At 43.8% G+C, this 143,796-nt stretch overlaps 4 protein-coding genes and 1 long non-coding RNA gene across 7 annotated transcripts in view; 3 read left to right on the top strand and 2 right to left on the bottom strand.

Moving 5' to 3' along the window:
* The first annotated feature begins 35,051 nt into the window (after nt 1-35,051).
* LOC118023837 lies at nt 35,052-67,559 on the top strand. The gene is made up of 3 exons (XR_004682911.1): nt 35,052-35,130; nt 35,629-35,740; nt 67,483-67,559. It is a non-coding gene; the product is annotated as an uncharacterized LOC118023837 (long non-coding RNA).
* Nucleotides 67,560-77,640: 10,081 nt separating this feature from the next.
* CMC2 (C-X9-C motif containing 2) lies at nt 77,641-96,019 on the bottom strand. Of its 3 annotated transcripts, XM_035024734.1 has the most exons (5): nt 95,784-95,975; nt 90,291-90,320; nt 88,529-88,641; nt 83,871-83,942; nt 77,641-80,398 (listed from the first exon to the last, which is right to left on the bottom strand). In XM_035024734.1, the coding sequence occupies exons 3-5, from the start codon at nt 88,607-88,609 to the stop codon at nt 80,312-80,314; spliced, it is 240 nt and encodes a 79-aa protein (XP_034880625.1). In that variant the 5' UTR covers nt 88,610-88,641; nt 90,291-90,320; nt 95,784-95,975; the 3' UTR covers nt 77,641-80,311. The 3 variants fall into 3 exon arrangements, with proteins under 3 accessions (XP_034880625.1, XP_034880626.1, XP_034880624.1); XM_035024735.1 differs by lacking the exon at nt 90,291-90,320 and having other exon boundaries at nt 95,784-95,974; XM_035024733.1 differs by lacking the exons at nt 88,529-88,641; nt 90,291-90,320 and having other exon boundaries at nt 95,784-96,019.
* Nucleotides 96,020-96,281: 262 nt separating this feature from the next.
* CENPN (centromere protein N) lies at nt 96,282-118,910 on the top strand. The gene is made up of 11 exons (XM_035025311.1): nt 96,282-96,429; nt 100,162-100,342; nt 100,977-101,022; nt 103,423-103,482; nt 103,898-103,974; nt 111,065-111,241; nt 111,558-111,659; nt 113,188-113,251; nt 114,671-114,783; nt 117,906-118,032; nt 118,267-118,910. The coding sequence occupies exons 2-11, from the start codon at nt 100,172-100,174 to the stop codon at nt 118,347-118,349; spliced, it is 1,020 nt and encodes a 339-aa protein (XP_034881202.1). The 5' UTR covers nt 96,282-96,429; nt 100,162-100,171; the 3' UTR covers nt 118,350-118,910.
* A 2,987-nt stretch (nt 118,911-121,897) lies between these two features.
* Nucleotides 121,898-137,129, top strand: ATMIN (ATM interactor). Its single transcript, XM_035024722.1, has 4 exons — nt 121,898-122,227; nt 131,661-131,786; nt 132,570-132,769; nt 133,428-137,129. Exons 1-4 carry the CDS (start codon nt 121,898-121,900, stop codon nt 135,229-135,231), a joined length of 2,460 nt encoding a protein of 819 aa, XP_034880613.1. The 3' UTR covers nt 135,232-137,129.
* A 5,637-nt stretch (nt 137,130-142,766) lies between these two features.
* The window catches only part of CUNH16orf46 (chromosome unknown C16orf46 homolog), a 17,538-nt gene continuing 16,508 nt past the window's right edge, over nt 142,767-143,796 (bottom strand). Inside the window, exon 5 of the mRNA XM_035024726.1 lies at nt 142,767-143,796. This exon is cut by the window's right edge and continues 1,503 nt beyond it. The gene's annotated coding sequence lies outside the window, so the exon portion shown is untranslated.

The following is a 143,796-nucleotide window of genomic DNA, read 5'->3' as shown; positions in this document are numbered from 1 at the left end:
TCCTCTCAGGAATTCAGCTGGATAGGGATCAAACCATTCTGAACACCTACAAACTCAACAGGAGATCGAAGAAAAGAAGAGCAACAACTCTCTCATCAGAACAGCGACCACTTTCTGGAAGGCAGGACATGCGGAGAAGTGAATCCGAGGCGATATTCGGGAGGATAGACAGCGGGGGAGGGGCCTCCGTCGGCCGCTTCTGGCAAGTGATAGAGCCGCGGAGCACAAAGTCGGAACTTTTCAAAGTCTGCTCCGCTGAGGGACGTCACTCTGGTGGCTAAGCGGGGGGTGGAACCCTCCGGGACAGGGTGGTCTCAGGACCCTCGGGGTCACAGAAAGACCGGGGGTGCCTGAGGGCGGCAGAGCTCCCAGGTAACGGAGCAGGGAAGCCGGCTGCAGAGGCAGAGCCCAGGCGCCATAAACCGTGATCCGCGGCCCAGTCGGGCCCCTGCTCCTCCAGCAGGGACCCCACAAGCGGCAGATCCGGGGAGACTCACCTTCCTCCCCGGGAGGAGCCGCGCGGGAGTGCACCGCAGGGATCTGCTGGGTTTGGAGACTCCACCCGGGGTCGGGTGCCGGAGATAGAAATGCGCGGTCACAGGCCGGGTGAGCACGGAGTGCGGCCGGAGACCGGGGAGCCGGGAGTGACTGGCGGCTTTTCTCTGGGGGCTCACTGAGGAGCGGGGCCCCGAGTTCTCGGCTCCTCCGGGGCGGAGATTGGGAGGCCGCCATTTTCACTCTCCGCCTCCAAAGCTGGACGGAAAGCTCGCAGGGAACAAAAGCCCCGGAGAGCAAAGCCGAGCAGATGACTTAGCCGGGAGGGGGCAAGGGCGGGGCAATTCCGCCTCCGGCAGAGACATTTGGAAACCACGGCAACAGGCCCCTCCCCAGAGGATCAGCGAGAACAGCCAGCCAAGACCAAGTTTACCGATCAATGAGAACGGCAGAACTCCAGCGCTAGGGGACTACTGCACATAGAATTCATGGCTTTTTAACCATGATTCTTTAGTCTTTCAAAGTTAATTTTTTTTAACTGTCTTTTTGTCTTTTTATTTCTTTTTGAATTTTTCTTTTTCCCTTTTTCAACCAACATTTTATCAATCCCTTTTAAAAAAAAAACATTTTTATTTTTCATTTTTAGAGTCATATTCTATCCCTTCATAGTAGTTACCCATATTTTTGGCTTATATATATAAGTTGTTCTCTCTTTAAAATTTTGAGATAGTTTCTTCTAACAGATTAAAATATACCCAAAATCTCTAGTATATGGTGTTTTCTATTCCCCTGCCTGATCACATCCTCTCCCTTTTTTTTTCTTTTTCTTTTTTCTTTCTTTAAATCCTCTTCTTTCTTTTTTCAAACAACTTCTGATCAATTCCTTTTATAAAATTTTTTATAATTTCCATCTTTACAGTCATATTCCATCCTTTCATCATATCAACCCTTATTTTTGTACATATATAAGTTTTTCTTTCTTTAAAATTTTGGGAGGCACTTTCTTCTAAAAGACCAAAATACACCCCAAATCTAGTGTGTGGCACTGATCTATATACCAGCCTGATCATATTTGATCACATTCTGGTTTTTTGTTGTTGTTGTTGTTTTGTTTTGTTTGTTTTTGTTTTTATCTTTATCTTTTTCTTTTTCTTTTTTTTCCTTTTCTTTTTTCTCTCTTTCCCTTTCTTATCCCACTGCTTCAGGTCTTTTCTGATTTGTTTAGAGTATATTTTCTGGGGACGTGGTTACTCTGCTAGCATTTTGTTCTCTCATTAATCTATTCTCCTCTGCACAAAATGACAAGACAGAAAAAATCACCTCAACAAAAAGAACAAGAGGTAGTACCCACTGCCAGGGACCTACTCAATACGGACATTAGTACGATGTCAGATCTAGAGTTCAGAATCATCAGTTTAAAGATACTAGCTGGGCTTGAAAAAAATATGGAAGTTATTAGAGAAACCCTTTCTGGAGAAGTAAAAGAGCTAAAATCCAACCAAGTAGAAATCAAAAAGGCTATTAATGAGGTGCAATCAAAAATGGGGGCGCTAAGTGCTAGAATAAATGAGGCAGAAGAGAGAATCAGTAATATAGAAGATGAAATGATGGAAAAGAAGCTGAGAAAAAGAGAGATAAACAACTACTGGATCACGAGGGCAGAATTCGAGAGATAAGCGATACCGTAAGATGAAACAACATTAGAATAATTGGGATCCCAGAAGAAGAAGAAAGAGAGAGAGGGGCAGAAGGTATAATGGAGCAAATTATAGCAGAGAACTTCCCTAATTTGGGCAAGAAACAGGCATGAAAATCCAGGAAGCACAGAGAACCCCTCTCAAAATCAATAAAAATAAGTCAACACCCTGACATCTAATAGTAAAACTTACGAGTCTCATAGACAAAGAGAAAATCCTGAAAGCAGCTCGGGAGAAGAGATATGTAACCTACAAGGGTAGAAACATTAGATTGGCAACAGACCTATCCACAGAGACCTGGCAGGCCAGAAAGGACTGGCAGGATATATTCAGAGCACTAAATGAGAAAAATATGCAGCCAAGAATACTATATCCAGCTAGGCTGTCATTAAAAATTGAAGGAGAGATAAAAAGCTTCCAGGACAAACAAAAACTAAAGGAATTTGCAAACACAAAACCAGCCCTACAGGAAATCTTGAAAGGGGTCCTCTAAGCAAAGAGAGAGCCTAAAAGCAACATAGACCAGAAAGGAACACAGACAATATACGGTAACAGCCACCTTACAGGCAATACAATGGCACTAAATTCCTATCTTTCAATAGTTACCCTGAATGTAAATGGGCTAAATGCCCCAATCAAAAGACACAGGCTAACAGACTGGATTAAAAAACAAGACCCATCGATATGCTGTCTGCAAGAGACTCATTTTAGAACCAAAGACACCCCCAGATTGAAAGTGAGGGGGTGGAAAACCATTTACCATGCTAATGGACACCAAAAGAAAGCTGGGGTGGCAATCCTTATATCAGACAAATTAGATTTTAAACCAAAGACTGTAATAAGAGATGAGGAAGGACATTATATCCTACTTAAAGGGTCTATCCAACAAGAAGATCTAACAATTGTAAATATCTATGCCCCTAACATGGGAGCAGCCAATTATATAAGGCAATTAATAACAAAAGCAAAGAAACACATCGACAACAATACAATAATAGTGGGGGACTTTAACACCCCCCTCACTGAAATGGACAGATCATCTAAGCAAAAGATCCACAAGGAAATAAAGACTTTAAATGACACACTGGACCAAATGGACTTCACAGACCTATTCAGAACATTCCACCTCAAAGCAATGGAATACACATTCTTCTCTAGTGCCCATGGAACATTCTCCAGAATAGATCACATCCTAGGTCATAAATCAGGTCTCAACCGGTACCAAAAGATTGGGATCATTCCCTGCCTATTTTCAGACCACAATGCTTTGAAACTAGAACTCAATCACAAGAGGAAAGTCGGAAAGAACTCAAATACATGGAGGCTAAAGAGCATCCTACTGAAGAATGAATGGGTCAACCAGGAAATTAAAGAAGAATTTAAAAAGTACATGGAAACCGATGAAAATGAAAACACAACTGTTCAAAATCTTTGGGATGCAGCAAAGGCAGTCCTAAGAGGAAAGTATATAGCGATACAAGCCTTTCTCAAGAAACAAGAAAGGTCTCAAGTACACAACCTAACCCTCCACCTAAAGGAGCTGGAGAAAGAACAGCAAATAAAGCCTAAACCCAGCAGGAGAAGAGAAATCATAAAGATCAGAGCAGAAATCAATGAAATAGAAACTAAAAGAACAGTAGAACAGATCAACGAAACTAGGAGCTGGTTCTTTGAAAGAATTAACAAGATTGATAAACCCCTGGCCAGACTTATCAAAAAGAGAAGAGAAATGACCCAAATCAACAAAATCATGAATGAAAGAGGAGAGATCACAACCAACACCAAAGAAATACAAACAATTATAAGAACATATTATGAGCAACTCTATGCCAGCAAATTAGATAACCTGGAAGAGATGGATGCATTCCTAGAGATGTATCAACTACCAAAACTGAACCAGGATGAAATAGAAAACCTGAACAGACCTATAACCACTAAGGAAATTGAAGCAGTCATCAAAAATCTCCCAAAAAACAAAAGCCCAGGGCCAGATGGCTTCCCAGGGGAATTCTACCAAATATTTCAAGAAGAATTAATACCTATTCTTCTGAAACTGTTCCAAAAAATAGAAATGGAAGGAAAACTTCCAAACTCATTTTATGAGGCCAGCATTACCTTGATCCCAAAACCAGACAAAGAGCCGATCAAAAAGGAGAATTACAGACCAATATCCCTGATGAACATGGATGCAAAAATTCTCACCAAAATACTAGCCAATAGGATCCAACAGTACATTAAAAGGATTATTCACCATGAGCAAGTGGGATTTATCCCTGGGCTGCAAGGTTGGTTCAACATCCGCAAATCAATCAATGTGATACAATACATTAACAAGAGAAAGAACAAGAATCATATGATCCTCTCAATAGATGCAGAAAAAGCTTTTGACAAAGTACAGCATCCTTTCTTGATCAAAACTCTTCAGAGTATAGGCATAGAGGGTACATACCTCAATATCATAAAAGCCATCTATTAAAAACCTACAGTGAATATCATTCTCAATGGGGAAAAACTGAGAGCTTTCCCCCTAAGGTCAGGAATGTGGCAGGGATGTCCACTATCACCACTGCTATTCAACATAGTATTGGAAGTCCTAGTCACAGCAATCAGACAACAAAAAGAAATCAAAGGCATCCAAATTGGCAAAGAAGAAGTCAAACTCTCACCTTTTGCAGATGATATGATATTTTATGTGGAAAACCCCAAAGACTCCACCCCAAAACTGCTAGAACTCATACAGGAATTCAGTAAAGTGGCAGGATATAAAATCAATGCACAGAAGTCAGTGGCATTCCTATACACCAACAACAAGACAGAAGAAAGAGAAATTAAGGAGTCGATCCCATTTACAACTGCACCCAAAACCATAAGATACCTAGGAATAAATCTAACCAAAGAGACAAAGGATCTGTACTCAGAAAACTATAAAATACTCATGAAAGAAATTGAGGAAGACACAAAGAAATGGAAAAACATTCCATGCTCATGGATTGGAAGAACAAATATGGTGAAGATATCAATGCTACCTAGAGCCATCTACACATTCAGTGCAATCCCCATCAAAATACCATCCACTTTTTTCAAAGAAATGGAACAAATCATCCTAACATTTGTATGGAACCAGAAAAGACCCCGCATAGCCAGAGGAATGTTGAAAAAGAAAAGCAAAGCCGGCGGCATCACAATTCCGGACTTCCAGCTCTATTACAAAGCTGTCATCATCAAGACAGCATGGTACTGGCACAAAAACAGACACATAGATCAATGGAACAGAATAGAGAGCCCAGAAATGGACCCTCAACTCTATGGTCAACTAATCTTCGACAAAGCAGGAAAGACTGTCCAATGGAACAAAGACAGTCTCTTCAACAAATGGTGTTGGGAAAATTGGATAGCCACATGCAGAAGAATGAAACTGGACCATTTCCTTACACCACACACAAAAATAGACTCCAAATGGTTGAAAGACCTCAATGTGAGACAGGAGTCCATCAACATCCTATAGGAGAACACAGGCAGCAACCTCTTTGACCTCAGCCGAAGCAACTTCTTCCTAGAAACATCGCCAAAGGCAAGGGAAGCAAGGGCAAAAATGAACTATTGGGACTTCATCAAGATAAAAAGCTTTTGCAAAGCAAAGGAAACAGTCAACAAAACCAAAAGACAACCGACAGAATGGGAGAACATATTTGCAAATGACATATCAGATAAAGGGCTAGTATCCAAAATCTATAAAGAACTCATCATCCTCAACACCCAAAGAACAAAGAATCCAATCAAGAAATGGGCAGAAGACATGAACAGACATTTTTCCAAAGAAGACATCCAAATGGCCAATAGACACATGAAAAAGTGCTCAGGGGCGCCTGGGTGGCTCAGTTGGTTAGGCGACTGCCTTCGGCTCAGGTCATGATCCTGAAGTCCCGGGATCAAGTCCCGCATCGGGCTCCCTGCTCGGCAGGGAGTCTGCTTCGTCCTCTGACCCTATCCCCTCTCATGTGTTCTCTCTCTCTCATTCTCTCTCTCTCAAATAAATAAATAAAATCTTTAAAAAAAAAAAAGTGCTCAATATCGCTCAGCATCAGGGAAATCCAAATCAAAACCTCAATGAGATACCACCTCACACCAGTCAGAATGGCTAAAATTAACAAGTCAGGAAACGACAGATGTTGGCGGGGATGCGGAGAAAGGGGAACCCTCCTACACTGTTGGTGGGAATGCAAGCTGGTGCAGCCACTCTGGAAAACTGTATGGAGGTTCCTCAAAAAGTTGAAAATAGAGCTAACATATGATCCAGCAATTGCACTACTGGGTATTTACCCCAAAGATACAAAAGTAGGGATCCGAAGGGGTACGTGCACCCCGATGTTTATAGCAGCAATGTCCACAATAGCCAAACTGTGGAAAGAGCCAAGATGTCCATCGACAGATGAATGGATAAAGAAGAGGTGGTATATATATACAATGGAATATTATGCAGCCATCAAAAGGAATGAGATCTTGCCATTTGCAACGACGTGGATGGAACTGGAGGATATTATGTTGAGTGAAATAAGTCAAACAGAGAAAGACATGTATCATATGATCTCACTGATATGAGGAATTCTTAATCGCAGGAAACAAACTGAGTGTTGTTGGAGTGGGGGGTGGGGTGGGAGGGATGGGGTGACTGGGTGATAGACACTGGGGAGGGTATGTGCTCTGGTAAGCGCTGTGAATTGTGCAAGACTGTTGAATCTCAGATCTGTACCTCTGAAACAAATAATGCAATATATGTTAAGAAAAAAAAAAAGAAGAAGAAGGTAGCGGGAGGGGAAGAATGAAGCGGGGGAAATCGGAGGGGTAGATGAACCATGAGAGATGATGGACTCTGAAAAACAAACAGGGTTCTAGAGGGGAAGGGGGTGGGAGGATGGGTTAGCCTGGTGGTGGGTATTGAGGAGGGCACATTCTGCATGGAGCACTCGGTGTTATGCACAAACAATGAATCATGGAACACTTCATCTAAAACTAATGATGTAATGTATGGGGATTAACATAAGAATAAAAAAAAAATGCTCATAACAGCATTATTCAAAATAGGCCCAAACTGGAAACAACCCAAACAGCCATCAAAAGTAGAGTGATAAATAGATTACGGTAGATTCATATAATGGGAAAAAATCTTCAGTGCAAATGCATAAATTCCACACACACCAAGAGAGATGAATCTCACAAACGTAATGCTAAGGAAGAGAAACCAGATACAAGAGTATATTCCATATGCTTTTTTAAAATTTTATTATGTTATGTTAATCACCATACATTACATCATTAGTTTTTGATGTAGTGTTCCATGATTCACTGTTTGCGTATAACACCCAGTGCTCCATTCAGTACGTGCCCTCTTTAATACCCACCACCGGGCTAATCCGTCCTCCCACCCCCCTCCCCTCTAGAACCCTTAGTTTGTTTCTCAGTGTCCATAGTCTCTCATGGTTCATCTCCCCCTCCGATATCCCCCCCTTCATTTTTCCCTTCCTGCTATCATCATCTCCTCCTCCTCCTCCTCCTCCTCCTCCTCCTCCTCCTCCTCCTCCTTCTTCTTCTTCTTCTTCTTCTCCTTCTTCTTCTTCTTCTTCTTCTTCTTCTTCTTCTTCTTCTTCGTCGTCGTCCTCGTCTTCGTCTTCTTTTTAACATATAATGTATTATTTGTTTCAGAGGTACAGGTCTGCGATTCAACAGTCTCACATAATTCACAGCGCTCACCATAGCACATACCCTCCCCAATGTCTATCAGCCAGCCACCCCATCCCTCCCAACCCCACCACTCCAGCAACCCTCAGTTTGTTTCCTGAGATTAAGAATTCCTCATATCAGTGAGATCATATGCTTCTAATTATAAGAAGAAGGCTAATAATCACAAAATTAATTTATGATAGATGATAGGGGAGCCTTTAACTTCAGAGAAAAGGGAGAGGATACAAATTTGTAGGGGGCTTGAGGAGGGGTTTCAGAGAGGCTAGTAACATCCCACTTCCTTACCTGGGTGGTGGTGATGTGGGTCTTTTCATGTAGCAATAATTTATGGATTTGTGTATTTTTCAGCATATATGTCATATTTTGATTTAAAAAATCCTTTAAAAATAAATGTATACTATGGTCCTAATTTGGTTAAAGAAAGTGTGAGATCATATATCTGAGTGCATCAAAAAAGCAACCAATACAACTACATCAACATCTCAAGACATTGGATTATGACTGCTTTTCATTTTCTTCCTCTATACAATGTTCAAAATTCTCTGCAATGTTTAAAATATGAGAAGCCCCTAAGAATGGTAGCTACAAAGCAGATCTCCAAATTCCATCCCTAAAGTTGAAAGAAATAAGCAAGAAGTAAAATTAGCCAAGAATGGAAAGTGAGCATTGAAAATTTAGCTGATACTCCCAACTTGGAGGGCAGACACTGGAAGTGAGGGCAAGCCAAGGGGAGCCAGGGTTACCCCATCTAGAAGCCTTTCCCCCACCCCAATGAACAACAGCCTAAGTCCCAAGTCAGGACCCAAGTACATAGCAAAGGAATATTTACACCACAGAAAGTGGTAAATGCTACAAATCAGGACTTGATTCATTGTTTTGTTGATCATCTAGGCTTAAGAAAGTAATGGAGAGGGGCGCCTGGGTGGTTCAGTCAGTTAAGCTTCTGACTCTTGATCTCAGCTCAGGTTTTGATCTCAGGGTTGTGAGTTAAAGCCTCACGTTGGGTTCCCCTTAAATTTTTTTTTAAAAGAAAGTGATGGAGAACATGCGAATAATAATATAATGCAAATTAAAAATTAAATGTATGTTGTGTCTGTAGTCATAATCCCATAAAAAATTAAGGAAAAATTCTTCCAATAGTCATTGCTATTATCCAATTCAGCAAAGGATTCGCTCATATCAGACAAACATCCCTACATCTGTCTTTGGTTGTGTCACTTTCATCTTACTAGTAAACATAAAGGAAAGTATCAACCAACCAATTTTGGATTCACATCAAAACTACACTTGCTGGTCAGTAGCAACCATAGGTTGGCTATGGATACAAGAATCCGACACAAATCAACAAAAGCATCCTGTGAAAATCAGCAATGTGGACTTTATAGTGAGGAGTACGGTTTAGTTTATCATCATTTGTAAATTGTGTGCTATGCATCCTTTAAATCGGTCATACTGATAATAAACCTCCATATATGTCCCCAGAGAGCTGGTTGTTAAGCACTTACCAGCACACCACTGCCTAAAAACAAGTTTTTCTCTGTAAAAGGAGGTTACTAAGATAAACATGATTTGCAAATGTAACCCCAGCTGAAGAAGTCAAAGAGTTCGTGGGAGGGGGGCACTCAAGGAAAAATGTAAAGGTAAAGTGAAAATGTACCTCTTTCTAACTGGTGCTAAGGGAAGCCAACAACGAAGGTTTTGTGCCCTAGCAGAGGGAAACCGTGAGGTTAATTCATCTTTCGGGTTCTGCCACATGTAGAGAAAGAAAGTAAGAAATTTGAGAGCAAGAAGGTTAAAAGACCTTCTCTATAATTAGCTTAAGAGGTAAATTAAGGTGCATAGGTTCCCCAGGGGCTAAGACGGAAAACAGTGGGGTCCTCCAGCACCCCCCCTAATTCTCTGCAGCCCCTGCTATTCATCCAATACATTAGGCTCTTTCTCGCCTAATTACATTGCAACTTAATGTGCTAAACCTGATTTCCTTCGCATTTAAACAGTACTTTATAATTTTCAAATACAATTATATTAATTATCTCACTTGATTCTCATCACAGTTTTAGGAAGCAGGAATGGCTAAGGTTTAAAGAAAAACATTCCTAGGGAAAACTTAGTATTTTTGTGTGCTTAATTTAAAACCAGGCTCAAGAAAAACCCTCCTTTCAAATCACCTATAGTTCTGTGAGTGCACTCCTATCTGCTCCCTTAAAGATTTCAGCTTGGTTTTGTTTCTAAAGCACTTGCCCTTTATCATTCTTCCCGGGAAGGAAGACAAAACCACCTGATTACAATTAACTAAAGGGCAACCATTAATTTTTTAAGCCCTGTCCTCTGCCGTTATCAGGAAAACTTCTGTGAAGTAGACAGACAATATCTTTTTTAATCCTTGATCTTAATTTTGTTCCTTAGTGAAGAAACTTATACACAGTACGTGCTTAAGTAAATTAGGTAAGAGCGGTTTTCCCAGGCTGACCTGTTTGAGTTACATAACAAGCACCATATTGGAGGGAGACACATCATGAGTTATCCACCGCTATAAAATTCCCAAGCAGCCTCAGGAAGAAAGGGGATTCAGAGTCAGTTCCTTCTCAGACAGAAGGGTGGGGAGAGAGAGTACAAGGAGGGAAAAAAAGAAACGGATATTTATTGAATCCCTACTATATGTTCCAGAAACATTGACCGACTTCCTATAACCTGACCAGGTTGTCATGAGCCCCATTTTACAGATGAAAAAACTTAGCTCCAGAGAGGTTAACTGCTTGACCTAACAAATTAGTTAAAGACGTATCTGTGATTTCAAAGACCTTCCTCTGGGGCGCCTGGGTGGCTCAGTCGTTAAGCGTCTACCTTCGGCTCAGGTCATGATTCCAGGGTCCTGGGATCGAGTCCTGCATTGGACTCCCTGCTCGGCAGGAGGCCTGATTCTCCCTCTCCCACTCCCCTGCTTGTGTTCCCTCTCTCGCTGTGTCTCTCTCTGTCAAATAAATTAAAAAAAAAAAAAAAGACCTTCCTTTACCTCCAGACCAGTGTTTCTAAAAGTGCGGGTCCCAACTAGCAGCAGGGGGGTCATCTGGGAACTTGTTAGGGATACAGATTCTTAGGACCCACCTCAGACCTTCTGAATCAGAAACTACAAGGCTGGGGCCCAACAGTCTGTGGTTTAACGAGCCCTCCAGCTTATGCTGATACACACTAAAATTTGGGAACACCTGCTCCAGAGCAAAAGTCAACAAACATAAAGGGTCACACAGAAAATATTTTAGGCTCTGTGGGCCAGTCTGTGCCGTAACTACTCAGCACTGCTGTATTAATGCAAAAACAGCAACAGACAATACATAAGTAAATGAGTGTGGCTGTATTCCAATAAAAATTAAATTATGCACAATCTGAATTGTATATCATTTTCATATGTCATGAAGTATCATTCTTTTGACTTTTTCTCAACCGTTAAAATGTATAAAAATCATTCTTATCCCAAGGGCTGTACAAAAATAGGTGGTGGGCTGAATCTGGCCTGTGGGCATTGGAGTGGCACCCTATGGAGAGGGTGGCTGGACTACGCTACTTAAGTGAGAACTCTCTAGTCAGGACCATGACACAAGAATAGGCAACTCTCACAGAAGGTAAAATGTTGCAAAGGCGAATTATAAAACTCTCTATGGTCCAACAGAGGCAGATAGCACATCGGATTGGGGTGATTAGGAAGGCTTCCGTGAAGAGGTGACAATCTGTGTGGGCTTTGTATGATGAGTAGGAGTTCAACAGGTAGAGACAGGGAAGATGGACTGAACCGAGGGGGTGGCTTGGACAAAGGGGTGAAGACTGATGTATGCAAGGCACCTACTCCAAAATGCTCACTTCCAAACAAAATATCACAATCCCTTGAACTAAATATGCTTTCCAGAAATTATAATATGTAAAAAGTGTTTCGATACTCTTGTGAGTGCCAATAAACTATGGCATCAGGAAAGGGACAAATTGCAGTAACTGACATAACAGCTTTACGTGTGAGAACCATTATCAGTGATAGATTCTTCTCTCCCTCCAAGCCACGTGTTAGGGGGAGGGTGTCTTATTTCCCACAACAAATTATTTCTGGGTGCAAATATGTATGAGATTGTTGGTTGTATGGAAATGTTGACTGTATGAAATATGCTCCCAAGTATCATGCAATGCAAGAAATAGTTTTCTTGAGATAGTTTCTAGTTATACAAATTAGTTCCCTTGAGATTTGTTTTCCTAATTCTTTACATACCACCCAATTGAGTTGTTGGTTATTTTCAAACATGAGAGTTCCCTTTATGATCATAAATTAGTACAATTTCAGAAAGTGTTTTTTTTTCAGGTTACACATTTTCATTAGATTTGCTTCAGTACCAGCTATTAAAAGGAAATACTATCCAGTCTGGTAACATTTCTTAGAATAAGAAAGAAGGCAAATTGTCAAGTTGGTAAGGAATAGTACCTTTCTCTCTGATAGATATCCAACTTCAGATAGCAGAGAGGTTAAGAGACCAGGTTCTGAAGTCAGACTCTCTGGGCCCAAATCCCCGGTCTACCACATAATGACCTATCTGACCTTGACAGATTACTCATCTCTCGGAGCCTCAGTTTCCCATAAAATGGGAAAAGTAACTGTAGTCGCTTCTGATTGTGTGTTTGCACAGCACATAAAATGATCTCAGTTAAGTTTTAGTGATCATTGCTAGTTCTGAGTGATCCTATTCCTCCAAAACTAAACAAATCTGCCTCTCTTTTTGTTGGTGCTAAAATGATATTCTCTTCATGCAGCCTACGATATGGCAGCAAGTTCAAGACAGGACTTAACAAGTAAGACCTTTCGTGACTCCTTTCTCCCTCCTCCCTCCACCACTTGGACCCTGGATCAGAAACCACTTACCAACCTGGGCAAGGTGAAAGGCAGAGAAATGGGGGTGAAGCTCATGGCACAGCCTCTCCCACTACCAGCTTGCTACCAGCCGGGGGAGACCATGCCAGAAGCTTTACCGTTAGGGACGCCTGGAGTTTGGACCCTTACGTCGGATGGAACATACCCATTACTGCAATGAAAACCCTTTGGGACATAAAGTGGACAGGTATTTTGTATTATCTGAGGGTGCCCAGAGAAGCTATTGGGCCCATCTCAGCTTCCACTAGGGGCAAGATAAGAATGTGTCCCATTTTGTGGGTAGGAGCGGGCAGAGGGGAGAAGGAGAGAAGTTGATTTTGATCATACTGCAAGAGGCCCATTACAACTGTAAGCGGACAGTCCATCTGTCTGTCTGCCATGGGTACAGGGGGACAGTGGAAATGACTCAGGCCTTTGAGACGCAGAGACCGGAAAGCTTCACCACCTGTTAACTCCGCCGAGGGTCAGTTTTCTCAGCTAAACAGTGGCGCCAAGGATGAGTGGGGCCGCGAGGAGATGAGGGATGCAGAGTTCTTCCCACGGTGCCTGCCATCCTGCAGACTGAATAAACGACAGCTGTTCTTATCATGATCATTAGTACCATGTTCTCACTCCCATTCGGTGATCACTTGTGAAGCCGCTTTAATATTCACTAACAGCCATACCAATTTGCAGTCAGTGCTTTTATCTGTCAGATTACAATCCAGCAGAGCCTGCTGGTGTGGGTTTTTCCCCCAAGTAACACTGACATTGACATTCCTTCTCTCATTACCATTCTCCTCTCAACGGATTCATCGGCTGGGAACAACGAGTTCCCAAGCTGGTGTGAATGAAGATCGGGCTTGGCGAGAGGCAGGGAGAACCTGCCACCCCTCACCGCCGCCGGCGTCGCCCTCCCTCACACACCCCTGGTATCTGCTCCACCACGCCTGAAACTGCTCCTTAGCACGAATCATACTTTGTTGCAATTATCTCTTGAATTAATCACTTTCTCCGTCAACTCCTTTGGAACATGGGCTGGATCTTTCATCCCTGGATCTTTACTGTCTAGCTCCTAGGTTTCTTAAATGATTTAATGACATTATTTATTAAGACATGAGTATAAGCACCTTATTTAAAAAGCACACCAGCATACATACTGTGTATAAATCTAAGCTTGTACTTAAAGCTTTCCCAAAAGGCCACCATTCTAACTGGATGGTTCCTCACTGCCCAGCAGGAATCACAAAAGCCCTCTCTACCGCCGAAATATCATGTGGTGGCTAACATTCCATTAGGTAAAACAACTATAGGGTGCTCCCTAGGATGCCCTAAATAGTGCCCCCCAGTGGCCGGAAAGGGGCACCACCACAGCCCACCAGCCTCCTCTTGAAGAGACCTCTCTGAGAAGAGCCATCCCGGTGCCATTCTTCAGGGAGCAGAAAACAAAGATCCAAGAGCATGTCCACACAGCCAGTTGGCTCTCTTTTCCAGATCCGCCTCCAAATGAAGATTTTATAACTTTCTTGAATAGGACCTCCCCACATGGCCCATGTGAATTCACGGACTGAAGAGAGGGACCCAACTGCCCAAGAGCCTCCACATCCTTGAGAGAATCACAAACCACACAGAGTCATGTCACAGCCTGCCATGCCCCCTTGTCCCCAGGCGTGCCAGGACAAGAATGCTGTTTCCAAAGCAACGGTGACATCGTGCGTTACTAACGCTGCAGGCAGAGAGCCTTGGGTGCACACAGGCAAATGCACATAGTTACACACCAGTACACACACATGTCAGCAGGTGCACCTAGACACAAACCCAGACATGCATCCCCTGTATGTGGGAACATGCGAATCTTTTAAAAAGAAACAAATGTTGGGGCACCTGTGGCTCAGTCTGTTAAGCGTCTGCCTTTGACTCAGGTCATGATCGAGCCCTGCATCAGGCTCCTCGCTCAGTGGGAACTTGCTTCTCCCTCTCCCTCTGCAGCTCCCCCTTCTCGTGCTCTCTCTCTCTCTCTCAAATAAGTAAATAAAAACTTTAAAAAAAAGGGGCGCCTGGGTGGCTCAGTTGTTAAGCGTCTGCCTTCGGCTCAGGTCGTGATCCCAGGACCTGGGATCGAGCCCCACATCAGGCTCCCTGCTCCGCGGGGAAGCCTGCTTCTCCCTCTCCTACTCCCCCTGCTTGTGTTCCCTCTCTCGCTATGTCTCTCTCTGTCAAATAAATAAATAAAATCTTAAAAAAAAAAAAACTTAAAAAAATAAAATAAAATAAAAAGAAACAAATGTCATCTTATTTCTTATTCTGGCCAGAGTAGTTAGCTTTCCGAATATATTTAGTTGGTCTCATATCTGTCATCTAATATTTCTTTCAGGTAACTTGTGGGACATCGAAAACCCAATGTTGTGTGTCCATTTGGAAATATCTGCTGATCCCACAGGTCCAACTTATCTCCCACTTTAGGTGGGAAGGGCTGAGGGGCAGGGATCATACCCAGCCTGAGACATGTGGCCCCTTTCTCCTAAGGCTTCATTTAGTAACCTCACTAAATGAATGGGCAGTCCATGCTATTTCTTCCTCTGTCTTCTTCTCTTTCCATTCTTCCATCTTCCCTACTGCTCGGCTCTTGTTGGAATTTCCCTCCCTGGAAAGTCAGAAACCTGAATCCACCTCCTGATGTTAGATTCCGGCAGTTGGGTGTGAGTCTGGGGTAGGGCAAGGAGAACCATGGTGGCCCTACAAAGTCTCAAATGTACATGGGGCAGGCGGGGAGGCTCTGGGGAGCTGGGTCTGCACCCGAGGGCAGGCAGACAGAGTGGTACGTCCAGAAGGGAGGGGTGGTTGTGCAGTGCTGGTATGCAGGGGAGTGGGCCAGGGCTAGCTATGGTACCTTTGCAGAACGGGAAAAAAGCTCCCACTCTGGGCTTGACATGGGCAGCTGTGCTGGATTTCTGCTTCCATCCACCCGCCCTGGGATGGCCCTGAGGGAGTGCATCTCACTTCCCTCCTTCTCTCCTCATGCTCATCTCCCCAGACCAAACCTTATCCTGAAGAACCAACCCAGGGACCTAGATGGGAGCTCAGTTCTGTGCAGGAATAGAAGACCAAAGAGCAAGTAGTACTCTTGAGAGTCAGGAGGGACAGGAGCCTCAGGCTCAACCCTGCCTGGTGATTGACCATGAGACATGGGTCAAGTCACTGGCCTGGCTGGATTTTCCTCATGTCTACACTGGAGAGCCAGGAGTTTCCACTCCCCAGGGTGGTTATAGGATGAGATGAGGTCATACATATCAAGCACTTTGCACCGAGCACACAGCAAGCATTCAATAAGCACTATCTATGCTGAGTCACCTGAAACAACTCCAAATTTAACTGAATTTTCCCAAGTTACTGGCTGATTTGGTTTCACTTATATAAAATAATAAGTGCTCTTTCCCTGTCTGCCCACCTTCAACACATATTTTTAAGGCACTCATCCTATGGGAAGTTTATGGTCAGTTGTCCAGAAAGTGGAGCTTAGGGATGAGGCTGACCTTGGGGGGTTCCAACTGGAGCTTTACCACAGGGTGATAAGCGTATCCATTAGACGCTGAAGAAGTCTTGATGCTTCAGAGTCAAAAGTCTTGACTACCAAATACAGGCTCTACGAGTGAAAAAGTGACAAGCAGTTCACCACAATATCATTTTTAGAGGCTGCCAAGGAATAGCTTTTGAGCCAAGAAATGAAAACCCACTAAGCCAATGTCTTTCCCTGTTTCCTTATGTCTGGTGCTACGATGGCATTTCCTACATGACAGACGGATGGCGTGGCTTAAGGCCATAGTTAATGCCAACACCAAGCCACCCTCCCTTGCCTAATGTCAACATTTTGTAGGCCCCATGCATATGGCATTTCTTCCTGAAACTTCCCGTGAATGTCCAAGTCGGCTTTAGGTGTTCTCATCTTTTCCTATTACATCGGTTGATTAAATTGTTTACTTATTTATATCTCCGGCTAGACACCAAGCTCCAGATGGTGGGGCCATTGTTGTTGGTTTCAGCATTGTGCCCTTAGCATCCGGCATAGTCCCTGGCACATGATGGGTTTCAATATTCTTGTAAATGAATAAATGAGGGTGATAAAGGGGATGACTCTGAGTCTTTAAGAGGATTTTGAATGGGTGTAGGCACGGAGTGGTGTGTATAAGAGGGGATTCTTGGCCCTGCTCTAGCCAGATCTGGGCAACCAGACAAGTAATCACTTCTGTTCAAAGACAAGGAAAAGAGGACTCTGGAATTTCTTAAACTTGGTGGGTGGGGGTACATATGTTAATGGATCAAACAAACCCGGTGTGCAAAAGAGAAATTAATTTACAGACAACATGGCCAGAGTACATATCCACAAAGCTCAGAATGCATGTAGAGACACAAACCCCAGCTGTTCAAGTACGATTTGGACCAGGAAAGTCTGCCATACACCTTGGCCAGAACAGAGAGAGAAGTTAGAACAGGAAGGCCAAGCTGGACCCGCTGCAGGGAGGAGGGAAGCCAGTGTGGATTTAAGCCCGGTGCCAACATTCATGGCTGCAACTGGCTGCCATCCAGCTGCAGGCCTGCATCTGATAGGACGAGGGTCCGAGCAGGGCTGTGGGGTGCAGGAAGGGCTGGCCTGCAAAGACTGCTGGGAAGCACAAGTGCCCAGTGGTGATGGGAGGGCGAGGGGAGGCCAGTAAATAGGAGGAAGTTTAGACAGCATCGTTCCCTGGGGCACTGGCCGCTTCTAGGTCACAAGCAAGAACTGCTAGCAGAACAGAAACTTGGCTGAGGGGAAAAAAAATGTTTTTGAAGCTGCTGAGTGAACCTTGCCTCTTTTCGTGTAGCCAATTCCCCGACTGTGATCTCAAAGTGGCAACGGGCAATTTCTGGGCTATCTTTTGGACCAGCATTGTCAAGCCAGGCCACTGGACAGAACTGAAAGGTGGGTCATTTGGAGACTTCTCGTGGGGGAGCCTTTTTGAGGCAGTCGGCCAATCTACACATGTGGTGGGGAACCTCCCCGTGAGGTGGGACGCAGCAATCTGCAAGGAGGCTTCAGAACCAACCGGCTGGTGAGCTCAGACTTGAGGCAGATGACATGCACGTGAGACCTGCCTGTTAGCTGGGGCACCTTCGTGCCCACATCATACCGAATCTTGGGGGCTCTCACTTTGCTGAAAATACCAACATTCAGACCCTCCCTCGATTTCCTTCCAAAAACAAAACCAAACACAAACTGCGCTAAGTCTGTGTGCTTGGGAGCAAAGCAGAGACTCGTACATCTTGGGCTCTACCTTCCTCAGCCTCTGCCTCAGCAGGGACTCTTGACCCGTTACCCTGATCCGCCTGGGACCCTCCAGGCTGTGGCGGATCTCTGGGCTTCTTTCCTCCTGCTGTCTCCTCCTTCCAGCTTTCTCGCTCACCCCTCACCTCCTGACAGCCCTTGGGAACTTCAAATTCTCTCCCTTCTATATTGCAAAATAATGACTGACCTCTGACCAGTTTCCACTCCCCAACACAGCTCCAGGCCCACCTTTGAAGATTGGGCTCAGCTGAACCTGGCATTCGCTGCAATCCTTAGGATGCCGAAGTGGCTGGTTAATAATATCATTTTGGGGAGGGGGGCGCTGGGTGGCTCAGTCGGTGAAGCGTCTGACTCTTTTTTTTTTTTAAGATTTTATTTATTTATTTGACAGAGAGAGCGAGAGAGCACAAGCAGGGGGAACAGTAGAGGGAGAGGGAGAAGCAGGCTCCCCGCCAAGCAGGCAGCCTAATGCAGGGCTCGATCCCAAGGACCCGGAGATCATGACCTGAGCCAAAGGCAGACGCTTAACCATCTGAGCCATCCAAGCGCCCAAGCGTCTGACTTGATTTCGGCTCAGGTCATGATCTCAGGGTCCAGAGATCGAGCCCCGCGGTGGGCTCCATGCTCAGCAGGGAGTCTGCTCTAGATTCTCTCTCCTTCTCTCTCTGCCCCTCCCCCTGCAGATAGATCAGATTTGAGCTCTCTCTCAAATAAATAGATCTTTTAAAAATATATATTTGTTTTTCTCTCTCTAGATTCTCTCTCCTTCTCTCTCTGCCCCTCTCCCTGCAGATAGATCAGATTTGAGCTCTCTCTCAAATAAACAGATCTTTTAAAAAAATATATTTGTGGGGCGCCTGGGTGGCTCAGTTGGTTAAGCGACTGCCTTCAGCTCAGGTCATGATCCCAGGGTCCTGGGATCGAGTCCCACATCGGGCTCCCTGCTCTGCGGGGAGCCTGCTTCTCCCTCTCCCACTCCCCCTGCTTGTGTTCCCTCTCTCGCTGTGTCTCTCTCTGTCAAATAAATAAATAAAATCTTTAAAAATATATATATATATATTTGTTTTTCTCTCTCACACCAGGATCAATTCTTCTCTCTTCTGGTCCCCTTCAGTCCTAAACCAGCACTCCTAAGACATCCCTTCTTCAGCTCACTTCATAGCTGTTGAAAACCAAAGCTCATCATTTCCCCCCAAAGTTGCTCTTCCTTCCACGTTACCAGCCTCACAAACATCCATCAGATGCCCAAGCCAGGACAGCTCTGTCACCTTCTACTCTCTCTCCCCAGCTGGCTGCCAAAACTGTTTAATTATCCTTCTGAAATGTTTCTTGGTCGAGAATAATGGTGCAGAGAGTGCACCAGACAAGTGGTTCCGTGGAGGAAAGGCAAATAAATCGCTATGACTGACGGCCCTACTTGAAACACAAGGAATGGAAGAAGGTGAGTTTTCCCAAAAGAAGGATGACTGGGCAAGCAAGGCCCACAACAGCATCTCAGCAAGAGATCTAGGAGCCATGACAGTCCCAGGTCTTGATAGCTAGCTTCAGAAAAGTGTATACAGACCACCAAGCCACAATCATAGGTGGAGTTCAGACACCAGCCCGTGGGAGGGGTTTGGGAGGATTGACCTGGGCGGGGGGTGGGGGAGGGTGAGTCGCAGACCAAGGGATTGAGGCAGACGTCCATTAACACAACTAGAACTGTATTGCTTTGCTAGAGGGGCCATAATGAAGTACCACCCAGTGAGGGGCTTAAAGGACAGAAATTCACTTGCTCATGGTTCTGAAGGCTGGAAGTCCAAGTTCAAGGTGTCAGCAGGGTTGGTTCTTCTGAGGCTTCTCCCCGTGGCTTGTATACAACTGTCTTCTCCCCGTGTCTTCACTTAATCTTCCCTCTACATGAGTCTGTGTCCTAATCCCCTCTTCTTATAAGGACACCGTTCAGTTTGGATGATGGACCACCCTAATGGCCTCATTGTAACTTAAATTACCTCTTTAAAGACACTTTCTCCAAATACATTCACATTCTGAGGTGCTGGGGGTTAAAACTTCAACGTGAATTTGGAGGGACAGAGTCAGAGAACCAAACTGTGGGCAGCAGGAAGACCTGATGATGAATCTCAGAGTGAAAAGGCCAGAGCCACTCAGGAGCCTCCTCGTGGCCTCCAGCCAACTATGCTCCAGAAGGCCCTTCTCTGTTATGACACTTCTATTTTTTAATGACTGACTTCTGAGACGGACTTGATTAGAGGCTTTGAAGCATCATCAATCATTAAAGCAGAACTCGGGTTACTCCAAACTGGATTCCATTCTCATCTAAAGACTGAAAAACCTTCCCAGGTCACCTAGAAAGCAAAAGATCAACTTGCTTTTGCCACTGCAGTGAGTCACCTTGGAACTGCAAGCTCGTTTTTTATATCACAGAACTCCAAACTTGGGCAATATATTCCTCCATGAAACGAAGAAAGTACGACTGAAAAATTTAGGTGACTTCTTCAGGCCCTTCGTAGTTCTGTAACACCAATCTTCAAGGCCTCCTCATGTTCAAAGGGCCATGCTCTCACTGAAGGCTCTAGGAGAGAATGTGTTCCATGCTTCTAGTTATCTGCAACTGGGCATTGATACGTGAATTACATTTCACGCAGGACGTGGGTTCATTTTATTATGATGGATGTGATGTAAGAAGGTGCTTTCACAAAGTAAGAGTGCCCAGGGCCTGTGGAGCTCTTGAAATGACCAGCCTTTGCAGCTTGGGGCCTCCATGCCAGAGAGAATTGTAACCACAACTCCCTCCCTGGTAGAGCCTCTGTGTTCAGTGGAGTTCAAGGTCACTATGAAACCATGCCTTTGTGGGCCACCTGTAGACTCGAGCAAGGGCATTCACAGAGCCTAGTGAGCAGGGAGCCCTACTTCACCTTGCCCTTGGAGGCCTTTCACATTGATTTCCTGTGAAAACGTGTCCCATTGGAGCATATCCAAAATGCACCTGCCTGCCCCAGCAGCCCCATGGGGGCAAGAAAGCCGGGCAGTAACTGGGGTAACGTGCCTCTGCTGGAAGCAGCCTGTGACACTTCAAGTCACGGCTCTCCCCCAGCCTCCTGCAGGGAGAGTGGAGGACGCCGTGATGCTGTAGTACCTTGTCAGTCACAGGGAAGCAATTCTTTAGGTCATCAGTCAAAACCTCCTTGGCAATGAGAAATGAGCCTGAACACCAGGCCGTTTAAAAAGATATTTATTGTGAAATGTGGATGCAACAGCACTTTCCCAGAATTGAGAGAGACGCTCAGCATGAATGACACCGGCTAAGTCTAGAGGAACAGGCAGCAGGTACCTGGCTATAAATGAGACACGACCTCGAAACCAGTGCTACAAACCGCCACCTGGGAGGAAAAAGCATGCAGGTGGAGGGCAGGGACGTCGATCCTCAGGGCAGTGGGAAGGGACCATGACAGAGAACCTGTGGCCCCGGGCAGACGGCCAACTTGCGGGGTTCTGTGCACGGTCCCCAGCCCTGGGTGAAGAAGAAAGGGGCTAAATCCACCACAGTGCAAACTGGAGATACCAGCTGTCGTGACTTGTTGCCAGAACATGCTTCAAAGTGCTCCAGGAAACAAATGTTGGGGGACACAATAAAGCGAGATTGGGGACATGCTGATAATTGCCAAAGATAGCTGATGGATATTCGGGGGTTCATTACATTATTTTTTCCACTTCTGTGTAGATTTGGGAATTCCAATATTGAGAACAATTTCTGAAGAAAATAGATCTTTATCCTGCATAGATGGATCTGATCTCTGTGCAGATATATACTTTAGGGCATATGCCAGCCACATTTTCTAGGCTCTAATTATATTTTGGAGATATACCTATACACACACACATATACACTTATATGATATATATATATATACACACACATAGTCACCAATATTATAATTGCTACATTTATACTCTATGGCATGCCAGGTACAACGCATACAATTCTTTGTGCATGTTATAATTTCATTTCATGAAAATCACATGAGCCAAGGGACTAAGTAAGTCATCCAAAGTCAAAGAGCTACTGAATGCCAACTCCCAAGTTTTAAGTCCACCTCGGTTTGACTCTAGAGCCTGGAACTTTGCCCACCCTACTATACTAACCCACACTCGTTGGGGCTACAAAAAGCCTCAACGTACAATCACAAGGCCAGAAATGAGTACCTCCTGTCAATGAGGCAAGGTCAGTGAAGCCTAGCCTACCTGACTGCTTCTATTCTCCGTTCCCATGTCTCTCCTCAACACCACCTCCCCCTTCCCACATCCCTTTGGGCAAATCCGTGTGCACCTGAGGCTGCCCAAAAAGGGCTTCTGCATGAGCAGGTGCTCGGTATTATGTGGCCACCCACTCTCACATGTCTGCATTTGGCTACACTGCAGGACCCTGGAAGTGGAGTTTAAGAGCCAGAAATGGGAGAGGCAGCGTTTTAAAGTGGCCAAGCCACTGTTGCCTTTTAAATAAGATAGATTGTGTTAGATTTTCTATTTATAAGGACAACTGGGTTCTTCTGGAAGCAGACCTTGCGTTAAGAACCTGAGTGTAAGTAGTTTTGGGGAGAGCATCTGCAGGAAAGTGGGAGCATGAGTCAAGGAAAGAAGCATTGTGTGACTGAGCAGGCAGCCGTCATGGGCAACACAGGGCTTGGTTCCACGGGGAAAGTCTGGGACATAGTGCAGAATATACATCAGAGTTTTTCCACCTAAGAGGTGAAGAAGCCGGGGTAGTTACCTTGCAACTCCCCCCCACCACTGGCTGAATGCTGCTCCTGGCATGGGTAACTCTTCAGCTTCTAGCCTGTACCCCTGTGCATGGGCCAGAGCAGGTTCTCAGGTGGAGAGGCATGGATATTTCCATAGGGTACCACTAGTGTGTGGTCAGGCCAAGAGATACGGACAGGGCATTGGCAGCATTTGTTTCACATGTGGGAGAACTTTTAACCCACCTTCACCTACCACTCTCCAGGCTAAGCAATGTCGCCCATTCCTTCTGTACATCATTCTGATGACTAAACCCTTAGGGCTAATATGGTACTTCCTGCTGTGCCTACATACTTCTACCTCCATCAGATGCCTCATCTTGGCTTGCCCAGAATGAGCTGCATTGGTTCTCCGCATTAACTATTAACTATTAAAATTAACTAAATTTGGGTCAATACTGCCATATGCTAGGGCTTCTACTACTACTACTACACACACACAGGCAAACACTTCTGTTTGTCTATGGCAAGGTCAATGCAATGTCATTAATAAGAACAATGCAACTAGACGACACTATAAGCTTTCTGACCTTTGAGATCTCCACTGCACACCCACACCTAGAATAGAACCTGCCACTATAGAAATAATCAAGACATATTTAAGGAATGAATTAATTAATGCTACAGCAAATTCCTCGGTAGGAAGCTCAAAGTCAAATTTGAGGATGATTCCCCAAACTTATGTACAATTCCTCTGGGTATGAATTTTTTAATTCTTATGTACATTTTCTCATGTTACTCCATGTAAGGTTTTTGGTAAGCTGATTCAAAATCCTTTCTAGAACACGGCAGGATATAAACAAAATCAGACAAAGAGATAACAGTTTCGTACTCTGCTAGTAGAGAGAATTCCACTGTGGGTTTATGCTCAGTCCTCGGGAGTCCGCATGCTTCCCCTACCTATAGGGCTTCAGCAATCATCTCCTGATAGAAGGTTCTCAAAGTCTCAGTCTTGGCCCCACTCCTTCTCTCTCTGTGACAAGTGCTCCCTGGACCTCAGGGCCTCCATTTCCTCAAGTTGAGGTCTCTGATTTGATCTCAAGAGCCCTTCCAGCTGCGTGAACATCCACTCAGAGTGATGTCATAGAGCAGATGACCAATTAGCCTCCCATGGCTCACGTAATTCGTAGGTGAGAGTATGAGGATTTGACCAGGTCCCACGGTGTGGTGGGACCACCACCAAGGAAGCCAACATCAGGCCCCTCAGTATCCTCAGCTTTGAGTGACCCCACTGGTGACTCAGCACAGTGTTTCCCAAACTCAACAAAAATAGATTCCCAGTCTCCTCTCCTGCAGATTCTGATTCAGCAGGACTGGACTGGTCCTAGTAATCTGGTTGTTAACTTACAACTGAGTGATTCTTATAACTGAGCAAGGCTGAGAAACATGACCCAGCAGAACCATGGACCATGAAAGGGGGGTGGGGGTCCTAAAGCACCTGGTAGCCCACAAGGCCATTTAGTTTCCATCTTGGCCCAGATCAACCCATCTGTTGGTTATGTACTTATCCCTCCCATGCCACTGTACCCCCACCAAACAGGGCAGCACTTCTCGCCCATGGCACTTTTGACATTTTAGACTCAATGATTCTTTGTGAAGGGGGATTTCCTGTGCACTGCAGGATGTTTAGCAGCATTCTTGACCACTACCCACAAATGCCAGGAGCAGCTCCCTCACCCTGCATTGTGTCAACCAAACCTGTCTCCAGACATTGCCTTATGTCCCTGAGATGGGGAACAAAATCATCCCCTTGTTGAGAACCACTGAACTGTGGTGACCAACCATCCAAGTTTGCCCAGGACTTTCTGGTTTTAGCATCAAAAGTCCCACGTCCTGGGAAACCCCCTTAGTTTTCGGCAACTGATACCACCACTCACCCAAAACACATTCCCTTTGAAGGCCAAGGGTAGCTCATGTGTCACTGAAAAGCCCTTAGTTCTTCCAGACACCAAGTTCAGACCTCAACTATGTAAGAGACCTTGGAAATGGGGCTATGAATAAGAAGATCTTTGAGACATTTCACTCAAGGGACCTAAAGAGGCCTGAGCACCCACCCCACTAGACTTTGAGCTCCATAAGGGCAAGAGACCAGGTGCCTCCTTCCCTGATGATACCCCAGTGCCCAGCGGAGAATATATAAACATGGTCAGTGATTATTACTGAAGATGAATGGATGGAAGTATAGATGGGCAGATGGCTAGATGCACAGTTGCATGGATGGACAGATGGGTGTATAACTCTAACTAAGGGACTACAATTAAGTTATCTAATCTTTCTAAGCTCCAGCACATCCCCACCCACAGAATGTGGGTAATAACACCTTCTATGGAAGGCTTCTGGGAAGACCAAATGATGAAGTTAACGGCTGTGTGTGGCTTCCAGGATCAAAATGCTTCATGCAGTACCTAGCCCATAGTAAATGCTGGCTCCCTTCTTCCTTTTCTGGGGTCCAGGAGAACTAATTAAATTTAATTAAATTATCTGAAACATGAGAAGAGGTAAGAGAGGGCCCATGATGCCCACAACACAGACAAGCAGGGACAAGGATGACTGCAAACACTCTTATCTTTTATTTCTATCTCGTGGTCCTAATTTCAAATGGTTCATAATTCAGATAATGGACCCAGTAAATGAGATCCCACAGTGTCCTGCCAAGTGCACTTTGTCTTGCATTCCCTGGCATCTGGGAACCTTTCATAACCAGCCCTCTACATATTAGGCTCGTTCTGCTTCTGAGTCATTTGGACCCTCTCACCACCCGAACCACAAGGAGTTAATCCTCCCATCCACCCTCAAGCCCAGAGAAAGATCAGAAGAGCAGAAGGCAATAGCCCAGCCTTTACTCAGCAGTTTCAACCTGGGGACTTGTCCATTGGCTCAGCCAGGGGGCCCCTAATCACATGCCTTCTCAAGATCAGTAGGTGACCTTGGTCTTTGAAGCCTTTTTTTTTTTTTTGAGAGAAAGAGAGAGAGAGACTGAGACTTATATGAACTGATTAAGTATGGACTGAAAACTAAGTTCAAGAGACCCTCAACTCCTAGGACTCAAGGAGATAAAACAAGGGAATAGCCAGATAGAAATGGTGTATCCCATTGAGGGGTCAGAACAAAGGGATTTGGAGGGCTGAGCTTTCTTCCCATGCAGACTCCTTACCCATCTTCTGGGGATGGTTCGCCATGATCCCCAGCCTCCTCTCAGCCACTCTCCCCACTGCCATCACCAGGCTGCTGCCCACTGACGCCAAGCCTTCTCTCAGTCCCCCAGCTCCTTCCCACCTCAGGCTTTCATGTGTGCTATCGCTCTGCCTGAAACTTTCCTTCCAAGCCCAGCACAGAGCACATGAAACATGTCACTTCCTCAGGGGAGCCCTTTCTGATGCCCACCTGACCCCAGAGAGGGGGCACTAAGCACTTTTCCATCATAGATTTTATTGTATTATAATTTAAAATGTTTGTGGAATAATTTGTTTGATGCCTACTATTGGCTAAAGGGCGTCCCCCACCCCAAATTCATATATGGAAGCCCTATTCCCCAATGTGATGGTATTTGGAGATGGGGTCTTTGGAAGATAATCAGGTTTAGATGATGTCATGAGTGTGGGGCATCTGTGATGGGGTCAGTGTCCTTATCATAAAAGGAAGAGAGACCAGAGCGCTCTTAGTGTGTGCCTCTGCCACAGCGAAAAAGTGCAGGAAGAGAGTCCTCAACAGGAACTGAATCTGCCAGCACCTTAATATTGGACCTCCAGCCTCTGAACTGGGAGAAATAAATGCCTGCTGTTTAAGTCACTCAGTCTATGATATTTCACTGTGGCAGCCAGAGCCGACCAAGTTAATGTCTGGTGCCCTAGACAGACCAAGTCTGACTTGTCAATTACTCCTTCATCACTCCCAGCCTCACAGGACACTAATGGCACATCTGAGCTGGAGAAGTGGAGGAGGGTTTATTTAAACAAAGGAGTAGGTGTAGGGCCAGTAACCCGGGACTTACTACCCTAGTCTTGAATGGAGGAAGGGAGGACTCATTAGGGAAGCCACAAAGGAGAGAGCTGTGTCGAATCAGCCCGCTTGAGAGAAACAGTGATGGCCAATCATGGAGATATGAGGCGACCACAGGGAGGAAGCCAGAGGAAGAAGAACTTGACTCCACCCTCCCTCCACCTCCTGATCTCCTGCCAGGGCGCCCTGTTGGCCCAACCAGTAACGAGAGTGCACTGGAGCCTGATGCTGTCCATACAAGTCAGCCTACTGGGTCCAGAGCATACTGGAAAATGTTGGCTTTAACCGGAGGCTACCTGGAGCATTCCCCTAGACCCAGGTACGGTTCTGAGCACAAGTTGTGAAATCAGTATTTGTTAAGTGAAAGCCACTGTGACCCTGAACCTTCTCTCCTGTGCCTTGAGTCTGGCTGTAGGAGGTAGGTCTTGAGGATTTTGTGTTCCCTCCTCCTTTGCTTTGAAGCGGAAAGTGCATAAATGATTCCCATACTCCTGTCTTGCTACCATGTCCCCTTTGTAATCAATACCATTTTGGTAAACAACCACAAGACCTGCTACCTGCCCCAAAGCCAGCTGGTTAGTGTTCTGCCTTGCCTTGGGTGCCTGTCTCTGAGACAACGAGTCTGTCCGTCTGCTCCATAAGAACATGCTCTAAAGAGGCCAGATTCTCTCCTTGGGGAGATCTGATTTCTTCCCCTCCCCCACCTCCTATTCTCTCAATACTTCATTTGAATACATTTTTCTATCCAGGGCAGAACCAGTGAGGGCCAATCTGGGATTCAGAGTATGGTAGCCATGAAAATGGATCACTCAGATCTCCCCCACTGTGGGAACACAGTTGATGGACAGCCCCAGCTGCCACCTGTCTGGCTGCATCACGTTCATACCGAGGCTTACGCTTCTCTCAGGCTGCTCCACTCAATGACTGAGAATAGCACAGTACAGTGCCAGCCCATTCCCACAGAGCATGGGACTCCTCTAAGGGGTGACATTAGCTTGAGGACTCCTCATCGGCCTGGCCAAAATGTGTTTCTATCTGTGTTGTGGTCCGAGGCTCTTCCTGCCCTGTTCGCCTTCCTTCCTACTCTCCATTCACAGGTGTCAGGCATGGATTTAATCTGAAGGCTTGTCCTGCCTCTTCCCCCTTATCATGCCTTTCACAGGCAATCCCCCAATAAGTCTTCCACTTGTCTAATCCCATCCTAATGTCTGCTTCTTGGAGACCAAAACTGGCAGTTTGCCAAATTAAATAGGCTACTGATATCTAAAGGCAGGTGTTTGCCTGACTTTGCAGGCCTGTCAAGGTAAGAATTTTCGTTTATTTTACTTATTTTATTTTTTATGAAAGCAGATGATGAGATTTAGGGTTTGGGGCCTGGGGAAAGCAAGGTGGTGGAGGGGATGGCATGAGTACTGTCTCTTTACCCAACCTTAGGAGCTGGGCTTGAGCCTCATAGAAGAAGGTGTGATGGCCAAAAGTTGAAGGAGTTGCATTCAGAAGAGACTGAGAAGTTGAGCATAAGCCATCCTACTCTGAGGTCTATACAACTAAATGTGGTAGAGTTTGGAGGGAAAAAAAGGATAGTCACCTACACAGTGGGCCATAGTCCACAGGGCACCAGCAGAAATGGCTATGCCGAGTGGGTCAATGTTTTCATGGAAAATTGTATCAATTAGCTATTGCTATTAACAAAGGACCTCAACACCCCCAAACAATTATTCATTATCTTAAAACAACAATCATTAATTATCACTTGTGTATCTTCAAGTCAGGGAGAATTTAGCTAATCTAGGCTAGGATCCACTGAGGCATCTCTGCTTCATGTAGCTCTCTTCTTCCTTGTACCACCTGACTAGCCAGGGCATGTTCCTCTCATGATAATGGCAGAGGGGAAAGAGTACAAGTGGAAACGTGTGAGCCCCCTTAAGGTCACTTCCACACATATACCATTGAACAGTGCAAGTCAGATGGTCAAGGATTGAGGGAATACACTCCACACATGATGAAGCCATTTGCAAAGGTGTGGATGCAAAAAAAAAAGAGTAGAGAACCTCCTACCAGAACTTTATCAATAAAGGTAGACAAGGGTCACATGAGCAGGAGGCAGCCAAAGAGAATGAAGAAGAATGATTTGTTCCAGGATCCATGAGAAACATTTCCACCCTGGAAATGACCTGAACTAGCTGGAGAAACCTTTGAATTGGGACATCATCTTTATTTTTTTTTTAAGATTTTATTTATTTATTTGACAGAGACACAGCGAGATCAGGAACACAAGCAGGAGGAGTGGGAGAGGGAGAAGCAGGCTTCCCGTGGAGCAGGGAGCCCGATGCGGGGCTCGATCCCAGGACCCTGGGATCATGACCTGAGCGAAAGGCAGACGCTTAATGACTGAGTCACCCAGGTGACCCGGGACATCATCTTTAATGTAACCTCATTAAAGGGTAAGAAACCCCTCTGCCTTGGTGTCTCTGCAATGTTCACAGCTCTCCCTTCTTCTGAATGTCAGTTTTGTATTGTCCTCATGCAAATTACCTTCATAGTAGCAAGATGGCTGCAGATAGATCAGAAGTTACTCCTTCAATCATCCTAGAATGGTCCAAAGTTGCCCATGGAAAAGACAAACCAAATGTGGCCAGGTAAGGACACGTGTGGACTATCCCAGGGCTGCATTACTCTCTGTCGGATACCAATCATTACAGCAAGAATGAGCTTATACTGTCAGCCCCCCTCAAATCTCATATTTGTCACACAACAGGGTAGAGTTGATTCTACCCTGTTGTGGAAAGAAAGCATGGGTGCTCTTAGGAAGGGGAAGGGGGAAATGGGAAAAGCAGGCAACCAGTGTCCACTAGACGCAACCAACAAACATATTCCCTGTCTCATGGAGCTTAGAGTCTAGCTGAGATGAGAGCAAGTAATGGCTACACAAACTGGGGTAAGTGCTACAAGGAAAAGAGATGAAGAGGGTGCTACTGGGACCAATAACTGGAGACTCTCCTGGAGGAAGAGAGAAGGCTGAGATGGAAGGGTGGGCAGGATAAACTAGGTGGAAGGGGTTCCATGTGGGAGACGGGGGAATGGCATGGTTAGAGCATCCTAGGAGTAGGAACAGGTTCCGGGACCAAAGTGATCATGACACTGAAGAGAGCTGGGAGAGAGCAGCGCCGGTGTGGCTGGAGCCCAGAGATGGGGGGAGAGATGTGAGTTATGCAGCTGAGGGGCCAGAGGGGGCCAGGATATGCAGGAAAAGCCTTCATGATTGTGTGATTTTGATCCTAAGAGAAGATGGAATCATGAAAAGTCTTAAATAGAGAAGGGACAAAACTTGACTTCTGTTGCTTTCACTCCTGCGCACTTTGGAGAATGGGCTGGAGTTGACAAGAGTGGAAACAGAGTCCTGTGACAACAGCTGTTGTCCAGGCAAATGAAGCTGGGGCTTGCAGATGGCCAGAAATACATAGATCTGTTTGAGAAGCAAAATCAACAGGACTTGGTGAAAGATCATGGAGGAAGACCAAGTTAGTAAGCTCTGAACTCTTGCCCCTGCTTTCCACTAAGGACATTCTAACTTTTCTCTGACCCTTATTCAATGGTCTGAGGAAGCCACAGAGGTTGTCCCTGGCAGCAGAGAGTATGAAATGGACTCTAAGCCCAAATCCACCTGACATTGCCACTGACTCTCTCACCCAGCCAGCCTGGTGTGGTGTTAATTACGTGGGATCGTGGAATCGCAGAGACCTGGGTTCTAATTCCATCTTTGACTCTCATTCACTAGGGAACTTGGGGTGACGTGTTTTAACCTCTTAAGTTTCAATTTCCAGACCCATAAAATGGGAACTGTAATACCCACTTCTTGGGGTGGTTTTAATCTGGGTTGATTGAGGCAGATGATACTTTGCAAAGGGTAAAGGACTAAAAAAATGCCAGTTCAGTTGGTACACTTATAAGGAAAATCATTCTCTTATGAGAGTACATTTATCTAGCACATTGGTTTTTGGCAATGGCTAGTTCTATATTTACTCATCCCGAAAAAGGGAAATTGCTTCTTGGGTCTTTGTTGTGATGTTACATACCTACATATGTAGGGGACAAAAACCTCCCTTTGTGACTTGACGGTGAAACCATTTCAAGAACAGCACAAAGTATCCTATTTTGGGGACAGTTTTCTGCTCTCAAAAAACCTGTCATCAATGACCTGTCACCTTGACTACAGTCCTCTTTGATAAATTACACAGGTGCTGAAGCCACAGGGGAGCAAATGTTCCATGCACAATGGGATCAAAAGAGGACAAGTGAAGGGCGGGGCTGGTCCCAAGCATAGGCCTGGTGTCAGAAGGGCAGCATTTCAATTAGAGATGACTACAAACGGTTAGGCAAAACGGAAAGTTCATTGACATAAAACAGAAAAGACCAGAGCTATGGCAGACTGAAGTGTGCCTGGATTCGGGGACTTGAACAATGTCGCCAGTGTCTATCCACCTTATTCTTCTGCTCTGTTGGCTGCAACTCAGATAGACTTTGCCCTCATGCCCTCCCAGGGTTCAAGTCCAGCAGAAAAGAGAGAAATTCTCTTCCAGGTAACTCCTGGGCAAGAACTGGGCTTCACTCTGATTTACCAACTTGAGTCACATGCTTATCCTTCAACCCATCAGTTGGCCGGAAGGACAGAGCTATGCTGCTTGGGTAGTCCTAGACCGCATGCCCATCACCGGTAGGAGGGAGATGGGTCCCCCAAACACCTGGACTGAGATTGGGGAAAAAGATGAAACCCAGAGAAATTAGGGACTACTGTGGAGGAGTGATGCTGGTTGGGGCGGTCCCCCCACCAGCCCTTGCCTTGGCCTCTTATTCCAGCCTCACCCCAATTTTGGCTCCACCTCATCTTAGTACACTCAAAATCACGTACATCCACCTAGTGATGTGTGCTGGTATCCCCCTTCACACTTTAAAGTATCTCCCCCATCCAGTCATCCTCTGCTCTTCACACTACCCTTCAGCAGAGGGAATGCAGCTTTCCAGAGAAATCTGATTTCTAGATGTTGACATCTGTCCCTATGTCATTTGTCCCTTCTGTTCCGTTCTTCACCCTCTCTGTCCTGTGTGTCCCTGGAAGCTGACTTCTATGGAATGCGTCACCGGGGCTCCCTTACTGAATTAGTCTACTGTTCCTGCTGCAGCAAATGACCACAAACTTACTAGTTCAAAACAATACTGACCTATTCTTTTATAGTTCGGGAGGTCAGATGTCCACAGTGAGTCTCATGGGGCTAGAATCCCAGTGTCAGCAGCTCTTGCCCCTTCTGGAGGCTCCTGGGGAGAATCCATTCCTTGCCTCTTCCAAATTCCAGAGGCCACTGGTATTCCTTGGCTCTTGGCTACTCCCATTGTCACATCTCTTTCTCTGACTATTCCTCTCCTGCTTTCCTCTTTCTCTGATAAGAACTCCTGTGAATACACTGGGCCTACCCGGAAAATCCAGTTTAATCTCTCCATCTCAAGATGCTTAACTTAATCACATCTGCAAAGTTTCTTTTACCATATAGGCTAACCTATTCACCGGTTATAAGGATTAGGCCATGATTCTCTCTCCCCTGTAGTTGTTAGTTGGGCTCAACGAATGGGAGGCACCTGCAGGTGATCAGAGGGTAGGAGAGAGGGGTCCTCCCTCCAGAGCGCCCTCTCTGCCTGTCCGGGTTTGGGTATGACTGCATTCCCCGGTGACCACAGCCTCAGCTTTCACAGGGTTCCCACACCCCACTCTCTCCTCTTGCCCTTTCAAAGCCATGGGTGGTAATGGCTCCCAGCTCTTGCTGGTCTTTGGGTGCCCCGACATCCCTTGTTGATTCTCTTAACCCAAACCACACTTCTAAGAATGGAGGTTTATTAAAGAATCTTAAGCCATTTGAAGTGGATTGTTTCCTGCTAGGATCCTGACTTAAGCCATCTTTAACACACTGTTGCTCCATGATTTTTTTCCCCCTCCACATCAATAATATCTTCCTCTCCTTCCCCTCTGCCTACAAACTAGCTCAGATTTTCCCCAAACTTAAAATGACCTTTCGACCACCTAAAAATACCATCGTATTTCTTCCTTCTTAACCCACTAACCTTCTTAAACAAGTGATCCGCATGCACATGCACACTATGTCTCTGAATCTGGTTTCCTCTCCTCCCTGAAAGTTCCTGAAGTTTCCTCTTTGAAGATCACTCTGAACATCCTATTTCTCAGTCTCAGTCTCTGGCTCCCCTGGCGACTTCTGCTCTACCTCTGGAGTCCGAGATAAAAAACTTCACCCGGATCTTCTGTCTGTTCCTTGCACATCTGGGCGCCTCCCTGATGGACTGATCCCGTCCTGCCTCATAAACGCTTTCATCACGTGTCATTGTCCGTGAGCTCAAGACTCCAGCAGCTCAGAGTCCTGTCTGCACCTGTCCATGGGTCATCTCCACCTGGACAATCCAGGACCCTCCCGATGGAACTCCTCTTCCAGCCACTGGTCCCTGTCCCATGTTGCTGATCTCTATCTGGGACAGTCCTGACATTTTATGGATGTAGTTCTCTGGGGCTAAATGCCCAGGACTCTGTGGCTTCCCTCCTGGCTGCTCTGCCCTCGGGCAGGCGTGCTGCCTGGACAATAGTGGATGGTCAATTCACCCTAAGGAAGGTTTTTAAAACAGAGATCTCCAGACCTCTGGAGGCACTAAATCAGTATCCCTAGGGGTAACACCAAGCATCTGTATTTTACCAAGTTACCCAGGTGATGGATACGTGGCACTTGGGAAATCCGGGTTTAAACAACCTACCAAGATGGCTTCACTGTCCAGTACACATTTACACTAAATTTTCTATTCCGTTAAATAATGAAAAGTAAATTAAATTAACAAAGCAAAGCAGAACCGTTTCTAATCTTGTAGATGATATCCACCATCCTTCTTTGAGGTGCTATTTGCCTGATAAGACAAAGCTTCATGTACATTAAGTGGACATCCATTTACCTGAATTAATTCCTGTATCCAACTCAAATGATCCATTTGGCAACAAGAGCAAGTTCATAGGGGGTGTTAGGGTGAAAGGAGGAGAAATGAAGAAATAAGAAGCCTTCAAAGAGATAATTATAAGTTCTTAATTTTTTTTATCAAAACAAAACAAAGCAAAAAGAACCTTAGTAAGATACACAGAACAGAACTCTTCAGGACAGGATTGCAGGATATGCAAAGACCCATGTCCAAGTTGATTTGCCACCTTTCTAACTAGCCTTTCATTGCTCTCAACTTTGTTAGCCTATTTTTGTTTTCCCAAGATTTACCAGATACAGTTTCTGTTTGTGAGCCACCCAGAAGCTTGAGAATGCTCTCAAGCTTACATACATGTTCATCTTGAAGGTTGTGTTCCATCAACCACTTTTTATTTTTTTTATTTTTATTTTTTTTAGATTTTTTTTTATTTATTCATTTGAGACACAGAGATGGAGAATATGAGCAGGGGGAGAAGCAGAGGAAGGGGGAGAAGCAGGCCCCCCACTGAACAGGGAGCCTGATGTGGGGCTCGATCCCAGGACCCTGGGATCATGACCTGAGCCGAAGGCAGACGCTTAACCATCTGAGCCACCCAAGCGCCCCCACCATCCACTTTTTAAAGAGCTCTGTCCAAACTTTTTTCTTATAAATAACTCAAGTGGACTTTGGTACTTGTTTTCAACCTCTCAGAAAGAAATATTCCATGCTTCCTCTAATTTCCATGGTTATTCTTCCTCCAGGGTTTAGACAAAAGAAAGGGGAAAAATCTAACACAGCCATATATATGTGTGTATATATATATATACACATATATATGTGTATATATATGTGTATATATATATATATATGGCTAAGTTTTGGACTCTAACAAACTCCAAACTTCAGAAATGGGGAGCTGAGGTTGCCCTGGGCTGAATATTAATATATCAGTCCTTCTCCTGCTTCCAGGCCCTGGAAGATTATCAAGGATCTTGTCTTAATCCACTACAGCAAATACCACAGACTTAAACAACAAGCAATTTATTTCTCGAAGTCTGGAGGCTGAGAAGTCCAAGATCAAGGTGCCATCAGATTCTGTGGCTGGTGAGGACCTGCTTCCTGATTCACAGATGACAGTCTTCTTGGATCCTCACACAGGAGAAAGAGAACTACCTAAATCTCTGGTCTCTTCTTCCAAAGGTGCCAGTCCCATTCACAAGGGCTCTACGCTCATGACCTAATCACCTCCCAAAGGCCCCAGCTGTAAATACCATCATATAGGGATTAGGGTTTCAACATATGAATTGGGGGGGGCACAAACATTCAGTCCACTGAAGGTAGTGTCTGTCTACCTGTGCTCTGACAGCATCCTGGCCTGAAGTCCCCTGCCTGGAGTCCCCTGCCCCTGTCTCCACATCTAAGCAGTGTCATGAGCCCCAAGACTCTTGGGTGGGTGCCTGCCCAGGCAAATGAGGCTGGGGACACAGATCTGCTTGGAGCTAGAAGCCTGCCTCTCCCCCTCCAGTGTAGACCAGACCACAGAAGAACTCTGGGAGTAGCAGGTCTGCCTCTTCTGTAAAGCTCCAGGGAGCACTGGGCTCCCAGCCAACATCCACATCATCTTGTTTGCTTCTTGCAGGTGATAGATAAAAGGTGCTGCTGTGATGGATTCTGACCCTTCTCCCTCTTTTGTTACAGTGAGAATTACCTGCAACTCTGGAGAATCTGCTGCCCTTTAAGGAAAAAGCCAGTCAGAAGTTTCTCATGCTGACTCCTCCCTCTAGGATGGTTTCTCTCCAACCCCAGCCAGGTGAGATCTGAGGGTTCTAGAATTCCCAGACTTGACAGAACCTTCAAAATTGTTTCAGCAAGAAACACAGGCAGGACCAGGGCTCCTGACTCTCTTTCCACGGGTGCATTAGTCAGGTCTCTCCAGAGAAATGGATGACATGAAAAATTAACCATCACAATGGGGCACTTCCACTTTAGAATCAGAAATCTATTAACGTAAAGCAGCTTCGATGGGGCATATGAGAGTCTTGTTCAGCATCAAGAGAGCTTGCCTAGACCCTCAGAAGGAACAGGAGGTGGGCACAGCTCTTCTCTCATGCCACTCACTGTTTCTTTGGGAAACTCTTCTGCCCCCAACCCATGAGGCGGACTTGTGGGTTTGTCAGTATTGGTACCCTGCCGCACCTGCCATGTGAACCAGATTGAGCTAACCATCTGTCCTATCTGTGGTGGGCAGCATAATGGCCTCCCCAAGGAGCCACATCCTAATCCCCAGAACCTGTGAATATATGACCTCACACGGCAAGGAGGAATAAAGGTTGCAGATGGTATTAGGGGTGCTAATTAGCTGACCTTCAGATATGGACAGTGATCTGGATTATTTAGGTGGGCTCAATATAATCACAAGTGTTCTTAAAAATGGCAGAGGGAGGCAGTTAGAGACAGATGTGAGGATGGAAACAGGGTCACAGAGATGCTTCGTTGCTCGCTTTGAAGATGAAAGGGAGCCGCGAGCCAAGGAATGTGTGCGGCCTCTAGAAGCTGGAAAAACCCAGGAAACTAGCACCTCCAGAAGGAATACAGGCTTGCCAAAACCTTGATTTTGGTTTGAGGTGGCCTGTGGATTTTTCTTTCATCATAATCCTAGACAAGGAACAGTTTCAAAGTCCCAAACCAAGTTCCATAGCTTCTGAGCCAGGCCGCAAGCTATTCTCTGCTTCCTGAGACTTCCACCTGTCAGATATCTCAAATAAGTCTAAAATTAGAGGGAATAGTGCAGTTGTTTTCCCAGCACTCATTCACTCTCTCGTGGTAATAGCAACCCCAATTTTCCTTTGGGAGCACACGTTTCTCTGAGTCTCCATCCAGTGACTTGGGAAGAGGGTAACCTCCACCCCCCGCCCCGAACCCACTGCCCGTTTCCAGAAATGAGCACATGACACTGGTCTGACCAATCACAGTCGAGATGGGAAAATTGTGGCAGAGCAGGATTCGGTGGGAGGTAGGGAATGGGGGCTAATGGGAGCTCTGTTTGGACATGTCAGTGTTTGAGAAACCTGGGAGACATCTAAGTGGAGACACTGCAAAGGCAGGTGGATATTCCGGAGTATAGTCCAGGGCAGAGGTCCAGGCTGGGGATATAAATTGGCTTAGGATCAGAACTATGAAGCTGGATGAGATCCCCGAGGAAGACAGTATGGGGTAGAAAAGAGAAGAGGTCCAAGGCCAGAGCTCTGCAGGACTTAAGCCTTTAGAGAGCTAAAGAGTGATGGACACTCAACAAAGAAGACTGGTCACCCAGCCATGGGAGGAGGGTCGGGGAGGAGGTTGTCCCCAAAGCCAGAGAAGAAAGCATATCAAGGAGAACATGAACACCTGTGTCCAGTACTACTGAAAAGGCACATCAGATAAGGGCTCAGGAAGGGCCATTGGATTGAGCCTCAAGGTCGTCCCTGCAAACCCAAAGTGCACTTTCAGTGGAGGAGCAGAGGTACAAAACCTCGATGGGGGTGGGTTCAAAATGAGTGGGATGAGAGAAACTAGAGGCAGCAAGTATGGACAATTATTCAAGGAATTCCTTGAACCCATCAAATATTTATTTTCCCTTAAGCCACTGTGAACGGCTTTCTGTGGTTCATAATCAAAAATGTCCAGACTAGGGCGCCTGGGTGGCTCAGTTGGTTAAGCGACTGCCTTCGGCTCAGGTCATGATCCTGGAGTCCCGGGATCGAGTCCCGCATCGGGCTCCCTGCTCGGCAGGGAGTCTGCTTCTCCCTCTGACCCTCCTCCCTCTCATGCTCTCTGTCTCTCATTCTCTCTCAAATAAATAAATAAAATCTTTAAAAAAAAAAAAATGTCCAGACTAATGGAGGAGGGAGGCAGGAAGCAAATACCAAAGGAAGGTACTGAATACACACTCTATGCCAGGAGCTTTATACACATGGTCTCCTTCCATTTTAACCATATGTAATAACCCTATAGAGCAGGTGCTCCTTATCCCCATTTTAATGAGAAAGAAATTGAGGCCCAGAGAAATTAACTACCCTTGCATTCAAAGCGGCATTCAAATCCAGATCTGACTCTAGACCCTATAGCACAGCCATGGGGGCGGGGGGGGACAAATATTACTGAAGGAACCAGAGAATGAGCGAGGCCCTACTTTTGCATTAAGGTATGCACCAGTGGTTCTCATTCAGAACCACTTGGAGAGCTTCTTAAAACCGGGCTGCTGGGCCCCATATCAGCACTGGGTAGGGGAGAGGGGAGAGTCTGCATTTCTAACGAGTTCCAGGCAATGATATTGACACCACTGATCCAGGACGACACTTTGAGGACCATGGATTTATACCATCACATTCCTTGCTCAGGCTCAGGGTGCCTGAAGGGCCCCATTCCGAACTCAGATCTCTCAATCTTATCTCTCATCTCTGAGCTCCGAGAGGGAACCTCACAGCACTAACCAGACTCCTCCAACCTCTCCCTTTGAATCACCTCTGAGACCTGGCGGTGGGTGGTCACAGGGCAGGCACTCCATTTAAAATGCCTTGTGTTAAGGAAAAAAGTCTTGTATTTAAAAAGACTCCCCATACTTATCATCATGTAGCCTATAATCATTTATAATCATGATTGTCAACATGAGACATAGAATTCCCTGAATTCCACAATTTCAGAAACATAGTTTCTTTGGGGAGTTTGATCAGTGTGTAATTGGGGTGGAGTAGGTCTCCCTAGGGCCTTCAGGTCAGGCTGCGACAGACAGGGCTATCCTGAAATTCACAGCCATCTCCTCTGGCGCGCAGCTTCTGTGGAATGGTGTGGAGAACAACCCACACCCCCAACATTTTCTGCCCACACCGTACTTCCCAACCCTGGACCTGTATGTCTGCTCTTCTTGACCCTGCTCCTCCTCACCCAGCCACGGAGCAGGGCTGGGTCTCTTTTGGGTGTCTGTACTGGTCAGGGAGGAAGCAGAACCGAACAGAGCATTGACCTTGAAGTCAGACACATTTGAATTTGACTCCGAACTCAGCCAGGTAGTAGCTGTGTTCCCTCAAGCAAATTACTTGACCTCCGTGAGCCTATTTCTTCTTCTATGAAACAGAGACAAAAAGAAATACCTAATAGGTTGCTGGAGTGGATCATGAAAATGATTTGTTAAATGCCCAGCATAAAGAATGGTTATTAACAGAGTTGTTTAATCATGCATTTAACAAGTATTTACTGAGCACTGACTATGTTCGAGCTAGGAGCTGGGGATTCAACAGTGAAGAAAGGAAACAAAAATTTCTGCCCTCCTAGAGCTTAAAGTCTGGTGGAAACAGTCAGACAATTAGCGTTATTACATGACATTAAAAGGAGCTAAGTTTTTTGGAGAGGAGATGGGGCCTGCCTTGGCGGGAAGTTTGCAAGTGTTAATAGGATGGTCAGAGAAGGCCTCGTGGAGAAGACCCACTTTGAACAAAAGACTTGAAGGAGATGAGGGGTGAGCCATGTACCCTGGAGCAAGAGTACCTGGGGCAGAGAGAACAGCAGGTACAAAGGCCCTGAGGTAGGGCATTCTGCACGGGTTTGAAGATTAGCAAAGAGGAAAGTGTGCGAGTGCCAGGGCAGAGTGTACAAAGGGAAGAGGATTAGCAATGAGGTCAGAGCATAATTACATGTTTTTTTATTAATGGAAGCTATAAGCCAAAGGTAAGTCACAGCTGCTCTAAGTCAGCTTGCCTAGTGACAGCTACTAAAAGTCACGTTTAAAGAACTGCGATGTTTTAATACATGACACAACAGCCCCTGGTAAGCACATTTATGTGAAGGGGTCTTTCCAATTGTAATCAAAAGTGATCTCCACTAATACCAATAAAATCCAGATTCCCCAAGGGTAGAAGCAGGAAATGAATCTCAGTGAATCTCCATGTGGTTGGGGCAGCTGGATCTCAGCTCTTGTGCCCAGACACCTGCCTTCCTTTGGGGATCTGTCACCATCACTAGCATCCTGGCCACTAGGGGATGCTGCTTCCCACTTAACGCCCTCCCTAGCCTTAATGAGGAACCTTAGCTCAGCGGGGTCAAGGCTGAAGCACGGTATCAGGATTTGCAAATAACAGGGGAGAGCAAAGCGAAGCTAAACACAGGGACTTACTGAAAACATGATCACCTAGGGATCTAAGCCAGCCCTAGATTCCAGCTTCCAGCCAGCCTCTCTGAGGTAGGCACTTTGTAGCATTTATTCATGTAACCCATCTCCATTGAGTGAATACCATGTGCCAGGCACTGTGCTAGGCAGTGAGGATACGAATAAAATAGGCATAGATTTGGCACTTAACCAAGAAATCAATACGTAATCCCAAAGTGGAATAGGCCAATAAAGGAAATGAGGAGGGCATGGTGATAGAGAGTATCTGTGCAGATTCAGGGTGGCCAGGGAAGACCTTGTAGAAGGAGTAACCTTTAATCAAAGGCATTGGGGAGAGAGAGAGTCTATATGACTTGGAGAGCAGCCTTCATCCCAGACTTGTAAGGGATGTTCCTGAAGGTCCTGAAACAGGGCAGTTCCTAAATGACCACAAGATCTTCTTTGCCACATGCTCTTCCAGTGGGACTTGGCCACATCCTCATTGAGAGGTCGGGTCTTGGTTCCACCTCTGAGTCAGGACAGGGGCTGGGTCTGCTCTCCCCAGGAAAGGTTGTGCCATGTGATTCTGGAAGACAGATTGTCCAAAGGATACAGCTTCTGCCCTGTTCGTCCCTTCTGGGATGCTTGCTCTGGGGGAAGTCCACATCATGCTGTGAGGACAACCAAACTATCCCAGGTATAAGCTCGCATGGAGAGAATGACGTGGAGAGATACTGAGGCCCCTAGCCAATAGCTGACATCAACCACAAGACAGATGAGTCAAGAAGCCTGCAGTTGACTCCAGCTGCTAGCCTTGCAGAGCTGTCCCAGCTGAGGCCCCAAACACTGGTGGATAGACAAGCCGTCCCCAATGTGTCCTGTTTTAATTCCTCCCCCACAGAATGCACCGATGCAAACATTGTTCGTCTGACAGCACTACATGGTGGAGGACGCACTACGCAGTTGGGTAACTGGAAAAAACAGCTGTGTGGCGCAGGAACCAGCCGGGAGGCAGATGCAGAACGGAAGCACTCTCCTAGACATTTTGATTCCCTGAAGTCTAGATCCAAAGACCCTTCCTTCTCCCCTGATAAAACTTCCAGCCCCCTTTTCCTGTCCGAGAAACCCCTGGCACCCAGGTGACTGGCCTGCCTCCAGCCAAGGTCCGTCTACCCACTGGTGGGATGGGCGGGGCCTCACAGCGAAGGACCAGACAGAATACACAGAACACCATGCAGTCACCCAAATGGCCTTGCAGGGTGCGCATGCTAGGCAGCCGTTTCTCTGCTTGAGCTCTTGAGCCCATTCAGCTCGGTCATCCAAGGACACGTCCACCTTAATTTTATATGTGTAACAATCGTGTCAAAATTAATTCCTTCTTCCATGATACATAGCATTTCATCCCTTCAGTGTTTTTGCTTCCTTTTAAGCATGGTTTGCTATTTTGCCTATTTTAGCATTTTAAAGACTTCTTTTTTTTTAAATTTTTTTATTGTTATGTTAATCCCCATACATTACATCATTAGTTTTAGATGTAGTGTTCCATGATTCATTGTTCGTGCATAACACCCAGTGCTCCATGCAGAACGTGCCCTCTTTAATACCCATAAAGACTTCTTTTTTAAAAGCCATCTCATCTGAGTACATCTTAATTGGCTGAAAATCCTTGAAATGCTGAAACATGGCTAAATGAGAAAAATGCATCTAGAGTAAAGGGCTGCTGCTGACCTTCGAGGAGCAGCACCCAGGGTTCAATCCCCCCTCTTTTGATGCAAAATTCAAAATCCAGGATGCAAAATTCATTCTTTGGGGCAATAAAATGAATGAGTAGTATTTTCTTATATTACTAGAAAAGAAATACATGTTGATTATAGAAATTTTAGAAAATGTATAGTCAAAAGGAGGAGGCAGAGAATGGAAAGAGAGGGAAGAAATTAGAAATAACCACTACCATTACCCACAAAGTCATAATTTCTCATTAGTACATCCTGGGAACCTATTAGGTCTTTTTTTTTTTTTTAAGATTTATTTATTTTAGAGAGAGAGAAGAGAGCGTGGAGGGGAGGGGCAGAGGGAGAGAAAGAGTCTCAGGCAGAGTGCGCTGAGCGTGGAGACTGACGCAGGGTTGGACCTCATGACCCCGAGATCATGACCTGAGCTGAAACCAAGAGTTGGATGCCCAACCGACTGTGTGACCCAGGCACCCCACCTATTAGGTCTTAATATGCTCATTTTGTGCCAAGCCAATCTCTCTCTTGTTTTTGTTCATTCATTCATTGTAAAAACATTTATTAAGCACCTACTATGTGTCGGGCTCTGTCATAGGCAGCAAATCTACAATGACAAACAGGCAATTATGACACAGGCTGACACCTGCCATGGCGGGGGAAAAACAAAGGGCACTAGAGGGACGCATGGGAAGGCCTCCAGCTCTGCCAGGTTGGGGCACCAGGGAGAGATGTCTAACTCAGCTTAATGGATGGGTAGGAATTAGCCAGGCAACAGGAATAAGGTGTTGGGGGACAGTTTGGAGGGGAAATACAGAGTGGTCCACACATTGCAGGGACTGAGAGAGATTTGTATGGCTCAGGCCTGGATTATAAGAAGGGCATAAAGCCAGGCTGAGATCATAAAGGACCTTTATCCTAGAGAATGCAGAACATCTGTGGCCTGTGGTATGCTCAGATGTGAGGAGAGTTGATAATGAAGGCAGGGAGCCTGGTTAGGAGGTTCTTCTCTGAGTAGCTCTGGCTGGAGATGCTACAGGATGGTGGGGAGGGGAAGGAGGTACACAGACTAGGGGGACATTTAGGAAGTAGAATCATCAGGACTTGGTGGGTGACTGGATACAGAGGTGAAGGGAAAATGAAGTCGAAAGTGACTCGTGGGTATCCACATTAACAAGTGGATATATTCACGGTATTGCAGCTAAGCGAGGTCCCCAGGGGATGGGATGTGTTGTTTCTGACAGATGGAGCTCCAGGTTTCTAAGGGATATCCAGCTGGAGCCGGACAGTGGGGATGTGACAGTAGTTTTTATTTCTGTGATTTGCGGCTGGTTGTCAGATTCCCTGCATAGCATCTCTCTCTATCAAACTTCTCCACATTGGTAATTAGCAGTGTCTCTACTCAGATACAAGGTTTTGGACTCTGTAACCCTAATAGCTACAAAAAAGAAAAAGTTAAACAACTTGTTTTGTCGACAGAGTATCAACACTGAAAACAAACACACAAACAAACACAAAGTAAGTAGTAGATTCAGGTAGGCATTTGGGTTTGTCGAGTCTCCACCCACAGCATCTGCCAACCCAAGGACATGCCGCGATCCTTATCAAAGGGACCCATGTCATCAGGTCTGCATTCCCCTGGGGCTCAAGATCACTCTGCTGAGTTAGTGTCACTCGGGTTAGGCTGAGAATAACAATCCACAACCCCATATTCCACAGCCGGCTGAAGACTCATCTCCTGGTGGGGGCTACACGGTATCTTAGAAGGAACAAAGGAAGATGAAGGATGTGAACAGAGGCTGTCAGGGCTCAAGAAACAGGCTCAGAAAATGTGACAGTATTTTACTCAAATAATAATAGCCCAGTGTTGGCACCTTCTTGGGCCAAGGAGCTATCTTGTGTCCACTCCTCTGAATCTCTCCTCCCTCCGCCCCCTGAAGCTGGCAGAGATCCCCCATCAGGCTGAGCCCTGCCGTTCTAGCCGTGACTGTCAAAGTGAACCGTAGGCAGACCCTCCATAGCCTGCTGAGTTAGCTCCTCATGGAGAATCTGGACATTTCTGAGCCCCCACACCACAGGTTTGGGTTCACTTTTCATCCAGATCTTCGGAGTCTTGGAGGCTATAGCCAAAAGCCTTTTAGGTGGCTCCTCCGGCCCCATCTCAAGGTCTGCCTTCCTAACTCATTTCCGACTGCACCAGCAGGGGAACACGGTTGGCTTCGTGGATGGATTTATGTGATGCACGCCTTTGTAGCTTCAGGAAATGGACCAAAAAGTTTTCAGTTTATTGGTTCATCCATTCATCCATCCATCCATTTAATAAAACATTTAGCAAGCACTATGCTCTGAAGCTACAAGAGCAACAAAAACAGACATGGCCTTGCCCTCATGGAGGTTATTGTCCAGGGGTGGCAATAGGCATTAATCCCGGGGCTCAGAAAGGCTATTCCTATTCAGCAAGCTCTCCTGCCAAGGGGAACAGGAGAGTGTTTCATGCATCTCTGGCCATGACCAAAGTCTGGAAAAACCCCAGATTCTTTGTCACATGGACCCCTTCCTGTAGGGTACAAGAACCTCATGCTAATCAGGCCCCATAAGCTTTCTACTTTCCCCACTTATCTCCAAGGAAGCTACACAAGCTCGGATTCCTAATAATGGCCCAGGTAAGGAATTGGAGACAATCTATCAGCTGCTCTAAGAAGATGCCAAGGAGAGGGGCGCCTGGGTGGCTCAGTTGGTTAAGCATCGACCTTCGGCTCAGGTGACGATCCCAGGGTCCTGGGATCGAACCTCACATGGGCTCCCTGCTCAGCGGGGAGTCTACTTCTCCCTCTCCCTCTGCTCCTCCCCCCAGCTTGTGCGCTCTCTCTCTCTCAAATAAATAAGTAAAATCTTTAAAGAAAAAAAAAAAAGAAAGAAAGAAGTTGCCAAGGAGAATGTTTGATTACTTGAGTGTTCGACTGGTATAAAAAACAAACCATTTCCTTGAATTTAAAGTAATGTTTACTCTCAGCGTGCCAAAGTATCCCAACCAGGTGAGATGCCACCCGGCTTCCTCAAGCTCCTCAGTGCTGCCACATCCCTGCTGGGCCAGGCATCTACCCTCGCCTCCAGGAGAAAATGTTTCATTTTTGGCATTTTCACGTCTGCCACTAACGATTAAAATTCCACAGAAATTGAAAGCTCACAGCAAGGGAGCCTCAGGATTGTGCCGCTTCATCCAAGATGAATTTGCCCATGGTGGTAGAAATGGAGGCGTTCACAAATACCGGCCATTCTGTGAAAGGACAGCAGACAAATGTATGGATCACGCTTCCCAGAATTCTCCTGTTTGCAAAAGAAATTGCTGAAGCAAAATCTCAACAGAAGTGATGGCAAAGGAAGGACTGGCTGACAGAGGAATATCTAAAAGTCAAAAATTTTAGAGAGCGAGATGTCACAAAACTAAAAACAGAAGGGTTAAAGCAGAAAGGGGGATGAACAAGCTGCTCCAGCCACAGAATGGAGTAGGGCTCAGCGAGGAGGAGGAACGCAGCCATTCAAGGGCGAGCAGCCACACTCAAAAGCTGCATGGTGCACGTTTCCATTTATATGACGCTCTGGAAAAGGCAAAACTGTGGGGCAGAAAATAGATCAGTGGTCACCAGGGTCTGGTGAGAGGGGAGAGGTTCACTACAAAGGGGAACAAGGGGATTTGGGGGTCATGGAATTCTTTGTGACTGCTGTGGTGGTGACACAACCATATGTATTTATCAAAACCCATAAAGGGGACGGATTTTCGAACCCATAAAGGGGACGGATTTTCGCTATACGCAAATTGTGTCTCAAGTTTCAAGAATTTAAATGTAAAAAAAAAAAAAACAGACAGGGGAAAATATTTAGAATAAACATGTCAAACCCTGAAGTAATTCAGATTTATATGGACACTCCAAGACCCAATAATAGATAGGTAAAGAATATAAACAGGTAATTTGTATGGGCCAGTACAAATCGTAAAGAAGCATGGGGAAAATATATCCATGTTGTTAAATTTTAATGCAGGCTAAAGCAACCTTGACATATCACTTTAAACCTACCCAATTTGGCAAAATTTCACAAAATAAACAATATGTAACGCGGGCCAAGTTGGAGTGAAACTAGAACCTCGTTCATTACAGGTGTCATTATAAATCAAGATGGCCTCTCTGAAAAGCAGCATTATAAAACATTCCCAATAATTTCATTCCTGGAAACTTATACTAAAGAAATAACTCAACAAAGGCAAAAAGCTACATGTCACAAACAATGCTGATTTCTTTCTCAGCTATTACCGGAAAATAGCAACTAGAAACTAAATGTCCAACAGTAGACTACTGTGTTGTAAATTATGATATAGCCACTAAAAATGACGTCTGGAACATTGAAGAGAATTAAAAAATGCTAATGATGTAGTCTTGGGTAAAAAAAAAAAAAGTACAAAATTTGTATGTGTAATGGTTTTTCACCATAAACAGGTTCTAAATTTTATTCCCTGTAAGCAAAAACATCCCGTATATTTCAAGACAGTAGGAGGCAGGATCATTTGGAAAAGACTATTTGGAAAACAAGGACAGGGATTGTGTCAAATTCTATTTCTCTTCTGCTTCTCCCTTATGGGCAGTGTTGGAAAATCACACCTTCTAAGCCTTGGTTCCTTCATTTGTAAATAGAGGTAAATAGTGACTGTTGAGTTAAAAAAAAATTAAAAAAAATAAAAACTAAAGGAAAATACTTTCTAAAGTATAATGTACCATATAAACAACATGTTGCAAAAGTATCAGGAAATAGCAAAAACTTAAGGCAATAGTTCAACAGGAAGTTGGAAGACTAATAAATAGCAGGACTGATGACATAAAATTTTAAGCAACTGCAGGGGGTTTTTAAATTGTTTTGTTTTTTGGTTTTTGTTTTTGGTGCATGTGTCTGTTTATGAGCTGGTTCTACAGTGAACATTGCCAGGAGACTTTTTAAAATTGAAAGAATGTGTTTAAAAATTAAGCTACCTTTTAATATCTTGAAAAAAGTTTCTTAAATGTTCCTTTTTTCTTTTCTTTCTTTCTTTCTTCTCTCCTCCTTCTCCTTCTTCTTGTTTTTGATAGTTCTTACATGATATGAAAATGTTCTCAACTCAGTTAAGCTACTGGGATCAATGTGATGTGTGGGAATGTACACGGTATGTGTGATTTGGAAGCAACAGTGAAAAAACAGTATAATTACCACAGTGTCTTAAACATAAATGTTGTTGAATGAATGATCGATTGAATGAGTATCGACAAGGGCCAGGGAGGATTTCTTTTTTTAAAATCAAAGTGTGGGGGCGCCTGGGTGGCTCAGTTGGTTAAGCGACTGCCTTCGGCTCAGGTCATGATCCTGGAGTCCCGGGATCGAGTCCCGCATCGGGCTCCCTGCTCGGCAGGGAGTCTGCTTCTCCCTCTCCCACTCCCCGTTTGTGTTCCCTCTCTCGCTGTGTCTTTCTCTGTCAAATAAATAAATAAAATCTTTTAAAAAAAAAATAAATAAATAAAATAAAATCAAAGTGTGAGGGGCACCTGGGTGGCTCAGTCGTTAAGCGTCTGCCTTCAGCTCAGGTCATGATCCCAGGGTCCTGGGATCGAGCCCCGCATCAGGCTCCCTGCTCGGCGGGAGGCCTGCTTCTCCCTCTCCCACTCCCACTCCCCCTGCTTGTAGTCCCTCTCTCACTGTGTCTCTCTCTGTCAAATAAATAAAATCTTTAAAAAATAAATAAATAAATAAAATCAAAGTGTGAGCCTGTGGGCAATTGGTGGTCATGTGCAGAATACAACTTCAGAAATTCCAGATTATGAGGTTTAAGATAGTGACTGAAATTCCATCTCAAAATTCCCCATTCCCAATACCTAACACAATGAGAAAAACAGCTAAACCAGTATAAAACCAAAGAGTCATCAAGGGTAAACTAATGAAAAATCAACTAAAGAAAGGAACAAAAAATTCTGGAGCCAAGCAAAAGGTACAACATGGCACGGCTCTCAAACCACCCTTATCCCCCAGTAGTTGTCCCTTTAAATCCAGAGAAGTTTTACTTAATCACCCAACTCTTACCCCTTTCTCTTCTGATCTAGAAATAGGGGAAAGGGCTGCTGGGAAGAAACAGAGAGAACACAGGAACAACAGAGAAAAGGGAACACCTAGAAAAGCTCCCAACCTATACACTGAAGCAGAAAACAAAACACCAGGCTATCCCAACCCCTGGGGAGATGAGTATACACTCCTCAACTGAGTGGAGTGAACCTCAATCCAGGATATTTGTTATAATTTAAAAGAGAGAATAGAGCCCAGCCAATTGTAACAGAAAGCATTTTTTGTCCTTGCAGGCTAAAGCAACCTAGCCCTTATCCCTAGATCTCTCTCCCTCCCTCCACCATTCCCCCAGGTCACAGATAAGTGGATGGAGCACAAAATACCTAGCTCTCGAAATATAGCTTGGAAAGGAAACAATCTGGTTTCAAATAGGGTAGGAAGAGAATCAAGAAGTCATCCACACTACATAATTGCAAATAGAATATTTGATCAGAGTCGCCCAAGCATAAAAAAGATGAAAAGAAATGTCACAGAAACTATGCAGACTTACTGAAGAAAAAAAAGAAGGAAGGAAGAAGGGAGAAAGAACTCAAAAACATGACTCAAAAGAGAGTAGGAAATCCCTTATTGCTACTTCATACCACCAACAATAAGAACATAAATCTCAATAAAACAAGAGCTCCAAATAAGAGAATAAAAACAATAGAATGGGATTTTCTGAATGGAGACTGAAGAACTAAGGAAACAAATTGAGAACCAAAACAATAATATTATGGAAAACTAATTCGGGACAGCAAAGAAAGAACTTATCTTGTGTGGAAAACTGAACTAGTGAAATAAAAGTCTTGCATTACAATTAAAATGACAAACATCTTAAAACTGCTCAAGAGAAGCTGACAGATATGGAAGACAAAAATTATCCAACATATGGATATTTGATCCTTAAACTGCTAATCCAATAAAGATTTAAGAAGATGTGCTTACAGACAGAATACCAAAAAAAAAAAAAAAAAATTGCCCTGATATAAAAATAATAATGATTTTCAGATCTAAAGGGCACAATCTATTGCAGGAAAATTTTATTGAGAATGCTCAATACCAAATATATCCCAGTTAAGCTGGAATTATATAGAATCAGAAGGAATTCCTCCCATACCCAGGACCAAAAATAAAATTACGTATGGCGTGCCTGGATGGCTCAGTCATTAAGCGTCTGCCTTCAGCTCATGTCATGATCCCAGGGTGCTGGGATCGAGCCCCACATCGGGCTCCCTGGTCAGCGGGCGGCCTGCTTCTCCCTCTCCCACTCCCCCTGCTTGTGTTCCCTCTCTCGCTGTGTCTCTCTCTGTCAAATAAATAAATAAAATCTTTAAAAAAATAAAAAATAAATAAAATTACCTAGAAGGAAGAAAAAAAACTCCTAGCTATCCTCAGACAGATCTATGGCAGCTCTCAAGGCCGGGAGACAATGGAATAACGTCCACAAGGTTTTAAATGGAAGAAAGTGTATCTTGAGAATGTTATACCCAGTCCAGGATGCTGCTCAAGCAATACAGGGCTTATAAATCATCCTGGAAAACAATGACTTCTATTGAAATCCGGACAACTGAGAGATGACCTTAAATAAATAATTCAGGGATGCAAAAGACATGTGGACAGGGCTGGTGATGAGCACTGCATCTATTTCAAAATAGAACCAAGAGTAAAGAACTATGGGGAAATATATTAAAATAACTGAATGTGAATGTTATAAACCTGGAAAATTAAAAATAGTGTAACTTTTAAAAACCAAGAAACAAAAGAAGTGATAGGAGGAAACACATACATGTTAATGCTCTCATCTTTCTTAGCAAGAGTAATTATACTCGCTTAAAAACTGAAACATGTAGCTTTTTAAAATCTCCAACCACTTGATATAAATAAACAAATAAATGAATAAATAAATAAATAAATAAAAAATAGGGGCACCTGGGTGGCTCAGCCAGTTAAGTGTAGGACTCTTAGATTTCGGCTTTGGTCATGATCTTGGGGTGATGTGATCAAGCCCCATGGCTGGCGCCACACTGAGTGAAGAGCCTGCTTGGGATTCTCTCTCTCCCTCTCTTCTCCCCCTCCCCCTTCTCCCATGTGCTCTCTCAAATTAAAATAAAATAAAATAATATAAAATAATAAAAATAAATTAAATCTCCAATCACTTAATTCTCATTCTCTCCCCACCCCACCTCTATCCCTCGCTCACATCCTTTCGTCCCTCTTAAAGGAATTTTTTTTTTTTTTTTAAGATTTTCTTTATTTATTTGACAGAGAGAGCACAGCAGGGGGAGCAGCAGAAGGAGAGGGAGAGGGAGAAGCAGACTCCCCGCTGAGCAGGGAGCAGGATGCAGGGCTCGATCCCAGGACCTTGGGTTCATGACCTGAGCCAAGGACCCTGGGTTCATGACCTGAGCCCAAGGCAGACGCTTAACGACTGAGCCCCCCAGGCGCCCCTTAAAGGAATTCTTTATCATATCTCTTGTGGTAAAGACACATTAAAAAAAAAAAAATTCAACAATTCTTTCCCTCTCACTATAATTTCTAGTGAGTATTGACTTCAAATAAAAGTAAAGTATTAAACTGAATGCTTTTAATAGAAATAGCATCTCCCTTTTTTTTTACCATCTCCCTTTTTCTTTTCTTTTTTTTTTTTTTTTTAAGATTCATTTATTTATTTGACAGAGAGAGACACAGTGAGAGAGGGAGCACAAGCGGGGGGAGTGGGAGAGGGAGAAGCAGGCCTCCCGCGGAGCAGGGAGCCCGATGTGGGGCTCGATCCCAGGACCCTGGGACCATGACCCGAGCCGAAGGCAGACGCCCAACGACTGAGCCACCCAGGCGCCCCCCATCTCCCTTTCATAAAATATTTACATCTATACTCTAACTGTACACATATACATAATACACTAAAATATGTGCCTATATCTATAAAAATATATCTAGCGCAGTTAGTTGTTCACCCAGTGTCAGCGATGGTTCTTTCTGAGCGGTAGGATTTTTCCTTTGCTCCTGCGTTAACTTCTGTGCATCTTTTGATGTGTTTACAACAAGCACATCGTTCTCTGTTTAAAAAGACTCTAGGGGGGTTGTACTAAGAAGCAGGGACAGCAGAGGTGAACGTGCCAAGGTGGTGGAGGAGGAGAGAGGGAGGAGCAGGGCATCGGGTGCACAGGGTCGCAGGCAGGGGGGCCGGAAAGAGGAGTGGCAGGACAGGGCGCTGCAGGAGGGGAAGCACCGGGAGAGGAGCGGGCGGCACTCGGGGAGGAGGAGCGCAGCGCAGCGCGGGAAGCGCGGGAAGCGCGGGTGCGGGCAGAAAGCAGCGCCTGGCCCCGCACTGACCTACTTTCCTCCGGGCCCTCGGTTGTGGCCAGAGCTCCTGCTGAGACAGTCCGGAGCCTCGGAGACACCACAGGCTCGGGAGGAGGCCAACCTGGACCCGCCGCGGCCTCCTCCTCCGCGCCCACAGCCCTCAGGCGCCCCCCCGCCGGCGTCCCCGGGAAGGGGGAATCCCCGCGCAGACACTGCGGCCAGGCTTCCTGGAAGAGATAAGCCGGTTCGTCTATTAAAGCCGAGTCGCTCCGTGGGATCTGCGGCCAGAGAGCAGGCGCCCTTCTCCCTGGCAGAGGACTAGAGCCTCTTGTGCTCTGGGACCCTCGCCTCTCTGGCTGATGTCCCCCGCCCGACTCCAGGCGGCCTGGAGGCCCACGCGGTGACTCGCGCTAGGTTCCTCCTGCTCCAGCTGGCCTCCCAGCACCTGCCCAGAACTTGAGAATGACAGGCTCACGGTGTCAGCTCAGCTCTGCCACTTTCCCCCTGGTGTCCTTGGGCAAGTCACTTGATGCCTCTGTGTCCCATCTTTCTTGTTTTTAAGATGCAGAAAATGCCATTTACATCCCAGGGCTGGGTGAGGAGTAAATAAATAACGTGGGTCAGGGGCGCCTGGGTGGCTCAGTTGTTAAGCGTCTGCCTTCGGCTCAGGTCATGATCCCAGGGTCCTGGGATCGAGCCCCACATTGGGCTCCCTGCTCTGCGGGAAGCCTGCTTCTCCCTCTCCCACTCCCCCTGCTTGTGTTCCCTCTCTCACTGTGTCTCTCTCTGTCAAATAAATAAAATCTTAAAAAATAATAATAATAATAACATGGGTCAGGATGCCTGGACTGACCACCGACACATGCCAAGTGCTCAATATAAAATGTTAGCTTAGGGGCGCCTGGGTGGCTCAGTTATTAAGCATCTGCCTTCGGCTCAGGTCATGATCCCAGGGTCCTGGGATGGAGCGCCGCATCGGGCTCCCTGCTCAGCGTGAAGCCTGCTTCTCCCTCTCCCGCTCCCCCTGCTTGTGTTCCCTCTCTCGCTGTCTCTCTGTGAAATAAATAAATAAAATCTTTAAAAAATAAAAATACAAAAAATAAAATGTTAGCTTATCCCCTCATTAGGAAGCTGCTTTGTAGGGGGCAGGAATGATGGCCTCAGGTGCTGGCCAGCACCTGGTCAGGAGTGATTTATGTCATCATAGTTACTTATGCCCTGAGACAGTAAGTAACCAAGTGCTTGAGGAAATGGGTCTTTTCTGAAATATTTCCTATGAAATACTTCGGCCCTGGGACCACTACCTACAGAACTATGTTTTGGATCATTGGTATAAAAAATAATAAACACTTAAAAAGCAATTGCTACGAGGTAGATGGAGGGTGTCAGAGCTTTAGGTGAAAGAACTCTCTTAGCCTCTCAGCAGCAACCATCAGGAGGAAAACAGGCTGAAATAAGCGGAGGAGTTATAAATGGACATTTATCATTTTGGGGGTCATACAGCATCCATTCCCCCCTTTTTATGGTTAATATCATCTTGATTTCTTCTGGGGAAATTACCTCACCTGCCCTGTGCCATCTTGAGTAGCTGAAAATCAGTCTCCTGCCCTCCTCACACCAAGGAGTAAGCCCGTGACCGGACTTGGCCAACTGGACTCTCCTTCCCCTCAGGACTTGGAATCATGATAGGAAGATACCGAGACAGAGGAAAACACTAATAAAAATAGTAGAGTTAGAACAACAGTGGGGCATTTTCTTCATGCTGGTGATGCCCTATCTAGATTATCAGTGCTCCCACCACCACCCACCACCCACAAGTTTCATGTCCGCCCATGCAGAGCTCTAGATGCAGGAACACAGCTAACATCTGGACAGCTGCAACCTGACATCCCAAGGGCATAAATGTGTTTAAGAGTGAACTCATCATCTCCCTGTCACCCCTCAACCTGCTCCTCTCCCACGTTCCCTGTCTCAGTGCAGGCCACCACCATCCTTCTAGTTTCCCAATGGAAAGGCCTGGGAATTATCCTAGACCCTTCTTTTCTCATCCCCCATTCATCTGGTCTCCAGGTCTGTCAACTCTGCCTCCTAAAAGCTTGGAAACCCATTCTTCCTTCATTTGCTTCAGTTCAGGCCTCCATCCTTTGTCTCTTGGAAGATGGCAAAAGCTTCTCCAGGAAGATGCCTCCTAGGTCTGGGCCTTCCTCCTCCAACTCATCTTTCACTCTGCAGTCAGGGCGATCTTGCTGAAATCTTCCACATGGTTGTGTCAGGAGCTTGAAGCTCTTCGACACTCTGCCTTTTGCTCCTCAGTAGAGCCCAGGCTCTTTATCATGGTAAACAAAGTCTTGTATCCCTTGCCACGCTGACCCATTTCTTCTCATCTCTCAACACTCCTACCCAAGCACCTTCCTCCACCCACAGGAAAAGTTTTCATTGACTCCAGAACATTCTTTGCTTTTTTTGCATTTACACTGTTTCTCAGTTCCACTCTGGCTTCACCGCACTGCATTTATCCTATGAGTCCTGTCTCACTCTGTATGGCACTTGGTTGGGTACTGCCGACTCTTTCTCCTCAACCCTCCTTTGTCCAGGCATGCATGTCTAGCCAACCCTCCTCTGAGAGATGTTTTCAATGTCAGATAACTTAGAGTCTAGGCACAACATCTGCCCTCAATAAGTCTTTGTTCAACAAGGTTGCAGTCAAGTCTTGCCAGCTACAGGGCCATTCTCTTTCTTCAAGTTGATCCCATACTTCTATTTTGTGGATTTTGAAGTTTTTCTCTCAAGGGGTATTCTTATTTCAGTGTTCGTTAGGGATATTAGGACTCTTCTGCTTGTGATTGATGGAAAATCCACATTTAAAATCGTTTAGGCAAAAAGAGGGAATGGCTTACACAGCTGTTCAAGAGTCATGTCTGCCTTCAGGCACAGCTGCATCTAGGGGCTCCAGTGTCGCCAGGGGAACATGGTCTCATGGGTAAACTACCTTCCTTTGTCTCAGCTCCCTTGCCAGGCAGTGTTCTCCGCGTGGTGGTAGCATGGCTGCAGTAGTTTCACTCTGGCTTCACCGCACTGCATTTATCCTACAAGTCCTGTCTCACTCTGGCCCCTCTAACAAGCACATCATCTCAAACAGAGTAGGATGAGTGAATGAGTACATTCTGGTTGGAGACGGGTAAAGGGGATGGTCTTGCATTTGCTTTTTTCCCAGGCAGACTGTGGGAAGCTGATTTCCGTTTCTGAGAGTGACTAAGACGTAAGCCTGAAACTACTGCGTAGTGCCATACAGGTTAACAGGTATCAGAGCTCCCTTGGCAAGATTCCCCATCTAGTGCAGGGGCTCTGCACCTGGGGGTCCCATGGCTGGGCTTCCTGGAGTTTTGTGAACCTCCTGAAATTGTACGTACAATTGTACATCTTTTGGAGAACGTTCATAGTCTCGATAGGATTCTCATGGGGGGCTCATTACACCAAGTAGGTTACAAATTGCTAACATAGTAAGTGAAAGTATTTCAGGCGTTCTAACAGAGAAACTCCTCTTAAAACCATCAAATTCTTTTGTATATTCCAGTCTCATTCTCAGGACACCCTCTGATAATCTGCTATCCCATGTAGTTTCCCTCCAGGGAGAGAATGCAGTGAGCCACTGGTGGGGGGGGGGGGGCCTTAGCTCCACTTGACAGCTGTGTTTCTCACTGCAAAGTAAGAAATGGGGGGGACACTGGGGAGGGGGCTGCCTTATCTGAGGGTGCTCAGGTGCAAGTATAGCAGGACTTGGGGAGTAATAAACTTTCCTGTATGTTATCTCACTTAATCATAACAAACATGAGACAGAAATTACTATCCCCATTTTTATATGAGATCAAGGTTTATAGAGGTTAAGAAATTTCCACAGGGTCGCACAGCTGCCTGACTTCCAAGACCATGTGTTTTCCATGCTGCCAACAACTACCACAAACCATATCCAAGTGCTGGGAACCACACACTGGTCTTTGTGGTAACTTTACTTGTGGTGCTACTGTCTTGATTCGCAGCCCCCCACCCGCAACATGCTTCCAGCAGTGGACCACTGCCTTTGCCCCAAGCCACAGGGAATGTGAGCTACCTGGGACATCTTCTGGACAGAGAGGCTGATTTAGGGATGGAAACATGACCCGAGTCCATCTTCCCTGGACTGTGTAAATGGAGACAGCACGGAAGGCCCTTTGCCTCTTGAGTTCTGGAGAAAACTAATCTTCACGAGGAGAGAATAAAGTCAATCAGAAACCAGAAGAGATGAGAGACAGGTAGCAGGAGCTCCAGCAGCTGGAGACCCAGTTCTAGTTCTAGAAGTTCTTTGCATTCCGTGAATTTCTCTCATAACAGCCTGGACAGAGTCAGTAAACATCAACTGCAGTAACAACAAACTTCATAGCTACCTTTCATTGCATTTGTTCTTCATATCAAAACTCTAAAGTAGGCTCTATTCATTTTACCACAATGAGCCAAACAAAGGAATAAAGTGGTTAAGCGGATGGGCCAAGGTCACACAGTGGTGAGGGGCCAAGCAGAACAGAGGAGGTAGGGCTCCAACTCAACCACCATGCTGCATCGCTTTCCATCAACGTGATGAAAGTGCGTGCCAGCATTTGATTCCCATCAGTGAAAGCAGAGTGATGTCATGACTCAGTCTGCGGAGGGAGCTGGAAGTAGTTTAGATGCTTCCAACGAAAAGAGTTTGCCCCAGAAGATGGACACTTCCTAGCTTACCGAGAGAACCAATGTATTAGTATTTTGTTGCAGCAAAAGACTCCGAAAATCTCAGTGGCTTCCAACAACCAGGTTTATTTCTTGCACTCTGGTTTGCAGTCAGCTGCATCTCTGCCCCACTCTGCTCCACAAGTCTTCTCACTCCAGGGCTCAGGCTGAAGGAGCAGCAACCATCTGGGACATGCCGATCATACTGCAGGAAGGCAGAAAGGCAAGAGGCCAAGCCAAACTATGCAATATCTTTAAAAGCTTCTGCTTTGATATGACATAAAATCACGTCCCCTCACATCACACTGGCCAAAGCAAGCCCCATGGCCAAGCCTGACAATATATTCCGCCTATTGGAATAACTCCTGGAAGAAATATATTCCACTCACTGGAATCACTCCTGGAAGTCATATGGCAAAGGGTGTGGATATATAAAACCCTCAGAGGGAGGAAGAAGATGGTTGCAAACAGTAACATAATCAATTACACCAAGAAACAAGCATGGGCTGGAACAACAGAACATATGACAAATCCACCTTTCGTCAGACGGAGCCCTCCAGTAGGGCTGCTGGGAAGAGGACACAAAGCGATGAGACTTATGAATTGAACAAGGACAGAGCCCCAGCTGCAGACAGGCCAGGTTTCAGTGGCAAAAACAGAAAGTCCTGAGAGCTAAGGCTTTCAACATCTGGAGCCCAAAGAGAGAACTCACAAAAGACCAGAATACAGTGGCCCAACGGAATGCCTGATGAGTGTGTCCTAGGAATAATCATTGCCTCAGGGTTTTGAGTAATTTTCCCATCTGTTTTCTATTACAGTCATTGTGCTACTTTCTTAAATTATAAAAATAAGCCTTTTTTTTTTTTTTTAAAGACATGAGCCATTCCTGAAGCCTAAAAGAGTATGGACAGCAGAGGCAACTTCTTTCCAATGTCAAACCTCATGGTGTAGAGGAAGGTTCATATGTCGAGTGATGCACCAAGGGTGTATAATTTCAATCCTGTGGGGCAAATGGTTCTGCCACCTAATGTAATGACTGACAAATGGAAAGGTGGTGGTCAGGAAAAAGTTTTCCTTGGGTGTGTGTGTGTGTGTGTATGTCCCCAACCCAGATGTTCCAGGAATTTTCTGCTCAGATCCCATTTGAGATTGAGGAAAGAGAAAGGCCACCATGAGTTCAGTATGAGTTGGAAATCCTGGGTTCCTTTCTGGCCCAAGAAAGGAGATTAGGTCACAGGGGCTTAAAAATGTCTTCGCTCGCACCAAGTGTGTGAGACAGTCAGCCTGGGGTTTTATGGAAGTTAACAATGAGTGTGAGCTGATTTGAGCTCAGATTGGTGCAATGTGCACAGAGACTTTGGTGGTGGGCTTCTGAGTTACACAGACCTTTGAATCCTGGCCCTACTTCATGACACCTCTGTGACTCTTGGCAAGTCATTTAATCTCCGTGCCTCAGTTTTCTCCTTGAAAAATGGGACAATAATAGCATCTACCTCATTGGGATGTGTTTTGGGGATTTAATACACATATCTAAAACTCCTAGCATTGTATCTGACAGATAGTAGGCAAATAACAGAATTCAGATAGAAATAACTAATATAATAGAGACAAAAATGATGGACATATGTGTAAGAAAAGCTGGTGCTACCTGGTCACCATTTCCTCCTTCTCCCCCTTCTCCCAGCTCCCCTCCACTTTGGGGTCTTATTGGGGAAATCCAGCTAATCGATGGGAGAAGAGCGAAAGAAATGGGGATAAGGACTTGCAGTAGAAAAGGCTAAACAGAACAGAAACAAAAACAACCAAACAGGGGCACCTGGGTGGCTCAGTCAGTTGGGCATCTGCCTTCAGCTCAGGTCATGATCCCAGAGTCCTGGGATCAAGCCCCGCGTCGGGCTCCCTGCTCTGTGGGGAGCCTGCTTCTCTGTCTGCCTGCCTCTCTGCCTGCTTGTGCTCTCTCTCTGTCAAATAAATAAATAAAATCTTAAAAAAAAAAAAAAAAACAAGCAAACAATAAACGAGAGAGAGAGAGAAGGAAAGGGGAGAAGAGGGCCTGAACAGTGAGGGTATCTGTGAAAGTTCTGAAGACAGGAAAGGAAGAAATGGGACGACTTAGAAGCTGTTTGGATAGATAGTGTGAGAGAGCAGGTAACCAAGATGCACCAAGGAAAGGTGATGAGTTAGTTCTCAATTGCTGCATAAATTTTCCCAAAATTTAGCAGCTCACAGCAATACAGATGTATCATCTCACGGTTTCTGTGGGTCAGGAACTGGGGAGACTGAGTTATTCTGGCTCAAGACCTCTCATGAAGGTGCAGTTACCGCGTTAGGCAGGGATGAAGTCACCTCAAGACAAGTCGAACTAGAAGCCACCCTCACACGGCTATGGGCAGGAGGCCTCAGCTCCTCACCACAAGGGCTTGCTTGGGTATCTTTGCAACATGGCAGCTGGCTTCCCCAGGGCGAGTGAGTCAGCTGAGGGAACAGGAAGGAGCTGACCCAGCCATGGAAATCCCCCACCGTCACTTCCACTATATTCTGTCCACTAGGAGTGAGCCACTGAGTCCAGCCCACTCTCAAGGGGAAGGGAACTGGCCTCCATCTTTTGAAAGGGGAGAACAGAGAAGAATTTGTGGACATATTTTAAAACCACTGGAAGGATTTAGGGTATATCGCTGCAGATTGTGATTTTGATTTCCTTGAATATATTGTGGGATGAAGCTTGGAATATTTTTTGCCTTAATCATGAAATTTTTTGTTGTTGCTTTGTCATTGACGTGGTCCCTGGATTGGTCTTTATGTTTCAGTATCATTTCCCTTATGCCTGAATGACACCTGTTAGCATTTCTTATAGTGTATGTCTGCTGCAGGTGAGTTCTCTCAGCCTCCTTCTGGTTCTGCAACTCTAAGTACACATATAAAAGACATCGGATGTTGTCCCACAAGTCCGTGAGGCTGAGTTCACTTTTGACATCTCTTCAATCTCTGTTCTTCAGATTGGGCCATTATTACTCTTCTGCCTTCCAGTTCCTGGATCTTGCCTTCTGCTATCTCAAATCTGCCACTAAGTACCTTCAGGTATTATTCATTTCAGTTCTTACTTTCACTGCCAGAACTTCCATTTGTTCTTCTTTGTGGTCTTCACTTCTTTGCATAGATCGCCTGTTCGCTCCTTTAGTTCTCAGAATGCATTTATAATAGTTGCCCTAGAGTTGTCCTTTTTTAAGCCCGACATCTGGGCCATCGTGGGTTTAGTCTTTATTGCCTGCTTTTTTTCTTGACTAAACATTACATTTTTCTGTTTGCTTGTACACTAGTGTCTCTTGACTGAATACTGGGCGTCGTGAATAATCCGTGTGTAAAGTACACAAGACTGTGTACGCATCTGGATTTTGTTATCTTCTCCTCAAAGGCACCGCTTCCACAGTTCAGTTCCTGGCGGATCATCCTGACCTAGTGTAGGTTTAGTTTTAGGAGATGTTAGTGCAGATCTGTGGAAAGCCCGGTGTTTCCCAAGCTCCTCCAACTTGGTAGGGCTCAACGAGTATGGAAAACTCTGCCTCTACTGCAAATCTCTTTTTTTTTTTTTTTTTTTTTAGAATTTTTATTTATCTATTTGAGAGAGAATGAGAGAGAGACAGAGAGCACGAGCAGAGGGGAGGAGCAGAGGGAGAAGGAGAAGCAGACTCCCTACTAAGCAGGGAGCCTGATGTAAGGCTCGCTCCCAGGATCCTAAGATCATGACCTGAGCCAAAGGCAGATGCTTAACCAGCTGAGCCACCCAGGCACCCCTCTACTGCAAATCTTACCATGACTTTGTTTTGGGTTCTGTGAGGGAAGGTACAAATTAGCTTTTTCCGCAGGCAGTATTTCTCAACTGGCGTGATTCTGCCTCGAGAGGACACTTAACAATGGCTGGAGACATTTTTGACTGTCACAAGTCAGTGGTGTGGCACTACGGGTCTCAGGTGGATGGAGACCAGGAGGCTAACTATCCCACAATGCACAGGACAGCCTCCCCACCGCCCACCACCCCCCCAACAAAGAACTCTCTTGTCCAAAACAGCAATAGAACCAAGGTTGAGAAACTCTGCTCTAGGACAGTCCTTCCTCCTAAGGCAGCCTTCCTAGCATCTCAGCCAGATGCCATTAATGAGCCATTAACAAGCCATTAATGAGCTCTCTCCACTCTGGCAGGGCTGAAAATGCAATGAGCCCCAGACCAGCACCGCTGCTCCTCTAGTACCTATACTCTGCTCTCCGACCTGGAGCAGCGGCTCTCTGGTGAACCTCCGGTAGTCTTGTTTGCACATGTGTCTCAGCCACAGACTCGGAAGGGACCACCACACACAGTTCCTTCTGGCCCCATGGATTCTAGCTTCTTCAGTTGCCCTGAGCTCTGATCTATGCCTCCTGCAGTCAGTGGGACCATTGTGTTCTGCTCAAATTCTAGCTCCTGACGCCACAGTTAGAACACCGTCTCCAAGCAGGGAGCTGGACAATTACAGGACTCGATTCAAGTTTCCCACCTCTCAGGGATCAGTCTTGCTACACCTGTTGTCCACTGGCTGACCAAAGTTGCCCCACATAGTTTGTCAGACCTAGTTGTTTGTGGTGAATCTGTAAGTTACTCCATCGTGACTAGAAACTCAAGTCCAGTATGTTTATCTTGGCCTTTCCATTTCTAATCAAAACCTTATAGAAATTGGTGAATCTGAAGAATTGTGATAACACATCTACCATAGGTGGCCCCAACTAACCACTCGCTGAAGACATTTCTTTTTTTTTTTTTTTTTTTTAAAGATTTTATTTATTTATTTGAGAGGGAGAGACTGAGAGAGAGAGCACATGAGAGGGGTTAGGGTCAGAGGGAGAAGCAGACTCCCTGCCAAGCAGGGAGCCTGATGCGGGACTCGATCCCAGGACTCCAGGATCATGACCTGAGCCGAAGGCAGTCGCTTAACCGACTGAGCCACCCAGGCGCCCTCGCTGAAGACATTTCTAGTTCAGATTGTCATGCAACAAACATAAACTGAGCTCCCTCGTGGACAAGGTTCACTGGATTTATCTGCATAACAACCCTGAGAGGTGTGCGTCATCATCCCCATTTTCTATGACATAAACTTGTGTCAGGCAGTGCAATTTTCCTAAAATGTAGGGGAGATAAAACAGACCTGAGGATCATATGGAAACACATCAGAAACATGAGTGGGTCTCTCCCATTTCAAGTCCGTGTCCTTTCTTTCCTTTCCAGCATCTGCAGCTGTCTTCCTGGGATCTATCCACCATCTCTCAGAGGAAATTAAATGGCCTCATAACGGGACTGGTTTTTCCCTTCTCACACCCATCTGCTCTCTGCTAATTTCATTCATACTTTCCTTTTCTGGCAAACCCGTATCTGGTGCTGGGCCTCTTTGTCCACATTTGTCCTGGGACATATCTGAGGGTAAATACTGCCTCTCTCCCAGGGATCCAGGAACTTACACTGTCGAGAAAATGTTTTCCAACATTTATATCACACAACTTTATTTCCTGTTAAAATCTTTTTAAGACTTTTTTTTTAGTTTTAAGTAATCTCTGCACCCAACATGGGGCTCAAATTCACAACCCCAAGATCAAGAGTTGCACGCTCTACCAACTGAGCCAGCTGGGCATGCCTCCTGTTAAAATCTTTTTTAAAAATCTCTCAAGTGTTAACTAAGCAGTTATCCAATGTGGGAAAGAGAAGACTGAATGCTTTCTGCAGAACACCAGTGAATACTGATCTATTTATTCCTATTTTTATGAATCAGGAACCACTTTGTAGGTTGAAAACAGAACCACATTATCTGTTTGCACTAGAGAATTACAACAAAGAGCAACTACATTGTAGTAGGTTGATTGGAAAAATCAAACATATGTATATATACACACACATACACACACACACACATATGTCTATGTTCTAACCCCTAAAACCTGTGAATGTGACTTAATTTGGGAAATTGGTCTTTGTGGATATAATTAAGGGTCCTTTTTTTTTAAGATTTTATTTATTTATCTGACAGAGAAAGAGACAGCGAGAGAGGGAACACAAGCAGGGGGAGTGGGAGAGGGAGAAGCAGGCATCCCACGGAGCAGGGAGCCCGACGCGGGGCTCAATCCCAGGACCCTGGGATCACAACCTGAGCCGAAGGCAGACGCTTAACGACTGAGCCACCCAGGTGCCCCTAATTAAGGATCTTGCGATGAGATCATTCTGGGCATCCAGGTGGTCCTAAATCCAATGACAAGTGTCCTTATAGGATGCTGAAGAGGAGAGACACAGAAACACAAGGAGACCACATGCAGATGGAAGTTGAGATTGGAGTGATGCCAACAGCCATGAGAAGATAGAAGAGTCAAGGAAGAGAATCCCCTCTGGAGCCTTTGGAAGGAGCATGGCCCTGCTGACACCTTGATCTCACATGTCTGGAGATTTTTTGTTTTAAGACACCTAGTTTGTAGTAAGTTGTTACAGTAGACACAGGAAACTGACACACATGTTCGCAGAAAAAGGCAATCTGACACACTAACTACACTAGACTTTTCAAGATCTTGTCCATTAAGATTTGGTTTCCTTCTTGTTGGTGGATTTCTTCAATGGCTAACTCTTGCTAGCACCGATGGCCAACCATCAGAGCAGACTGCAAGTGTTTAAGTCAAAATAGAAGAAAAACTTAAAATTGAGAAATTCAGAAACACTTAATTTTCCTGCTGATTAGGAAGTGATTGTTGAGTGCTTCCATAGCAACCAAGGTGGTGCAGTTAGAATACTTTCAGCTGCAAGATGATGGAAAACCCAGACCAAAGTGGCTAAAACCTCAACACTTACTGGCTCACATTCTGGAAGAGCAAAGGTGGGATGGACTTCGGAGCCACAGTGATCAAGTTGACAGATTTCATCATCTCTCCACTCTGCCATTTACAGCACTGGTTACTTCTCAAAGCTGCCCCCCTCATTGTGGGAGGAAGGCTGTCCTAGGCAAGCAGGACTCCATGCTTCCTCTTTTAAGTCCAGGAAGAGAGTCAGAGAATGAGAGACAGAGACAGAGAGAGATGCTTTCTGTAGCTCTCTCCTTAGAGAAGGTACTTTCTGGTAGACTTCAGCAAACCTCTCCAAGTTAATTGGTCAAAATTGGACCACATGCCCTTTTTTTTTTTTTTTAACCTATTGCTGGTAAGAATGATGGGTCATCCTCAAACTCATGAGGCCCTGCACCCTGAACTTGAGGCAGGTCAGGTTCCTGCACCGTCTCCCAGAATGCATTAAATGGGGAGTAGATGCTTAAACAAAATGGAGGTCTGTGAGGAAGGACAGGGAAGGGAACACTGACGGGTAGGTATTGTATATAAATGATGATGCAACAATACCAATGTGCCCACCATCCCTTCTACCTTAAAATACAAAATACAGCCATGGTTGAAGATCTCTGCATTCTCCTGCACAATTACATCCCTTCCTCCTCCTTAGAGTTACCTGCTATTGTAAATTTAGGGCATATCATTCTCACAGATTTCATTCTGTTTTTATACGTTTGTATGCCTAAGCAGTATGTTTCATCCTTTTATACGTTTTTAAACTTAATATAAATGGGATGTGTACATGTATTCTGCTACTTGCTTTTACTGTTCATCCTCTGATTTAGACACGCCTACAGGAATATGTGAAGTTCCAGTTCTCACATTTTCATGGATGTATTCCAATGAATGGATTAATTCTCCTGTCCGTGAACATTTAGGTTGACGCTTTTTTCTTTAACTACTACAAAGGAAGCTGCTGTGAACATTCTCAGTACATGACTCTATATTCCTAGGAGAGTTTGTCTTGGGTATATAACAGAAGTAGCCTCACTGAGTTACAAGGTGTGTAGATCTTTAACTTTCACTGTTCTCAATAGAGGCTGTACCAAATTATATCCCACCGGCTAGGTGTGAGGGTTTTGCCCCTCCACACCCTTGCCAACACATGCTGAGCCCTACTTTAAAATTTGCTAGTCTTGGGGCGCCTGGGTGGCTCAGTCGTTGAGCGTCTGCCTTCAGCTCAGGTCATGATCCCAGGACTCTGGGATCGAGCCCTGAGTCGGGCTCCCTGCTCAGTGGGAAGCCTGCTTCTCCCTCTCCTTCTCCCACTCCCCCTGCTTGGGTTCCTTCTCTCGCTCTCTTTCTCTGTCAAATAAATAAGTAAAAATCTCTAAAAATAAAAAAAATAAAATTTGTTAGTCTTGTAAATCTTCTTTAAATGGTCTGTCATTCTTGCTAGTCTCCAAACTCCACACAGATGGGCAACCAACCACTGTTTACTCGATTCACTCCCAGACCCCAGACAATGCTCCGCACTTGGTAGGTTTTGTGACAAAGAGATGGGGCAGATGCTGAGCAAATTTTTTAGGGCAGGTTCCCAGCCTCCTTCTTCTCTGCATAAACCCTTTGCTGTGCTGTTAACAATAAGAAGGAGGGAGGGTATAGTCTAGTCACTGGGAGAATCTTGCTATTAGCTGACTCAGCACACTCATGGGATTTGGAGAGTGGAGAAAACCTTGTCTCTACCTTTGCTCTCAAACTGCCTATCAGTCAGGAGTCCTCTCTTCTCTCCTTCCCCCATGGTGCTCTGGGTACCTAAGCCCAAACTAGGCCTCCTGGCCAGGGTCTTCCTCAGGCTCAGTTGTTCAGGTCCATCCTGTTTACCCTTTAATGGAGATGGGGGTTGGGAAGTGGATGGGTGAGCAGGGCGGAAGGGATGAAAAAAGAGAAGAGAAGCAGCCTTCCTGGTCCCACCTTGGTGGGGAGCATACCAACACACAAATTTCTGAGCTCATAAATGGATTTGGTCTTCCCTCTGCTTTTTCAAATACCTCCTTCTACTGTCCTAATTTAGTATGGGCCAAATTCCTAGAAAAAGACAAGTGTGTACCACACCCAAGGCAGTGGGGAGTGCATCTAGTTTTTGTTTGTTCCAAATCCAGCTTCCCCGAAGTGGTTCTCACCCAGGGGCAGCAGCGCCCTCTGGAGGCACGTGGAAATGCGTGGCGGCATTTTCAGCGGTCTCCCTGCTTGGGAATTTAGTGGGTCAGGGCCAAGGATGCCCACAATGAACAGGTCAGAGCTACACAGTAAGGAACTCTCAGACCTAAAATGCCAGTACTGCCCCCACTGAAAATGCTGTGGGCCCTGGGCGGCTGAGGGCGAGGCCTGTCAAGGTCACAAGTGTGTCCCCACGGGAGCATGTGAAAGAATGGGTGAACGCAGTCTTGTATGGCACGAGCTCACAGAACCCAAGTGCCTGCTCCAAGCACACACAGAAAACCAGAGTGTTAACTCATCAGTCAGAAACTGTCTAGGAATCTGAAGGGAAAATATCCTCTCTGCCAGGAAGTGAAATAGTCTTTAGATGTGGGGAAAAGATTTTGTTCTCTATCCCTGGAAAGCTATGCAATCCTATCTTGTCTCCTACTTAGAAATGAGGGAGTCGAAAAGATACAGTCACAGTAGAAAAAAAAAGAAAAGAAAAAGCATAAATGCTCTGATACTATAAGGCAGCTCAAACCTGACATACATCAATTCCGCCCCCCACCCCAGTCCCCTCACCACCACATCGCAGTGACCATGAATGAACATCACGCAGCAAAATTTGCCAGAGGAGTTACATGGCCTTTCAGGAGAAAGTGAAGGGCGTTCCCAAGCCTGTCTTACTCGGAAAGGGGAGAGCAAGCGACTAAACACTGGGCTCTAGGTCAGAGGGCAAGGGGTTCAAACTTCAGCTGTGATGCCCAGTAGCTGAGAAACTTTGGGTAAGGTGCCAAACTTCTCCAAGCCTGTTTCCTCATCTATAAAATGGGGATAACGATACTTACCCTATAGGGTAACATGAGGGTTCAATGAGTCAGTAAGGCACAAAGGACAGGGCCTGGCACTTAATATCTTAACACGTTAGTACTTTTTATTATTAATTCTTTGAATAGCAACCCCAAATAGCAAGTAATAAAGCCACTGACCGCCTTGCAGAACAAAATAGACGTTCAGCCATTTAACCCAAGGACATGAGCAGACCAACAGAACACCCTGTTCTTAAAAGACACAGATGAAGTAATTTTATTCTGTCTCCAAGTCATTTTGTTCCCTGGTTGAACGACAGTGTTTGTGACTCACATTAAATTATAATTGTGTTTCTATATCCCTCTGGTGATAAATATTTCACTTTTAGCCCTATTTGCAAAAAATGAAGGTCTTCCAGCCAACTTATTCCCCATTCAAACTTCACAAATTCGTTTTTCTTCCCCCATCCTCCACCTTCCCCCTACCCCAGGCCATTGTTGGCATTTTGCTGTACGAAGGAGTAGATCTGTGCTTTATTCCAATAACTTTGAATATTGATAATAATGAAAACACTTGGCATCTGTTTTCTGTTGAAATGTGAAAGCTTCAGAGCAATATTTACAAAGCCTTCTTCCCCAACCACTGTTCTCAGATTTGGTAAAGTAACACTAAAACATGACATTCCGAATCAGAGTAACAAGCTGTTCTGGGGCTGTGTCAGGGCCAATCCTTTATATTTTCAAATTTATGAGTATGCTACTAGAGAAACATCACTTACCCAGCTGATCCAACAAATGCTCTCTCCTGTCGTTCACATGCAATAGTTTGGATCTTCCTGACTCAAATCCCAGTCAAAGCCCCTTTCCACACGTTTTGGAGACTGGGGGTGCCGTGGGGACTATCTCCATAATGGAAGTGTACGGGAAGACGCACATTCATAAGTTAACCGATGTTTTAGTGAAGATGCTCTGGCATAAACCAATCAAGGTAGGAGCAGGAAAGGCTATTTTTTTTTTTCTATCAAACTCAGGTCCCTATTCAGAAAGCTGAGAAAAGTTCTCCCTGGAAGAGCATGTGGGCAGGCAGCAACTTTCACACATTCAATTACACAGATTTAAAGCAAACCCACTATCAGTAAATATTACTGTGTATAGGAGGCTGAATAATGGCCCCCAAAGAGATCAGGTCCCAATACCTGGGACCTATAAATGTGACATTATTTGGAAAAGGGGTCTTTGCAGATGTAATTAAACTGAGGGTCTCAAGATGGGGCAATGATCCTGGATTATCTAGTGGGCCCTAAATGCCATCATCAGGGTCCCTTATAAGAAGGAGGCAGAGGGAGATCAAACAGAAGAGGCCATCTGGCAACGGAGGCAGAGATTGGAGGGATGCAGCCACAAGCCAAAGAATGCTAGCAACCACCAGAAGCTCGTAGACGCAAGGAATGGATTTTTCCCTAGAGCTTCGGGTGGGAACACACCCCTGCCGACACAAAGATTTTAGCCCAATGAAGCCAATTTTGGAATTCTGGACTTCAAAACTGAGACGATAAATTTGTGTTGTTTTAAGCCACTATGTCTGTGGCATTTTGTTACAGTGGCCACAGGATACTAATGTACTATAAAAGTAAAAGGCACATCATAACAGAGTCAAAATTTAACACTGGGAAAAATTTAATCCAATCCTCCCTCTGTTCCTGTTTTACAGACCAGGAAACTGAACCAGAGAAGAGGCCAAGTGTCACGGTAAATCCACACACAGTGGGAAGCACAGCTACAAGCCGGTCTTCTGAGTCTCACAGCTCTTTTTAAAGAAGGGAAGTCAAGCCTCTGGACTGCTTGGGTGCCCTTCTAACCATCTCAGAATCTTTCCAGCATTGTCCAGTGTTGTCCAATATGGTAGCCATGAGCCGCCTGTGGCTATTTAAATTTAAATCCATTAAAATTAAGTAAAATTTAAAACTCAGTCCCTCAGTCACACAAGCCACATTTCAAGAGCCCTACACTCACAGATGGCCGGAGGCCACTGAATTATGCAGCACAGGTGAACATTTCCATCATTACGGGAAGTTCTACTGGACAGTGCTAGCCCAGACACACGGAACACCTGGCCAACTTCTTAGCAAACTTAAAAAGTCCAGGTCTGTCTGTTCATCTTGCATTTCCAACACCAGGTACACTGGCTGGCCTTCCTTGGGAATCCCATAAGGACTTATATGAAGGTGCAGAGTGACACCAGGGATTGTGATCCCCCCTCACACCTTCTCCTTGCTGAGTAGGGCTTTCCTCTTGGCTTGGAGGGATACTGCAATATGGGCCAAGGGACCACACCCCATGCAGCTTCCTGTCTAGGCCAGGGAGCAGCAGAGGAGGCCAAGAATAAGACAAGGGGGCTAGACTTTTTCAGACCCTCCCTAGATCCAGCTAAGGTCCCAGAAGAGCCTAAAGAGCATTCAGGGACTGCTCCTAGCTTGTTCTGATACCCCTTGGGATGCCAAGAGAAGTCTGACACACTCTCTCTAGAAAATATGTGTGGCCCTTCAGAGTTCAAAAGCAATGCCATGGTCTCCTTTGATCCACACAACTGGTGAAGCAGAGACCTCCATTTTATGACTGAGAAAATGGAGATTCAAAGAAGTAAAGAGAGATGACTTGCCAAACATATGCAGAGAAGCCAAGATTCTAGTGAAAAATTCTGACTCTAAAAACTTGCCGTTCACACCACCACCTCTTCTTCCTTCTTCCCTAAAGGCATAGAGATATGTCCTAGGCCTTCTTGAGAACACAGGATGAGTCTTGCTCACCGGTGCAGCCCAGGCGATATCTAGCAGTGCCTTCTTCAATCAATCAAATAATGCTTAAGCTTGGTTTTTACATCTCACTCTCTTCGCTAGGGAGAAGTTAAGAAGACAAATCAAGTCCAAAGGGAAATAAGACAAATACTTGGAAATGCACTTCTGAGTAGTCAACTCCAGAAACAGAGAAATGTTGCACAAATTGACTTCAGATAAGTGAGTGCCTTATACTGACACAGAAAGCTACATGCCACACTTGAGATAGGGTTTTTAGGGCAAACAGCAGGCATTTGTGTCCATATGGCCATGTTCTAGAGGCTTTTTCTAACATACACACACACGTGTTAGGATTCTGTGGACACTCACAGTATTCCAAGAACAAGATATAAACCTCACCACGCCTGAAATGCGATCATTCAATCTTCACCACAACTCTATGCAGTAGGTATGATAATCAGTCCCATTTCACAGCTGAAGGAACCAAGGTTCAGAGAGTTTAGGTAAATTTTCCTTCCATCACTACAGCTCATCGGCGACAGAGCTGGGATCCGAATACAGTCTCTCTGATTCTAAACTCCTTCCCATAGCAGTACCCTGGTTCTCAACAAAGTCTGAAATAGACATTTTGGATTTATAGGAATTTGTCATGGAAAATAAGGTCTGGAGAGAAAAAGAGCCTTTGAAATAGTTATGAGTAGGGTTCTATGAGGATGGATATATATACATATCTCATATTTTGAACATACTTCTTTTCTTTTTTTTTAAGATTTTATTTATTTGACAGAGAGAGACACAGTGAGAGAGAGAACACAAGCAGGGGGAGTGGGAGAGGAAGAAGCAGGCTTCCCGCCAAGCAGGGAGCCCAATGTAGCGCTCGATCCCAGGACCCTGGGACCATGACCTGAGCCAAAGGCAGACGCTTAATGACTGAGCCACCCAGGTGCCCCTTGAACATATTTCTAATTCCATTCATAGTGTTTCCATTGTCAACATCTGTTGGGTTTTTTTTTTTTCAGGCTGCCCTCTGTTTTTAGCAGAAAAACCCAGAACCCATCAGAATCAATAAAAATAAAAATAAATCCTACCTAGGAAAAGAACCACCAAAGGTACTGAGTCCTTTTCTCAGAACAGTACATATTGATGACACACTATATTTCTGGATGAAATTGCTTCTTGACTCAAAGAATCTAAGACTCTTTCAAAAAAATTTTTATTATAGAAATTTCAAGCATTCATTAGAGAGAAAAGTATAATAAACCCTTATGACTCCACCTTTTATTTCAACAGTTATCCACTCATGGCCAATCTTGTTTCATCTAATCCCCCTGCACTCACTTTGTTTGCTACTATTTTAAAGTAAATCCCACACATCTATCACTTCCCCCGTGAATACTTCCATAATGCATCTTTAACCGAGGACACCTTTTTCAAGGTAATCATAATCCATTATCACACTTAACAAAGTTACAGTAATCTCTTATCATCTGAAACAAAATCATACTCAAATTTCTCCAACTGTCCCCCAAAAATGTCTTTTTTGCAGTTGGTTTGTTCCCATCAGAATCCAAGCAAAATTAATATATTGCATTTGGTTATGTGTCTTGAGACTCTTAATTTTACACCACCCTCAAACCTGAACACAAAATGGATTTAAAACTTAAACATAAGACCTGAAAACTGTAAAACTCCAAGAAAAAAAATTAGGAAAAAGCTCCTTGACAGTGGCCTTGGCAACAATTTTCTGCAGATGACAGCAAAAGCACAAGCAACAAAAGCAAAAATAAACACGTGGGACTACATTGAACCAGTAAGATTCTGCACAGCAAAAGAAACAATCAACAGAATGAAAAGGCAATCTACAGAATGGGAAAAAATATTTCCAAGCCATATAGGTGACAAAGGGTTACTATCCAAACCATATAAGGAATTTATACAACTCAAAAGCAAAAAAACAAAAACTGAATTAAAAAATGAGCTGAAGACCTGAACAGACATATTTCCAAAGAAGACATATAAATGGTCAACAGGTACATAAAAAGATGCTCAACATCACCAATCATCAGAGATATGCAAATCAAAACCACAATGAGACATCACCTCACACCTGTTAGAATGGCCATCATCAAAAAGACAAGAGACAGTAAGTGTTGGGGAGGATGTGGACAAAAGGGGATATTGGCACTTGGGGATATTAGGAATTGCGAATGCTCTGTGTGCAGAGCAAACACTCCAGTTTAGCCAGGTCTAAAGTTCTCCACACAGAATGCTTCAACTTCTCAGTTCTCTACCCTGAAGAGCTGCGTAGAAAGCAAATGCCCTGAAAGTTTCATAATGGCTCTGCTCTTCAGTTAAGTAAGATTTTGCTGTCATATTAACACTCCCTCAATATATCACCAATTGGAACTGTTCTCAAAAACCTCACGTACGAAAAACAAAACAACAACAAAAAACTTCAATACAGGGCGCCTGACTGGCTGTCGGTGGAGGGTGCAACTCTTGATCTCGGGGTTGTGAGTTTGAGCTGTGTGTAGAGCATAGAAATTACTTAAAAATAAAATCTTTTTAAAACATAAAAATAGGGACGCGCGGGTGGCTAAGTGGGTTAAGCGTCTGCCTTCAACTCAGGTCAGGATCCCAGGATCCTGGGATCGAGTCCCGCATCATCGGGCTCCTTGCTCAGCGGGAAGCCTGCTTCTCCCTCTGCCTGCCGCTCCCCCTGTTTGTGTTTTCTCTGTCAAATAAATAAATAAATTCTTAAAAATAAATAAATAAAACATAAAAAGTAAAATAAATAATAATTTAAAAAAAGAACTTTGGTACAAAAGCCACTTAAGAAAAGTGCTTAAAAATTAACTGGAGAAGGGGGTGCATGGGTGGTGCAGTTGGTTGGACATCCAACTCTTGGTTTTGGCTCAGATCGTGATCTCAGGGTCCTGAAGTTGAGCCCCCTGTCAGGCTCCATGCTTAGCATGGAGCCTGCTTGAGGTTCTCTCTCCCTTCCCCTCCGCCCCTCCCACTCACTCTCTCTCTCTCTCAAATAAATAAATAAATCTTAAAAAAAAAAAATTAAGTGGAGAAAAAGAACTAAGCTAGAGAAGGGGCCAACAAGACTGGAGGAAGGTCTTTAACCTCAAAGAAGTAGTCACTTTATGGAAGGCAGTTACATCAGAGATAGTTCAGATCAAAAAAAAAAATTTTTTTTTTTTTTTTTGGTCAGAGATTGAGCACAAGCAGGGGAAGCAGCAGGCAAAGGGAGAAGCAGACTCCCCGCTGCGCAGAGAGCCCGATGCGGGACTCTATCCCAGGACCCTGGGATCATGACCTGAGCTGAAGGCAGATGCTTAACCGACTAAGCCACCCAGGCATCCCTTAAGTCAAATTTTTAATATACTCCTCTCCTGGGGATTTTACTAAATGCAACTGATGAATTGTTGAACACTTCATCTGAAACTAATGATGTACTATGTGTTGGCTAGTTGAATTTAAATAAAAATTAATTAATTTTAAAAAATGCAGATTCTCAGTAGGTGTGGGGCAGGGCCTGAGACTCTGCATCTCTAACAAGCTCCCATGCGATGCTGAAATTGCTGGTCCATGGACCACAGTGTAAGCAGCCAGAGTCCAGATGTGGATGAAGACACATGAAAAAAGAATGTTCCCTTACAACTCACCTCTTTGCCATGCCCTTCCCACCTCCCCACATCCTCCCAAATCCTTTCACTCCCCACCTGTCCTCTAGGAATGAAAACTTAATCCTCTTAACTGTTCAAAGTACAACCATTCCTCACAATAGCCATCTCTGCAGGTTAAAATTTTAAGCACAGGACACCTGCTCCGGGAAATGTGGCTGATTAGATTATCTGAAAACTTTCCTAATTAAATGTACTTGAAAATACTAAAGAACATATTTCAAATAAAATTTTTAAGGCACAGCTGACCTCACAGGAAAGTACAGAAAATCTTTGGAGGCTGAACACAGAAAACTGTAAACCAAAAAGGTAAAAGCATCAGCAGATGCTGGTGCATCCCAGACCAGTCCCAGTAAACCTAGAAACTGAGATTTTCATTCACACACGGGACAAAGACTAAAGACATTGGGTCTATAGGAGGCATGGTATGAGAAGAATGCCTCATGGTACCAGGACCACCAAAGGGTACACCCTCTAAGAAAAGGTAACTAGAAAACATCCATCCACTCACCAGCATAGGGAGACCAGAGTAAAGCCTGACTTATCTTGGGCTCTGAGAAGAAAAAAGAATTTTCACCCAGAATTCATAACCATGAGTCTTCCCACACCTAAACTTGAGTAATGACTCAAGTGGTCCAGGAGTCCCTAAACAACACAATCAGCACAAAAGGTGCCTCTGAGTCAGTAACACCTCTGGGGTACCTAGCAGAGGCAAATACAAGAGCTCTCAAGTCACTGTACAAGAAGTCCAGTTAAATAAACCAACTAGAGATATACTAACAGTCAGGTAAAACACATAAGGAAATAATCTGCCATAAGGAAGAGACCACAAACAAGCAGAAGTGTTAGATATCAAAAACTTCAAATAATGGAACTATTAATATAAACTATTGAAGAAAACTTTATTAAAAATAAAACAAAGAATTAAAAATATTTTTTAAATCTTTACGAAAATAGGTCGATCTGAAAATGAATCAAATAAAACTTCTAGAAAGGGATTAACAGTCAGTTAAAAACTTGATGGTTGTTGAAACAGCCGAGAAGACACAGCAGAGGAGCTAATAAACTGGAAAACAGATTTGAGAAAATCACCAAGAAGGCAGCGCACAGATGTAAAGCGATAGGAAGTCAAAAGGGAGAGAGTGTAATGCGTATAACGCATGTAATGGCAGAAAGGTATTTACTACCAGGTATTACATAATCTACCGAAGCACTGGAAGGGGTGAAGAGAACTTCATCAACAATTCCCGAAGCCACACTGCAGAGCTGAGTCTAGGTTCCTGATACAATTAAGAAGCTGCCTGGCAAAAACAGGGGAAACCACAGCAAAAACTGCTGGCCCCGTAGCTGCGCCATGTCCACCACGATCCACACCAGCAAGACGAACACCGGACAGCCTCCCTCTCTCCAGCTCAAGCCCATTTCAAATTCAAGTCTCCGGAATGAATGGACACTAATTTGTTACAGCCTAACTGTAAGAGAATCTGAGAAAAGGCAGTGTTCGGCTTCCCCATTTCAGCAGTACAGAGAGGCACACGGCACGGACGTCCTAACAATCTATAAACTAGTAGAATTAAGAAAATTCAGCAAGCTTTCTGAATATAAGATCAATATAAAGAAATCAACTGTATTATACCAGTAATAGTAGAGTAGAACATGCAATTTTTAAAGTACCATTTAAGAGCAAATCTAGCAAGATGTATGACTGTCATTTAAAAATCATAAAAATTTATTGAGAAACATAAAAGACCTGAAAAAATGGATATACTATGTTCACAGATTTAAACAACTCAGTATCAGTAAGATGGATTAATTGTATGTCTGCAACTATTTGTGGTATAATTTAGAAACTTCTAGTACAGTTGAAGATGTATCCTTACAGCTCAACAAAATCCAAGGTTTATACTCAAGAGACACTCCCACAGACTGTACAAGAAGACACGTGAGAATACTAGTGAAAGCACTTTAATAGCAGCAAAAATTCGCTATCTAAAACGACCAGCAACAGGAAAATGCATAAAGTGTGGTACAGTCATACAATGGAATATTACATAGCAGATAAAATGAATAAAGAAGAGCTTCCTTTATCAACATAACTGTGAAAAAAGTAAGCTACGGGAGGCTATACACATCATGCCAACTTCAAAGTAAAATATTTAGACATGCAAAATAATACAGTTTATGGATACTTACATATATATTAGAAGTACAAAATCATACATGGGGGGTTGGGGTAAGACACACAAGAAGGGTTCACCCACATTTGTAATGCATCATTTATTTAAAAAAATAACCTGAAACGAACACGGCAAGATATCCAAGTTAATAAAGTTGGAGGGTGGGTACGCGGGTGTTCATAGAGTCTGTACACTTCTGTGAATTTGAGATGTTTCTTTTACAGAGAGAATGGCAGTGTTAGCGAGCTGAACAGAGGTGACGCACATGCGTGTGGCACTCTCATCCCTCACGCTGTCGGAGGTGGTTCACACTGAGCCAGAGTGTTCCACGAGTGAGAGCAGCTCAGCCAGCTTGCTCTCCCACCCCATCTCTCCACCCTCAGTCTCACTTTCAGTGTCCTGTCTACCCGGGTGACTAGCTGCACTTGGAGGAAGGAGACTGGCCCCCTGGCCTCCAGCCTAGGCCACCTGCCCCACCTAGAATACCACCGAGGCGGGAGAGCGATGACTACAAGCCTTCCTCTTGCCTCCCCTTGCGCTCTCCACTGTGGACCATCTCCTTCAGTGACTTCACTGGGCGAGGCAGGCATGACTGTGGAGTAAGGCAGGATGTGCCATATCTGAATATCATTTAAAGGGCACCAATTTCCATCTGAGTGTGGTGGCAAAGGCAGCTTCCCTGGGATGTAGGGACTTGTTCTTCTGCTAAGCACAGAAAGCTCTCTGGTGTGTCCACCTGGCAGGGCAACGACATTGCCTTTATTAGTTTACCCCAAACTCTTTGTCGGGAAACAAACCCTGTGCTTTGAGCCAAAAACTCCATGGAGATTAAAGTGATTTTAAACTCCATTTATGAAGGGTCAGAAGAAGTTCAACTTTCTATCCTCACTCCTAAGTAACATTGTGTCGTGTTTCTTACAGTAAAACGTTAATAAATTTGTCATGAACAGAGAATCAGGGCTCACGCGGTCTACAAAATTAGATTTCTCGGGAAAACCTTGGCCTGAGCTCTTCAAGAGATGACCCTTTATGACCCAAAGCCACTAGAAATCCACACAAAGTGAAGTCCATCTATCACTTCACTCTGCATCCTGCATAGACCGGACAGTGTCTTCCCAGAGCCCTTGAAAGGAAACCCAAATTCCTTACCAGGACTTAGGTGGTCCTTCGTGACATGAGCCCTCACCCAGACTAGGTCCAGCTCGTTCATCACTGTAGCACCAGCACTCAACGCAGTGCCAGGTGCCTGATAAAGGCAAGAGGACACAGGACCTCTGCTCCTTCCCACCTCATCTCCCTCCAGCCTCTTAGTCTCCTACTACAAGTGGCAGTAAAAAAAAAATTTTAATTAAAAAAAAAAAAAAAAAAAGAAATCTCCAGGAAGAAAATGTGCTTGCTCTGCAAAGGAGAAAATTGTGAGATCTCACGCTGACCCAAAGAGGGCTGAGAAAAGCAGCTGGTGACATGTCCTAAACCAGAAGGTCATGCACGGTATCCCAAAAGAAAGAGATGCAGACAGCCGAGCGCTGGGGCACAAATCCAACCATCAAGGCACAGGCAGGTCCCATTTTCTCCCTAATCCACCTGGCATACGGTTCCTCACTCTTCCACAGAATGACATGCCCCTGCAGACTCTGTGAACTCCAGCAGTTGTGGACTACAGGTGCTCTGTCGCCGAAGGCCCGGCGGTCTTGCGTTAGTATACATCTTCGGTGACAGGTACTTCCAAATGACAGAATGCTCGCTGTGGGAGAGGTGGCCATTAGTGGGCAATCAGGGACGACTTCCTGCATTCCTTCTGCACGGTAGTGTCGTGCCATGGGCGACTAGAGGCCGCCAGGACCAGCTCAGGAGAGCCTCCCGTGAGCACGTCTGCCCAGCTCCACTTGGGTGACTGTCAGCTTGGTAGTTTGAAATCTGCCTTGGCAGGATGGCGTCCACCACAGACAATGGCAAATGCTACAAATTCGTGTCTTTTATGCTCATTTGTCAGGGCCAGTTATTAAACATTTACCAGCATACGACTAGCTATTGGTAACCATGTTAGTGTGTCTAAGACTTGGGTCCTCAAAGAGCAGACACAGAGCCTGGGTGAGAGCAGTGCATCCAGTGCAGACAGGTATTTACTGCTCTCCGAAAAGAATACTTTACATTTCCTATGGTGCTTTAAGTTTTCAGTTTCTCGTTAGTTTTCTGGGGAAAAAAACGGCATCCCTGTCAGCAAGGGCCCTGAATCTCACTCGCTTCTGCATCCTCAAAGACTTCACTCCACACATCAATCCCTCCCTCCTATCCAGCATTCTTTTCAAATATACCAGTTCCCAAGTGTCACTCACCATTTCCTTTTGATTTTGTAAGGCCCTCTCTCAACCTTACAATGTCCTTCCCTTCAGAGCCAAGCCTTTCCAAATATGCTTGCGTCCTCCAGCTCCCCATAAGCTCCTGCCCCCTCCTCGCCACGGGAAGCGGCTCTCAGGTCAGGGATGAAAGAGTAACCAAAGTCTCAAAGGGCGCCTCCGACCCTATTTGCTCCAGTAACACTCCCTCCTCTGGAACCCTTTGGGAACTCGGTGGCACCATTCTCTATGGTTTGCCCTCTCCCTCTATGCCTGCTCCTTCTCCATATATGGGGCTCCTTTTCTTGTCCTGAAATAGTGATGGACATGTATAGATGACCCACCCAACTGTCAGTTATCGATACCTCTGGGGAGTTCAGGGGTCTTAGGGTGAGAAGTCGACAAAACTTACAGACTGTCCAATGTTCTACCAAAATGTGGAATTTTAAAAAAATCAAGTGACCCCAAAGTTTCATCCTGCTCTATAAAACTCCTCTGGTGGGGGACGCCTGGGTGGCTCAGCTGGTTAAGTCTCTGCCTTTGGCTCAGGTCATGATCTCAGGGTCCTGGGACGGAGTCCCACATCGGGCTCCTTGCTCAGCGGGGAGCCTGCTTCTCCCTCTGCCTGCCACTCCCCCTGCTTGTGCTCTCTTGCACTCTCTCTGACAAATAAATAAAAAATCTTTAAAAACAAAACAAAAAAACCACCTCTGGTGGCCCACAACCAACACCGGCCCACAGGGTGCTGGTGGCCACATGCAAGCTGCTGTCTCCCAATTCTGTTCTCGTCCAGACGACTACTACGTTCTAGATGTGCATCCTCAGAAGCTGGAAAGCCCCCTCCACCCAGGGTCTTCTGCGCACACTTCAAACCCAGCACTTTACCACGCACCTCTGCTACACCCCCTCCCACTCAGGGCAGGGCCCCAGCAGCATGCAGACACAAGTGCCCGAGACCTCCTAGTCAGCCATGCTGATTCTGTGTTCAAACTCCCCTCAAATCTAGCCACTCGTCTGGATCCTCAAGCCACTTCTCTATTTCAGGTCTTCATTTACCACCGAAGTTAGGGCAAAAATCGAATGGGACTCCCTGGGTGTAATTTCCCTTCTCCAATCTATCCCCCAAACTATAATCAGAAAAATCTTACTAAAATACAAATCAAAACATATCACCCTTCCAACTAAGGCCCCTCCACAAATCACCAATCCCCATATTGAAATCTGCAACTGGTCACACAACACTGGAGAAAAACTCCAAATGAATTCAAAGCCATTTCTTATCTTCCTCCACCATGAGCCCTCACATTCCAGTCATGCCAGACAACTTGAAGCTCCCCAGAATGTATTCCGTTCTCACTGTTTGTCAAAGGTCACCTTGCTAAGTAGCTTTCTTGGAATGGCTCCTTCTTCCTGAAGGCCAGGCATAGGTGCCTTTTCTGTGTTCTCTACGACAGCTACCTCATCGTGGCGCCACAACATATTGTCATAGTCAACTCGTCAGTTTACTACAAGCTTCTAAAGGCAAAACGTCTCATTTCTGTACTTGTACTACTGACATGGAGGAAGGAGCTGCATAAATATTCATAAATCTCAGTCTCGAAAGGGCCCTCAGAACTAATTCTACTTCTTCCTCTGTCCCTTCATCAAATGCCTGTTATCCTGTGTAACCACCCTGCTAAGTGAATGTCCAGCCTCTTGAACACCTCTGATGATGGGGAAGTCGCTTACTAAACACCGACGTCAGCAAGGCCTCATTCTGGACATACACACAGAATTCACTAGAAGGAGCTCACAGCTCACAGTCTGTTGACACCTCATCTGACAAGAAGACAAGCCCTTGCTGTGGCTGTGGCAGGAAGCTGGTGACATCGATTGCTGCCAGTTTCAGAAACACCTGGCAGAAAGGGCACTGGGGGTGCGGGGGTGCCTGCTGGAAATGAGTCTGGGAACGATAAAGTTGGGTCGTTTTCATATTGTTAACACAGCTGGGACTTCCCAAACTCTTTTTGCCCTAGCTTGTGTCTTCAATGTTTAAGCTCCAGAATCACCACATCGTCAAAAAGGAAAGTCAAATGGGACCATTTTGCCCTAATTCCAGGAAAGTCTAAGAGAACAGAGAAAATATCATTCAAGTCAATTATTTTATTGAAGGAGATAAGTTACGCCAATGCTAACTGATTGTTGGCCAAGGGAAGAAACATGCTGGAAGTCAGATATATTGGCAGACAAGAGAGAGTACCTAAGGTTCCGCCCAAAAAATATTCAGCATCAGGGTTTCCGTATTTCTCCATGCGTCACTTTCCATTCAAAAGATTCTGGAGACAAAATGAGGTAAGATTCTTTTGGTTATCAACCAAGAGTCTTTAGGTCTTCTCTCAGCCAAGGCATCCAGGGAAAGTATACAGGCAAACCTCAGAGATACCACAGGTTTCGTTCCAGACCACCAAGATAAAGCAACACAACAAAGCAAGTCAAATCAATTTTTTGGTTTCCCAACATGTATAAAAGTTATGTTTACACAATATTGTAGTCTATTAAGTGTACAATAGCATTATGTTAAAGAACAACATACATGCCTTAATTCAAAAATACTTTATTGCTGAAAAGTGCTAACCGTATCATCTGAGCTTTCAGCAAGTCATAATCTTTTTGCAGGTGGAGGGTCTTGTCTCGATGTTGCAGCTTCTACATCAGCCCAAAGTGCTTCACCAAGCACTTTTAGGTTATAGAGATGGCTTCTTTCCTTTAAACCTCACAAGCCAACGTCTTCAAGCTTCCAACTTTTCATCTGCAGCTTCCTCACCTCTTAGCCCTCACAGAATTGAAGAGCTAGGACTTTGCTCTAGATTAAGCTTTGGCTTAAGGGGACGTTTGATCTTCTGTCCAGACCATTGAAACAAGGCTGTTTCGTTTTCTTAACATTCATGTGTTCCCTGGCACACACATTCAGCACTTTTAATTTCCTTCAAGAACTTTCCCTTTGCATTCACAACTTGGCTAACTGGTGCAAGAGGCCTGGCTCCAGCCTATCTTGGCTTTCAACATGCCTTTCTCACTGAGCTTAATCACTTCTAGCTTTTGACTTAGAGTGAGAGATGGGGGACTCTTCCTTTCACTTGAACACTGAGAGGCCACTGTAGGATTATTAACTGGCCTAATTTCAATATGTTGAGTCTCAAGGGATAGGAAGGCCCAAGGACAGGGAGAGACGAGGGAATGGCTGGTTGGTGAGCAGTCAGAATACACACAACGTTGATTAAGTTCACTGTCTTATACAGGCATGCTTTGCGGCACCCCAAAATCATTACAATAGTAACATCACAGATCACCATAAGAAATAGGATAGTAATTATAAAGTGTGAAATATTGTGAGAATTACCAAAACGTGATACAGAGACACGAGGTGAGAAATGATGTTGGAAAAAGGGCACCAATAGTCTTGCTCGACGCAGGGTTGCCACAAACCTTCAATTTGAAAAAAATGCATTATCTGCGAAGCTCAATAAAACGAAGCACAATAAAACGAGGTATGCCTCTAATTTATTTTTCAGATTCCTCTGCAGGATTAAAAAGTCTTTTTCGCATCGCATTGCCATGCTCCCTGCTCTTGGTCCTCTTTTCCATGTACTGGAAAATAAAAGGAAGGGGGGAGAGAAGAGACAGCAGATTATATTACCATTTATATCAGCTGAGTTAAATATTTTAAAATATTTGCAAAATAGTTTTTGCTGATAAAATTCTTTTTTGTCTTTTATTTCACGGAATCTGAAAGTGCAAACACAGTGCAGCACCTACATCCTAATAGGTGCACAAATATTTACTGAATTAATTTTCTCCCAAAATATGAATTCAGTAAATATTTAAGATGAGTGAGTTCTGTCCTGTTCTGCAGAAACTCACAATCCATTGAAGTCATCTAACCTCTGCTTGAACACTTCTAGCTATGAGCAGCTAACTACCTGAGAGGTAGCCTGTTTAATTGTTGGACCCTTCTACTCGTTCCAAAGGTTGTTTTTGTTTTTTAATGTTGAACCAATAAGTGTTTCCCTGTAAATTCTCCTACTGCCCTCTATTTCTTCTTGCAAATATCTGATTACAGAAAATCCACTTACTACCTTTTTTAGGCTGAACATTGCTGATTTCTACAAAGGTTCATAGAACATGGCTTCTGCCTTCTAATAGCTACCTTTTATAAGGTGCTTTAATATCAATATCCCTTATAAAAAATATCACAACCAGAATTAAAGACAGTGTTCCACACAGTCTGACAGATGTGGGCTATGGAGGACCTACTAGTTCTTATGACCTAGACATTTTATTTCTATAAATATTATCAAGAGTAATTGGCTCTTGGCAACCATATTATCCTATTAGTTCACATGGAAACCTATATTCAGCTGAACCTCCCAGGATCTTTTCATTATGAATAGTCATCAAACCTGATTCTCTCCAAATCCTACATTTCTGTAGTCAGTTGGATCTAAGTGCAGTTTTCACCTTGGAGGTTTTCAGCCTAGTATTTGGATCTGGCCAGTAGGTTATAAGTAACAGGAAATACACAGCCTGGCACTTAGAAAAAGCACTGTTTAAAGCAGAGAAATGTGAATATAAGTGTTTTTGTATGGATATATATACATGCTTATATACACCGATAGACATATTTTAAAAGTGAATGAAGGGTCCCTATGGAAAAAGGAAAAAAGTAAAAGTAAATTCAAGTTGAAAAAACTAAGTATATGTGAACAACTAAGCATCAAAATCTTTTAGGAGCCAGAGATATGGAAAAAGGCCGCAGAAATGAAAATCAATGATAGAGAGCTGAGTAGGGACTCAACTGGGTCCCCTGCCCCGGACCTCTGAGCCAGTGCTGGGAAGGTTCATGCTTACTGCATCTTCGGGTCCCATAACCTCAAATAAGAAGAGCTAGGCTAGATCATCTCTCAGAAGTTTTCTAGATCTAAAGTTTTGATTGAAGAGTTCTAACATAGCCTCTGGAATGATAGTTTTCAAACTTTTTTTTCTTCTTCATCAAAGGGCCACTTCAAATTACAGATGAAACACCAGGTCCCTTTAACCAAAATCATTCCTTTTATCTGTCACACATTAATTTTCCTCCTAAGATTGTCAGGGGGAAAGAGCATTTCATCACTTTAAAAACTATTTTTTTAAAAAAAGGCACTGTTCTAGAACATGGAGGGATACCTACTCTGAGAAAAACATTTGGTATCTATCTTTAATCACATATACTGGACTGCCTCCAGCAATCGGGTTGGGAAGAGGGTTGTAAGGGTAAATCTTCAGAAGATAATACTTTGTAGGCAGCCAAAATAATAAGTTAAAGAGCAAATTAAAAATATAATCTATGTTAAAATGTATGTTAAGATATCCCCAAAGGGAGTCCAGATGGCCTTTGAATAAAAGAAAAAAAAAGGATGAACACGATGTTATTCACAAAACTTCAGTGAACAACACAACCAAACCAAACCGAATCGAAAAATTAAGAGGGACAAAACAGGATGCTGCAAAAGTAGTATTAGTGATTATTTCGATAGAAAGAACAAAAGCAGCGACACAGCAGCAAACAGAGGCTAAGGGAACTGGCCAGACCCTTTTTCTAGTTGAAAGTGTCAAGGAATGAAGTACTCAAATGGTACATGAAGGAGATGGTTAGAGGAGCATGTGAAAGGCAGGAAATGGTCAACTAGAAAGCATTAAAGGCAGAGAGGAAATAAATGAGTGCAGGTTCAGAGGACTGAAGGAGGAAAGAACAGACAAAAACATTTATAAATCAGGTAATTTACCGACATAAAAACCACACAGAGGACTTAGAAAATAAGTCAAGGAGAAAATCCAGAATTTATATGAAAACAAACTCAAAGTAAGAAAAATATCTACAACATTCTACCTAATAGTCACTAACAGCTCAGGACCACCTGGGAAGAAAATTTCAAATAAATGCCTAATCTAAAATTTTGCAATTGGTAAAATGGCAAAAATTACTGAACTGTTAGAAAAAGAAAAAAATCTAAACTTAGGGAAAAAGTGATCTGACACAACTGAAAGCATGTGAGAAATAAACAGTTGTACTGAATAAAGTAGTGTGGGCTTCTTTTTCCCATCATCTTATTAAAACGGGAACAAAGCCCTAGGTTCAGTTTTCATATAAACTAGCTTTACATGTAAATAGGAAGAAAAACTCTTTGAAAGTCAATTTAAAACACTTCTGTATGTACACATTTGTGCAAAGAAAATTATCACCCTGAACTGAGAACTCCAGAAAGTTCTTCAAAATGGTAAAGACACTGGAAAGGGATTCTGGGAAGGAAAAAAAAAAGCTTCAGATTGAAATATACAAAAGTTGAAGATAGATGCTGGACAGCTCAAATATTATAACTAATACCTTTCAATATGAGGCTAATAGGAAAAAATTTCAAAAATATAGAAAAGGAAAGAAAACTGGACGGCAGGTGTTCAGTAGTTACAGATTTTTAAAGGTTTGGGACATAAAACAACTGATGTACAAAACAGAAATGGAGTTAAATTTAAAGATTTCAAAAGCACTCTGCTATATGCCCAAGTCCAAGTCATGGCCTAAAACCGGGTTCAGGAAATGAGTCTTTCCGGCCAAGTCAAACTAGATCCGTGTGTCTCATACATGCCATGGTTATGAAGAATTCACAATTCTAAACCTGTGAGGAGCCCAAGCCTAGCTCCTGCCACGTTCTATGAGGAAGCGGAGGCCCAGAAAGTGTTAGTTACCTGCTATGGCTAATAGCTGACTGACCAAAGTCTTTCTACTAAACAAATTCAGTTTCCTAGCCCTTACAATTCATCCAAAGGAGTTACAATGATTATAATAAGGAAGTCGTTTTCATTTATGTGCATGCAAAAAAAAAACAAAAGACAAACAAACAAAAAAACCCCCAGCAATGTCCTTTCATTTCTCCTCTTGGTTTTAGGGGAGAACATACATATAAAGTGTCAATTCTCCCTGTTATACTAAAATTTGGAATAAAAATTAGTAATGGTATTCTAAATATTGCTCAGAAATGTTCTATTCTACTGTTCAACCATTTTCATCCTCTAACACTTTTCTTACCTCCTTCTTCAAGCATTTTCTCATCTCCCGATCGAGATCATTGCAATGACCAAAATATTTCAGAATGCTGTGCTAAAAGGAAGAAGAGGGGTAAAATATTTCATCCCATAATATGCTAAGGTCTCTGGCACATAGAATTTAAATACTTATTCCTAGAGAAATGGGTTTAATGTGTCACCATCCTGTTAATAAGCAAACAGTTAAATCACAGGTATAAAATATACAAATAAACGGACTTATCCTGGCCTTCCTAAAAGGAGGGATAAACGCTGTATAGGTAGAAATGAAAACTAAAAAGATTTTTCCTTGATAAAAGGGAAGCCTATTAACCTGCCCAAACCTCACGAGGACAGAGTGTAAACAATTCTGTTTTCTAATAGCCCTTTCTTTAATGGCATGTGAAAATCACAGCACAGCCATCTCTACCACAGGGAGCGATATCTAAGTGCAGTGTGGCCGTATTAACAGGACCACTGACTTCTTCACTAGCAAACATTCTGTCCCATTGAAGAATTACCTGATAAATGCTGGGGGCCAACACTAATTTTCTCATTTGCCTCCATCCAAAATGTCATCAAAATACATCAGAAACACATAACACTATTATTAAATGGCCTATATGGGCCACATAAGTAAGCCACTAATCCACAATGTAAGAAAACTTATATGTAAAGTTCGAAGTCTGCTTTCTTTGCAAAGCAAAAATAAAAATCTCATGGTTTCAAGGCCTATGATGATTATCATGGCAAAAAGTATGAATGCTATGAAGCAGATTAAGATGAAGACTGAAGTCAAGAACACAAATTTTAGTCGGGCTATAATTAATGTATTTGCACATCACGATTTTTAAGGAACGGGTAGGACAGCATGTTGATGTCCTATAATGACATGCCATAAGTGCTGAACTTGTAATAATAAGCACCTTTTCCTTTTCTTTCTAATTAAGGCTTTCACGGAAACCAGACAACACGTAATTAATAAACTGTGCCTCATGCTAGTCCTTTCTTTCACCGCGACGGTAAATGTCCTTTTCTGGTCCACAGTGAATAAATGGGTTATTTTTTCTGGCAAGCATTTAAGGTAAACTAAGATCTCCTACTGGTTACCTAAGGACCTTTTCAGAATAAGTATCTCTTATGTATTTTTCTTAAACTATTTCCTTGACAACAAATGAACAGGAACCATGCATTTCCCACACCTTCTGGTGAAGCAGAACTAACAGAAAGGATTAGACTTTCAGAACGTAAGGCAATATTTCATAGTTTGGTTTACACTGACTCATATCATCCCATAGACATACATCTAATTTTTAAATCCAAGACAGAAGTTTTGTTTTGTTTTGTTTTTTGCTTTTCCAACATTTAAACCCGAAGAAGAATTATACTCTCGTGACATTACATGAAAAACAAAACCAAAGTGCTCCACTGGAATTGGTTTATGAAATGCCCGGGGTCTACAATTCTCTTATATACACATGGCATAAACCTCTAGTGTGCGATGTCTATTTCTAGAGAATCAAACCGACTGAGAAATTGATTGAATAAATGAATCAATCAACTGATACCTTGAAGACAATGTCCCAAGCACTAGAGATACAGCAGTGAGGAAGGTGGACCTGGGCCCTACTCTCAGTACATGGTCAGAGGGAAGAGCCAGCTAATGAAGTGATTGCTATAAAGCAGTAGTTTTCCAAGTGTAGTCCAGAGACACCCACGAGTTCCCAAAACCTTTCCAGAGCATGTACACGATAAAAACTATTTCCCTGATAATCAAAAATCTTGTTTTGTTCATTTGCATTCTCTCACAAGGCTACCATAGAATTTTCCAGAGGCCGCACAGACAGCAATATCACCAAAGACTGAACATGAGGCAGATAGGAGGATCTGGCTATATCCTATTAAGCCAGGCATTAAAGAGAATTGCAAAACTGCAAAAGCAATGTCATTCTTTTCACCCTCTTGTTTTGGAAAATAAGATCTTTTTTATGAAAAATCACTACGTTAACATGTATTGGATTTATTATTGTATTTTTATGTAAATTAATATTTTTTAAATTTCTAATTCCGTAAATATTGGTAGCTATAGCCCACATACACAAAAGTCATCTGGGGTCCTCAATAATTTTTAAGAGCATAAAGGAGTCGTGAGACCAAAAAGTGTGAGAACTATCTTAAAGTAGCAACTGTATTATGTGTGGGGTTACTGGAGTACAGAGCGACTACGCCAAGAGAATGTAGGCCAGGAAAGGAGAAAAGGAAGAGGAAATAACAAATGACACTGAATAAAACCTGGAGGATGGTGAGACCTGGTCTCGCACACAGGAAGCGGAGATAGTGGGGAGGGCTCTAAGACAAGCAAGGAGAAAGCAAGCACAAAGGCTTAGAAGAGGGAAGCGCGTTCCGGCACAACTGGACACAGGAGCAAGCAGAAGAGGTGCAGGAGGGTGGTGAGGCGCAAGGGGTGAGTAGGGGACAGGTTCATGAAGGCCCTGAAACAACACAAAGTAAGAAATTTAGATTTGATAACCGCAGGCAAAGGGAGCCATTAGAGGGGAACAATGAGTCAACTTACGTTTGAATGATCACTCCAGTGCAAGTGAGCGGGGACAGAGAAGAGGACAAAACGGTCAAGGGGCTAGGGTGGCCCCACTAAGATAACACTGGAATTAACTGGTGTTAAGAACAGACACATAAGGGCGCCTGGGTGGCTCAGATGGTTAAGCGTCTGCCTTCGGCTCAGGTCATGATCCCAGGGTCCTGGGATCGAGTCCCGCATCGGGCTCCCTGCTCAGCGGGAAGCCTGCTTCTCCCTCTGCCTCTCTCTCTCTCTGTCTCTTATGAATAAATAAAATCTTTAAAAAAAAAAAAGAACAGACACATAAATCAGTGGAATAGACTAGAGAGCCCAGAAATAGACCCAGCCAGATACGGTCAAGATAATTCAGTAGGGAAAGGATGGTCTCTGCAACAAATTGTCCTGGAACAACTATCCACAAAGAAAGAAACACTGGCCCATACCTCACACAATACACAAAAATTAACCTGAAATGAATCACAGCCCTAGATGTAAAAGCTAAAACTCTACAACTTCCAGGAGAAAAAAAAACAGGAGAAAAATCTTTGTGACCGGGAAACATATAAAAATACTTGGAAGGAAAAAAAAAAAACCCACAACAACAACAACAAAACCTCCCACAAACAATAAGAGAAAAAAACCTGGTAATTAGACCTCATCAAACTTAGAAACTGCTCTTTGAAACACAACCTTAAGAAAATGAAAAAGGATGCTACAGACTAGGAGAACATATTCACAATACACTCATCAGACAAAGGACTTGTGTGTCGAATGAAAAAAAAAAAGAATTCTTAAAACTAAATAAAGCAAACAACCCAATTTTAAAACATGGGCAAAAGAAAAATAATAATAATAGATAAAATTTAAATTAAAAAAATAAAACAAAATATGGGCAAAAGACTTTATATGAGTGGCCAATAAGCACATGAAAAGATGCTCAAAAACCAGCCACCAGGGAAATAAATCTAAAACCAAATGAGACACTAGTGCAGACCCATAAAATGATTAACGTTAAAAAGACAGTATCAGGGCGCCTGGGTGGCTCAGTTGGTTAAGCGACTGCCTTCGGCTCAGGTCATGATCCTGGAGTCCCGGGATCGAGTCCCGCATCGGGCTCCCTGCTCGACAGGGAGTCTGCTTCTCCCTCTGACCCTCCTCCCTCTCATGCTCTCTGTCTCTCATTCTCTCTGTCTCAAATAAATAAATAAAATCTTTAAAAAAAAAAAGACAGTATCAATTCTTGATCTAGATGTATGCTGAAAAGAGTCTGCCTAAAGTTTACCGTCAAACAACAATCTTTGAACCAACAAAAATATCTAACTTCACAGGTCACAGGTGTTACTTACCACCTTACCATTAGTCTTTAAATTTTACTCATTTAAATGATATTTACTATTATTATAATTTGATATATGTACAGTTTATGAATATCATGAGGAAAATAACACATCATGCAAAGTTAAAGAAATACAGAAATGCTCCTTATAACTGTCTCATATGTCAAGTATATGGGAAAAGCTAAATATTTGACATCTGTAAAAATATCAGCTTAATTTAATGATTTCCAAAAATTGGCTTCCTTTCTATTTTGGTCCAAACCATGGAATTTTACTTCCATTCCACTAACAAGTAAGCAAACGTGACAAATTAGAACAATCATAATTTAAATCTAGCTAACATCTATTATAAAAAATGTTTCAATCTCCTTTAAACACAGAATAGTAGACATCAAGGAAAATCTTAGAAAAATCTTAAAATAATTCCATTATGATCAGAAGAGTCAAAATTCAACATAAGCGTTCTAGTGCCCTGTAATTTAAAAAAGGAAAGTATTTTATTGTAAGAACGTGGATTCTAACTATTACATATCATTTCAGAAGTTCCCTAACAAACTACCACGCTTGATTTTTACTAATCATGAAAGGAGATGGTGTCTGAAAAATCACAAGCATCAGTTACTAATCTTTAGTAAGCCAAGATCCACTGTATTATCATTCCTTTCCATTAGTGGAGGTAACATTTTACATCAGTGTGTTGTACTTAAGTTTCATTTTTGCTTTATGGTCATTTTTCTGAACTCTTACATTTTTGTGACATTCCTTAAGCAAGTTAATCAAGACGTTGCATTCTTCAGTGTGCAAGTGTGGAGATAAGTCAGGATGCATCTTTAGGAGGTGACGGAGCACAGCAGAGCAACCTGTGGATACAAGAGTGTCTTGAATATGTGTGACTGTATTTGTTAATGCGACCTAAAACTATTTCAGTACAAACGTGCAGTGAGCTTTATCAGAAAAGAATGTTGACCTTAGGCAAATTATTAAACCTGAGCCTCAGCTTCCTTATCCAACAATTTAACAGATTCAACAAGTCATCAGGTGCTGTTTGGAGAACCTGCAGGTTCAGAAAAAAGCAGAACTCCTCAAGAGACCCAATCCTGGAAATAAATGCTCCAGCAGAAACAGCTAGCCTATATTAATAAGCCTGATTTCAATTATTTTCCCCACATTCCTGAAATTGACTACAATTCATTTTGTCCAGTTGAAATTCTATAAAATAAGAGAATTGGTTTATTAATCCCTTAAAAATGTATATTCCTCTGAGGGAGTTAAAGCCTCATTAGCCAATCTCACTTTAGTGTCAATTCATATGGACTGCTTTCTTATTCCTAATATCTGGCTGAGAAAATCCAACTAAACAATGAAGAGAAACAAAAAGCAGATGGGAAAAAAGTTTCTCAATTTAGCAGATATATCCATAAAATGCAATTATTACAATGAAAGCAAGAAGCTGAAATCTCAGAAATTAAATTTAATTGGTTCTTTCACAAAGTAGAAAATTAGCAGCCAACGTCAAAGGAAAAGCATTATTTTGAAGTGTCTGCCACAGTTATGAAGCACTATTTACCTCTTCCTTTTTTTTAACCTATTCTTTTTAACTTGGAAAACATTACCAAAAAAAAAGAACCAATTAATGTTTTAATCTTTTACAAGTTTCAAGAAAGAAAACCTAGGAGAAAATAATGACTTTGGTTGGGCAAAGAGTTCTTAGATAGGTCAAAAGCACAATTCACAAAAGAAAAATTTGGTAAAATCTTATCAAACTTAAAAAACTTTCTCACTTCAAAATACACCATTAAGAAAATGAAAAGACGGAGTAAAAGTACAACATAGGGAATGTCGTCAATAATATTGTAATATATTTATCATGGTGAGCATTTCATAATGCATATAATAAAAAAAGAAAAAGAAAAAGACAAGCCACACTTTGGGTGATAATGACATGTTAATGCAGGTTCATCAGTTGTAAAAACATACGACTCTGGTGGGGGATGTTGATAGTGGGAAGGCTGTGCATGTGTAGTGCAGGCGGCAAATGGGATCTCTGTACTTTCTGTTCAATTGTGCTGTGAACCCAAAACTGCTCTAAAAAATAAATACCCTACAAGCTACAGACTAGGAGAAAACATCTGCAAATCATATATGAAAAAGGACTTGTTATCTAAAATATCTAAGCAATGCTTATAAACAATCTAACATTTAAAATGGACCCCAAAAATGGGCAAAAGATTTGAATAAATACTTCAGATTAAAGATGATAGAGGAATGGTTAATTAAGCACATGAAAAAATGCTGAACACCATTAGTCACAGGGAAATGCAAACTAAAACTACAATGAGATGGTAACTACACATCTGCCCACATAGCTATAATCAGAAAGTCAGACAATAACAAGCATTAGTTAGGATGCAGAGAAAACAGACCTCATGCATTGCTAGTGGAAAGGTAAAATAGTACACACTTAGGAAAACAATTTGTCGGTGTCTTAAGGAGTTACACACAAACTTACCAAAGGACCCGGACCACAGAAACCGCACTCCTAAGAATCCACCCAAAAGAAATGAAAACACATATGTACACAAAGACATGTATGTGAATGTTCATAGCATTATTCATTATAGCCAATACTGGAAACAATCCAAATATCCAATAACCTGGTAACTAGACACACAAATGTGGTATATCTAGACAATGGAATATTATTTGGCAATGAAAAGGAATGCACTGATACAGACACCAACATGGATGAACCTCAAAAGCACCAAGATAAATGAAAGAAACCAGATTCAAAAGACTATATGATCCCATTTATGTGCAATGTCTAGAAAAGGCAAAACTGTAGAGAAAAAAAGCTGATGTGTTGCCTGGGCCTGAAAGTCAGAGTGAGGATTATTTGCCATTGGGCACAAAGGAATATTTTTACGTGATAAAAATGTTTTAAAATAGGATTGTGGTAGTGGATACACAACTGCAGTTCACTAAAATCACTGAACTCACTTACAATCGGATGAATTTTATATGTAAATGGTACCTTAACAGAGCTAATACCAAAAAGTTCAAGAAATTCAAACTGCCTATCTACCTTCCACTCACAAGTATAATCCTTAAAAATATCTAAACAAATAATTCCAGAGAATTATAGTATTCCTACTATTGCAGACCTCAATTTATAAAAATATCAGTAGATCACTGTTCCATTGAGTGACTTCACTTAAGTGCACGCGCACACACTCACGTAGCACGCAACAGCTGAAGATCTCGTATCAGCCGGTTGTGCACCAGTAAGTGTTTGAAATGGAAATTGGAAATGCAGCCAAGTTCAAGTTTGGTTTGCCTGCGACTGACTACAAAGTCTTTTTAATGACATAATCTTTTTGCCTCAGAAAGACGGTATCTCATCTAGTCTAGCAGTTTAAATCATCTAATATTATACCAATATTATGCATCTACACCTATTAGTTATCTGGTTATCTGATTTCAGCCTCACTTTCTTCTGAAGGAAGATGTATACTTGCTTAGCCACCTAGAAAATGTCTTTTTATTTTGTAAATATATTTGACAAAAAATTTTTACATATTTCTATCAACCAGCCCTCAAATGCATGCTTTTACAGTTCAGAAACAAGCTCACAATGTACTGAAATTACCTTGTTAATTGGCAAATTAAATACTTTAGAAGACACTTTGGCTGCTGAGATAAATACATGCATGTTGTATGTAAGTTATAAATGCATACATATCACAATGTATATTTTTCCTCCCTCTATTACAAAAGTTTATGCCACTGTAGGCCCAGCCAGGGTGCCAATAAGACATCTTCCCTTCTACTTACTTATCCTACATAACTATATCCAAGAAGAAAATGGTTTCATATGGTTTCCTTTTCCTAGTCTTCTTGGTAAAAAGCTAAGCTACTACTTAACTTAGAGTTCTAAACACTGACCAAATCCCTTACCTAATGAATTGCTTGCTTTGCCAGTCATTCCCCTCTTTCCTCTACCCTTTTTCGTGAGATACCCTCTTCTTCTTCTTTCCCTCGATCCACCCTGTGCCCACACTTCCTTCCGGCACCTGGTGTCATCTGGCTTCATGTAACCATTGGTGCTCACGCAGGTGTACTGCCAGACTGCTGGGTGTAATCCACAAAGCACAGCTATAAAACAATGGCATTGTTCTGCTGATGTGAGTGCTGGTTTCTTCCAGCAGTCATCTTTAAAAGCCTATTCTAATCAGCATTATTGTAACTCAAAGTAACTTACGAACTGAAGAAAACTAAATGTATATTCCATATTCTTATTTTAAGATTCCTTCAAAGCCATAAGAATATATCTATATTATTAGGGTAGAAAATAATTTGTTGAAACATTTACTACATGCTAGACACAAGTTATTAGAATCCTTCCAATAACTGTAGCAAGTAGGTACCTTTATAAATTCAGCAGAACCATAAGAAATTGCCTTCTTGTAGTTCAAATATGCATTACTCACACTTTCATAGTAAAACTAAGCCCCAGGTCACATAGTAAGTGGCAGAGTTACTACCCAATGCAATCTCTCACCAGGACAGATCATTCCCATGTTCAAAACAGGAAAGACATGCCTTCCCAGCAGTTTGTGGAAGAAATAAATACAGAGAGTAAAAATTATTTCCCAAAGAGCCTCTGGTTGGCTACAAGTTCAAAAGACACTAATTCTTGGCCTAGCTTCCAAAGAAGTCAATGTAGTATTATCCCGTATAATTAGAAATAGTCTGTCTCCCTCAAGAGAAAGAACAGTACTGTTTTTGTCCTGATCAATCAAGTCCAAAATAATTGACAATGTAAAAATCTGGGGAGAGTGCTCGGGATGAAGATGGCTTTGACTCCAGGTTTAAACAGGAAGCCATTAATGAAACTGGGAATATTTACCAATTTAGGGAAGCTCACATTAGAGGAGACAGATAAAAGAAACAACCTGGTTCACTAAGACAAACAATGGATTGGCAATCAAAAGTTGTAGACTTATCTGTCCGTAAATTCTAACACTTTGGTTACTTAATCTGAGACCTAAGTCTCTTCCGTAAATTGGAATTCGCTCTTGACCTGTATCTCTGGGTGGTCATAAGGTTTAAAATAACATATGTGGAAGCATCTGAAATAGTGAGCAGTAAGTGTGATATATGTAAAGTATTATTTGTATATCTGAAATACTCTGTCACGGGATGGGAAAGGCTGAACTGAATTTACAGTGGTGTTTCCAAAGCCCTTCCCAGAACAGGACTGGAAACCAAAGGGTGAATGTTAACAAAGGCAGATGTCCTCTTCCTGGAGCTGTCCAACAATGAAACAGGCTGCTATGTGAAGTTCTCGGTTATCTGTCCTCATGTACCCCAAGGAGACTGGCTACATCAATTATGGACGCCACAGCTTATTCTTGCATTGCATTCTTAAGTTTGCTCTCAAATCTAAGTTCACAATTAAATGATTTTAACCTATTTCCAAAAATAAAATTCAGTCAATGAATAAAAAACTTGTCACCACTAAAAATACACAAAACAATTTCAAAAGGGTAGTACCAAAATCATTAACATCAGCCGCACTGCTGAACAAAGATGAAGGGAACATTCATTTGTGATAAGACTTCATGCATGGGTGTTTGTACTAATAAAGAGGAATAAATTCCATTCAAACTGTTATCATTTAAACACAAAACTTCAGTCCCACCTTTACCTTGGCATTTAGAAAACATCAAAAGGGTTAACTTGGCACAGTTACAATGGTTCCCTCCCCACCTCAACTCCACCCACTGCCTTAGGTGTGCACACATTTATACCACAACAGCCACTGAAACCCTTAAAAATGTTCAGCTGTGACAAGCCGATGTTTCAATAACTGGAGGACAGGCCCCTGCAAAGCAATTTTAACTTTTACTTGGGGGGTAAGCTGGGAGTTTAGAAGCAGTTCAGTACTCTCACGTAAAAATTATAGGCTTATTTTAGTCACTCCACCTTATTCGACCAAGACTGAGGTAAAATTTTCCTAATGAGTATTCCATGATAGACAGGTTTCAGCCACCAGGTGGCACAATTTTAGAAAATAAACCAAGAGTAACCAATGCATTAACTCTAGTAAAGAAAAGTAAGCATTCTAGGGGCGCCTGGGTGGCTCAGTCGTTAAGCTTCTGCCTTCGGCTCAGGTCATGATCCCAGGGTCCCGAGATCGAGCCCCACATTGGGCTCCCTGCCCGGCGGGAAGCCTGCTTCTCCCTCTCCCACTCCCTCTGCTTGTGTTCCTGCTCTCGCTATCTCTCTCTCTGTCAAATAAATAAAATTTTTTAAAAAGAAAGAAAAGTAAGCATTCTAAATAACATTTCAGCAAATATATAGTCACAAGGAGGAAACCCCTTATTTTAATGCCACTTGGGTTTCCTTTCAAAAGATTCTGCTGTTCGGTGGCTGCACCAGAAAGAAATTTATACTACAGCTGCAATTTCTAGTGTCATTTTAAAACAAACAAAAAACGAGTCCAGAAAAGTCTCTTGGGCAAAGTTTGAAGAAGCTGTTCTCTAGGAAGAACTGTAAACTTAATGCTTTCTAAAACATATCTTTTTTAAAGTCTACTTTTCAGAAAGCACCGGAATTAGTTAAATTAATATTTCTGCAATTTTATTTCAAACTGTGCACCATGTTCAGCAGAGGCAGCAGACATAGCAGGGTATATTACCTACCCTACCCTTTTCTTTGCAGTTGCAAAGTAACCAAATCTAAACACATGCTATGGAGTGACTAGTGCTCCCAAATACAGACCATGCCCCACTGTTACTGAGAGCAACCCCTAGGCTGCCTGGGCAAAAGGACTATAGGGCTCTTAAGTTCCACCACACAGTTTTTAAGGAATGGGCCAAGCTGTAGCTTTTCCTGAACACTCAGTAGATGCTGGGCATTCTGCCAAATCACCTGAATTTCAGAGGGAAAAAATCAGTCCATATACCCCAAAGAACACACAGGCTAGGGAGGGAATATTCTTGTAAACGCATATAGTAAATGTCCAATAAATGTTTACCAAATGTTGAATTTAGGATTATAGATCTGAGAATTGGTTCACACGTCAACATAGTTAAAAAAAAAAAAAAGACGAAAATAAGGCTCATCTGAAATAAACTAAACGAGTGCAGAAGTCTGTATGTATAGGAACAGATACAAGGGGCATCACAACACAAGTTTGCCAGGGCAAACTTCTTTTACGCACTTAAAATTTTAAATGAAGGTTTCCAGAACTCGGATTTACTTGACTCTTCATAAAGCACCTGCTGTAACCTACAAGCACGGCAAGTTTTAAACCCAGTAAAAGGGATCTGAATGCGTCCTTTCCTTGAAAAGTGTACCGACGAGGATCTCACTGGACTCCCACTTCGCAAGACAGACTGGTGGCAACTTTCACTGCAGCTGAGATGTGCCCTAACAAGGCCCCCACCTTCCACATGCAGATCCTAAACTCCTAGAGGACAACCATAATAATCATACAGTTCATTGAGTGCTCACCGCGTCAAGCACTGTGAAGGGCTTCCCTTCTCACCATCGAGGCCGTGGGTTATACCCATTTTACAGGCGTGGAAGCCGAGGCTCAAGGAGGGGAAGAGCCCGCCCCAGATCACTAGGCTCGCGAGTGGCGGGACAGACTGCCGCAGAGAGCGAAAGGTCTAGGCCAAAGCATGCTCTAAAGTACCAGCGCACCCTCAGCAAGTGCCTGTGGGCGCAGAGCCCGGGACAGACCCCCAGCCGCCCGCGCGGTGCACCACTCGGGGGACTGCCTGCGAGCTGAGAGCCAAGGCCACCCTGAAGGCCAGCGGCCGCACCTTCCAGGTCCCAACCTCCGAGAGCGGCAGGGGGTGGGAGGGACGGGACGCGGCGGGGCGCGCGCGAGCAGGGGTCGAGGGGAGGGGCAGGTGGGTGTCCCGCGGCCTCCGCAGACACCGCGGGCAGCGAGAGCGCGTTCCTCGGAACGGCCCGGACTGCCGAGACTCACCCGACTCGCGGCCACAGCAGGAGGGCTGAAGCGACAGTCACCAGCGAAGACTCCCCACTCAAAGGCCGGCAGCCAGGACGCCGGAGGTGGGCCAGCTCCCGGCGGCGAAGGCTCCCACGCCCTCCACAGCTGACCCCTCACGCAGGGCTGGTTCGGCCCCCGCGGCTCCTGGCCTCTGGGGCGCATGCGCCACCGGCCTGGACGGGCCCACTTCTGGGCGCTGTCGGGGAGGGAGAGCGAGTGCACGGAGGCCAGGCGGGGCCTAAAAACAGCAAGCCGAACCAACAAGCCAGATTTAGGGGGCCGAGATTAACTGCACTGAACTCATGTTCTCCGCTAACAAGAGTGATGCGGGGACTCGGCGTGTTTCACTTCTGCCGCTCCCCCACGCGGCCCCCTGTGCCCAGGGTACAGTCCAAGAGAGAGCTCCGGGGGGGCGGGGCCGGAGGACGGCGGGAACTGCGATTGGTGGCTTTGAAGGCGCAGCGGGCGGGAAGAGCTGCTGAGAAGAGACATTGCTGCGATGACGGACTGTAAGGGACTCGCGCGCGGCGTGGGATCGGGCCCTTGAATGTGGCGGGAGCCTCGAGAAAGCCACGTCCCAGGCCTGTGGGGCGGCTTTTCCGCGACTGCCACACGTCCCAAGGTACGGGCTTGGCGCTTGGCCTCGGCTCAGAGGTTGGGGACTACGGCTGGGGCTGCGATGAGAGAGGGCAGCGACGCTTTGGGCGTGAGATCACATCCGCCCACAGTGGGGCGGGGCCTAACCCGGACGTACGTCATCTCCGGAGCCGCCGCCAGTTATGCGACGGGCTACTGCACCGGCCCGGGCTTAGGTTGAGGCTCTGTGGGGAGTTGGGTGTTTTGATTTTTTTTTTTTTTTTTTTTTAAATCAGGCTTGACTTCCGTTTTTTTTCTGTCCATGCGCCTCTCGTGTTTCTCCTTATGCTCCAGTGGCAACTCCTCAATGGAAGAGGAGGAGATCTACAGAAAAGTTACCGAAAAGTGTTCTTTTTTGTCATGTGTTCATTCTTGAGCACATGATATATGCCAAGCCCTGTGCTACTAAGAGCCAGAAGTAAAAAGAAATTAGATAGTCACGGGGAATCAGAAGAGTTTACGCAGGGTTTACCAACCTTATCGGTGAGATTGAGTGCTCTACCACAAGTCTGTAGAAAGGCATTTTGCAAACTTTACCCAGAATTAAGAATCTTCTGAGGCATTCTAAAAATGCAGGCTCTCAAAAAAAAAAAAAAAAAAAGTCAAGCTCTAACGCCCTGCTCGGTGCCCACCCATCCCCCAGTTCAAATCGGTGGGGCCAGGGAATCTGCTTTTTTACAAGGTTACGCCGAAATCCAGTGTTTTCGATGGGAGACGTTGGTTTGATATATCACTGTTGGACCCTAATTCTCCCCAGGCACGCTGCTTACAGAGAGTATCTAATATTTCATTCCGCATGTATTTATCATTTCCCTAAATGTAGCCATGAATAAAGCAAACATAGTTCTTACCCTAGTGGCTCAATATTGTAAAGCAATACAGTAATCAATAAGCAAGATAATTTTAGATAGTTCTAAAAAGACAATAAGCAATGGAAGATGGGGAGATACCTTTAGAATGGGTGGTCAGAATAAGTCTCTCAGACCAGAAGCCATCTGAGCTAAGACCTCAATTACAAGAGCCATACATGTGAATATGTGCAAGAAGAACCTTCTAGGCCGGGGGTAACTGCAGGTACAATGGCCCTTCTCTGGAAGGATCCTTCTGTACTAGAGGAACTCAAGGCCAATGTAGCTGGAGCTCAGAAAGCCATGGAGAGAGCGGTAGGTGATGGGGAGGGAGGCAAGAAGCAAACACAGGGCCTTGTAGACCATGGTAAGGATTTTAGTTTTGACATTAAGGGAGGTTGGTCCTGTATCTGGATAAGAAAATAAATTAGGCTCAGTTTTCATGATGTTGATTCTGTTCTCATGTTCCTAATTCAGTTGTTTTTCTTCTACACAACTCCTAATAGTTTGCTTTATTTTGTTCTAACTGCTGTTTTCAGTACCTTTTTTTTTTTTTTTAAAGATTTTATTTATTTGACAGAGAGAGATACACAGCGAGAGAGGGAACACCAGCAGGGGGAGTGGGAGAGGGAGAAGCAGGCTTCCCGCGGAGCAGGGAGCCCGATGCGGGGCTGGATCCCAGGACCCCAGGATCATGACCTGAGCCGAAGGCAGATGCTTAATGACTGAGCCACCCAGCACCCCTGTTTTCAGTACCTTCTTAAAATCTTGTTGACTATCAGTATCTTTTTTGGAAGTGGGCAATGGTAATAGATTATATGCAGTGTTCAACAAACACTCAAATGGTAAAAATAAGTCACAGCCTGTATTCTTGTAGAGGGGTACTTCTCTCTTTGTCCTTGCAAATCTCATAGGCGTGGTGTAAGCAGATGAGATTGACAGACTGACTTCCGCCTCTTTTCTTAAACATGGACAGCAATATCTGTATGCTCTTCTTGTAAGATAGAGAATTTAAATTGAAATTCTGCAGCTATCCTGCTTAATCTTTGTTTAGAAAACACACTTACTTGCTTTTTATGTGCCATATTTTAAAAGGGGCCGGGGGAAGATGCCTATCAGGGTCCCCAAATGAGATCAACTGTCACCCTCAGCCCACAGCTCCCCCCTTGAGAAAAGTAATAAAAGGCTCAGAAACCCCCTTCCCAGTGCCACAGCTGTGAGACAGCCACTAAGCCATGCTCCTGAAGATCATTGCCTTCGTTGGTTGCTGAGGGAGCCATACCAGATTTGGGGCTCAAGACCTTTTGGACAGTTGAAGAATCTCCTCTTCAGGCACCAGGCAGGAAGAGTGAGGTAGCAGCGGTCTTTTAATTGGTGACACCTTAAAGGAGAAAGAGACTGCAATCCTCTTCACCTCTATCTCTTACTGTGTCCTCTAGACTAATACATCCCGCTGTTTATTCAGTATCTCCTCTTGAAGTCCAACAATTAACCTTAAAATGTACATATTCAAAATAGAATTCTTGAGCTTTCTTCTGCCCACAGCTCTAGTCTCCCCCAACTCAGATAATAGCAACTCCGTTCTTCTAGCTGCCCGGTACAAACATTGGTATCTCCTCTGATTCCTCTCTCTCGTACCCCAGATCTAGTCCATCAGAAATCCTGTGGGCTCATTCTTAAGAGCATATCCAGCATCTGACCTCTTCCCACCACCTCTACCTGGGTCCACCCTTATCTCTTACCTGTCTTGCAGCAACCTTCTGGCTGGCCTCCTGCTTCTGCCCCTGCCCCCAGGGCAGTAGCCAGACTGATCCACCTCTTCTCAAAACCTTCCAGTGGCCAGTTTCTGTCAGAGTAGAAGCCATAATCCTTGCAGTGACCCCCTGGGCCTCCATGTTCTCTGATCTTATTCCCTCCTCTGTGCCTTCTCACTCTCTCTCCACTCTGGCCTCACTTGAGGCATCCTTCACCCTGTTCCTTGAAAGCCCCAGGGCTTTTGCACTTGCTATTCCCTCTGCCTAGCAAGTTCTTCCACCAGCTAGCCTCATGGCTCACTCTGTCCTCCAAGTGTTGGCTCAAATGTCCCCTTCCCTATGAGGCCTGCTCACTCCACCCCCACATCATCCCCAGCCTGCTCCATTTTAACTATTATTAGTTTCCTAGCCCTGTTCCATTCCCTCTGCAGCATTTCCCACTTTTAACACATTTTATGATTTTCCTATTGCCTCTCTCTCCCCACTAGAATGGATGCTCCATACCACCAGGGACTTTTGTCTTTATGGTTAAAGATGTAACTATCCCCATTGCCCACAGAAGTGCCTGGCACACACAGGTGCTCAGATTTTTTACATGAATCAGTCCATGAATGAATGATTTACTTATCATTACCATCAAGAGATCAAAATACTCTAGCCAGTCAAGGAGAGAGACCACTAATTTTTAAAACCTCCAAAGCATATTTAAATATACAGCTTAGGGGCGCCTGGTTGGCTTAGTCAGTTAAGCGTCTGCCTTCGGCTCAGGTCATGATCCCAGGGTCCTGGGATCGAGTTCCATGTCTGGCTCTCTGCTCAGCAGGGAGCCTGCTTCTCCCTCTGCCTGCCGCTCTGCCTGCTTGTGCTCGCTCTCTATCAAATAAATAAAATCTTTAAAAAACATTTTTTTAAATAAAAATAAGTATACAGCTTAAGGAGAAAATAATTAAATCCTCCTGTTGAAACACTCTTTGGAGAGTGCCTGAAAAAAGGTAAACATTTGGGTGTTTGACCTACAAATCAAAATCCTGGCTAAAAATATGCTGAAAATTTCAGTTAAGTTAAACTTCTGTATTTGGTTAATACTTTGTTGTACTGTTTTTGTTTTTATTAAAGTGCCAAAGAGATGGATGACACTCTTGCTGAGTTTATCAAGAGGACCATCTTGAAAATCCCAATGACTGAAATGATGACAGTCCTCAAAGCCTGGGATTTTTTGTCTGAAAAGCAACTGCAGACTGTAAACTTCCGGCAGAGAAAGGAACCTCTTGTTCACGACTTGGTTCTGCTCTGTGAGGTAACAGTGTTCCAAATGATGACACTTAAGCATCATACTACCCCTTTGGTTTTTTTCTTTCTTCCTTTTTTGAGTCCAAAAGAGATTTAAGGCAGCTGCTAAGCCATGAAGGAATGTGGGCTATGTATTCTTCATCCGTTAAAAAGGATAAACTAGATCTTTATATACAACATTGAGAAACACTACGTAATATGCATACATGAAAATGTATGTTGTAGGACAGTGGTTCTCAACTAGGACGGTTTTGCCTAGAAATGTCTGGAGATGTTTCTTCTGGTCAGACCTGTGGGAATGCTACTGTCTTGTAGTGGGTAGAGGCCAGAATGTTCCTTAACATCCTAGGACAGCCCTCCACACGCAGAATTATCCGACTAAATGTCAGTCATGCCCAGTTGGGAGATCCTGATGTAGAGGAAGTTTAGAAGGATACAGCTGATTTAAGAACAGAACAAGGAGTCTGAAAGAGATGAAAGAGGAATAGACTGTGGGAGGAGGGTGGGGAGTACCTGAACCAAGACACTTGGCAGGAGAACATAGACTGGACACAGTTGCTCTAAGCAACCCTAAAATGTGCTATAAACGGAGCAGAACCAAACTGTTCCACGTTCACTAAATATGTGATCTTCTCTTTCAGGAGAAGCGTGCAAGTGTCCATGACGCAGCCCTTTTAGACATCATTTGTGAGTGTCGGTGCTTTGTATTTACACTTCCCAGTCCCGCTTTTTTTTTTTTTTTTACGATTTTATTTATTTATTTGAGAGTGAGCGAGCAAGAGAGCACAAGCAGGGGGAGGAACAGAGGAAGGAGCAGAGGGAGAGGGAGAAGCAGACTCCCCACTGAGCAGGGAGCCTGACGTGGGACTCGATCCCGGGACCCTGGGATCATGAGCTGAACTGAGGGCAGACGCTTAACCAACTGAGCCACCCAGGCGCCCCTAAAGACCCCAGTCCTGTTTCATCAGAGAGGCCATTTTGTATGTAAGGGCTCAGATTTCTTCAGTCTGGCAGACCTAGTTTCAGTCCCTCCTCTGTCACTTACCAGTCCCGTGTCCTTGGCCGAGTCCCATCACCTTGCTAAGCCTAGATTCCTCCTAAGTAAAACAGAGAAACCAGTAGTACCTACTTCATTGGGTGGCTTGGAGGGTTAAATAAGATAACGCTTGGAAAGCTCTTAGCGTGGTCACTGGCTACCAGAAGCACATAGTAGGTATTTGTTAGGCTTTGTTTTGTTATTAACAGAATTTGAAAATACATTCACAAGAATTTGTTTTTATTACACTGTAGCTTGTTATCTCCCCTCCCCTTCCTTTTCTTGGGGCTTTTCCCTTTGTGTCCTAGTTTTCCTCTCTGTATTTTTTTTTTAAGACGTCTACTCTCCTCCTCAGGAGGCAACAGAGTCTAGGGTCTAAGAACACAGGCCCCAAGGCTAGATTTCTCAGGTTCAGTTCATGGCTCTATCATTGTCTCCCTGTGAGTCCTGGGGGGAGGCCGTTGACCTCTCTGTGCCTCAGTATTATCATTTGACAAACCCGTATCATAATGATGATATCGCATAAGGTTATGATGAGGATGAAATAAGAGTCCTTGTCAAGTTCTTAGAACAAAGCCTGGTATTTACTAATTAATTATTATCAATTTATATTAACTGCTTTCAATGACCTGGTACGTAATAAAAATCAGCTTTATATTCTACTCCAACTACGAAATAGCTGAATTCATTTACGCATCTGCCTCTGGTTAAGTCTGTCTAATTTTCAGTGACTGGATTATATCTAGACCATAAAAGGTGGATCCACGTAATTCCCATTTCTCACGCGTTTGTTCAAATGTTCATTGAGTACTACTATGTGGCAGGCTGTATGCTAGGTGCTGGTGGCTCAAACAGGTTGATTCATTCTCTCTTAAGAGGTCCCAGTCTTATGGAGGAGACAGGTTTCTTATCACACAAATGCCTTCTTGTGGACTGTAGCAGGTGCCATGAAGGAGAACATAGAGGGGGTCTGTGAGAGCAGAGTGGAATCTGCCACACTGAGGGTTTAGGGAAGACTTCCTGAGGACATGAGCTGAGAGCCAAAGGATGAGTGACATTAACTAGGCATAGGGGAGAAGGGAGGTTAAGGAGCGGGAGGGCAAAGGGCACAGCGCTGGAAGTCTTGGAGCAGGAGGGTTAATAGAGGAGTGGAGAGAAGGCGGGAAATGGGAGCTCAGTGATGCAGGAGGGGTCAAACCAAATGAGACATAGGTAGGCAGATGATACAGAGACTTAGAGGCCACTCAAAGGATTTCAGTCTTTATTCTAAGAATAATGCAAAGCCTTCTGAAGATTATGAGCAAGAAAGAATCAGGTTCTTGTTTTTTCAAAGCTCACAGTGCAGAGACAGAGACCAGGGAGGATGGGAGAGACCTACAGGAGACTGTTGGAGCATCCAGGCCGGAGAGGAATGTAGCCTGGATGAGATGGTAGGGGGAGGGGATGGAGAGAAGTGAGTGAGGCCAGGAAATACAAGGATTAAAGCAGACCTGACTTGCTCCTGGCTTGGTCATGGTGGAGTGAGTGGGAGGAACGCACATGGCTTCAGGGTGGTGGTAAGTGCAACAAAGGAAAGCAAAGCAGGGCAGAGGGCGGGTGAGTTTGGTCAGGGGATCGGGATAGGCCGCTCAGCATAGGTGGCCTCTCGGTAGAGACCAGAATGAGGTGCACCACCAGCTAGAAGAGGGCTCCCGACAAAGGGAACAGCCAGTGCCAAGGCCAGTCATGAGGAGCACGGCATCCCCGTCTGCTGGGCGAGTGCCACGTTCTGTGGAGTAGACTCACATGGAAAGAGAAGAAGTGATCAAAGTATGAGTAAATGCCAGATCTCTACTATATCACTAATTCTTCATGATTTAGTTGTCTGGAGAAAATTTAATCCATATAAAAGTTACATTTTGAATAAAAATGTGTATGACCTAATTTGTAAATTACTGTTATTTTCTCTGGTGTCATATTACATTAAATACATATTTAAAATATGTATGTATAAGCACATTACTTGGGAGTTCTAGGATATAATAGTAATAAGCTCTTCCTCCCTCTCTCAGATACTCAATTTCATCGGCACCAGAAAGTTTGGGATGTTTTTCAGATGAGTAAAGAACCAGGTAATGTTTTCCATTTTAAAAAAAATTTTTTTAGTAATCTCTATACCCACTATGGAGCTCAGACTCACAACCCCGAGATGAAGAGTCACATGCTTTTCCCACTGAGCCAGCCAGGTACCCCAGTGTTCTCCATTTTAAATTGAACATTTATATTTGATATTTTGGAAATTTTGAAATGAATAGCAATATGTTCCTCTTTAACATCTCTTCTTTCAAATGAGTAATTTCAAAATTACTCTTGTGGGAAAAACGAGAAATATATTTGGTCCTGCTCTGTGTCTCAGGTACTGATTGGTGTGATTTGATCGTTGTAGCTCTTTGAAATTACACAAAATGCTTACCTTCAGAGTCTTTGCAGATGTATTTCTTGAACATTATACTCCCTTGATTTGCCTTTTTCATTTCACTTTGACAGGTGAAGACATTGACCTTTTTGATATGGAACAATTCAAAAGTTCATTTGTGAAAATTCTTCGGAGAGCATTAAAAAATGTAAGAACAAAATTTATCTGAATTTCCATGAAATTCAATTTCAGGGCATCTGTGCAGGTTTTTTTTATTTGTATGAATTTTAATTAGTAATATTCCATACTATTCTAGGCCAGATCAAAGTCAAATCCTACTTAATTATGAAAACTTTACTCTCCCCTCACCTGTCAATTCAGAGCCAAATGCTTCTTTCTCAAGAGGAGTGCCAGGCAGTAGAACTCTCCGCAGTGATGGAAATGTTCTAGATCCACGCTGTCTGGTACACTAGCTAGTAACCAACTGCACGTGGCTACAGAGCACTTGAAATGTGCCCAGTGTGACTGAGGAACTAGAATGTTAATCTTCTGTAACTGTAGTGAATTTTAGTGCAGTAGCCCCGGTGGCAGGTGACTCCAGGATTGGTCAGCACAGTTTTAGAGCCCCCCTAGAGTCTTTAGCTGCCATTCCGCTCTGACAAGTACCACCGAGTATCTCTTGTTTTCCTTTTGGGAGAGAGAGAGCGAGGGGAGGGGCAGAGGGAGAGGGAGAGAGGGAATCTTAAGCAGGCTCCACACCCAGCACAGAGCCCAATGCAGGGCTCGATCTCACAACCTGAGACATGACGTGAGCTGAGATCAAGAGTCAGCTGCTTAACTGAATGAGCCACCCAGGCACCCCACCACCAAATATCTTATTGTAGGTTCAGACATTCATTTTTTTAGCAACCTCCCTTACTTCATTCTCTTCCCACCCTGGTCTGCCTTAGTCCTCCTTGCATAGCAAGACATTCCCCAAAATCTGTCACAGTCACCGTTCTCTGGTTGTCCTCTCCAGAATACTAGTGTTTCCTCTCCTTACACAAATTCCCCCACCTGGTCTTTCCGTCTCCTCATCTCACCCCCAGTGACTTCTGCCATACTTCTACCTGAGTGTATTCTCTCATCTCCTTTCTCACAGCGCCCCTTCTGTGTCAGGTTGGAATCTGTTCCCTGCATCCTCGTAAGGCCCCTGCTTTGCTGTTCTCTGTTCTATTTCACGCTCGTAGTCTCTTCTCTACTGCTTATAAACATGCTCAGGTCTCAGTGGAAGGACATCCACTCCCCATGCTCATCCTCAAGCTCTATCCTTTCTACCACAACACTCTTGGAGGGAAATATTCTTTTCTTGCTCCTGATATGTCCATTGGCACAATGGTGCTGGCCCCCCTGCACCATCCCCTTCACCCTTCTCTGGCAGGAGCACTGACTTAGCCTGAATAAGAGCAGCGGTGCCCACAGGGACACCTATCCTGCTCTGTTCCTCCAGGGCCGGCTCTGCCCATGCAAGGGAGGCTACCCAGAGTCGTTCTGCCAGTGACCATGTGGGCAACTCTGCCTGACTCTGGATTTTTTATCTGGAGGGCCACTTGCCTGCAGATATGAGCCAGTCATCAGTTTCTTAGTAATATGTGTTGGCCTCTGCCTACCACCTCTTTTTCCCTTATTTCTCAGCTGGTCCAGAAGGACAGGAAGGAGGGGTGGTATTTATTGGCCCCCTCAAAAAGCTTTTGAAAAAGACCCTTTGAAAGGGTAATCCATCCTTGCCAGCTTCATGCTTAAGCCTCTTGCATTCAGGCTACTGCTCTCACCTCCATATTGAAACTGAGTTTTTGAAAAGCAGTGGTTCTCATGTGATCCCCAGACCAGCAGCATCAACATCAGCTGGGAACATATTAGACAGGCAAATACTTGGGCTCCCTCAGACACAGTAGGGGTAGGCCACAACCCTCCAGGTGATGCTAATGCCCGGTCAAGTGTGAGAACCTCCCTGTTCAGGGGCACCAGTGATACCACAAAATCCCACAGCTGGTTCTCTGTCACCAGTAATGCCGATTGCAAACACCTGTGTGTGCCAGGCCCTGGGCTAAGCCCTTGCCAGTCACTAACTCACTGTACCCTCCTGGTGAGGCAAGGTGGGTCCCACAGTGGTTAACGTCGGAGCCAGGGTCAAAACCCAGGCAGGTGGCTTTGAGCTCGTGCTCTTCACATCTACACAGGCTCTCGCGGCTCAGCCTCTGCCATGTGCCAGACGCACAACATCCATTTCTCGTGCTCAGGAAGGTCACGCTGTCAGAGAATTAGCAGTCCAACCCTCTTGATCCTGAATCTCTGTCTTCCCCTGGTTGTCTTCTGCCCATCCTAAACTGGTCTTCATTGTCTCCATGGCTAACTCCTTTCCTTTCCTTCTGCCCTTTGCTGGAGCGTCCCCCAAAGTTCTGCACTCAGCCCTCCCCCTGGTGAGTTTCGGCTACGGGAACTTACTTTAGCGGGAGAGAGGAGGGAGGTAGAGACAGAGTCGTTCACCACTTCCCTTTCGGAAGCGAATGAGTCGTCCCAACACCATTTGTTGACTAATTTAGCTTTTTCTACTGGTTTATCAACATTGGATTCTTCAGATTCGTTCATGCTTTTAGAGTCTGTGTTTTACTCTTGAGCTGTTTCTCCTCGTGTGCTCCTGGATCCACTGCCTGCCTCTCGGGCATTAACCACCTCTACTCCACACTCCAGCCAAACTGAACCAGTCTTTGAGTTCTTGAACTTGCCATAGGCTGTTCCCTCTCCTTGGAACATCCTCCACCACCTGGGCCTTTGACCAGCTCATTCCTCCCTGTCCTTCTGCCTCCACTTATCTAGTGCTCCCTCCGGGAGTCTCCCTGACCACCCCCCCCACCCCACCATGGCAGTTCCCCAGTCACCATACTCCTCCCACTTCCTGCTTTAATTGTCAGTCTTCCTCCTGACCCATAGTCTCCCTGAGAAGAAACCCACCATCCTGCTCCCCTCTGACACGAGCAAGGGCTGAATAGATGCTGGGGATGAATGGATTGGGCACATTCTTTGCAAACTCCTCATTCCTTTAATTGCTGTAGTTTGTAAAATATTTTAATAACCATTAAGGCAAGGCAAACCTGTCCCTACTCCCAATTACTCTTCTTTACCCCAGTTACTATTCTTCCTGATGAATCTTAGAATCATTTTATCAGGTTTATAAAACAAAATGAAATCTTCATCATTTTGAGTGGAGGGCCACTTTAATCTATAAATCAGTTCAAGGGTAATTGTGAGCCAAGAGAAGGTATGTGTCTCCTTTTTGGGTTGTTTTGGGTTTTTTTTCTCTTTTGTGAATAAGCACTCTTTGCTCCTGTTCCTAAGTTGTTATCTTTTATTATATTATTTGAAAAATATTCTTACCATGAAATTATACACTTTTTGGAGATTAAAGGAGAGTCCCATCTGAACTGTGGGTATGGCATGTGCACCTGCTTTTCTTTAAACAAAGAGCCTCACTGGCACAGAATCCCAAGCCACCTATCCATAAATGGGGATATATGGTGTGGACCCTTCTGGAAGCAGCCTTTTTATGAAGCCGAACATGACTGGCTAACTCCTCTTGAGAAACGCTCACAACCATGTTCCCTCCCTGTTCACCCCACACCAGACACCGAGGGAGAGCTGTTCTCAGCTGCACTTCAGAGCTTGTCTGCGTCTTTTCGTTTCAGTGCCCTCTTCCCCTGTGACAGTCTCTCTTGCCCTTCTCTCCTCCGGGAACTTCTGTTGTCTGAACCCCACGCCTCCTGCCCAACCGTTCTAGGAGAAGAGTGAAATGCTCCCATATCCTCCTACATCAGTGGCCTCGTATTTCAGTTGTGAGATTTCCTCTTTTATCACCGCTGTGTTCCAGAAGCTTTTGCCTCCTGAATGAATTTCAGGCAGACTAGTGGGAAAAGCTGGGAGGACAGAGGAGCTTTTTTCATCAGTCACATCTTCCTGCTTGAAAGGCTGGCAGACGCCCACCACCCTGTGTCTTCTCTGTCTCTCCTGCTCTGAGCTGGCCCACATGTGCTAACCCCATTTCTCAATTGACCAAGGACTCCCAGCTCGACTTCACTTTCCTCATAACTAGCAGCTGGATAACCCCACTTTCCCAAAGGCTGATGATGGTGCCACGAAGAGTCTCCTGGACTGAAAAGTGACTTGCCTGCTGATATAGGACAGGTCTTAACCTTTCTGTGCCAAGGACCCCTTTTGCTGTTAGTGAAATTTACGGGCCACTTCTTAGAAGATTATTTTTAAATGCTATAATAAAATACATAGAATTATAAGGAAAGCCAACTATGTTGAAATACCATTATTAAGGTACTAAAATACTAAGTTGTGCTACATCATGTGCTTCTTTAGTAACACAGTAAATAATCTCAGTAGGTCTAAAAACAACTAGTTTCAAAGTAGTGATGGGCGTAAATGATATTTTTGAGGCAGGTGCAACAATTGTAACGTGTTAAGAAAATATTTGGGATTTCTACACAACAAAGTAACAGGTCCTAACAGTCTACCCTTTCCGTTGCCTACCTTCACAACTGAAGGAGATGTTCAATTTCAGTTAGTTCATAGACACCTGAATTCTAACCAGGGGCTTCAGGTTAAGAACTTCCTGCCCCTGAACCAATTGGGTAGAGAAGCTGGTATGAGAGGGAGCTGAGAGCCTAACTGGGGAGTGATGGGAAGAGCCTGTACTACAGGGGATCCGATCCAGAGCCTTTGAGAGAGTGTGTGTGTCTCTGTATGCGAGAGAGAGAGAGAGAGAGAGAGAGAGAGATTAACTGTATATCTTACCAGGTAAAACTATTCAAAATACAATGTTCTTCAAAAACTCACAATGAAAGAAAAGACAAACTGAAAAATACGTTTCAATTGTAAAAAGGTAGTGCATTTACTCTCCTTTTTATACCCATGTATCATGTCGTATAATAATGATAGTCTGTACTAAATATATGAATATATTTTGAATATAGTTAAATATGTAGCAATTCTGGGTGCCTGGGTGGCTCAGTCGGTTAAGCGACTGCCTTCGGCTCAGGTCATGATCCCGGAGTCCCGGGATCGAGTCCCACATCGGACTCCCTGCTCGGCGGGGAGTCTGCTTCTCCCTCTAACCCTACCCCCTCTTGCACTCTCTCTCTCACTCTCTCTCTCTCTCTCAAATAAATAAATAAAATCTTTAAAAAAAAATTTTTTTTTAATTTAAAAAAATATGTAGCAATTCTACGTGTTGTAAGCTTCATTTGATTCCAGTAGCTTGTGGGTTGTGGCCAGTTATAACCAGTTTCTGGCCAGAGTACCCTGGCTAGTAGGATAGTCCGGGTTAGCCAAACCACTTAGGACCCTTGGCTGGATTAGTGTCCCAGTTAAGCTTGAACAGTATTTATCTGAGCTATCCTCAATGAAAAATGCTTTCTCCTGGCTACTGAAGGATGATGTCTATTAAGGCAGTTTCTTGGGAAAATAGTACTGGTTTGCATTTGGGCCCTACCTCTTCAGGTATCTGAATATCCTCTTTACCGGAAGAAGGTGAGACAGAACATCTGAAAGCCACCTAGGCCCAGATTATACTGGCTCTGTGAATATCCTTTTCTCTTAGTCCATTGAGTTTTCTTTAACCGTTTTCGGATCGTAGACCCTTACGAAAATGTTGTTAAGTGACACAGCACTTCTCTCAGGAACGGGTACACTTACACATGTGTGCCCAACTCTGCATCCAATATAGGGAGGACACAGAGCTCTTTAAGCTTCTCCATGAGGCTCTACTTCAGTTATCCTCATTCTGGGCTAGAGAGATTACCTGAATATGTTGACTGCAACCAATTTTCTCCCTCTGGTAAAAATGTGCCCTCCATCTCCTGCATTCAATCTCGATTTTACAGGCTTTGCTTTTGTAATGTGACACAAAGAGGCTATTCAGAATCAGACCCTGCCCTCTTCCATTCAAGCCAGCAAAGGTCCACTGAGCGCCTGTTGGGGCCAAGTGCTGTGCTGCTCCCTTGGGAAGGTCAGACAGCTCCGCGGACTCCACACACTCCACACAGTCTGCACCCCAGACCGGGGAGGGTTCCTTGTCTCATACACTGAGGGCATTTGGGAAAGCAGCCAGATAAAGAGTGGGCAGAGTCGGAATAATGGTCTTCTTTGCTAATGCCAGCAGCCACATTACAGCCTGCTTTTTCTGGAGTAGGATACAAGGGGGAGGAAGCACAGAGAGGTGAGCAAGCCAAGTACACCTGTCTTGGATGCCTCCTGTCCGGGATCTGACCTCCCGGGGGAAGCTGAATCGAGGGGGAGCTAAGAATCTAGGAACAGGGGCGCCTCGGTGGCTCAGTCGTTAAGCGTCTGCCTTTGGCTCAGGTCATGATCCCAGGGTCCTGGGATCGAGCCCCACATTGGGCTCCTTGCTCAGCAGGAAACCTGCTTCTCCCTCTCTCTCCCTCTGCTTGTGCTCTCTCTGTCAAATAAATAAATAAAATCTTAAAAAAAAAAAAAAGAATCTAAGAACAGCCTATTAAATTCCAAACCAACTGGCAATTACATTTAGAAGTTGAGAAAGATCTGTGTTTTATCCATGAAATGGAAATGAAATAGAATTTTCTATATTCTTGCCACATAATTTTACTTTAGAGTAATTGTTAGCATCTGAGCTAAATGCATATGAGCATTAGGATTAATATATTTGAGTCCATTACTACATAGAAATCTTACTATTAAACTTTATAGTGCATACTAGGTCTGTGCTCGATGCTGAAAATGCCTCATTATTTAACAGGTATGTCATTTGTTAGGCTGCCTTATTTCATAAATTCTTACATGTCAGGGAACAGTGTTTTAGAGACAAGCCCAAGAAATTGTTGAAAAATTGTGGTACCTTGCTTGTAGGATTTCAAATTTGTTTTCCTTTCAAAAGAATTTGCAAGGCATAAATGTATCTTTCCAAAGCAACCACAAAATCTCTTCCCCAAGATCCCGCAAACACTGTAATGAAAAGTAGAAAAAGACTGCTGGATCTCAGCCCGTATGCAAGGTTAGTGACATCCTTCACCCTTAAAGAGCACTTGCTGGTGCCACAGATTTGTTTTTAATGTGACTTTTTTTTTTTTTTTTTAAGTACTCTCTACACGCAATGTGGGGCTTGAACTCCCGACCCTAAGATCAAGAGTAACGTGCTCCATGGACTGAGCCAGCCAGGCGCCCTAGTGCCACAGATTTTAATTAGGAAACTTACCTCTTTTTTTTTTTCTGTTTTTAAGGTGACGGTCAGCTTCAGAGATGCTGAGGAGAATTCAGTATGGATTCGAATTGCCTGGGGAACACAGTATAGAAAGCCAAACCAGTACAAACCTGTTTATGTGGTGTATTACTCCCAGACTCCCTACGTCTTCACTTCCTGCTGCCAGCTGAAGAGCAATATACCCCTTCTGGGTCAGGTAGGGAACCAATTACTATAAGCTATATTTTTATTACTCTTAATCTTAGAGGTCTGCATAGGGTTAAACTCCTCAATAAGCATTTTATATAAAATGCCACATGTAATTCTTGATTTCCTAAAATAAGGAGCAGAAAGTGTTCTACAAGTGGAAGCATGGCAGAAGCATTGGTTTGGAGCTCTCTGTTATTGTCTTTTCATCTAGAAGTAATGTGTGCTTAATGCAAAAATAATGTGTGCTTAATGTAAAAATTCAACCACTATTATTGGGCGATAAACACGGTAATCCTAATAGTCTTGCTAATTTTTACTTCCAGGCACTGACAGTTGCTAGCAATCACCATAAGATTGTGAAAATGGACCTCAGAAGCCGGTATCTGGACTCACTGAAGGCTATTGTTTTTAAACAGTATAATCAGGTAAGCCCATCAGTGACTCCCTTTCAAGTTACATCTCCGTTTTCTTCTTTACACTTGACTTAGAAGTGTCTGAGCAGGTGGGAAAGTCCACCTCGAACAGAAGGAGATCATTTCAGGGCGCCTGGGTGGCTCAGTTGGTTAAGCGACTGCCTTTGGCTCAGGTCATGATCCTGGAGTCCCAGGATCAAGTCCCGCATCGGGCTCCCTGCTCGGCAGGGAGTCTGCTTCTCTCTCTGCCCCTCCCCCCTCTCATGTGTTCTCTCTCATTCTCTCTCTCTGAAATAAATAAATAAAATCTTTAAAAAAAAAAAAACCATCTCTTGCAACCTCTCATAGGTTGCAAGAGATGGTTTACTCTAAAAAAAAAAAAAAGGAGATCATTTCAGATATTACTGAAGTGGAGAAAGCTTTCAGTTAGTTAATATGAAAGGAAACCACAGTGCCTCACTATCCTCTTGTTACAACTGCAATTTGTTTTATACTGTTCAGTAGTCATTAGAGTTTATGTTACAGATCCCAGTTTCCAAATCACCTATTCCAATTAGAATTTATTTTAGCTCTAGAGTAACTTGACACTGTCTTTCGAAGCTAATTATTCTATTATGCAAGAGAGAAGTAGAATATTTTTGTCCCATTAGTCAAGCAGGTGATACGGGAGTTAGAAGGAAAGGAGAAAGCGTTGTTTTATTATTAAGTCCCACAATTTGTTTGTTAAAATTATTTGAATGCTTTGTTTCCTTTAATGATAAGAAGGGATCTGGCCTTACTCACAGACTCAGGATTATTTTTTCCTCTGCATGGCAACAGTGTGCTCGTATGTTCAGACTCCTGAGGTGGGTTGTTAATGCTCTGTGTATATCTTTGAGCCCTTAGATACATTATACTTAATGTATTTTCATCTGTTCTAAGTAGAAGGAAGTGATGGCTCCCTACAAGTCACTCTTTAAGGAAAAAAATCTAACGTTGTTAGTTAGATTAGTTAGTTAGAGGCCCTCTTACCCACCACCTTCCACCTGTCCTGCTATGACAACTGCATCCCCAGGATAATTCACACTGTCAAACACTTAATTATAAAAACATCGGCTGCAAAGGGAAAAAGGATTGATTGAGAGACTCACTTCAGTAGGAAAGTGATTTTTCCAAAAGGAGCGTCAGCGAGTATTTTACAGTGATGAAGACATAGCTATAAAGCTGAAGTATCACGCTGCAGACCCTGCCTGGGATTCCTCTAGCTTTTGCACTCACCGGCCGTGCTTCATCCAGATCCATTTTTATGCTAACAAAGTACAGGGCTCCTCATTCAAAACAGACATGTTGCTGGCCCAGCAGTCTCTGCCAGTCTCCTGCTCTGGGGGAAATGCTTAACTCAGCCTGGATGTGGCCTCAGATCTCTTTTTGTTGAAAAAAATAAATAAATAAAGATAAGATTTGATACACTGTTATGTACTAAACCCATTTACTGTTTATATTTCAAGATGTTAAAATTAGGAGAAGATTCACTTTTTTTCTTTCTTTCCTTCTTTTTTAGAACTTTGAAACCCACAACACCGCTGGGCCTCTGCAGGAAAGAACCCTGGAGCTGGATATACACAGTATGTGTGTTTTAAAATAAAACCGAAATTTGGAAGCACATCATTCCTTTTTAAATTTCTGTCACTCGGTAAAGCATTTAATCACTAGGAGCCGGATTCAAAACTATCTACTGCTTTCAGAAAAATTGAAAATTAACTTTCTCTTGAAAAGAGAAACTAAGGGGCACGTGGGTGGCTCAGTCAGTTAAGCGTCTGCCTTCGGCTCAGGTCATGATCTCAGGGTCCTGGGATCGAGCCCCGCATCAGGCTCTCTGCTCGGCGGGGAGCCTGCTTCTCCCTCTTCCTCTGCCTGCTCCCACTCATGCTCACTCTCTCACTCGCTCTCAAATAAAATCTTTTAAAAAAAATTTTTTTAAGGGAAACTTAAGCTACCAAAGGTTCCTTTTATAATTTGCTAGAACATCAAGTAGTAACACTTAAAAACAAAAATTAACTAATAGTCAAACATTTCTGTGTGCCAAGCACCACACTCACATGCTTATAGTGTCACTCCCTTCATCTTCATAGTGGTCCCCTGAACAATCCCTATTCATCAGGCAGCTGGGTTTCAGAAGGGTTACACAGCGAGGAATCGCCAAAGCCAGGCATGAAATCCAAATCTGTCGAGTCTGGAGCCCCGGCTCCGTGTGTGTGCTGGATAAACTGCTTCTTGAATAATCAGAGTTGTGACTATGTTGCCACTCACAGATAGCAGGAGTCTCTCCGTGGAAACCCAGGAGAGTAAGAAACTACTATAGTGGACCAGAAAGTTGAGAAGAGTGGTGGGGTACAATCTAGATTTCTAGAAATGAACATTTTCCTATCTCTTGGCAGTGATTTGGCAATCCAATGAAATGGTACAGCAATTATGAACAAACATTTTTATGACTTTCCAATGGCATAAGAACTGCCATTGATTTCACATTAAGAAAGCAGAATACAAAATTGTGTGTATTTTTTAATTCCAGTTTAGAAAACACAGATCTTTCTATTCATTAAGAAAAAGGCAAGACAGGGGCGCCTTAAGTGGCTGCCTTCAGCTCAGGTCATGATCCCAGGGTCCTGGGATCGAGCCCCACATCGGGGTCTCTGCCCAGCGGGAAGCCTGCTTCTCCCCCTCCCACTTCCCCTGCTTGTGTTCCCTCTCTCACTGTGTCTCTCTCTGTCAAATAAGTAGATAAAAAAAAAAAAGAAAAGAAGTATATTAAAATGTTAACAGTGCTTTCTCTGCCTTAGTAGAATTATGGGGGATTTTTATTTTATTTACCAGCCTGCACTTTACAACTTTCCTATAACAAGGAATTATTGCAGTGAAGAGAAGCAGTAAAGATAATTTTTAAATGACGCAAGCAAGTTGAAAGGTTAGGAATGAAAGGAAGACACTTTATGGATGAAATATATTTCTAATATCTGTTTTCTTTTGAAATCTTCCATATATAGTGGATTCGCGGATCATTCATGAAAACAGAATAGAAAAAGAGAGAGTCCAGAGAGTGACTCAAGAAGCTTTTGGAGACTATCCTCAACCAAGACTAGAATTCGCACAATACAAGGTGGGACATTGCTATAAACATGAATTACAAGGTATCCATACGTTTTTATTTATTTATTTTTTTAAAGATTTTATTTATTTGACAGAGCACAAGCAGAGGGAGAGAGAGGGAGAAGCAGACTCCCTGCTGAGCAAGGAGCCTGATATGGGACTTGATCCCAGGACCCTGGCATCATGACCTGGGCCGAAGGCAGCCGCTTAACCGACTTAACCGCTTAACCGACGCCACCCAGGCGTCCCTATCCAGACGTTTTTAAAAGAACAGAAACTTTAGGGGCGCCTGGGTGGCTCAGTCGTTGGGCGTCTGCCTTCGGTTCAAGTCGTGATCCCAGGGTCCTGGGATCGAGCCCCGCATTGGGCTCCCTGATCGGCAGGAAGCCTGCTTCTCCCTTTCCCACTCCTCCTGCTTGTGTTCCCTCTCTCGCTGTGTTTCTCTCTGTCAAATAAATAAATTTAAAAAAATAATAAATAAATAAAAGAACAGAAACTCTAAGTGGAAAACCGTTATAAGAAACTTTCTTTTCCTTTATCACTTTTTTCTTTTTTTAATTCCTTTTCTAATTACTGAATAGAGTTGACACACGATGTTACAGCAGTTTTGGACGTACAGCAATTCTATACATCACTCAGTGCTCACCACCATAAGCGTAGTCAGTGTCACTTTAATTTTGTATGATGAATTTATGAGTTAGAATAGACTTCTTTTTTTTTTTTAAAGATTTTATTTATTTATTTGAGACAGAGAATGAGAGAGACAGAGAGCACACGAGAGGGGGGAGGGTCAGAGGGAGAAGCAGGCTCCCCGCCGAGCAGGGAGCCCGATGCGGGACTCGATCCCGGGACTCCAGGATCATGACCTGAGCCGAAAGCAGTCGCTTAACCGACTGAGCCACCCAGGCGCCCTAGAATAGACTTCTTTATCATATTTATTAAGTGCCTCTGTTAGCAAAGGAGACTTTTAGAAATTATGACTTTGCTTTTTTATTTCCTCTTACATATTAATTTAGTTATGCAGAACTGGCCTCAATCTGTATTTTTGAGGGGAGAAAATTGTAGGCTATACCTTTCTAGCCCATCCACACCTGGAGCAACACTTACATGTAGTCGGTGCTCATAAATACTCGTTGAATAAAAGAGTGAATGAATAAGTAAGTCATGACATAGCCCAGTTGGCAGCACAGGAGAAAAACCAGTAGCCTTGTTAATACTGCAAACCTAGCTCATTCCAGAAGCATGCCACTGCCCATCAGGAAGGCCAGCTTGGGGGCAAGCCCACTGCCCCCATTAGAAGAATTCAAGGTTTATACCATGATTGCCCTAATCTAATACTTGTACTCATACTCCTAACACCCTCCTCCCCTCTAGTAAAATCCTTTCTGCTTAGCACCCTCTGCAGCCACGGGCAATGCTTTAAATCCGCCATTGATCTGATCACTCAGGCCCAACACCTGTTTTCTCTGATTTGTTTTTTAGTGGGAAAAGCTGATTAATATCTTTCATTTTGGGCTCCCTACATGGCAGTTTTAACCCAGTTCCTTTGAACAGCCCATACTCTAAGACACTGGTTACCGAATGTGGTCTCTGGCCCCGCCATAGCAGCATCAATTGAGAATGGGTAAGAAATGCCCCACCGTGGTCCTACTGGATCAGGGACTCTGGAGGTGGGGCCCAACCATCTGTTCGTACAAGCCCTCTGGCCGATTCTGCCCACTAAAGAGAACCACTGATCGGGAATAAGTAAGACTCCACAAATCTCCCTGTATATACAGTTTAGAATATGCTTAAGTCAAGGTACACATTGCTTCATACCTTCAATTAATTTTCCCTACCTTTTCTATTTTGAAAAATGTCAAACCTTCAGAACACTTGCAAGGATATTACAATGAACACCCATCTCCCCTTTGCTTCAATTCACCAATTGTTAACATTTTGCCACATTTACTTTCTTTTTGTTGATTTATTCTGAACCATTTGAGTCAGTCGCAGACATTACTCACCCTCTAAGTATTTCAGCATACTGTCTCTTAATTTTAAGAGTCACTTTAAGTTTAAAAAAAATTGAAATTAGTATCTAAGACTCAGGTACCTACTGAAGCAGCAGTACTTGGGTATTTGAGGGTATTAAAGGATTGGTAGATTGTTACTAATTTTTTTAGGTGTGGTAAGGTTATGGGGGTGAACTTTTTAAAAAAGAGCCCTTCTTAGGTCATTTTTAGATACATACTGAAATATTCACAGTTGGAATAGCATGGTGTCTTGGATTTACTTCAGAATAATGCAGTGACAGTGGTCAGCAAGGAACAGGGAGTTGGGGTCGTCGATGAAACAAGACCAACTGAATTGATAATGGTTTCAGCTGGGGGATGTGCACACGGGCAATCATTATACTGTGCTCCTTACTTTTGTGTACTTTTGGAATCTTCCATAATAAGGTAAAAAGAGATTGTGATAGTGACTCAAAAGACATGACATTTTTACATCAAAAGGACCAATTACAACAGATAGTGCTAATTTGCCATTAAGAATGCAAACAGGATGTGATGAGCACTGGGTGTTATGCGCAACTGATAAATTGTTGAACAGTACATCTGAAACTAAGTATGTACTATATTCGGCTAATTTAATTTAAAAAAAAGGGAATGCAAACTAGGGGGCGCCTGAGTGGCTCAGTCGGTGAGGTGTCTGCCTTTGGCTCGGGGTCCTGTGATCAAGCCCCATGTGCACCTGGTGTGCTTAAGGTCCCTGCTCAGTGGGAAGTCTGCTTCTCCCTCGTCCTTTACCCCTCCCCCCATTCATGTTTGCACACTTTCTCAAATAAATGAATAAAATCTTTTTTTTTTTTAAAGGGAATGCAAACTAAACGCCCAGGTAAAGGTCACCAGAAGGTTGAACTCACCTCCCAGGTCCCTGTGTGTCAGGCACCAAGGTGTTTTCTGTGTGATATCGTTTGACACACTGGTTGCCCTCTACATTTGCAGTTAGCAAATGAAATGTCTCGCACCCCCCCCTTAATCCCTGTATTTCTTGATGACAAGAATTAATGAAATGCAAACCTGATTTCAGTATAGTTTACCATTCCAGCTGATTTATTTAGTAATTATTTGTAAATGTATTTGTTGACAGCTTGAAACGAAATTCAAAAGTGACTTCAATGGAGACATCTTGGCGGAGAGAAAAGAGCCCCTCCGGTGCCTAATAAAGTTCTCCAGCCCACATCTCCTGGAAGCACTGAAAGCCTTAGCACCAGCTGGTAAGTAGTCAGCTTATCTTACAGCGGGAAGAATTAACAACACACTACATTCGGGTAGTATGTATCCTCTCTTTTTACTGGCTAATCACCTCTGAGCTTTCTCCTGGCTCAGGTCCGCTATCCCCTCAGGCCCTATTTTGCATGTTCTGCTTCTGCACCTCATGGGGGTCCATGATCCACCCTCGAATCTCAGCCATTGTTAAACTGATTCATTTTCTTTCCTTTTAATTTCAGGTATTGCAGATGCACCACTTTCTCCATTGCTTACTTGCATACCCAATAAGGGAATGAATTATTTTAAAATTAGAGATAAATAAGATGTATGTGGTTTTGGAAGCACAGCATCTCTTTGACTATTGCCTGTGCATTTCATTCAACAGCTAGCCGGATAGCTTCTGTTTATGAACTTGTGTTTTAGAAATTAGTTATTGATATTGACAGTTCAGAAACATTCAGTGTAATTGTTGGGACTGATTCTTTCCTCCTCCACTGTGTACCCCTCTCCCCCATATCCTGCAAAGCATAGCAATTGTGGGCCTTTAAAAAGTGACATGTCCTTTTTCTCACTCATTTCCTCCATCCTGGAGAGATCAGGTTCTAATTGCTTGTTTCCAAGGATTTTGTCTGAAGCCTTGGATCCTGGAAAGAAGCAGCGAGAAGCTATCCTCAACTCAAAACTTTCTAGGAAAATCATAAAATTGGTCCATTCAAAGGGTAGAGTTGTGTCCATGATGTGATTGCGGGGGGTAGCACATCAGATGATTCAGTAATATAAAGTAATAGTTTCATTGTAAATATGATACTTGTCATAATCTGTTTTATCATACATGCAGACTCACCATACTATACTGATTTGTGAATAAAGATTGAAAAACTGGTATATGAATTACTTTTGATGGAAATTTTTCAGTGATCATCACTAAATAGCATGTACTTTCTTAATAACATTTCAAAATATAGTCCCTATTTTGTTCCACACAGGATTTGGGATATAAAAACGTATATTACAATGATGATGAAAAAAAAGGTGAGGCAATCTGGGCAAATAGGAAAGCAAACAAAAAGCAAGAAGGACAGAATAAAGCCAGAGATAAAATAGCCATATAACAACATACAGGTGCCTCCAGCTGCTAGAAGGTTGAACAATTAGAATGAAGTCAGCCAGTGGTCAAAGCAGAGACAAAGACACCAATTTGTGAATGAAGATATTTAAAAACTGGTACATTGGTTACTTTTGATGAAAATCAAAAACAGGCTTAATATACAAATATGTAAATACCATCAGAGAAGCAGGGCTGAACAATGCTTTATAATGTAATGGTAATGTCTACAGATTACAGATACGTGAAATATATGTTTTTAGATGTAATTAGCAACTGACATAGACACTTCCATTATCTCACAGTGAGGCCCTGAGTCTGCAGGGGCTCAATAATGCTAATTTCCTTGAAGACATAGACGTGGTATCGAGCATCTGTCCCTCTGTGCGCACATGTGGTAGGCACTTTTGCTCGGTGCCTGAATGCCTCTGTTAGGTCTGCACAGAGGCCCTGCAGGTTCCCAGATGGATTCTAACAGGCTCACAGCCCTCCTGGGTGCTTGGCAGTGATGTGCAATCGGAGCCTGAGCAAGGAAGACACGAATCATATTATCCAGCCTATAGTGGAATCACTTGAGGCTGTACCCTATGGCCCTCCCAGACAGAGGCACCTACTTAAGGAAATGAGAGTACATGGAACTCTCTTTTGTACTTGATGTTCAGTTGGCCCTCAGTTCTTCTTTAGGAGGAATTATTCTTTAAATAGGTATAATTGGGCGCCTGGGTGGCTCAGTTGGTTAAGCGACTGCCTTCGGCTCAGGTCATGATCCTGGAGTCCCTGGATCGAGTCCCACATCGGGCTCCCTGCTCGGCAGGGAGTCTGCTTCTCCCTCTGACCCTCCCCCCTCTCATGTGCTCTCTCTCATTCTCTCTCTCTCAAATAAATAAATAAAATCTTTTAAAAAATTAAAAAAATAAATAGGTATAATTTGGTGTATTCCATGGAGGAGGTGAGTTCAATTTCTTCCTATGTCACTGTCTTGCACTGGAACATCTCTTACGTACTTGATGATCCAGAGACATACTGCATTCAGATGCAGTCTTGGGAACAGATGGATCAATAAGTGCAGACCCAAGGACCTCTACGGCCAAAGGAATTTATTGTACATTAGGTAGGGTCTCCAAAAATGAATAGCTAACATTATGGAGTACCTACTCTGTCGGAGCTAAGAATTTTATGTGCATTATCGTGTTTTCACAACAATCCTATAACACAGGCAGCATTACTAGTCTAATTCTACTCCAGTGAATACCGAAGCTTAGGCTTACGCTAGTAGGTAGCTGAGCCCACATTGACCCCAGGCAGTCAGATTCAAGAGCTTGTACTCTTACGTACCAAAAGAAACAATAGCCTGTAGATGCTGTCCCCCACACACATGGTTGTAGGGTTTGTTCGTTTGTCCCACAGTACTTTTAAAATCAGATTTAGCTTCTGTGATGGGCAGAATAATGCCCCCTACTCAAAGATGTCCACATCCTAACCCCTGGAATCTGTAAATACATGACCTTACAAGGCAAAGGGACTTTGCAAAGGGGAGATTATTCTGGACTTCCTGAATGGAGCCACTGTAATCACAATGATCTTCAAAAGTGGAACAGGGAAAAAAAAAAAAAAAAGTGGAACAGGAAGAGGAGAGAGCAGAGGGAGAAGAAGTCCGTGATGGGATGAAGACTCAACTCACCATTACTGACTTTGAGAAACTGGAAAAGGCAAGTAAGCAAGATTCTTCTATAGAGCCTCCAGAAGAAATACAGCCCTGCCCACACTTTTATCTTAGCCTAGTACTTGTGTCAGACCTCTGACACAATCTGTGTTGTTTTAAGCCAAGATTGCGGTAACTTGTAACTGCAGCAATAGAAAACTAGTACAGCTGCTGATATATAAGTTGGAAGTTTTCACATAAAAACCTTGAAAAATAAATCTAACGATACCACAGATGAGTTAGCAGCTGCCCCCCTTTAAACAAAGGATAGATTTTCCATTTCACTACAGTCCTCACTTCTCCCTTTTGTCTACACCTGGCCTCCTCTGCTCATTTACTTGGTCTAGCTAGTCCTTCTAAGTACTTAGGTTTTGGAACCCTGCCCTGAGTCATACTGTCCCCTAAATAGTAATCGGATTTCAGCAGTTAAGAGACAGGCAAAAACAAGGCAAAACAAAAAAGATACAGGCAAGTAAATCCAGCCTCCCTTAAAATGATTAACACAATCATAGCAACTCATTCATTTGTACAATGCGACCTAGGGCTAGTTTCTTCTCTGCAAAATGAGGGAAAACTTATAGTATGTACCCGCTACACTTGTTTTGAGGACAAAATGAGATAGGAAATGAAAAGTGCTTTCCCCAATGTCTAGCACTTGGTAAGCCCTCAATAAACAGTAGATGTAATTAACATACTACTGCCTCTCCTGCCATTGAATATTTGGGTTGTTTCTAATCTTTGGGGAAATAAAGTTCCTGAACGTACTGCTTTTTGTTCTATCCAGTTATTGCCCAAGGTTAAGTTTTGTGGGAAGATGAAGAATGCATTAGTGGGACCACCAATACCTTCGACCTGTGCGCAAGAACCCCTGTTAAGTTTCGGAACCCTCCTGCCTCACCCGGCGGCGGCTTCCCGCAGACGCTTCTTCTATGGCCGGCAGGGGGCGCCGCGGCCGTCCCGGCGCCGCCGGATGCTAATGAGCCTGGAGGCCCCGCCCCCTGCCGGAAGTGGCTGCGGCGGGAGGCGGGGCCCGCTCGCTCGGTCCTTCTGCCGTGCGGGAGCCATGGCGGCCTCTGAGGCGGCGGCGGCGGGGTCCGCGGCTCTGGCCTCGGGCGCCCCGACCGTCCCGACGGCCGCGAGGGGAGCCGCCGCCGCCGCCTCGGGCCCGTGGGGGCCCCCCGGGCGGCTGAGGGGCAGCCGGCCGCGGCCCGCGGCGGCGGGGCAGCAGCCCGCGGGTCCGGCGCCTCCGGCCCGGGAGCTGATCCAGCCGTCGGTGAGCGAGCTGTCCCGGGCCGTGCGGACCAACATCCTGTGCACCGTGCGCGGCTGCGGCAAAATCCTGCCCAACAGCCCGGCGCTCAACATGCACCTGGTCAAGAGCCACCGCCTGCAGGTGAGCCCGCCGCGGAACGGCGCCTCCCCGGGCCTGGCGCTGGGGGGCTCGGGCGCGGCCGGGGTTGCGCCGTGTGTGGGCAGCCTCGCCGGCCGGCGTCCCACCACAGAACGGGCCACGCCGGCCAGGGCGTGCCGGCGGGGCAGAGTGGGAGCTAGCGCGCGGGAACGCGCAGTAGGAAATCACTGTGTCATGCCACTCGCTGTCGGGCTCGGACGAGCCAGGACTGCTGGCTCCTGGCTTCGCGGCCCGGGCGTTCGACACGCGGACCGGGGTGGTTCCGGCAGCTTCGTGAGGTCCGTCTCATCCTCCTCCTCACGCTGCTGGCGAGAAGCGGGTTGCGCAGCGGGACCAGAGCTGGGATTTAAACCTGGTCTAAAGCCCGAGGGCTTTCCACCACACCCTCGATACCCCTTGAGGCCTTTAGGTTCTGCCCAAAAGGGAGCTGCAGATTTGCCTCGACGCACCTTCAGTGATAGACTCGGGATTGCTCAGGAATGAGACGCAAGGGAGATTGCTCCAGGTCTTCTTTTATTTATTTATTTATTTTTTTTAAAGATTTTATTTATTTATTTGAGAGAGAGAGAGCATGAGGGGGAGAGGGTCAGAGGGAGAAGCAGACTCCTCGCTGAGCAAGGAGCCCGATGCGGGACTCGATCCCGGGACTCCAGGATCATGACCTGAGCCGAAGGCAGTCGCTTAACCGACTGAGCCACCCAGGCGCCCCAGGTCTTCTTTTAAAAGGCAACCCGTATGTTAAATGACGGTAGTGTGAGCGTCCCTTCCACCCTCTGGAAAATGGGGCAGTGGTTTTCAACCTTTAGTGCCCATCACTGAAAATCCAGATGTGCGGCCCCACCCTAGACCTGTTAAGTTACAGTTTCCCGGTCGCTACAATAGGAAGTTTGCTTCCACTTCTTACTCACTTCTCTCTGTGTCAACAGTGACATAATTCCAAAGCATGATACTCAAAGCAGTTTTGTGAATGTAGCTTTTGATGGCCTGAATTGATTCAGGAGTAAGTTTGAAATACCTAGCGTGTTGCATGTCCTGTCTGCCCTTCAGGTAAATCCTCCTTGGAGACTTCCTTAGAATCAGGCTTCTTTTTTTTTAAGATTTTTTTTTTATTTATTTATTTGAGAGAGAGAGCACATGAGAGGGGGGAGGGTCAGAGGGAGAAGCAGACCCCCCGCCGAGCAGGGAGCCCGATGCGGGACTCGATCCCGGGACTCCAGGATCATGACCTGAGCCGAAGGCAGTCGCTCAACCGACTGAGCCACCCAGGCGCCCCTAGAATCAGGCTTCTGATAAGAATTTAATTTGCCAGGAGGTTCGAGGTTATAGGAGGACAGACGTGTTGCCCAGGAGAGGGAATCCCCCTCCCGCACCAGCTGAACAGATGCAACATCGTTCCCCTGTGAAGATGAGGGAGTCCAGTCCGGAAATGTGCTGAGGAGGGCCCTGCAGGTGGGGCTGCAGTTTTCCTCAGAACAGATTCCCTTTCTCCCAGGACCCAAGTGCGGTAACTCTTCAGTGGTCTTCGGGAATGAATGGTCTTCGATCTTGTGTTTTCTCTCTCATTTTTAACTAAATTTTAACGAAATCCTTCCTTTTCTTTATATTTTAATTTCAGTGGGTGAACTACATGGTTTGTAGGAATTCTACGTCCCTTGGTTCTCTCAACTTGTATACAACGGCCATCACCCACTTTTAGTATCATGTCCTCCCTGAGAAACAACCAGGACACTCTACATCTCTGAGCACAAGAGAAGCTGTCTGACCAGGACTGTATTGGCCCAAAGATCACTCTAACAAGCGCTTTGTAACAGTTTTAGTGTCCTTTTCTCTGGAATTGCTATCTGGAGCGCTCTCGCTCTCAAGACTTTGTGAAGCATCTGTTCAGCACAAAGATACCATTTACTCTTCAGGACTAGTGTGTTGGCATATAATAGGTTTATTTCTAATTATGTTTTTTAAAATATGTTAAGTTTACGAATATCTGAAGATACCCATACATATACGAAATATACAAACACATGCAATACACAGTGCACATACAAAATATAAAATATAATAGGCTTAAGAAGGAGGAGGAGTTGAAGCAAATACAAATTTTGATAATCAAATCTTTACTGGACTTTTCAAAGCAGCGGTATCCTCCCTTGCTTAGAACCTGTGTGAAGTCATTCTCCCATTTCTAAGCCGGTTTTCAGATACTGATCTCTTGTCTGAAGACAGCACAGTGCACTCAAGATCCCTTTCTGAACTAAAAATGCTGAAGGGAAAAGTGGGCTCTCCTGATTTTCCTTCGTAGATCACTAGGGAGACCTGTTTCAGGAGGAATTAAAGAAATCTCACCCAGAACCATCATTGTTTTTGGTTTTTTTTCTTGTCAAAGAGGCTCACTTTCCTGCTTTGTTTTGGCTTTCTAACCACAGCACCCAGCCCCCCCCCCCCCCCGAGCATCTGCTGTATTGGAGGAAAGGGGTTCGTTTTCTTTCATGAGCATGACCTATGTGACAAAATAGCCATACCAGTGTGGTGAATCTCTACTCTCCGTCTGCATTCTGAGGAGAAGGCTCTTGAGTTCAAACATTACTCTTGACACTTGTTTTCAAAGTATTAGAAGGAGGGAAGGAGAAGGAGGAGGCCTGGGGACGAGAGCTGACTGGGAGCTCTTGTGGTTTTGAAAGCTGTTTGGAGAGAATCCAGTATCAATCCAGTGCCTGCCTACTTTCTGCCCTGAAGGTGGTCTGAGTATAGCTGCTTGGCAGATTTGCATAATATTCAGTGGGAATTTTTCCTACTGGTTCTCTTGGTTACAGCTACTTGCAAAATTTTAGTTTCTTTCCTAGTTTTTATTTTTTCTAGGTTATGATAATCTTTTTATCCCCTTCCCCATTAGTTGCTATATGGTCCTTATTTTATTCTAGACTTTTCTTCACAAGGTACCCTGCCCACAAACAAATACTCCCTTCTTAATGTAAATAATTAACAAACCCTTCTAAAGGATGGTGGGTAAGAATGGGGATTGAATTGTAAGGTGTAAGGGCATGCTGCCATTTGGTTTTATGCGGGTTCTTATATTTCATCTCCTGTTAGGAAGTTGGAAATGCCCTGTCTATCCTTGCCTACAGGGGGATCCCTGGGGAAATGAAAGCTGGGGATTAAGAGAAAGGAAGAGTAGGAGTAAATGGACATTTCTCAGAGATTCTTTTATTCCTTGTTTGAAAGCAGTGAAGGGGACAGGAGGGCCCTTAAAGAACCTCTTACCCAGCAGCATTTATGTTTTTAAAACCTGGCTTAAAGGATTTTGTATTATGTTCAGTCTGGGGTTTGCTTTTAATGATGAGCAAGGAAGTTGTTTTGTTGTTGTTGTTGTTTAAGAAAAAACAAAAACAAAGGGACGCCTGGGGGGCTCAGTTAAGCGTCTGCCTTCTGCTCAGGTCATGATCCCAGGGTTCTGGGATCAAGTCCCGCATCGGGCTCCTTGCTCAGCAGGGAGCCTGCTTTTCCCTCTTCTGCTCCTCTTGCTTGTGCTCTCTCTCGCTATGTCAAATAAATAAATAAAATCTTTAAAAAAAAAAAAAGGAAAAGAAAGGTTCCAAGTCACTCTATCGGCCATATTGTACAAAGACCTCCAATTTTAAATTTACAATGAGAAGACAACAGAGCGAGCTGATTTTCTTCTTGGATGCTTTCTGTGAAGGCAGTCAGGTGCTGGTGTAGTTATAATGCCTTTTATTCACCCCCACTATTCTTAAAATCCTTCCCTTTTACCCTTTCTCCTTAAAGTGTGTCCTTACTCCTGCTTTTCTCTTCTATATGTTTACTTTTTTCCATCTTTTTTTATTGTTTCCTCTCAGATTTTTTTCCAAATTCTTTTACTTAAAATGTTTCGTAAATATTTTTGAAATGTTTTACTTTAAAATGTTTTGTATGTAACGTACCCAAAAAAGGAATGCAAAACATGAAGTATTTTTTGTGTTCTCTTTTTAGTCATGCATACAAAAGATAAAGTTCGAAAAGTCTGGTGAATTTTGTTTTTGAACATATATAGAGGATGCCAGAATAGAACATGACTTTCTCACTGCAGTTCATGTGGTATTGTGCCATCCCCATTTCTTATCTCCCCCATCCTCATCTCAGCCATCCTATCTTTTGAGTTTGTTGTCTCAGGACAGGAAGGCCGTGGAACTGGGATGGGGAGATGGTGATGGGGACGGTGAGGAGTTGGCCCTCAGAAAGCAGGAAAGTGAACACTCTGAGGTTGTTGCCATGCCTATAATAGAGGCCACAGGGGGATTGTTGATGTCCTTTACGGCTGTCTTCAGTGGTTCATCCTGGTGCATGATACAGTTTTGGCTTAGATGGCCACATGAACATGTTCAGTATAATGCTCCCAGTTTTGTTTTTTTTTTGAACATTTATTCTGTCCAAACATTCCCAAATACAAGAGAAGATACAAATACATTCCTCTCCTTGAAAAGGTTTGGGGATTTTAAGTAGTTCCATTAGACAAAAGGGGTAAGTAACAGAAGAGAAAGACAATTCAAAGCTATATATATATAGTAAGGGACTTGAATGTCTCAAGCTAGAGAAATTTGGACTCGGGTAGATTTGGGGTGCCACTAAAAATGTTTGAGTGAGGTAATGACATGATGAGAGCTATACTTTAGAACAAGGAATCTGGCAAAGTGAATGAAAAAGAGATTGAAGTTCTAGAAATGCGTTAAGAGGTTAATGATAAAAGTCCAGAGTCAGGATGACTTGAACTAATGATGTAACAGTGAGAAAGGAAAGGTGAGGGAGGTGGTAGAAGACACATAAAGAGAAGTGAATAATTGCCAAAACTCGGAAGCTAGCAAGATGTTCACCAGTAGGTGAATGGATAGATGAACTGTGGTACCTCCAGAGAATGGCATATTACTCAGCACTAAAAAGAAATGAGCTATCAAGCCATGAAATGACATGGAGGAAATTTAGGTCGGGTGTATACTCAATCAAAGAAGCCAATCTGAAAAGTGTACATACTGTATCATTCCAACTATATGACATTCTGGAAAAGGCAAAAAAGATTAGTGGTTGCCAGGGTGAGTTTAAGGGAAAATGTTAGGAATAGGTATAGCACAGAGGATTTTTAGGGCAGTGAAAATACTGTGTGATGGTATAACAGTGGATATGTGCCATTACACATTTGTCAAAAGCCATAGAATGTACAACAGCAACAATGAACCCTAATATAAGACTTTTGGTTACAATGATGTGCCAGTGCGGGTTCATTGATTGTAACAAACGTACCACTCTGGTGGGGGTATTGTTAATAGTGGAACAGGCTGTTCATGTTTGGGGAGGGAGAGATATATGAGAACTCTCGGTGCTTTCTACTTAATTTTGCCGTGAACCTAAAACATCTCAGAAAAAAAAAAGTTCATTAACTTTTAAAAAGTGAAGTGAACAGGTATTTGAGAACATGCTTGGGAGTTTAAAAAGGGATAATAAAAGGCATGCTAGGGCACCTGGGTGGCTCAGTTGGCTAAGTGTCTGCCTTTGGATCACGGGCTCGTGATCCCGGGGTCCTGGGATCGAGTCCCACGTCTGGCTCCCTGCTCTGCGGGGATCCTGCTTCTCCCTCTGCCTCTCTCTCTCTTTCTCTCATGAATAAACAAATAACATCTTTAAAAATAAATAAAAATTAAAAATTAAAAAAATAAATAAAAGGCATGCTAAGCAGAGTTGAGAGGGTATTAGAAGTGAGCATTAATTTTGTAGTGAACTTATAGGAAGTTTTGTGGAACATTTGAACAGCCTGGAACATAGAAAGGGGCCATCTCCCTGGCATATCACTAAGAGGAATTTGATAATTATTAGGTGAATGAAGTGATTTCTGAGTCTTCCTTAATATTCTACCCACATTTCGTTTTCTCTTGCTGATAACACTAGATGGAAAAATAATAAGTTAACTGAAAGTATTTCATTAAAAAACGAACAAACAAACGCTAGATGAATTGGTGAATAGGATGAGTTTGGTGATAAGAGACCACGTCACTTGTCATTAAAGCTAGCAGCTGCCAGTGTTTTAACAGAAGGGCCTTTCAGTCCAACTTCCACAAGGACAGTATTTAATGTAAAGTCCTGGTTTAGATTAGATCATTGGCGTAAAGTTGGTTGGCAAAAAGCAAAAGAAGAAACAAAACTCTCCACAGCAAATGTCAGCAATAATAACTGAGTGATTATGTGATAAGCACTGTTCCAAACCCTATTTATTGACTAAATCCCCACAACAGCCCTGAAGTAGATCCTGTTTTGCCTACTTTATAGATAACGAAACCAAGATAGTTCACAAGAAAGTGGCAAGGTAGAGAATTCAAACTATGGCAGTCCACATTCCAGAACCCAAGGGTTTAACCACTATACGAGATGTTCCAAGGCTAGACTGTCCTTTGGGATCATCTGGGGAGATTGAACAACCAAATATGGATCCCTAGTCCCCACCCCAAACTAATGATATCAAAATACCTGGAGTTGGAACCAGACAGAGATTTTTTTTTTAGTGTCTCATGTGATTTTTCACAGGCCCCAGGGTTGAAAACCAGGACTGCCTTTCAAAAAATGCTCTACAGGGGCGCCTGGGTGGCTCAGTTGTTAAGCGTCTGCCTTCGGCTCAGGTCATGATCCCAGGGTCCTGGGATCCAGCCCCGCATTGGGCTCCCTGCTTGGCGGGGGCCTGCTTCTCCCTCTCCCCCTCCCCCTGCTTGTGTTCCCTTTCTTGCTGTGTCTCTCTCTGTCAAATAAATAAATAAAATCTTTAAAAAAAAAAACCTCTACATTTAGCAGGCAATTGCTCTCTTCTTTAAACATTAAGACAATACCAAGAGGTGTACAAAATAGTTTCTGCCCTTAAGAAATTTAGTTGGAGAGGGCGCCTGGGTGGCTCAGTTGGTTAAGCGACTGCCTTCGGCTCAGGTCATGATCCTGGAGTCCCGGGATCGAGTCCCGCATCGGGCTCCCTGCTCAGCAGGGAGTCTGCTTCTCCCTCTGACCCTCCCCCCTCTCATGCTGTCTCTCTCTGTCTCATTCTCTCTCTCAAATAAATAAATAAAATCTTTAAAAAAAAAAAAAAAGAAATTTAGTTGGAGAGACAGGAACTCTAGAAAAAATGGTAATATTTAAAATAACTTAAGTTTTATTATCTTGGAATTCAAACAGGAAATAGATCTCTACATCTGGGTGGTGGTAAGCAGAACAAGGGAGTGTTTATTGAGAATATGATCTGGGCTCGCTTTATGCTAATCCAATACAAGATAATCCTGAGAGTTAACTATTGTATCTGTCTCAGAAATGAATAAACTGGCTCAGAGAGGTTAAGGCCACACCCCTAATTGGTGGTAGAGGTGGTGTATAGGTCTTTAGCCCAAGTGCTTCTTCCGCCATCACAGTCTGCCTTAAGAGAGCCAGGAGAATGTAGGACAAATTGAGCCTTCATAGATGGTGCAACTGGAAGTGGGAAGAATGTGAGGCTAAGTAGGATGGTGTATGAAAAGGGAACAGAAAAATATATGGTTATAATGGGAGATTGGAGGCATAACATGCCGTTAGGTGATACATACAAATAAGTTTTCAGAATGTCAAATTTGGTAGAATATTAGAAGAGGAAGGAAAATTATGTAAGAGACCCCTTAAATAACCCAAATGAATATGAATATCTAAACAGTAGGATTGTAAAAGGATAGACCAGTGTGGAAGACATGGAGGACTAATTGAATTTGATATGGAAAGATAAATTGTGCTGTGTAAAAATAAAACAACAGCTTCTTTTCCCCTCTAAATGAATGGACACAGACTCAACAAGATCAACATGTTCCTCTCAAGATCTACTGGGAAGGCAGAGGGAAGGAGTCTTAGCCACATGACCATTCATTTCTCACTTCTCCAGAAACATTAATGGTAGAGAAGGAAGTGGACATGTTCCAACAGTAATGAATCCTTTCTCATCAGAACACTAGATGCTGTGGCCTGCATGAACAGGGACTTCTACTCCCTCCACTTTGACCTCAGTCTGTACTTTCTAATTGATTACATTCTTCTTTCCAGCTTATCTCTTGACTCAGGCAAAAGACCCAGGGGGCAAAGCATCCCTTGATGCGGACCCAAACTATTCTCTCAACAATAGGGACTGCCTTTACACCAGCAAGACCCCGCGTGGTTAACCCCAAGACAGCGACTGACCTGACCTTTACTGCCTGCCTGCACATACCCACCGACCTTTGTCCCACATTTTCCTTACGTAAACCTGAAAGTATTTTCAGCACTTTGGAGATAGTCTTTGAGATGTGAGTCCACTGTCTTCCCGGTGCTGGACTCACTGAAATAAATCCCTTTCTTGTTTCCCCACCACTTGTCTCACTGCCTTTGTGTCAGCGGTGAGTGGCCAGACTTGGTCTGTTTTGGGACCCCCGGAGCCAGGTGCTCTTTTACCCTTGAGCCCTGGTTACATGAGTACATGTCCAGTTGTTTCCAGTGACCTGTCGAGAGGTCCATCCCCACCCCTCCACCCCCGCCACCACCACTACCTTCCTTTAGGTCCAGACAGGAATTATACTGGAGGTCATAGGTGTCTCACACCTGCAGTATGTGAGCTCATCGAGGGCACCAAGACAGAGCACTTCAAGCTAAGTTAAGTCACCAGTTATTTTAAACTCCCAGCCAAAAATTCAGTCACATACTTAATAACAAAGGATGATGAGGATTATATGAGTTAATATATATAAATGCCTGACACAGTAATAAAAGCTATATACGTACTGGTTACTATAATGATTATTAAATTTCAAACACAGCATGGTGACTCTATTCAAGTTGCTGTATAAAAAGTTGTGTCGACTAGCTTCGGCTACTTTAGGGGTTTAAGGATCAGAGAAAGTCATGATGCTAGGAGGAAGGCCTAGACCATAGTCAAAGGAGGTTTTTTTCAGGGAGGGTGGGATGAAAGGGAAGGGAAGAATTAGAGTGGTACCAAAGTCTTGAGCCTGAGAAACTGTGAGTATACCACTTACAAACAGAGAAAGCTGGCTTTAAAGACAGAGATTTTAAGTGTAGAAGGAGGAGTTTTAAAGGAATGGATAGAAGATTTTTTAGCAACATGGGGGAGTTTTTTTGTTTTGAAAAATTTTTACAGATTTATTGAGCTATAATTTAGCTCACCATAACATTTACCCATTTTAAGTGAATAATTTAATTATTTAGTAGATTCACATAGTTGTGCCACCAGCACCACAATCTAATTTTAGAACATTTTTATCTCCCTTAAAAGATCCCTTGTGCCCATCTTTAGTCATTCCTTGTTTCTGGTCCCAGCCAGTTCCATTGGGTTTTTGTTTGTTTGTTTGTTTGTTTGTTTAATAATTATTTAAAGTAATTTTTTCTTTTGCAGGATGGTATAGTAAATCCAACAATAAGAAAAGATTTGAAAACTGTACCGAAATTCTACTGTTGTCCAATTGAAGGATGCCCTAGAGGCCCTGACAGACCATTTTCTCAATTTTCTCTCGTAAAACAGGTATTTTATTTGTCTTAAGTATACTTCTCTGAGGATGAAATTCAGGTGATATAAACCTAACGTGCATTCTGTCACTCGCCAAACGTAACTGGAGAACTCTCCAAGAAAGCTGCCTGTGAGAATAGCCACCGAGGAGTCTCCCTGTTGGGGGAAGACGTGAATGGAGTGTAACCAGAGTGAAGGAGACGTGGCTTGTTCTGGAGGAGGAGATGTCCAGAAGAGGGTTTAGAGAGAAAGACAAGAAGAGCGGTTCAGCAGCAAATGAGAAATGTGTACTCCAGATCTCTTGCGTGACTCTGTGTGCCTCCTAGGTCAGAGGAGCAAAGCACAAAGGAAAAGTTCTCCTAAGGAAGGACAAAGCTTCTGAAGTCAGGAAGAGTTCCAGAAGTAGCTGCCTTAGGAGTAGGGAGGGGCCCAGTGAGTGGGGAAAGAGGTCACGTAGGACTGGCAGAGACCGGCAGCTGAAATACTTCCCAGAGGGTTGGCTGGAGGGGTCCTGAGAAAAGCAGGAAGGACTTTTTCCTGCCTGCGGCACTCATTTATAAAACCTAAATGGCAGGTACTATGAACTGCTTCCAAAGAGGGTCCTCACTTTTCCCAAAGCAGCAGTGACACGGAGAAGGGGCATGTGATAAACTGCAGTTTGCCTGCTTTTCCTTCTTTTGATGTAGACTGCTCTAGTTTGTCATGCAAAGTCATCGTTAATGCAGGTACGGGGATGGTTTTTGAAATGTTTTGAGCAGATGTGGTTTTCCACTTTCGTCCCTTCTATGTTCTTCCTAGCACTTTATGAAGATGCATGCTGAAAAGAAGCATAAGTGCAGTAAGTGCAGCAATTCCTATGGCACGGAGTGGGACTTGAAAAGGCATGCCGAGGACTGCGGCAAGACCTTCCAGTGCACGTGCGGCTGCCCCTACGCCAGCAGAACTGCATTACAGTCCCACGTCTACCGCACTGGCCACGAGATCCCGGCAGAGCACAGGTAAAGGGGAAGAAGCGGTGGCCCAGGAGTCGGTCGCTGTGGGAAGAATGTCAAATGAAACTTTTGGAAAGCCGTTAGTGCAGAGAGAAAGGAGGAATAACAGAGAAAAAACATGACGTGGAAGAGGGGAGCTTTCGGAAAAGCGAGCAGTACTAGCAAAGGATCCACATCTGTCTAACCCAGTTGTTCTTCCTTATTTCTTCCCAATTGAAAATCCCAACTTCCAGCATTTTCCATCAGAGGGATGTTAGATTGTTGAAGAGTTAAGTTTTATCGTGAAACTGTACCTCATCTTAAAGGTCAAATTTATATTTGGAGTAATAGCTTCCTACTTTAGGAATGGTAAAAGTTGCATTAAATAATCTGTTCACTTCCTCGTGCTTACAGAGCTGAGTGCTAGAGTACTTAGAGGTATGCCCCCAAAAAAGATGTGCTTCCTCCTTCCCTAGTCGCATGTTCCTGCACTTCTGCCCACCATATAGTAGGCCCAGTTCTCAGAGGGGCACAGAAGGATTGATCTCTCCTCACCTGGTGGATTCTGACCTCTGCTCTAGGTGTGGGGAGCAGCATTCGTAAGTAATTGAAGAGACCGCACCAGAGTAGAAGAAAGCTGCGGCCTAAACTCGTTTTTCTCTTTTTACTCTGTCCTTGGTTTCAGGGATCCACCTAGTAAGAAAAGGAAAATGGAGAGCTGCCTGCCCAGCCACAAGTTGTCCAGTAAGCCCACCGAGTCCTTGAGCACCCAACCAGTTCCAAGACCAGACACTCAAGAACTGGAAACTTCAGATACAAAGCTGGTCGCTTCTTTTGAAGACTCTTGCAGCTCTAATGCCGGAAAGCAGACTCTTACAACACCTCCGAGATACCCTCAGAAGTTGCTTTTACCCAAGCCCAAAGTGGCTCTGGTGAAACTTCCTGTTATGCAGTTTTCTCCCATGCCTGTCTTTGTGCCTACCGCCGACTCCTCGGCCCAGCCTGTGGTGTTGGGTGTCGATCATCAGGGTTCTGCCCCGGGCGCTGTGCACATACTGCCCTTGTCAATCGGAACCCTGATCCTCGGCCTAGATTCAGAGGCTGGCTGTCTTAAGGAAAGTCTCCCTCTTTCAAAAATTATAAGTCCTGTTGCTGTGGAGCCAGTTAGTACAGGTGTTCAAGTGAACTTGGGGAAGAGCCTGTCTAATCCTTTACAAGAACTAGGGAACACATATCAGAAGAACAGCATTTCTTCGATCAACGTACAGACAGAGCTGTCTTACGCCACGCAACCCTTCATACCTTCCACACAGTGGGCTGGGCCTGATTCTTCTGTATCGTCTTGTTCTCAAACAGATTTGACGTTTGGTTCTCAAGTCTCCCTTCCCATCAGTGTTCATACGCAAACGTTTTTGCCCAGTTCTAAGGTGACCTCATCCATAGCTGCTCAGACTGATGCGTTTATAGATGCCTGTTACCAGTCAGGCGGGATCTCCAGAGAAACCCAGACCAGTGGAATGCAAGGTCTGACAGATGACCAAGTACAGATGGACCAAGCTGTTGACATTTTTGGGAGCGTCCATTCACCCTACGGTGTTTCTGCAGACAGCATTATAAGCAGCAGCTTAGTAGCGGAGACCGTTGCTCATGATTTGTTACCTCAGAACCACCCTAAGACTTTACATCAAGATCTTGAGAAATCTGCACCGATTATAAACTTCAGTGCACAGCACAGTATGCTTCCTTCACAGAACATGACAGATAACCAGACCCAAACTATAGATTTATTAAGCGATTTAGAAAACATCTTGTCAAGTAATCTGCCCAGTCAGACACTGGACAATCGTAGTCTTTTGTCTGACACAAATACTGGACCTGACCCCCAGCTCCCATCTGGCCCGACCCAGAATCCCGCAATCGATTTTGATATTGAGGAGTTTTTGTCTGCCTCAAATATCCAGACTCAAACTGAAGAGAGTGAGCTTAACACCATGACCACCGAGCCTGTCTTGGAATCACTGGACATAGAGACCCAAACGGACTTCTTCCTTGCAGACACATCTGCTCAGTCCTATAGTTGTAGGGGAAATTCTAATTTCTTAGGCCTTGAAATGTTTGACACGCAGACACAGACAGACTTAAACTTCTTTTTAGACAGTAGCCCCCACCTGCCTCTGGGAAGTATTCTGAAGCACTCCAGCTTTTCCATGAGTACTGATTCATCTGACACAGAGACCCAAACTGAAGGAATCTCTGCTGCTAAAAACATACCTGCTGTAGAGAGCAAAGTTCAATTGAACAGTACAGAAACACAGACCATGAATTCTGGCTTCGAAACCCTGGGGAGCTTGTTCTTCACCAGCAACGAAACTCAAACAGCCATGGATGACTTTCTTCTGGCCGATTTGGCCTGGAACACAATGGAATCTCAGTTCAGCTCTGTAGAAACCCAGACGTGTGCGGAACTACACACGGTCTCCAACTTCTAAAAATGAAGTCTGAGCGTGCGACGGCGTTTACGATTTCCTTCTGGGTTTGGAAAATGGAGAGCAGGACAACAGTGTTAACACTATTGAATGTAGTTACTGATGCATTTACTTCAATTCTTGGAGGGTCTTTGCCTTTTGTACTTGTAAACATGAAATTTGTGTATAAATGTGAGTGTATTATAAAGTGTAAGATGTTGATCTAAAAATACTGTTTCTGTGTTGCCTACATTTGCCCTGTCATAGTGAGTCTTCCCATCTTAAAAACACAAGTGTATTTCACACCTTTCAAACCCATCTAGCAATTAGCTGAAGCCAAGCTTACCAGGTACTAGGGTACAGACTTTTCAGATCTTCAAAACATTTCAGTGGAAATGTGTCTTGCTTAACTTAAGTTGCACCTACAATATTTGACAGTGTTAGAAATTCCTGTTTCCTGATAGTAAATCTAAAGAAATGGGATGCCACACGTCAGATGTAAGTGCCAGCGCTTCGATGGCGTGGGACTCCTGCTGCCTGCGATTTCATCTGCTTTGACATCTCCCTTTTTTCTGGCTTGAAGACAAAGGAGAACTACAGCTGTCTTTAGCTTTTGAGACCATGTAGTCAATGCCATTCTTCCTCTACATGAACTATTGCTGATACCAACCCAAGTGTACAGTGCTTTCCTCACAAGACATGTTGCTGTAAAATTTCTGCTTCAAGAAGTAGCGGCAAGCACTTAGTGTAAATAGCGATCCTTCTAGTCTGAGTAACCGTACGTCATTCCAGCCGTGGAAACTCCTACTGGAGTGTGCTCTGGGAACATCCCTCCTACTCTCTCCGGTAGGCGAGGGTGGTGCTCCCACAGCTGCTTCTCAAAGTGTACCCATAGGCTGGATCTGAGTTTTGTCTCTCTAAATGTTAAAAAAAAGTAAATAAAAAGGGGGGGGAAGAGAAAAGGACATCCCCGCCTGCTAAATTTCAGTGTAAGTTGATAGGGCAAGTGTGCAATCAACAATTATTCTAAAGTGAATCTTCTCATCCACTTCTCATCTTTTCCTTGAATAAGGAAAGACATTGGCCTAGCAAGGATGTTATTTGTGCCTTGAGGATAGCAAGTATAGAACAGATCCTCCTAAAATAAGGTATTCTGCATTTTGTTGCTTTATTTGTTTAGACGGCAATACCAGTCTGCAAAGAAAAGGAGGTGAAGACCAGTTATTTCAGTAATCAAGAACATCCATGTTTTTAGATGGGAGCATGGTCATATATGCTTTGGAGGTTTACTGTATTTAGGATTGTTGTCCAACTTTCAGTCAAGGAAAAATCGGTGCAACCAGTACGTTTTCTAAGTTTATTAAGAAAAAGTTCCTTCTGTGGCACATGCTTATGCTGCTGAAGGCAAAATCCTCAAAATAAAACCTAAGGAGTGGACTAATAGCCCCAAGTAAATAGATGATGTTACTACTAATTCCTATCCCATAGAAGAATAGTTGGTAGTGAGTAAATAACATATCCTGGAGAGATGAACCCAACCTGATAAGAGTTTGCTTTGGTCACAGTGGCCTATGACTAGGGGTTTCAAAACAAATATAAAGCCTTAACTTAGAATTTAATTGTTTTAGAATCGTCACTGCCTTAATGTTCAAACATTGATTTCAGTTCTCCCAGTAAAGGAGAAGTGCATGTTTGTTTATGGCTTTTTTGTAAATATAAATGCAGTGATCTTTGGCTTTAAAAAAATTTGTTTCTGTGAAAATGTTTGATAATCCAGCCAATAGAGTTATTTACAGAACAGTTGAGCATGTCAGTTCTTCATGTACAAGAACTGTTCCCTCCCAAAACCTTAGTTACCTGAATTGTCCTAAGATTATTCGTAAAAACTGAAATTCAGTGATTAAAGAGAAGTGAGAATTCTACCTTTTTTTGTGAATTCTTTGACATACTCATAATGTGACCTATTTTGTTGCCTTGACTTTTCACAAACCCATCATCTTCTGATAGTCACAGGATGGAATGGTTGTACCTAGTTATTTTCATTACTGTTTTACCTTTGTTCATGAAACTATACTAATAATTTTCCTAGTAGAAGAAAATGAAAAGACACTCCATTACTAAATTTTCTATTTTGATGTGGAGTTTTTGATAAAAGCTATTCACCTTACAGTTTTGAGTTTTTGAAGAATTTCAAAGGCAATTACTCCAACTCATGCATTTGCCAAAGGTGACATGCATCATTTTGTAACGGGGTCCCTTTTATCTTTGTAAATAATGTAATTCTAGGTTATGAGCAAAAGTAAGAGGGTTAGAATATGAGTAGTTCTTTGCTCAGTCACTAATTTGCAAAAAGCCCAATCTGTATTTCTGATTCCTTGATATATAGGGGAAATAAAAACAGAAAATTTCTGTAGACTTACCTGAAAGATGCTCAGTAAGGTTTGAAGCTTCTTTTGAACAGAAGAAAATGTATCCATGTCAGTCTAGTTGTGAAGTTGTTTTATTAGTAGTGGCAAATGGACAGGGTGATACTTTCAAGTGATACTTTCAAGTAATCCTTTATGGCCTCAGTTTTAGAAGGTTTACCTTAATTCCAGTCCAAACCTCACCAAAACCTGCCATCTAATATTGACTCTTAAGGAGCATTTACTCTGCTTTATTTCAAGCAGTGCTCCTCACTCGGGTTGTCGGAGGCCTCTTAAAAGAGGAGGAGAAATGTGTACCTTTGGGGATTTGGGGACGAAAGCTTTGAAGTCTCAAGTATTCGTGCAGTTTAATTTTCCTTACACTTCACAACAGATGTGTGTGTTCGCATCGGAAGTGCGTTAAGTGTCGCTGATCAGATTTGGCTCTGGGAAAGAGCATGTCTGTCTTCTGGCTTCATACTCCCAACATCTAAAAAACTGTTAAATGACGTGGATTTTCATCTAGTTTCTTCATCAAGATGTTGGCTAGTATAATGTTGTTACTGCCAAGAAGATAGTCAAGTAAATACGCTTGTGTTGCAGTGTTCCAATCCGAAGGGTTCTCTCAGTTGTGTCAACAGTACTGATCGACCCTGAGGTATTAGCTTACATATCAGGAGAGGTAGGCTAAAGATGAAGGGGATTCCCAGGTTGTCAGTGTTCTCAAACTAACAGCTGTTGCACTACATTTAATAACGTGTGTGTGAAAGGAGCAAAGGCCCAAACCACGTGAATAAATTCAAGCATTGTCTATAACACTTAAAGAGTACCAATATTCATTCCTTTCAACAAACTTCAGGAAAAAAAACTCTAAATTTTATACTGCCTTACTAATAACAAAATACACACATTTGTAACTCTTCTAAGTCCACAAAGTCAAAATAGTGAAGGTTGGCATAGCAGAAACTTACTGCTGAGGCCCTGCCACAGACTTTTGGTATGTGACTGTCAAGAAAGTTAATGTTAGGGGACAGAATGCTACAAAAAAGAAACAAAATAATTGTAAAAAATATTTGAGAAAATGAAATTTTTTTGAAAAATATATCTCCATGGTGACTTTGTTATTCTCAAAAGTAAATATGTCGTTTCAATGTGAACAAAGCTTTTTGTTTTTGTCATAAAGGCATGAGCTTCTTCGCCTGATATCTGTCAGTAAGACCTTGTTCCAAGCGTGGCATCTTTTACTGCTTTTGCTTGCAGCTTTTTTACTCTTTGCTTTCTGGTGATCCATTGCTTTTTCCATATCCTTGTTTGGTTTTATGATTGCCTCTCAAACATGTTGCTGTTTAGGACCGAATTTGAAAGTCATCCCCCTCCTACTTTATCTTCTTTTTCCTGTGCTGTAATGAGAAATTTAGTGACTTCAGAAAATGTAGAGCTTGTGCTGCAATAAAAACTTGGCAGAAGTCAAATGCATCTTAATTAAGTAATCACAAAGGGTATTTAACCTTCCAATGCACTGCAATAACACCTCCCTATTTAAAGTGAGCCTTCAGAAATTAAGATTTTATAGTACATTTTTTTTTAAGATTTATTTACTTTAGAGAGAGAGTGTGCGCTAGCGTTGGGGGAAGGAGGACACAGAGGGAGAGGGAGACAAGCAGACTGCTGAGCCCTACGCAAGGTTTGATCCCGGGACCCCGAGGTCATGACCCCAAGCCGAAATCAAGAGTCAGACTGACTGAGCCACCCAGGCGCCCCTTAAAGTACACTTTTAAGAAACCATCCAAACTTAAGCCAACTATGCTTTCGGGATTATTTATATTGGCTTATTTCAGTTCATGGGAACAATTTTTGTTTAGCTGTATTTGAGAGTCTAGTGCTATTAATGGCAAATTGCTGCCTATTTGTTCTTTTTTACCTTTTTGGTAAGATGCGTTCTACTTTAAAACCATTTAAATCACTGTTTTCTAACGAGATATGTGCCTAAATAGTAAGTCTTCAGATTTAATGTTCTCTCGCTACCATAAGGATCTCTCTGACTTTCCATTTTCCTGAAGTTACATGAGAGAAATCAGTCAGGAATGAAACGAAACATTCACAGAGCCATGAACAGTATCAGAACTGGCGGTATTTATCCCGAATTAAATGTTTGATTTCTAGTTTTCTTCAGAATACATGCAGACTAAAATAAAATTGCTAACAGTCCTGTGGTACTAAAAATATGACTAGTTCATGGTATGTTTTCAAGTGAACAGTCATAAGCAGAGAAATTGTTTCATTTAAAAAAAAAATACACGGGGAAGAAAGGTTTGTAGTTTGAGCTAAATCGGGAACAAGGACTATTTTCATATATATGTGTGATGTTATCAATTTGCCAGTGGCTACTAAGGAGTGATACACGCAGTGTTGGCCACCTCTTAATATTCACGCTGATTTGGCATAAGCAGTGAATGTTGAGAGTAGGGAATTCTGAACAATGGCATTACATGTAAATACATCAACTTAACATCATGGAATTTTCTTGAAAACCTTGCCAAAGCAATAATGCACATTCTCAAAACACAAATATGGGAATATTGACAGCTTTTCTGGGCACTGGCTAAGTGGGCCTACTGTCATTATGAGATGGTCTCAGAGAAAAAGCAGGCTTGTGGTCGCTTCCTTGTGGGGGTAACCTGGGTAGGTACCACCAGAAGACCTTGAAGGACCAAGACAAAACTGAGAGCACCAGGGGGCTTTAGATCCAGAACACCTGTGCTTTGCAGGATGCGGCAAGCCAGACATCGCCCACTTTTCCTTTGTCCCTGTGCCAAGGCTTGTGCTTTGTAAGGAAAACTGTCAGAGAAGCTGCAAACACAGGCATTGGATTCCCTAAAGCATTGGTTCTCCACTGGGCTGATTTTGCCCTTGTGGCACTTGGTAATGTCTGGAGGCATTCTCGATTCTCACAACTGAGGGATACTATTGGCATCGAGTGGATAGAGGCCAGAGATGCTGGCTAAATATCCTAGTCTGTACAAAACAGTCCCTACAAAGAATTATCCAGGCCTGGGACAAAGGAAGGAGAAAATGATCCTTGACACTCATGCATTTGCTCAGGATAAAGAGAATAATACCCAGAAGGGGCTTAGAACTCTTAGAACAGTGCCTTGTAAATTCAAAGGAATTACCGTATTGTGTGGCTGGTAGTAGAGCTTGGGGCAGAGCTTAGTCTGGACACCAAAAGAACGGCACTGAGTCTCCTGGCACCAGCATCCCAGTGAGCGTGGCAGACAATGGTAGAGTACTCCCTGGGGTACCAGCGACTGCCCTGATATGCCCTTGGTCATAGCCACAGGAGCCCCTCTGTTTATTTCCCACCTTGATCTTCAGTAGCCCCTAAAGTGCAGCACCAAAGTTGCACTGAACCCAAACCCAGACACCCCAAAAAGCCCCAGATATGAGGCCTCCAGTCGTGCAGCTTGGCCTTGGCCAGCTGGGGATACCCAGAGAGATGGGCTAGGATTCTGTGGTCTCTCTGGGTCCTGAAGCTCATAAGTGTGGAGGAAGGGAGAGTGAAAGGCAATTTGATTCTGGGTTCCAATCATTTTATAGCATGGTCCTTGAGGTACAGGTAAATTTCACAAAAGGGGGCCATGTCCAGAATAAAAAGATTAATGCTAAAAATTAGGGAAAGTCTCCCTGAGTAACCAAAATCCTATGTACTTGTCCAAGTGTAGCCTGGCCTTATTCTGAATTAAAGTCTTCCCCTTGCCCTTCAAAAGTGCCACCCCTTCATCTCTGTCAGAAAAGATTCTGTCTGTCCAGGTTCCCTGCCCCTCCAGGCCCTCCCTTGCCTCACCCAGACCCTCAGCAGCATCCCCAGGCCTCAACCCGGCCTCACCCAGGTGACCTCGGGCCCTGCAGGAGCCCTGTGTCAGGTGCTGCCACAGTTCCACGTGGTGATTTTTAAAGTTTTGAGAAAAATAGGAGTTTGGAAAGTTTGATTAATGAGACATCCAAAACTAATAGCATGAGGTTCAGGTGAAACACAGCCCTCCATGCTTGGTTTAGAGAGGACTAGAGGATCCAAAACCCAACTAAGACCATTACCCTGAGATAGGAAGAGGGCTGTTGCCATCATTAGAACATGCTTAACACCCTTAAGTGGCATGATTTCCCCTGAAAGTTTTGTTGGTGACCTAGAACCCTAATGGGGACTGCATTCTATTAGACATTTTTCCTTTATCTAGACTTGGACATCAAAGACCAGTCTGGACATCCTGATTTAATCTGAATGGAAACAGGCAAAACCTGGAGTGATTTTATCCACAGAAAACAAGCTAAACCCAGGCTAATGCAAATAAGATCCCAGAAGGGCTTAATCAGGTTAATTGAAAAATTACCTAAAGAGATGCCAAATGCAAAACACTCATATTTATTCATAGAGGAATCTCTTAGTCAATATTTTGCTGGCCAAACTAATTATTTGCTCAAAAAGAAGAATACTACACATCTTTAAATTTGGGCCCTTCCTTTGTTCAGACCAGCCCTCCTCTTAATTCTAAATCATTATGTTTGCCCCAAAATCTATAGAATTTATAACCCTTACTCAACAAAAGAGTTTTTCTTAAGAAAGAAATATTCTGGGGACGCCTAGGTGGCTCAGTCGGTTAACTGTCTGCCTTTGGCTCAGGACATGATCCCAGGGTCCTGAGATAAAGCCCCACATAGGGCTCCTTGCTCAGCAAGGAGTCTGCTTCTCCCTCTCCCTCACCCTCTCCCTCTGCCTCACTCACCCTGTTTGTGCTATTTCTCTCTCTCTCTCTCTCTCTGTCAAATAAATAAATAAAATCTTTAAAAAAAATTTTTGTTTTGGGTGCCTGGGTGGCTCGGTTAAGCCTCTGCCTTTGGCTCAGGTCATGATCCCAGGGTCCTGGGATCGAGTCCCGCATCGGGCTCCCTGCTCAGTGGGGAGCCTGCCTCTCTCCCTCTCTCTCTCTCTCTCTCTCTGTCTCTTATGAATAAATAAATAAAATCTTAAAAAAAATTTTTTTTTGTTTTAACTTAGTGTTTTCAGACTGCCTCAAGATCTCAAAATGTAAGCACCCCTGGGCTGAGTTGGTGAGCTCTATCCCTGGCTCATGCTGGTAGATGCGCTTCCCTCCTAATCAGCACTCTTGCCTGTTTTACATACTGAGCTTAGTCATGATCTTGCTGTTTATTAGAGGGGGCTTGAAGAACCACTGACTTAGGTGGGCAGGCTAGAGCTGGAGAGTCCTCACAGAGCACAAGATCCAACACCTCATGCTCCAGACACTGGGAAATTAGAGTTTCTTGGGGGCAAAATCCAGATGGTTTGTTCATTCAGAGAAGAGGTGGGCAGAACCTAAATTGTTTCTAGACTATAAAAAAGTGTCCAACCTCAGTAGGCAAAATACACCTTTTAATGACACTTGTACTATAACCATTTCTGCATTTCTGGTGTTTTGTAAATAGAAATCACAAAACAATAAAAAACCTAAACGAAGAGAAAAGACATTACAAAGACCAGTTGTGAAAAGCAGATGTTTACAAATACAGTCATATAATCTGTCTACCCATCATTTAGGGGACAGAAAGTCCAGAGTTCAAGTACAACCTACCTTAAGCAAATGCAAACTATGTAATTACAGAGCAGCTAAATGGTTATTCATATTACAAAATGGTTTTTCAGAGCATTTCTCTACATAGCATTGTCACTTGGCACTTAAAATATAACTCATTTACAAATGTTTAATTTATATACAACTTCAGGAAATACACATTGGGGTAAAATGAGGGAAGAAGGCGGACAGAAGGGAGAAAGTAACATCCCTATTCTGTAAGAGTCTGTCTGGGGTTGTGAGTTCCCAAATATTAGATGCAAGGTAAGCCTGGAGGAAGCATGTGGGGTGATAATTATAATCACAGTGACATTTTTTTTCAAATAATTATTCTTAACCTGCTTCCCAAGATGGGCTTTATAGATCTGTGGCTAAAACTTTTGCAGACATGGAGACTAGCACGAGGCTATAACATAAGTATATGAAAACCCTGGGATACGCAGAATGGAGTGGATATGATATATCCATGGATATAAGGATATGACACCTTGGACACAAGGATATTTATTTGGACACAGGCTGGAGTTACCTATTAAAGCAATGTTCCAGATCTTTGT

This window comes from Mirounga leonina, unplaced genomic scaffold, assembly GCF_011800145.1.
Source record: "Mirounga leonina isolate KUSES-001 unplaced genomic scaffold, KU_Mleo_1.0 Mir_180, whole genome shotgun sequence".
NCBI classification, from domain to species: Eukaryota; Metazoa; Chordata; class Mammalia; order Carnivora; family Phocidae; genus Mirounga; species Mirounga leonina.
This window is presented reverse-complemented; position numbering and strand designations above follow the sequence as displayed.

Excerpts from the sequence above, each read along its gene's own strand:
- CMC2 (XM_035024733.1), bottom strand. The coding sequence starts at position 95,969 with ATGCGCCCCAGAGGCCAGGAGCCGCGGGGGCCGAACCAGCCCTGCGTG. Across the intron at positions 83,943-95,783 it reads CTGCTGTGGCCGCGAGTCGG|CACAGCATTCTGAAATATTT; the intron begins GTGAGTCTCGGC and ends TCTTCCTTTTAG. Across the intron at positions 80,399-83,870 it reads GAAAATGCTTGAAGAAGGAG|TACATGGAAAAGAGGACCAA; the intron begins GTAAGAAAAGTG and ends TTTATTTTCCAG.
- CENPN (XM_035025311.1), top strand. The coding sequence starts at position 100,172 with ATGGATGACACTCTTGCTGAGTTTATCAAGAGGACCATCTTGAAAATC. Across the intron at positions 103,975-111,064 it reads TTCGGAGAGCATTAAAAAAT|GTGACGGTCAGCTTCAGAGA; the intron begins GTAAGAACAAAA and ends TCTGTTTTTAAG. Across the intron at positions 113,252-114,670 it reads CCTGGAGCTGGATATACACA|TGGATTCGCGGATCATTCAT; the intron begins GTATGTGTGTTT and ends TTCCATATATAG.
- ATMIN (XM_035024722.1), top strand. The coding sequence starts at position 121,898 with ATGGCGGCCTCTGAGGCGGCGGCGGCGGGGTCCGCGGCTCTGGCCTCG. Across the intron at positions 122,228-131,660 it reads TCAAGAGCCACCGCCTGCAG|GATGGTATAGTAAATCCAAC; the intron begins GTGAGCCCGCCG and ends TTTCTTTTGCAG. Across the intron at positions 132,770-133,427 it reads GAGATCCCGGCAGAGCACAG|GGATCCACCTAGTAAGAAAA; the intron begins GTAAAGGGGAAG and ends CCTTGGTTTCAG.